Source organism: Cyprinus carpio, chromosome A18 (genome assembly GCF_018340385.1).
Source record: "Cyprinus carpio isolate SPL01 chromosome A18, ASM1834038v1, whole genome shotgun sequence".
In the NCBI taxonomy this organism is placed as follows: domain Eukaryota; kingdom Metazoa; phylum Chordata; class Actinopteri; order Cypriniformes; family Cyprinidae; genus Cyprinus; species Cyprinus carpio.
In genome coordinates, this window is record NC_056589.1 from 20,430,710 (window position 1) to 20,574,888 (window position 144,179).

Consider the following 144,179-nt stretch of genomic DNA (forward strand, 5'->3'; position numbering starts at 1 on the left):
GTTGACTGATAGACGCAAATTGGTGTGTTGGCGGGTACTAGGTCCTAAATGAAGATGACGCATGCGACATGAGCTAGACGTTACGGAGCGGAGAGATAACCTGCCATTAAACATCACTTCCCCACGGCTCAGATCCAGCATCATGAAAAACCATAACCCAGCAGTGCCTGTCACTCACGCCCAGGAGTGCTGCTTTGAGACGGGCACCCGTCTGCGACTGCGCGGGTGTCGTAAAATGAAAGGGACTAAGGGAAAGGATTGTATAAGCACAAAGGAAAATACAAGAATGAATGTAATTTATTTTTTCCACATAAAAAGGAGGGAATCATTTGGAGCCACATTTCCATAGCGTTTCAGAGACGGAGCGTGGGGGGGGAAATGTCATTATCGCGTGTTTGTGGGCTGAACTCAATCACACCTATATCTGAAAGCAATGGTGACACTCTGCTGGAGCAGAGAAAACTATCTGTTGATATTTCGACAATTATGCTCCCTCCTGTTCTCCTCGTTTCCTTTCCGTCTCTCTGTGCGTGAGATTAAAAGAGCGCTAAGCCCAAGACAGCACACGGCATGCATGTCGACTTACCGGCACGCTGCTGCAAACCTGTGCCTCGCCGCTGCTAATCCCACACCGTTTAACGGCCTGCCTTGCCTCGCCTCGCCTCACCCGCCTTCTGCCTAATCACGACTCACATCTTCAGATTGCCCTAGCAACCCAGCCAAAGACCGGAGCCCGTCCTCCCCCACCCTTAACCCTGAGCACACATGAGAGATCCATTTCATTTCTCTTGCCTTTTTTCCTCCTCCCTACACTCTTTGCTCTTAAGTGCCTGTTTAATCATGGTCATTAAAGATTCTCCCTCAAGTTGGTGCTTCTTGTTTGAACATGTGGACAAAAAAGCCATATATATCGGTCCACTAAGTGCCGCCGGGTTTAATCTGCTGGTTTAAGGGGTCTTAAAGCTCAGCGTTCTGGATGTCTGTAAATTCCCTCGCTTTTTTTTGAAGTCTGATCACTACCCCCAGGTGGTGGATCCTAATTATCCTCGACAGCAGAAGGATCGGCAGTGACTGCGGAGCTGGGTGGAAACCCCTTCACGGTGAGGCGGTGTGGCTGAGCCATTTTACAGCACAGATGGACAATGATGAAAGCAAGAGAATGCGGGCCCCTCGGCCTGACCCACAGCAGGTGCTGGACGGGCCGTTCAGATGACCTGCTCTCTACAATCCTGCTCTCGCCTCAAAGAATTGGCCATGTAGGACAACTTAGGGCCTCAATGACCAGCATGTAAACATGCCCCCTTTATAGAAGCAGGGCATAAGGTGTGGGCAGTATGACTAAAACCATGGTATATATCGGTACCATAATAGACAACATTAATTGAATTGTAAATTATCACTATCAGTCAATATTGAAAATTTATTACACAGCCCTCAGAAATGCTTGATTATTATTGGTCAGTCAGGACAAGTCAGTTATTCATCACAATGACAATGGTCAATACCAATATTGTATAAGGACTGCTCATCCAGGTATTTGTGGCTAGGGCTGTTTGATTCAGATATTTTTGGAATCTATTCCAGATAGATGGAGTAAATGACCTGCTGAATCATTTTTCTGAAACAATTTCACTGAATCGAACGAATTTGTTCACGAAAATGAATCAGGATTTGATTGATTGTTTGTGTGGCATGTTGATTATTTTCTCTGAAATTTAAGAAAGGCACTTTCAGAGGAGTTGATTCCACTTTGAAGGAACTGATTCCAACCTTTGGAATCGACTCTTGATTCCCAAAGCCTTGACATTTTGTTCTTTTTGGAATCAATTCCCAGCTGTAACCGGCGGTCCTTTCACATGTCTTGGATCACACCACGAACACGCTCTGAACTGATTCATCCCAAACACAGCTGCTGCCATCTTGAGCCTTAGTTATCCACTGTATTTATTGTAAAATGAAAATGAAGTACTTCAGGATTGATAGTAGGCCTACAGTAAAGCTGATATTCTTGAAGTGCTTGTCTTGTTAGAATGATTGCTATGCACACTGTAATGGATTATAAGTAGATAAACAGGCAAGATTTTAAAATGGTTACTTCTCAAATCAATATTTCATGTCCCCATTATTGTTTATGTGGTGAAAATTTGTGTAATAAGTGATCTGTCCATTTTTCATACTATACATTATATTGCTGTGAAGCCTTAACAGACTGGTTTTAGTTTTTAGTTGTTTATTTAAATTTTAGACTCAATGTTCACATAAAATTAGATGATCTCCTTTCATTTTTAAATACATAATCACCACATCAAATCATATAAATGCAATAGCAGACTATTTGGAGTTGCACAGTATAAATCATCATACCACCCAGTCCTATAGTCTATATAGAGCACACATCAGCCAGTGAATAGGAAATAGGAAAAATTGGTGTTACTCAAAGGACAGGCCTAAATCTGTGAAAATTTCATGGCTGCACTCATTGTCAAGTGTATTCTGATCATTGCTAAACCCGTATACTTGTCATTTCCTTTCACTGTAATCAAATTTAACAGTCCTTATTTCCAGAAGTAGCCTAATAATTGGCAGTCAGGACCGGATTTAGCTTAGGTTTGCCATTTTTCTACCGCCAGTCTACTGCCCCCTTCCACATAATAGCACAACGACCCCTGTCAGCACAAAACACATAAATGCTCCCAGATTCATGGCCCCTACTTGTCCGACACAGAAAGCTAGTGTCGGCTGCTTTTTAATTGGACAGCGAGGGGGTGACCTTTTCTCTGATTGGGCAAGGAGAGTGCGACCTTACTATGCATTAATGCAACCCTCCTGAGTATCCCCAGCACCCTTTGGGGTTGAGAGTGGGTGGGGTTAAGATGTGGCGCTCCAGGAAAGCAGAAAGGGCTGAACTCCCCAGGGTGGAGATGGCATTTCACACTCGCTGTTTTTTGAGCCTGGTAAACCATAACAGGCCAATAGAGCAAAAGCTGATATGAAAATTAAACAGAGTAATTTGTTAAAATCAAACAAAGATATTACGCTAAGAGACCACACTGTGCATATATGAGTGTGTGGGAAATGCATGTGTGCCAGAAAGATGGTGCCATTGTACCTAAATGTTCCCACACACCTGCAGCCAATCACATTCATATAGTGTAAAAACAGTTATGCCATACATACTGAACTATGCATAAGCCTTGGTCCTTACCTTCCCAATTACTGGGATGTCCACTGAACCCCATGTATCAGCTCCCCAATGTACGATCCCAGAGGCAAAATCAGCTGTCACAATACCAGTCACTTTAAGAGAAAGAAAGAAAGAAGCTGTTAAATTCAATCAGTACTTAAATAAAAGTGACCTTGAGACCATGACATGGAAAAAGTGCACTTCAACCAATGGGTTTCTGTAGAGATAATGACAGCACAACTTTATTGGAAAACAAAGGAAAGACATGAACAGAAAGTTGTAAATGTAAGACTTACCAATGCCAAAGATGATTCTGTAGATGTGCACTGTGGAGAAGTTGAGGAAGAGGAAGGAGAGGTTAAGAGCGAAGAGTGAGAGGCACAGAACCACACAGATCCACTCCTGCAGCCGCTTTCCTACAGGGACAACAAACACATAAAGGCACATTAGTAATATGCATATTTTGATTAGTGCTAAACAATTTCAAACAAGAATAAAAAAAAAATAATAAGAAACAACCTGCATACATCACATAGATAAAAACATCTTATTTTAACAACTGGTAGACAAACTAGGAATTTTTTAGTCTGATGATTATTTGTCTATCATTGAATTTGCTGGATTAAATAGTGTATATTGACCTATTTTACTTATTGGACCAATACCAACAACACTAAGATATAAATAATTAAATAAATATTCAAAAGAAGAATGGGGAAAAAAACAACCAAAACAATAAACAATGAGATACAACAAAACAGCAAAAAGACTAAAATTGCACAGCTAAGGGGAAAATTAACTAACTAGTTGACTACTCAGTAGTTGGATGAATAGTCAACCATAATGACCCCTCTCATCAGGAGTTAAATATTAAAACTAAAATGAAAGAGAACTTAAAGTACTATCTTTTGAATGTTATTAATTCTTCTTAGTAACAGTATATTTAACTACAGTGTCCACTGCGAGGTCACAGACGGCAATGAACTGACATCTCTCAAAAGCAGAAAAGGTCATCAGGGTCGGCGGACAGGAGACGAGCCGAACGTGTGTAACTGTGTGTGTGTGTTCCATTATCTCGTGTGCTCAGGAGTAATCGATTAGACTAGGACAAGTTGTAGGTAGAGGCGAGGGTCAGGATCTCTTGCGATGGTGCGTTTGCCTGACACAGCTAAACGTCCCAGGTCAGGGCAGAGGGCACAGATGGAGGGGCCACAACGGGCACTGTTCAGACCACCATGACAGCGGCGTGGCACGGCGACCGGCCGTGGAGGATGATTAAAGTGCTAATGCATTATTCACAACAGAGTAGAGAATTAGTAGATATGGACACCGACCACATCTACATGTCCCCATCTCTCCACAGCCTACATTCAATCTCCATTTTTAAAACCTTGCATATTCAGTTTTAAACTGCATTCTACCACATCTGAGTCTTTCATTCTTTTACTGTGACTCTTTCTTCTCGTTCCATCGCTCTCTCCTTTGCTCTCCTGTTGGGCGGATGTGGGCACGGAGAGGCGCAGTGGACTCAGCTCTTTTGAAAATTTAATGCCATTAGAGGAGCCATCCTGAGTGGATTGGGAACGTGAGGAGGTTGAGAAGAAGATATTGATGACAGCTATTTATAGAGCCTCAGTGGGCAAGCCAACATCGTGTGCCTGAACGATGGACCGCAGTTCTCATAATGCACTTAAAAGCCTGTGTTATATTTTGTGCAGTTATAAGAGCACCAACCTATGGAATCCTTAACCTAACAGTTTGTATCCCACAAAGCACCCTGAGATCCATCCAGGTTTTGGTTAAGACTTGAGTTCAACTGACTGTAAAATTGTTTGCTGGATTAATGTGAAAGCTGTCTTTCGAAATCAGTTGCACACCAAGGAACCAAATCCTGGGTCTCAGCTAAAATAAACCATCACACAATCTGTGGCTGCAGTGAACTGCCAGTGATTACATCTATTTTGCTTTATTGTCCTCAGATACTTTGCAGTGGAGTTTTATATTTTACGGTCAAGGGAGTTAATGCAAAAAAATGCCTGATTAAAGACAACTCATCTTTCTATTCTGCCATTTTTATTGGCACTCAAAAACAGTTTGACTAGTGTACTGACTTACAAATGGAATAAAACTGTAAAGAGTTACCAAATTATCACATTTGATGTGGATTGCAGGCTCACTACTTGGATAAAATTACTTATTTTTTATTTTAAAAATATGATTGCGGTGATGCTGAAGATTAAGTGGAATGGCCATTTAACAAACATACCGTAACCAATGTACTGTAAAACCCTAAACCCATCAGGAGGAGGGAGACAATAAAATTCAAGTTCTGACTCAAGTTCGTGTACAGTGCCAAATGTGAATACAACATCACATGAGGATTAAAAAAAACCTGTTTCAATATACCAGAGAATATATAAAGGAACACATGATCCAGGGTCAGCTGATGTTGTTATAATCACTTTCTGAATAGCTCAACAGGAAGTGGAGGGATGAGAAAGTCCAGGTGCAGCACATCAGGTGTATGACCATGAGGGCTCAAAACTAGACATTGTGCTCTTTTCTTTACACTTCACAGCAGCCTCAAACGTGGCGTTGAAATCTGAATGAGGTTTGCATGAAAGCGCTTTTACAGTAATTCTTTTTTGTAGAGGAACAATATTACAGCTCTTTTGACAAAATATCACAGAAAGGAAAAGTGGGAAAATATCTACCGCTGATCAACACTTAGCATAACACCATCTCTGAGAACTTCCAAAATTATTCAGAGACAGAAACCTGAAAAAAATAAAAATAAAATAAAACATTTACCCACTCCAGCACTTGCGTCCTCTCTTTCCTGTCTTTTTTCTTTCTCACACACAGACGTGCGTACACACTCTCTCGCAGCAGTGGGGCCGCTGTCAGGTGATCAGCATCAGTCCTTGGATCCTCCCGCTCCCCGGTGAGGGCAGAAACTAGGCCAGGCCTCGACAGAGCCGCCGTCGCCGTGCGCAGCCAGGAACACCGTCCCCCTGTCCACGGGACCTGAGCGGCGCGCTCATTAATACAGTCCTGACAACAACGTGCTCCCCTGCAACCCCCTGCACCATCGCTCACACCCGCAGCCCCCTTTCCCGCTTGCTGGCGTGGGGAATTAACCTGGGAAGGGCGGGGGTGCTAATAGGCTGAAATTAATCAACGATGCCTGGTTCGACGCAGAGGGGCGGCTGGAGTGCCAAACAACGTCCGTGAATGCTAATGGCATTCTTGCTCTCTCACTCTGTCATAATGTGCGCAAGTTTCTGCGGCAGGCTGTAATATGGCGTCGTCCATCCTCGAATTTCGCCGCGTTTCACCTGCTGATGCATGTAAGCACAGTTACACAGCTTGAGGGCGAAAAACCTAGCGAATCTTTCCTGTCTAAGCCATTTTGTTCAACGTCACACTTCTATAAATTTAAAAAATGCTGGTTAAGAGGGATCATTCACCCAAATATGATCATGTACTTTTCCTCATGTCTTTCATACTTGTATTACTTTCTTCTGTTGAAAGCAAAAGGTGAATAGGTGTATAAGGTCTATTGTATGGATGAAAATTACAACAAAAGTCAATAGGAACCAAAACGGTTTGGTAACCAGCAATCTTCAAAATTTCTTCTTTTATGTTTCACAGAAAAAAAAAAGGTATACAGGTTTGGAATAACATCACTATCCCTTAAAAAGTAAAAGTCATAATATGTGCATGTTTTCTGAAGAAATGAATTGTGTAGAATTGTGTGAAGAACAAAGCAAAATTTAAGTCGTTATCCATGCTAGCTCATAAAAGGAGAAGTGAATAAATCAACTGACTCTTTTAAAATCAGCTGATCCAGTTCACAAAACTAGTCTTGAATCAGAATGATTCAGTTCTCAAGTTAGGCTCACAGATTCAATAATCTGGTTGGATTAAGTTTTTTGGTTGAAGAGATAATTATATTTAATATTTTTCTTAAATTCAATCTTTTTATCACACAAATATATGCACTTAAGTCATTTAAGACCACTTATGATACTTTAGAATCATTTCAATGCTAAAAAAAATCTTCACCTCATTCACTGTAATTGCATGGAAAAGAGCAACCTGACACATTATTGAATTTTCCCCTTTGTGTCCTTCTGAAAGACAAACAAGTTTTGGAAAGAATTGACAAACAATGGCAGTTCTCATTTTTGGATGAACTAAACTTTTACAGCTCTGATGGGAGGCTGATGGGACGTCTGATAGGATGCTTAGATCCCATGCTGAGTCAGGGTGAGTGCAGAAGAAAAGGGGTGGGGTGCGGGGGGGCGTGGTGGCGGTTTATCACCTGTCACGCTAGCAGAAGTCAGTGAGTGTGAACAGTATGTGTTGTTTGTGCAGCGGAGAGATGAGTGTTTTTTCTGTCTCTATCCTCGACGAACAAAGGGCTCCTTTCTTCGGCGGGCTCTGCTGATGGGGATGCGGTGGTACGCGGGCCCCTCTGTTCTCAGTGCACTGAAAGAACGACTCTCACCTCCTCCGGAGAGGCAGACAAAAAGCAACTCACAGACTCAGAATAGCAGCCTTTCAGAGGGCCGGCCACGCCACAAAGTCCTGCCAACATGCCATGACTGAGCCATTCTCTACCCCACTTCACCTCCCCCCAACAATGCCAAGGGCATCTACATGTGGGCAAAAAGGAAACGGTATTGATTTAGGAACATCAAATGCTGGCCAGGAAAATGAACCTCATATTAGCACACACAATTATATTTAGCAGGATACATAATGGCACATACGCACACACACATTGTCCCCTTGCCAGCTCTCTGTAGGCCTGTCTTCAGAGGGTACTTTGGGAAAGAAGGGAGAGATAGGAAAAGTGGGTCATACATGGCGAGAGGAAGAGAAAGAGAGTGAGCGAGAGGGAGGTAGAATTCCCCTGATCAGGACAAATGGATCAGTCACAGGCCTTGTTGCTTTCATCTGTTCTCAGTGGACAACTCAACCTGGGACACATACGCTAACATATGTACCCAGACACACTCAAACACACTTTGTGCATGGGATACAATACTCTGTTATTAAAAAAAAAAACAGCCAAGTATTTGAGGACTGATAGAAAGTTTATTTATTTTATTTTTATTTTTTACAAAAGGGAGACAAAAACATATTGGACTGGGTGAACAAAAAAGTTCACCACTAGTAGGGCTACACAATTATTATTTATTTTATTTTTTTTTGGACTGGGTGAACAAAAAAGTGATAAGGTGAGGCTTACGTAATTGTTCAAAGCGGCAATTAATCGTTCAAAGTCCACTTTTAAGGATGCAGATAATTGGTGTTAATGATTTTGTGAGTCTTTTTGACCAATTCATTAAATGACTGACTACTTTTTACAAATCAGACTGTACAAAGACAAAAATATATAAGGCAGTATTCTACTTATCGTCTTTGATTTCACAATGACAGTTTTTCTTGTTGCACTCAGTTTACTGTAGATCGCAAGCAAAAAATTCAGCATTTCTTTTGCAGTGAAACTGTAGATTCTGTACATAGTACAGTGTTCAGAAAACATACACTACCGTTCATAGGCTTAGGTCATTATAATGTTTTTATGAAATAAATACTTTTATTAGGTGAGGACACATTAAATTGATCAGAAGTTTAGACAGTGAAGACATTTCTAATGTTAAAAATGCTATTTCACATAAATGGTCTTTCTTTTTAACTTCCTTTTCATCAAAGTATCTTAGAGAAAAAATTATCATGGTTTCCAAAACATTAAGCACAACTGTTTTTAACACTAAAATAATGAGAAATGCTTTTTGAGCACTAAATCAACATGTTGGAATTATTTCCTAAGGATCATGTGACACTGAAGACCGGAATAATAGCTGATGAAAATTCAGCCTTGCACCACAGGAATAAATTAAATTATAAATTATATTAAAATAGGAAAGAGTTCTTTTAAATTGTAATGTTACAAAATATTACTGTTTTTACTGTATTTTATCAAATAAATGCATTGGTGTGCATTAAAGAAATTTCCAAAATAAAAAACCTTTGAACAGTATATAATTATATGATGTCATATAACAATCATTTAAAAGAAAAAAAATCTTTAAAAAATGAGCTGGCTCTCGTTTCCCATTCCTACTGGTTACCATTTTTAAAGAGAGAGATAGGTAGACACTTTTATGCATTTCTGTCCGTGTATTCAGTCAGACCAACCCTGATAAGGGCCACAGATGACAGGCTTAGGAAAGAGCGACCCCTGAGACCCTCCCCCCGCCCAAACACACACACACACACACTACATTTTAATATCTCCAAATCTCCAGAGTGACGAGCGCTGAAGTTCACAGCGAGAGGTTGTATGCAATCAGTCAGGACAGACAGATTGAACAAAACATGTCGTCCAGTAAACTCAAAGTCATATTTCTCACATCTTTATGGTATGGACTAGAATACGAACCACTGACATCGGGAACGCAAAGAGTTAAGCAGGTTTATGACCTTTAGATTGAAATTCATTAATAAGGAAGAGAGGGATTAAAATGCAGAGAATGGATTTTAAATATTGAAAATTCACAGCGGAGCCACTTCAGCAAGAACTCCATACTAAATACAGCGCTGATTGAGGACGGCGCGGGAAGGGCCGCGTTCAGAAATGGAATTTAGATAATAGTAATTATACGGCTCACCCACTGTCCCTGTCCCCAACTGCCACAAACCACCTGAATTCACACAGAAAGCTGATGTAGAACTCCATCAAATATTAATAACAGGCTGTGTGGTTCCAGTACAAGTGTATTTGGGCACCCTGGTAAGCTTCTATGTGCGTGTAGGCATGCAAAAGAGACAATTCTGTGTGTGGCGGTAACACACATTTGATGGTTAACACCCCCCCCCACCCCATCCCAAAAACACTTGTGTGTGTGTGAATCCGGTTTTGTATCATGTGTACAGCTGAGGTCCTAATGCATTTAGCTGCCCTGGTGTGTGTATAATTGAGAAGCCCAGCAGGAGAGGTTGCAGGTAGCCAGGTTCCCCTCCTCCTTGTCTCTCTCTCTTTTCTTCTCTCCCACTTTCCCCTCGAGAGCCCACTTGGCTTTTGTTTATGCTGCCGGTGTGCAGTTCAAGCTGGACAGAGTGGCGCAGTGAAAGCCAGAGCAAAACTATATGTTTTGCGTCACATAGCGACTGCATGATTCCACTGCGGCCCGGGTCACAAGACCAGCTCAGATGTACAGCCATGAGTTAGTCGTTCAGAACCTTGAACCTGTGACCTTTTGACCCCAGGGTCAGCGTATGAGAGCCAAGAGCACTCGGAAGGCATGACGGGGTCAATTTGGTGTGAGTTTGACAGGAAGGCAGGATAAATTATACAGCAGGTCAGACTCCACTGAGTAAGGGGACTCTAATGCACAAGTAGAAAGAAAAGAAAAAGCATTAAAGATTGGGCTCTGGTGCTGCCAGGGGCAGTGTTGGCCTGGCACTGGGTCAGGGCTAATAAGATTACATGGCTAAGCAACTTTAAGTTTTTGATTGGGCTGGTGTGAATGAACTCCAAGAAGAACCGAGTTAGAAATGCAATAGTTGTGCAGTCAGAAAGTGACTATGAGATTAGAGTAGCTGCGCACCCAGAGGTGTTCGGCTCTCTAAATCAGTGAAAGCTGCATCCAGCAGCTTTAGCAAGAATAACTGCAGTCATCAGACTGAACAGACCATTAGCTAGAGTCTGCAGTTTGCCACAAGAATGGACAGAATCTGCAAGATCCAGAGTGTAATTTAACAACCGAGACTCAGGAAAATCTGAAAAGTTTAGCTACTTCTTGGAAATAAATATTTTGTCATAGTAGATAAATGTCATGTATCACCACAAAGATTCAACATATCTGACCCTCCTAAAACTGTTATTAACTTAATTCCTGTCCTTTCAAACCTGTATGATTTTCTTTCTTCTGTGGAACACAAAAGACGTTTTGCAGACTGTGAAGGTTCCCTTTTCCATACGCTGAAAGTGAATTGTGAGCAGTGTTTTGCACCATTAAAGTCCAAGTCCCGGTTCTGGAGGGCCACTGTCCTGCAGAGTCTAGCTCCAAACCCAATTAAACACTATTAGCACCAGCTTATCAAGGTCTTACTAGGCATGCTAAAAACTTGCAATCATGTGTTTTGAGGCAGGTTAGAGCTAAACTCTGCAGGACAGTGGCCCTGTCAAGTAGCCTGTCAAGATCACAATAAGCCATATTTGAATATTCAAATGCACAAATGGAATTTCAGAACTGTGGCAGAGAGAGAAACATTGGTCTATGATAAAGCTAAAATTGTATGGCTTAAGAAGACTAAATACAGTGCAAAGTTCTTGTCAAAGTGCATTTTGTGGTCCCTAGTCATCATATACTTTAATTGTATGGCAAAAAGAAGTATGAACATTCTGCTAAACATTTCCTTAAGTGTTTCACAGAAGAAAGAAAGTCAAACAAGTCTGCAAAAGCATGAGGGTGAATATATGAACATATGTTTCATATTTTGGCTTCTGTAACAAAATCTTCATAAGAATGTTATGAGCTAAGTACAACTTAAAACATATCAGAAGTGCATGGAATGATGTCACTCACCACATCATAATACAAATCATTTCAACTCACCCTCCAATTTCTGTTGTAGTTTTTCAAATCATCACAAACATTCTACCCACTCATTACTGAATCTTTTAATTGTTTTAGTCATACACTATCATTCAAAAGTTTGAGGTGGTAAGATTTTTTTAATGCTTTTAAAATAATTGCTCAATAAAGCATTTTAGTAAATTACTAAAACTTGTATATTCTTTCATTTGTTCATCTTACAGGAATTCAGTGCCAAGGCAGTCTTCTCATTCAGTTTTCATTGCAGACTTAATTAGTATATTTTTATAATGCATTCTAAAAAAAAAAAAAAAAAAATAAAAAAAGTGACTAAAATGTAACCAATGTATTTACAACCTATTAGAAGCACATACTCACACTGTACAGGAAGGTGTTCATCAGAGGGATGGAAGATGGTTTGTGGGTGTGTTTGGATGTGTTGTACAGTATGTGGTGCGGTGCAGAGGAACTGAAGGCAGAGTTATGCTCAGTGTCATGCTGTCTCATTCTACTCCGTGGCCAGTCTCCTCTCTGTGCTGTAACACACACCCCTGGCCCTGTGCCACAGAACGGAGAATTTGCCAACAAGGCTGCAAGCCGAAAGATCAACTGCTTCCTTTTGGCTCGGGCTCTTTTGTAACTTTTATTTCTTACATGTAAATCTTGCAGTGCCTCTGTGGCTAGCTTACTATTAACACAGATAACGGGTGCAGAACAATAGAAATATACTTTACTTTAGCTGTTGCAAAAACTCACTCTGCATGTTGGAAACAGTTGTGCTGCTAAATATTTCTGTTGAAACAGTGATAAATTTTTTCAGGATTCTTTGATGAATAGAAAGTTCAAAATAAATATTTTTTAACATTATAAATATATTCACTGCCACTTTGGATCAATCTGATGCATCCTTGCTGAAAAAAAGTATAATTTTTTTTTAAAAAAAGAAATAAAATCTAACTGAGCCCAAACTTATGTGGTAGTGTTTTTTTTTATTCAGATTTGATTTGATGACATACACCTGTGGTTACTCTACTAGCACATCTGTGTGAACATCTGTATGAACTCACGTCATACGTTCACCGAAACTCACAGGTAAAGCAGCAGGTAAAAAGTTCAAAAATGGCTCAGAAAGTTTTCAAATGCCTATTAGAGCCATTTTCACTTCCCCTACATCCAGGAGTTACATTTAAAAGACAGATAAAACAGTGATGGCATTCAGAGTCAGTCAGAGACTGGATAATCAAGAGAGAGTGAAAAGGGAGTGAGCCTAAGATCACAGGGTTAAAGGTTGACATAGCAGCTACGACCTCAAGACACTCAATGTGAATTTCTTCAGTAAATTTCCATCTCCAAGACCACCAGACGCCCTCAGACTGATCCACGGCAAGAGGTCACCACATAAAGTGACAGGAAAGGAAAACAGATGGATTTCAAGAGGTCGGACTTGGTGTAGCCTTTGCAAAAGGCCTGTCCTCACCACCTTATAATTGTAAACAGTTTTTGTTTTTATGTGTTGTTTAGCATTGGATTAATCTGAACTAGATCATATAACAATAATAGAGTGGTGTGAAAAATGACAGTAAACACACACAAAACACCATTCTGCCCATACATAAGTACTAAAGATAAAAACAAGTTAAAAGTTTTTTTTTTAAGATTTGATGCCACCAACCTTGAAAATGTTGACAAAACCTGTGATTATTTAATCGAGAAAAGCATTCACTGTATCATTGTATAACTCTGTTTCCATGCAGAAAGATTAAAGATATATGTGCCCTTGTATTGCATAAAGTTTCACATTAACTTCAAAACCTGCAGTTGGAAGAATCAATTTATGCATTATAAAAATCATTCTCAAGGTGTGTGTGCAACAGGAATGTATCTCCGAGTGGACTGTTACGGCAGAACGGATTCAGACACAAAGAAGAGTAATGCTCCTGGTGTGCAGTGTTGACCCATTGTTGGCTTATCTGCAGGACTGCTACCATAAATAAATACAGAGGTGTTTGACAGCTGATAAGCTTTAAATCACATTTGCACTTGTAGGTCAGTGTGTCTATAGTGCAGTCCACCAATTTACACCCCGTATCATTCACCTTTCCGCATGGTTCAAGCTTTTTTGTAGTCAAGACATCAGCCTGCCACAAATAAGGAGCGACTAAACCAATTGGAGTCAAGATCGCTGACTGCATAGAAAACTAGATCTTGCGATGTAATACTATATTGATCTCTTTTTCTCTTGAACACACAGTCCCACACACACACCGCAAGCGCCCAGGTAACCAGAGCATAGCGGCTGGAAGAGGCGATGGGGGAAACAGAAAGTAGCCTGTAAATCCTGTTTACTTTGCGGTGAATCTGTAAAGTGGGATAAGAAGCACAAAGAGCAGTCAGTGGTGCATGACACGCAGACATATGGCAGGGAGAGGCGTCCAGCTGTTTCGCTGTCCTGGGGTTACAGTAATGAGCCGGAGGCTTCATTGAGCAGACTGAAGCCTCATCAATCCCTTTTCACCAGTAAGCCTCAACACTTCCAAACGCCATTCCCGCTCACCTCATCTCAGGCACAAACCAGCCTCAGACAAGCCTCCGGAGCGTCTGCTTTTAGCATCCTTGACATTATATTCTGTGGCTCAACCCTCTGCTCTCCATGGCATCTCTAGACGGACCACAGTTCAGCATCAGCTCATGCCAGCTGAATTCCATCAGAAGTCAAGGGTCTCTCCTGTAACCAAACCATTGGATTCCAAGACTATGGCACTTTTTGTCGATAAAGGATTGAATTAAAAGAAATATACAAGGGCTTGAGGTGGACAAGACCAATTGGGGGGTGGTGTGGTGTACTTAAAGAATCAGAAATGGTAACCACAAGGTTGATGGTTTGAAACCTGCAAGAAGCAAGTCATAAGGTATCACCATTTTGGAACCACATTTCACCGTTCTATGGTGTGAAAGTCACATATAAAAAAATTCTACATTTCTTCAGAAACAAACCAAATAAATCTAAGATTCCAAGTCTGTGTTCAAATACACTGAATTTAAATTAAATTGGCCATAGCGCACACTTAATTACAATCAATTTATCCATTTCTCTTCTCTGTAAGGTCTATAAACCTTCAAACTTCAAGACTTGATTTAAAACAATCAAAATATTAACCAGAAAAATGTTTTGATAATAAGAAATAAGAAAAACATTGATAATAATAAGTAGTATTTCTAGAGAACCAAATGAGCATATTAGAATGATTTCCATCATGTGACAATGAAAACTGGATTACTGACTGCTGAAAATTCAGCTCTGCCACCACAGGAATGAAATCAATTTTTAAATATATTAAAGGGGACATAACACACAGTTAATTTCATGTTAATTTTGAGTACCTACAGAGTAGTACTGCATCCTTCATATTTCCGAAGTGTCTTTAGTTTTATCACATTTTTAAAAGACAGATACAGCTTTACGCTTCTCTCTGAAAACAGTCGAGCTCCTGGAGACGTGCCGTAGGCGGAGATAAAGAGTCACAGGCACACAAAGCTTCTGCGCATCGATTGTCTGCAGGCTGTGACATCAACAAGAACGAAACAGGAACAAAAATGTACATTTTATTTAATTTGTTTATAAAACATTTTTGCACCGAGATGCAGTGAACAAACAAACACACTTGCACAACTCCTCTGCTGCCCCAGAGAAACAAACTGCATCCACTGTCCCCTTAACACCGGGTTCTTTGGGAAGCAGAACAAGGTTATCTTTCCCTCATAACCAAAAATACACTTAGGTGATATTGTTGATTTCGTGATCTAAAAACAAAATGACAAATCATTCTCGAGCATGTCCTGTGCAGCGCTGGCGACGACTTACCCAAAAGAAGCACGCTGATGGCCATACAAGGAATTCTGCCCTTTATGACGTCATACAAAAAAAAGGAAGTGTCTGAAGGAATGTCTTTGGCACAGAAATACTCCATCATACGTAAAAAAAGAAAGAAAGGCATTTGGTTATTTTTTGATTGGTTCTTTTTGTTTTTTAAAAATTTGGTCATTTTTATGATAGTATTAGACCTCCCCTTTAAAATAGAAATCAGTTATTTTAAATTGTAATAATATTACTGTTTTACTGTTTTTTGATTAATTAAATGAAGCCTTGGTGACCCTTAATGACACTAAACTTTTGAAACGTGTATATCTAAAATATAGATTATTTGTGAGAATATTAGTTTTTGAGTAAAAGATTGCAATACTATGAAATATTATTTTTCCCCCAACCACAATCCTGTTTGTCATGGATGATAAACTTTGAAAGTGTGGTAATTACAACTGCAAACAGCATGCAAACCACAGCAAAAGCAAAACAACAATCCCAGCGTACATTCCTTAAGAATCCCACAGTTAAGCCTCTCTGACATGCACTTCACAGCTGGTGAATACTAAACTCAACTGAGCTCATCCAAAAATCTCATCCACCCCATTCACAGAGAGAAGCATCACAACATTCTCTTATTAACCTCGCAAAACTTCTCTCAAACATTCTCAACATGGCCAAGTAATTTACATTGGAGACGCCAGAGGTAGCATATGCTTAACGCACTGGGTGCGTTGCCAAAGAAAATGGAGTGGTCATTATAATTCTTAATAGCATTTTGTGTTAAATCGATGTCGTTTTAATTGCAGCTGCAAACTACAAGTGTCCCATGATGACACAATGAGACTGCTTCTGCAGCTAGAGGACAGTGGAGGGGGACTTAAATCTTGTTTTAGTTGGGGGGTAGAAGGATGGCATGGTGGGTTTGGGGGTTAAAGGCTTTCCCTAACGCTGTGGATCTCTGGCTCATGATGTGCAAAAATGGAGCTGTTTTCCATTAAGCCAAAAGTGGAATGAAGTCAAATCTGAAACATACATTAATTTGTTTATTTGGTGTTCCGTGTCAGCATCCCCACAGTGGACTCAGGTCAAATAAAAAATATCAGCGAGAGCACAGCTTGTCGAAGATGTCTACTAACTGGGAACATCAAGGAACATCACAATGGATTTCTATTGTCATTCTAGATTATTGCATGCTTTGTTTTAAAAATCATGGTAACACTTATAATAAGGTTCCACTTGTACACAAAGGCTAATTGCATTAGTTAACATGAACTAACAATGAAAAATACTAAAGCATTTATTAAGTTAATGTTAATTAACTTATCAGTTAATAAAAATAATAAAATTTTAATTGTAATTGTAATTGTACCATTTACTAATACTGTAGATTAAAAGTCATATCTATTAATATTATTTAATGGATTTGAGCTAAGATGAACTAACAATGAACAGTTGTATTTTGATTAACTAACATTAACAAAGATTAATACATACTGTAACAAATGTATTGCTCATTATTAATTAATGTTAGTAATGCATTAACTAACGTTAACTAATGGGACTTTATTGAAAAGTTTTACCATAATCATATCTTATTTTCTGTAAAGTCAATCTTCTGTATTGCAGGTACCAATCCTTTGAATTAAAGAGATAAATAATTGCATTTATTTGTGTAAAAATGTCTCAAAGTAAATAAAAAAAGAAAGAAAGGAAGAAAGAAAGAAATGATTGTCAATAAATCACCATGACTTTTCCATATTACTCTAATATTCAAAAATATATCAAATATGAAAGAAATATCCCCCCAAAAATCCCTAATATTTCTAATGTGTATACACATTTATCAAAAAATCTACTTAGAATGCTATTATTCATATGCACCAAATAAGAAACAACTTCTTTTTAAAGTTCTCCAAGTCTATTAATATGTAATAGTTGTAAAGCAAATCATAAACAAAGCAAATCTTAAATATGCCATCATTTACTCATGGCAGAATGTCACAATGCATAGTGACAGGCTGCCCAGCATCTCTTTTGAGTTCCAATAAAGGAAAAATATAGTCCAAAAGACCTGGATAAATATGAGGGTGAGAAAATATTGACAGAATGCTCAATTTTGAGTGACCAGTCCCTGTAAGAGTTGCAAACGATTCTCTTGTTCTCAACACTTTATTCTGACAGGTCTCATGTACTTCGCACAGTGATACAAGTTTTACGAAGAAACAAATACACAGTACAGGCAACCCATTACTAGGAAGTCTCACATTTTCAGGAGGATGTTATATAAGCATCAATATACAGTATATTATGTTGACGTCATTCATGCGCTGCTGTCACATACTGATCTCAAATTGACCCCTTTGCACAGAGCTACACGTAACTTTTGTGTGCGTGCGCGCTTTCCTGGCCTTAATGTGGCCCGATGATGCTGCAGCGTAAAACACTGTTTCCTATAAACTGTTTAATGACAACCGATGTATTTATCTTACCCGGAGAGTAAAGCTTGGCGAGCTGTTGGGCCCCGGCGTGCTGCGGTCCCCAGCGAGGCGCGGTGCTGCGTGCAGCCGCCCCATGTTCATTCCCGTTCGGATCCTCCTCTGCCATAGACCGCTGCCTGATCTCCGTCTCTGACAGTAACGCCGCAGCCATGGTCCCTTATGATGGCCAGTTTTCAGAGAAAATGCATTACTAATGACGTTGTATCGTGCATTTAGTAAATAATACACAGGGATTTAGGTTTAGCGTTGAATGACACACCTTTCTTAGTAAGCCCACTGAGGTTCCTACTTCAGTGAACACACCCGGAACTAAAATACGCACGAACTGCCTGTCTGGTACTTCGCTACAAAAAGTCATATTGTAATAATTATTATTTACCTTGTTTCATCTCGTGAGCTAAATGATTGATAACTATTGTTCCCCACAGGACGTCCGAGCCAGGTCTTTAAACTGTCCGATAGCCTGAATAAAGTGAATATTTAGAAAACTTTTCTTGTGCTCTGGTGTGGAGTGTTCTTAGGGACAGTCGTAAAATGTACGTTTATGTTGTGACGCGAAACAATCGTTACAATCACTGGCTGTTAGTTAATGATTAATATAATTAACAAAACGACATTTTATTTTAAATGTTTACTAACGGTTTTGTTCGTGTGTGCTTTTATAGGTATTGTCAATTAAATGTTATGATCGTACAAAATGCGCGATATTTTATTGATGGTCCCTAACAGCTCATGCGAGTCTATCGTAAGACTTTGACACGCTGATAAGGGAAACAAGCGTCTTGAAGCGAAATTGTTTGAGTACACATGACTACTGTACTACCTGCTGATAAGAAACAGATAAGATAATCATATTATCTCATGTTTATGTTAATCTGTTTGATTATGTTGTACTGAAACACTCACAGACACAATATAATACAAAACAATAATACAAATTATATCACTGTATATTAATATATTTTTTCATTTTGTTTTGTTTTGTCGGATAATATAATATATAATATAAAGACTAAAAAGATATATATAATATAATATATAATTTATGACGGCATGTCAAAACACATTAATTGTATACAACACACACATGCTTACATGTAATTGAGAAGATTATTTTTTAACTTGCTAGTTAATGATCTGTTAAGCATTATATAATGTGGTAATGTTGGTGAATTTTCTTAATGAAAGTAATTATAAAGTGTTTTAGAGAAAATCTATCTTGTCATATTGAGAGTCCTTGGGATGCTGAGCGTCTGTGTGGGGGTCTTGTAAAACCCTGAGGCTGTGAAGATTGGCAACGCCTAGACACACAGATAGATTGGTTAACAGTACAGTGAAGTACAGTACAACTAAGTGCATCTTTCAGCAGTATTGGGTATTTGTGGATGATTCATAAAATCACATGCTAGTTTTCAAGTTTTTAGGAGTTACTCAGATGGTGTGCTGAACCCTGTTTCCCAAGCGGACAGGTTCAGAGGCCCTCAGGGGCCCGTAGTGTATCGATGCGTTCCAATGGCTGATTTCTGGGAACAGCACCGACCTTCTGTCCAGCTCAAGTTATGAGACTCAGCGGCTGAACCAGCTGCTTAAACACATGGATGCAATTAAAGCAGAAACTGCACTGGTAAAAGAAGAAACACTACTTTAAATAGATGTTTCTGCCCTTATTCAGTGAGTCACAAGCATTAAATCATCTGATGATCAGTGTTGGGTTTTTCCCTACTTACAGCAATCATAACACTAAATAAACAGGGAAATTTGTATACTATATAGTTCTGCATAATTATATATATATACTTACAGCAATCATAACACTAAATAAACAGGGAAATTTGTAATATATATGTATGTATATGTATATTATATATATATATATATATATAATATATATAAAATTATATATATATAATTTTTGTAAGCAGTGTTATAATCAGCAGGTCAAAGAATCTCACATTATTCTGTCAGATCTAAACAACAGTGTGGCTGATTCTGCTTATGTATATTTCTGTATATTTTATGTTTTAATTTTATGTAACAGTATTATAAAACACCATATACAGTATAATTGGCAAAGACTCGAGTCTTTGATTCAGATCCTCTTGCACTGAATTAAACACGATGAAAGCAGCATGAATCATGGTTTGTGATGCAATATGGACTGTTCTTCTCCCCTGCAGATGAATCATAGTAGACTTGAATTTGTATAAAAATTCATTACATTAATTTATTAAGTTGTTACCATGTTAACATGTATAATAATATCCACTGCAAATATTTCCATTATTATTTATTGATATCTCAATGTAAAAATAAACTAAGCCTTCATTAAGCACGTGTTTGCACCCGTCCAAGAGTTTTCATCACTGTCATTATAAGTTTTTTTTTAATGCACATTATCTGTGTTCATTGAGCAGCATTACTGTAGCTCACAGATATTTATTGTTAAATAGAAGGCACGACAAGAAGAATAGAGCTCACACGGCATCAGGGGAACAGAGCCACTCTAAGGAGTTCAGCTGCTTCATTACGCTTTATCTGCGCTTTGAAAGAACACTCACTTCAGATGCACGGATTCCCTTTATTCATGATTTATTTATTTGTTTATTTTCAACTGTACTAGTTTATTGCAATCTGGTTAATTCACATTTAAAAAGCAGACATCATCCAGTTGCACTGAAATCAATGATATTCATTTTTACAACATCCATAAGGCCCATGTACTGGAAAATCCGATCAAAACCATTATGTTTTTTTAATTTTTTTCTTTATATGTTTTTTGTCTTTTTACTGTAATTAGAAAAAAGAAAATATATAACAATAATAATAGAAAGGAAAAATATTACGACTGGCAAGCAATCACAGCACAGCACAAGTACCTATTTACTGCAAGAAATAAATGGTACAAATAAATCAACAAATAAAAAGGGCTGAGAATATATGCATTGAAAAGAACAAAATTGGCACATATGAAGTTTGATACATGAAGCAACAGAGGACAAGATATGTATTTCTAGAGATTAAAATCAGGCAGAGGGTGTCTTTTCCTTCCAATTTTTTTTACATCCTTTGTCCCCACAAAAAAATCGAGAAAAACCGAAAAAGAAAATGGGGAGAAAATAAAGAACACACAACCAGGAAGAAGGGACGATAAAAAATACTGCACGTAGAATACCTTTTTCTCTCCATCTCCTTTTTTTCCTCTCCTTTTCTTTTTTAATAGCATATCCCATTAATATTTATTCCCCACCGTTCGTAATAGCTGCGCCTGGTGGCGGAATCGTTAGAGTTTTACATGTGAGTAGCAAATGACACTTTGATTGGCTGTGATGTTGAAATGTTCCTCCCCCACCGGGCCTGGGTCGGGGTTCTAGGCTGAACCGGGAGTCCTGCGGGGCCCGGTCTCACTGTGCGTGCTGGCTCAGTGTGTGGTTCTGCAGGGGAACAGAAGAGAACACATGAGGAGAGAAATAATAAGCTACGTGCCCACACCTCCACCCTTCTCCTTCCCTCTCTCCCTCTATCCATCTCTCTTTCCATTTACCCACCAGGCCTGTCCGTCCATCTCAAGGCTAGCAGCCTTGCTTTGACAGAGGAGTTTGAGCTCTGCAGCCACGAGCGAACACCTTCCTTTCTTCCCATTTTCTTTCCTCTCCACACCCTCCCATTAAATATTGGGCACATGTGCACTTGCGATCCCATTCATCCACCCACGCGCAAACACAACATTCATCCTCCGCTGGATTTAGAGTTCTTTGTTTCTAATGCAAAAACACTGATTTGTATATTCTGGAGTATTTGATTCTTGTTTATAAATCTTTTAAATCAGCACAATTCTTGGGACTCCTGAGAACCGAACATACATTTATAATAACATATCAAATCTCTCCGCATTGAAGTGTAGAAGAAAAGTAGGAGAGAAAATAGTTTTGTGTCAAATTACACTCTTAAAAAACAAAGGTTCCAAAAGGGTGCTTGCAGCAGCATTCTTGAGAATCTTACATATATATTATCTTGCAGCAGCAATGCCATAGAAGAACCATGTTTCAGTGAACATTTTTTAAAATATAAATAAACCTTTTGTCCAAAATAAAAAGCCCATGGATGTTAAAGGTTCCTCATGGAACCATAGATGTCAATAAAATACTTTATTTCTAAGAATGTAAACTTTAAAAAATTGTAGAACTCATAATTTCATAATTAATAACAAAGAAATGGCAAGTAACAAATTTAATTAAACATGAAATTTTGATTTGGAAGTAATAAATTTGTTTTTTCTTGTAATTTTTAAATAATAGGGTTTTGTAGTAGTTGTTTTAGAAGAACCATTTTTGTTCCCCCAAAGAACCTTTCAGTGAACAGTTCTTAAAATAACCATTTCTTAGTCTGAAGAACATTTTGATAATCTAAAGAAGCTTTTGTGCAACTGAAAGGTTCCATAGACGTTTCAGGTTCTTTATGGAACCATCAATGCCAGTAAAGAACTTTTATTTTTGAGAGTGCAATCTTTGTTTTATTTACAACTTCAAAAATTCATCATACACTGTACACAACATTGTGACAGATGTGCACAAAGGAAGCCATAATGGTGGAAATTGGACGAAAAAATTTCCTAAAACCAGGATCACATAAACAGATCAATCAGCCGTTGCGTGAGGGGTTAAACAGGAGCAGATATGCACAGGCTAAATGGTTATTGTGTTGTCGTGGTCTCTTGGCAGCACTGCTTTTCCGCATGCTTTTCCCTGGACCATAAACCCAATTCCCAGAGAAGAGCCGGCAATCATCCCACTTTCCCTCTCAAAGCTCCTTTCCAAGATTAATCTCTCCAAGAGAGATAGGCTGTGTTTTATGCCCCGATATAGTAAAACAGAAAGGGGGAGACAAATCTGTAGGATTAAACATGGTTTTTCGTTGATAAATACTTATTCTTCGGCCTCTTATCTTAGTGCACATATTTTGCAAATGATTGCTGGCGAAAAGGGGATGGGCAGTTCTATCTGAGGAAGGCTAAACCACTGGGTCTTAAAACCCCATACCAAATCAATGGCAGCCTGTCAAGGGATGTGCGTCTCGTGTCCTCCTTCTCTTTCCATCCTGGCCTCTCTCTCTTTTCCCGCCCCTCCTGCGTGGAACAGAGAGGAGATGCACACGAGGAGGGCTCTTGAACGAGGAGACGTATCTCTCTGGGAGCCACTGACCCCATTATGAGAGCAAAGCACTTCTCCTTTTGCATTCCACTGCCTGTGCTGCCACCCCCCTTCCAGCAGAGGCCAGCCTTGTCTATGTCTCTCTCTGAGCTCTGCCGGAGAGGAGAACGAGACAGAGGTGCACATCGGACAAAACCCAAACATATTGCAAATCATTTGTCCTCATAATCAAGCACCTGTTTCACATATTGGAATTACAACAAAACGGAACACAAAAAGTGACGGCATGGTGAAATAATCCTGGGACTCACATGACAATGAGCAATGAGTCAATACGGTGTACCTGCCCGCATTGTCACGTGCACATGTCAAGAGCAACTAACGACCCAATTTACCCAAACCTGCCTTAGCTGAGTCCCCAAGAATATGCTGCTGCTCAATCAATTATCAGTTATTCCCCACAAAGCCAATCCCCCTCCAAACTCAATCTTCACCTGCTGCAGAGCCAAATGCAACTCAGCCATTATCATTATATACCTGATACCACAACTCAATGTGAGACCAGATTAACATCTGGGTCGCCTATCTTTTCATTTACCCCGATGATCATGACAACAAAAACAATAACAACAATAAAAATAATAATAATCTCATGTCACTTAATCTCAGTTTATTCAGTACTGGCGTTGATCAAGTCTTTCATGACTTATTTTTGACGGGGTTAAAGGGGTCATATGACGTTGCTAAACAAGAACATTATTTTGTGTATTTGGTGTTTATGCAGTTTAAGGTAAAAAAAAAAAAAAAAAAAAAAAAAAAAAAAAAAACCTTTTTTTTTCACATATTGTACATTATTGTTGCTCCTCTATGCCCCGCCTTTCTAAACGTGTTGATTTTTACAAAGCTCATCGGTCTGTAAAACGAGGTGTGCTCTAATTAGCCAGCTATCCAGTGCGTTGTGATTGGCCAAATACCTCAAGCATATTACCTATTCTGCTCAAAACTCGGATTTGAATCATCGGTGGCAAATTCTTTAAATATGAAAACGCACTTACAGGCTGTGAGTCAAAAGCTCCAGACTGTCCTTGCAAAGTTGGAATTGGCCCACTTCATAGAAACAGCCTTTGTGCACAGTCTCTACTCTGTGTGTCCTCATTTGGAAGACCAAACAAAGTAGTTTCTCTTTCACAACGAAACTCACAGCATCTCCACGACATGGTGGCGGCAGCAACAATACTACAGCGAGAACGGTTACACCTTCTTTCTTTGCGTGAACATTTGGCCGGTGTTATGCAAATCTTCCTACACAGTTACGTAGATATGTGGGGGCGTGTTTAAACGAGGCATTTTAGTAGGGCGTGGACAGGTCTTAACTTTTATAAAGAATATCTCTTTGGGTTTGAAACTTTAGTCTTTGCAACTTTAGGGATCGTATCTATTCACTAACTGCTTGTAACACTCCAAAGAGAAAGGAAAACTTGAAATTGCATTATATGACCCCTTAAATTCAGAATAAATGACTACATGTTGTAAAACAGATTCAGTCCTTTGTGTATATTGTGTATATATACAAAATGTTTACCAGAGTGAAATTGTTTTAAAATACTGTTGCATTCTTAGTTTAGATGCGTAAAATGAGAGCAAGTTAAGATTTGAGTGTCTGCATTTGTGACAGAGAAAGAAGAGGTGTGTGTGATTAAGAGTGTGTATGGTCTCCCCCAGGTTGTCAGGTGTGTGTGGGTTTGTATTTGTTTGTATGTGTTTGTGAAGGGGGGCAGTGTTGTTCCCTGGGGTCTAGGGTTACACCAGCACTGCAGTGTCCTGATGGAAACAGCACAGTAGGACTGGAGGGGTGTAGGGAGCCCGACCTAACATACAGTACACAACATCCTTCATACACACGCATAGATCTTTCTCTAAAACAAAAGACATGCGCTCAGACTCCCCAGCACACACGTATCTCACATAAACACACACACACACAGCCACTAGCGACAATCAACACCCACCGCTCGGCTTATTTCATGATCTCTGGCATATACGAGCCACTGGCATATACACACACCCTTATAAACGCAACACACTGTCGCACTTCAGCTGTCCAGCATGCACGCAAACACACACTTACACACCCCAACACATCTATTTCCATCGCTCCGATATCTCTCTTGAAAGATGGCAGCTGATGTGTGGGCGATCAAACCAGCAACACTTGTTTAAATTAGTTAATCAGTGTGTTGGAACAAACACATTTTCAGGCCGGTCGCAGTTTGTTCTCTTCATCCGAGTGTGTCGTCGGGGGCAGCGCTATTGATTAAGCCACAGGCGATCGATCGCCAGAATGGTGTGTGTCTCTGAATCTGATAATGACTCGCAATATGACATCAGTGCAATGCAGCTGTAATTGATATATTCTTGAAGGAAGGAAGTTAGAGCGAGAGAGGTGGGGAACACAGAGGAAGGCTGTTTAAACGGTCATGGATGAGCTGCGACTGAACGCACCAAAACATGTGCATAGACGCATACACTGTAAAGTGTTTTATCAGTTGCATGCCGCTATACTTTTGTACAATTACTTGAAGAGCTTGCAAACACGCTCACGACTTGCTCATGTGTCATGTGCCATTGTTGCAACAGAAATGCGACAACTTCCTCTTGATTTCAAGTGCAGTTTTAGAAGCTCATTGTAGTTTTATTCGTATACCAGAACGCCGCTCCACCATCGCTGAAACACGAGGAGGGTACGACGTAATGCGCAGGACAGCCTCCTTTCTCTTTCCCCCCTTGGCTTGGCAACAGAGCGGGGGAGGCCGTGTGGTGGGCAGAACAGCCCCTGCGAGCTCAGTCAATATCTACGCTGTCATTGTTTTCCTAAACTGGTTATAAAAGAGAGGCTAAATCCTGCGGAGCTGTGCACTCCTGGGAAATATGGCCCAGTCACATTACTGATGCAGTGACTGCGAGACTGCTGCACTCGCCGAGGGGGAGGAGGAGGGGGGAGAGAGAAGGGGGAAGCGGTGGGGAGATAAAGATAAAGGAAAATCAAATCTACGTTTCTCTACACAGCCTCTTTTCACACACAGAGCATGCACATACAGCCGGGCCGAGCGGCTGTCATGTCACTTTCAATCAGGGCTGTTCGTGTGTGCGAGTGTGTGTGTGCCGCAGGGCCCCTGGCTCCGGGCTCCGTGGTGCCCCCTGGGGACGGTGCAGTGTCAGTGAAACTCTAATGTGTTGGCTCGTTCTGCAAGAGCGAACAGAGCGAGAGAGAGAAAAGAGTGTTGCTGGAGAGGGTGGCCGTTCGGTCAGTAAACTGTTTTTCGGAACAGGATTCTTTGGAATTACTGACGTCTCTGAGTTGACCTCAGAACAGCGGAAAGCGGCAGCTCCCCAGTGAAATGCACACAAAAACACAAGCTACATGTATGTGATTCAGAACAAAAATTATATGACATGTTTATATCATAATAATGTCTTTATTTCAAATACATTATTAGAAACAAGTTATATATTTTAACGATTTGGGTTTATGTGGTGTATGTGTGTATATATATTATATATATAATATATATATATATATATATATATAATATATGTATCATCCAATATAATTTATAATTTTTTTATAAATATATTTTGAATTAAAATTGTTATTATTTATTTGTGACCCAGGACCATAAAACCAGTCATAAGTAGCACAGGTATATTTGTAGCAATAGCCAAAAATACATTGCGTGGGTCAAAATTATAGATTTTTCTCTTATGCCAAAAATCTTGTAAAGATCATGTTCCATGAAGATATTTTGCAAATTTCCTACCATAAATATATCAAAACTTCATTTTTGATTAGTAATATGCATTGCTAAGAACTTCATTTGAACAACTTTAAAGGTAATTTTCTCAATATTTAGATTTTTTGCACCCTCAGATTCCAGATTTTCAAACAGTTGTATCTCGGCAAAATATTGTCCTATCAAACCATACATCAATGGAAATCTTATTTATTCAGCTTTCATGTGACGTATAAATCTCAATATCAAAAAATTGACACTTAAGACTGGTTTTGTGATCCAGGGTCACATTTATTTTATTATTTTTTATTTTATTATAACACTACAAGATAAATTCTTGACTATTAATGGTTGCATTTCCATTAACGTTTTATTTTTATTTTACATCTTTTGTTTATATCATTATTATAAATTAAATATTCATAAAATCAAAAATGAATAAGATTATTGTCTTATAAGTCTTGTATCAGTGCAATATATATAATTCATCTATATACTATAATAAAGAAAAACTGAAGACGAAGAGAAAGAGCCATTCTGCACTACACACTATTATTGTATCTAGATACTCACACACACAAATGAACAGACAGTGTGTCTCTATGATATCGGCTTTATAAAGTGCTCTCTGCCGAGTCTGTCTGCTGTCTGTACGGCTAAACAAAGACACGGAGAGGAAATACTGAAGCTGATAGAAAAAGAGATGAGAAGGGGGTTAAAAAGGAAAGAGAAAGGGATCATGAATGAGAAAGACAGAAAGAGAGAGAGTAAAGTGTGTAAAAGAGAGAGCGTGAATGAGTACGAGAGAAAGAGAGAGGGGGGGGGAGGGGGGTTAGAGAGTGCAGCTTTGCTCTTAGGATGCTAGTCTGTCCCTCTCAGCTCCGTTTTTAACAAAAAATGAAAAATCACCTTTGCCGCCTGGTGCACTTTAGAGTAGCTTATTTTTTAGACCTGCTTGACAGTCTTCCAATGGCCGGAGACTAGCAGATGGGTTGTCTTAAAGCTTCATATGCTCCAAGCTCTCACCTCCCAGAGACAGGAAACTCACTTGGGAGTGTGCTACAAATAAATGCCCCCCTGCCCTGCCCCTGGATTCCCTCATCCCACCTACTCACACCATTCTCCACCTAGATAGTGCCTGTCCCTGAATTTAGCACCTTCCCTGCAACTACGTCCTCCTATACTGAAGTGCACTACACCCACGTCACTGTCCAAATGCTCTCCTCTTTCTGGCCTGACCAGGACTGGAGGTGTATGTGTGAATCTGAATGAAATGTAAACATAAATATGCTTATGATAGATGACCTACAAATTAGCTCCAACTAAGCCAAGGTTTACTATTACTAATAAATACTAAAAATAATACATTTATTTATTATTCTTTTATTTACTTTATGGACAAAAAAATAAAAAAATATATAAAAAGATAAATAAAGAGAGCTTTACATTATGTAATGTTAATATTATAAAAAAATAACAGCGATTCATTAGATTATACAAACCGTGTTGGAAGCCATTATATGCAAATAACCAATACAAGATACAGTATATGTGCACCGCTCAACTATTACATCAATAATAGTGGCAAAATCAACAATTAAAAACACCTGTTCACACTTTCAGATGTGGTTCATTTAGGGTCATAAACTCTCTTTTTGCCTTGAGCAACGTGGAGAGAAAAATCCAGGTGATATCAGTCAAAATCTGTATGGTCGTTTTATTCTCTCTGAAAGGAGCAGAGGGAGTGATTCCACTATGACTGACCTCCTTTGACCTCTGTGCTCCAGGGTGGCCTCCTCACATTCATCACACACACACATGCGCGCGCGCGCTCTGTTTATACTTATACATACTGTATATCCGACATCAGTACATCTCTGTCAAGCACCAGGTTGTCAAATAAATACTAAATGTACAGGGGATTAATTATACAGCGATGATGTACATAAGCATCTCGATGATGTAATCTTCAGCAACAGAGTAGAGCTGGCTCTAAAAGTCAACATACGCTGTCGGCTGTCTTTAATATAACATTTGACACATTCTGCAGGCATCAAATAGCGGCACATGACTGGCATACAGATGGACCCTTATATACACATATATACACTACTGTTAATAAAAAATTTACACTCTGTACACTTTTGTTGTTCATCAAATTAAAACTTATTCAGCAATGATGCAATAAATTGATCAAAAATCAAAGTAAATGCTGTTATTTAAATATATACTTTCTTTTCATCAAAGATTCCTCAAAACAGCTGTTTCAACATTGTTAATAATAATAATAGGGCACCAAAATTGAAAATTCAGCTTTGCCATCACAGGAATAAATTTAATTTTAAAATAGATATATTCTATATAACTAAAAGTTAAAGTTATTTTAAATTGATTTTATCTCGTTGAATATTCTTTTCACCCAAAAATTTTTTAATGGAAGTTAAATTTGTTGAAAACACAATTTCATGTAAGCAATGGTGGCTAAGACCAAGTTTCCCACAGTTTAACTGAATCTGACTAAACTATGGTTGCCACTGTAAATGTTGTGCTTTTGTTGTAAGCAGTCTCTAATATAAAATGTCACACATTCCGCAGGCATCAAACAACAATGCGCAGACAGACCACATACTAAAACAACATGCATGCCCATACGGACATGCACACACAGTTGTGCGTTCGTGAGATCTGTGGAGTGTGGAGGGTCCGAATATTAGATGAGCTTGGTGGCCTCAGTAGAGACCGTGTCATGGGCGATAGCACTGCGCTAGGCTAACACTAGGCTACGCTACGCTAGCTGTGTTCTGCTGCCACTCAGAGATGCACTCAAAGTACACACGCTCTCTTTCCATGTCATAGCCTCACTAAAACCCTCTCTGCTTCCCCTCAGGGAGGAGGTTTTGACTCCAAAGCAGCCCTAAACTAAGCCAGATAGAGAAAAAGCATTACACGGTGAACAATGCAGCATGCAGAGAGAGAGAGACAGAGGGGGGGCTAGTGAGTGTTATCTACAGCCAGTCAACATCAACACTTTGTTGTCACAACGATATGTGAGCCTAGCAGGCAGAGTGCGAGTGAGAGCGAGGAGGAAAAGAGAATGGAGATGTGTGTGAGGTGTGCTGTCAGAGCTGTGTGGGGGGGGGATTTATAGAGTGTTGCTGTCAGACTCCAGCTGCTGAACCAAAGAGGTGTCATGTTGAGAGAGTCTCACGACCCCTACCAGGGTGTGGTCTGTGTGTTGAGGAGAAAAAAAACGAGATGGAGAGAATTAGAGAGAAGACAACTTTTTAAAGGCCACATTCTATACTTCTGTAGCATTTTTTCCCCTGTGAAGTCCACTTTTTTATGTTAGTGAAGCTTTCTTGAAATCAAACACTAGCAATGTTGTACTGCAAGACCATTTTAGACAATCTGTCCTACTCAGGTGGGACACAACAAACTATTTGTATGTTCACATCGACATAAAAATGGGGTATGAGGAGACATAAAAAACAGCCAATCAGGACAGTTAAAAATCTGTTTGCTCACTCTCACACACTTTTTTTTGTTCTTTGTGGCACATAGGCATTTGAAATATTTAATATTTGATAATATAAAATATTCTAAACTTACCAAACAGTCCTCTCCTTATCCATATTTAATGATTAATATAAATTAAAAAGCAGTATATATCATTTTACGATGACTTGTCTAATTAAATTAAACAAACTGTTTGCTACTGTACCTTTTAAGACATTTGACAATAAAAATTTAAAAAATTTAAATAAATTAATAAAGGAATAAAATTGGTTTGTTTTGGCCTTAAACGCATAGTTAAAATTTTTTTGTCATTATTATTCACCCATATCATTCCAAACACAAAGAAAAAAATTACAAATCATTTAAATAAATGAATTTAAATATATGAATAAAGGGATAAAATAGAAAAAATTGCCTTAAAGGGGTATTTCACTAAAAGTTTAAATTCTGTCATTTTTTACTTAACCGAAAAACATTTTTGAAAATATCTTCTGTTTCGCCGACATAATTATAAAAAAAAAAAAAAAAAAAAAAACGGTTTGGAACGGATATGAGGGAGAGTAAATAATGACAGAATATTCCTTTTAGGGTGAACTATCCTTTAAGATAAAGTCTTCTCATCTGTTATGTTATGTTAATGAGCGAGGCAAACAGAGTGAAGTATCCACAGTACTCAAACCCTCCAGATCACAGCTGCGCTCTGTGTGCATGCACGCGCGTGTGCGTCGAGCGTTGAGAGTGTCGAGCAGTGAGAGTCATCTCACCGACAGCGCTTAGACTCATACGTCACTGTCACAGCCACAACAGTTCCAGTCCCGAGCTGGCAACCCGCACGCGAGACAACAACACACACCATGCAGCGTGGAGCTGTAGCGCCACAGCACAACCCTGCTCAACTGTCATATCAGACTGGGGCATGTGCCGTACACACCCCCTCCTTTTTCTGCTGTCTTCACATTTTCATTTCAGTTCGCTTTCTCTCATGTTGCGTCTCAACATATCCTTCGCTCTGTCTATGCATTAAAGGAACAGGCTACCATGAGAGACGGATATGAGAAAATGCTTATAGTGATCCCAGTGGACACATCTCTCTTTTTTTCCTTGCTCTTCCTTACCCCCTCCCTCTCTCCCTTTCTCTTTCCCTCTCATGCCAGTCCCCAAATTATTTTAATTTAGCGCAGACACCATATCTCCCTATGTGCCATCCCGCGGAAGTTCTCTCGATTCCCTCCACGTCCCTCCTCCCTTCTTTTCCTCCACTTTATAGATTGTTCCAAGCAGGGGTATTTCATGACAGAATCAGGAGTGTGGGTGGGTTCGCTGGAAAATTTGCAAAAAGGCATTTACTTCATTTTTTATCTCAACATAAACACGCACATGCACGCTCGTGGCCCGAAACCGGTATCCAACATTGTAATAAATGAATGCGAATGTGTTGATTTACTCTGAAGATTAGTGCCGCCCCATGGTGAGTGTTTTTGATTTGAATTTGCCAGGCCCAAGCTTAGTTTGAATCTCCCATCTCAGCAAGGGCAAAGCAACAAAACAATGCAAACAGGTAAACAACTTAACATGTCCCCCTCCGATTCTAGTTTACTCCAATAATGCCCACCACCTGGAGAATTTCCATCGAAAAAACCATGTGGAAATGTAAATCCATAACACCATGACACACTTCGTAACCCGCTCCTGTTTTAGTACTCCAACATCGTACATATATAGATAACTGAATACCATTAATGAATGGGTCATTAGATTCATTATCAACTCTTGGCTAAGTTCCTGCTATTTCCCCTTATTCTCATATCATGGTGCTGAAGCCATCAGAGAGATCCGAGGCCTAGCACTCTTCATGTCACAAGGCTCAGCACGTGGCTGCAGACTCAGGGATGTCATGGTCTTCGAGAGGGAGCTGTTCTAAACACAGAGCTCATAGCTTTAGCTGGAGACACTATACTGCAGTCCCCTGATAACCCCTCAACCAGCCAGCCAATCAGCAGCAGGTAAGGTGGATTTGAGGAGCTGTAGGCATGTGTGTGTGTGTTGGGGTTAGGGCTCTGAAGAGAGCCCCCCAGATCCCCATTCTAATAAAGGTACACTGCCACTCCAGACGCAAGGGCAGCTGGGACATGCACACACACACACTGGCAATAATCAAATCGAGCATCACAATAGAAACCTATATCAATATCTACAGCACACAGAACAGATTCAAAGCACACCAGACCAAACTCTCCACATAAATTATAAATCTAATATGACACATAATGGAACAGATTCTATGAATGTTTTCAGAGCTTCTACATTTGTTAATGCCTTGATTTGTTTAATATGGGTTATGTGTTAAATATATGCCTGTCTGTTCATAATGCTAATATTAAATCTAGTTTAAGGAGGATTTTATGTTTTCTGAAGAAAATATCTGTGGTGCTTTAAAACTAACCTGAATGTTTTCTAACCCCCCTTTTTATTATTTACCATGGAAAAATTGTCCAATCGGTTTACAAATTATAATAATTGCAATTTTATTTTTGTCTACATTTTATAAACACTACTGTTCAAAAGTTTGGGGTAAGATTTTGTTTTATGTTTTTAGTAGAGGAGAGGAGTCTCTTATGCTCATCGAGGTTGCATTTATTTGATCAAAATACAGCAGTATGAAATATTATTACTATTCAAAATAAATGTTTTCTTTTTAATATATTTTGATTAATTTATAATTGTGATGGCAAAGCTGAATTTTCAGCAGCCATTACTCTAGTCCTTTAGTGTCACATGATTTTTTCAGAAATCATTCTAATATGGTGATTTGGCGTTCAAGAAACATTTATTTTTATTATCAGTTTTAAAAACAGTTGTGCAGTTTTTTTTTGTGTGGAAGTTGTCATGCATTGTTTTCAGCAATCTTTGATCAAGTTCAACAGGACAGCATTTTTTCACACGTTTTCACGTTGTGGTAAAGTTTGTGTTTTTGTGAATATTTTTAGGCCTAATTTTGATAAATTAATATAAATAAAAAAAGTATTAATTTCTTTAAAAAAAATCTTTTGAATGGTGATGTATACAAGCTCTTTCCTCCACCTCTATGAAAAATGAAACGTGTTGAAAGAAAGCCAGTGTGAGTGCGAGTTACGCCCTGATGAACGCCGCTCCTTACATCATTCCACTCAGCGCTGTAATGAAACTCATAGCCCTCAAATATTCAAGACTTTTGCAAATGTCGGGGGGTTGCTAGTGGGTAGAGACAAGGAGGCATCAACAACAAACAAGTGCAAAGACCACCCTCCCTCCCATCATACACACACCACACACACACATACACACACACACACACACTCAGTCACCCATCCCATCTTAACTGCTGAGTACGGTTAAATATGAACCGCGCTAAAGGAAATACCATACACCCACGTGCGCACACATGCCAGCAGGGAAGGGATAATAGGGCGTGGGGGAATGCGGCGCCCCCTGGAGGGCTTAATCAGAACCGGCAGTGTGTAAAAATGAGGTGCGCTGTGAGAGAGTGACAGCAGTGCCTATGGAAGGGCTGAAGGGTGGGCGGTTGGGAGTTCACCTGGGGAAAAAAAATAACAACTGAAAGAAAATCTACACACACACACTCACTCACACAAAAAAGTCTCTGAAGTTTCTAACAAAGGATGGAGGATCCAGCAGAGTAGGTCTAGCTGCGCTGATCGGGGCGAAGCATCACTTATTTACCACTTACATCTGCACTATTTATGGTGCCACCAGGAGAGAGGCAGAAAGAAGAGAGGGAGACAGAGAGAGAGGGTGGGTGGGGGCAACACAGAGGGGCTAAAATATGCATGGGGGCTGGCTCTTCTGGGAGCCAGAAAAAAGAAATTGGGAAAAGGAAAAAGAATGAGAGACTTAAAAAGGCGAATGAGAGAGAGACAGTGAGAGAGTTGGAAACAGTTTGAGGAAGGGAGGGAGTTGGTGGGAGTGCAAACGAGAGAAAGAATTAGAGACAAGATAAAGGATGGAAGCAAAGTTTGCCATAAGGGAGAGGGATGATGATACAGTAACGTGTCTTGTGAAGGCTCATGGGAAGATGAGGATTAACTCAGAGTGGGGCCGCACTGGGAGGGCATGCTGGGTAGGGCACGTAGGCCATGCCCGTCCATCCATTCAGTCTTGTTAACAACATACACACACGTTCAAGTCTCATTTCACCTGGGCAGGAGCAGGGTTAAAACCCGGCACGGGTCAGGACGTAGGAAAGGAGGCGGTCTCTGCAGCTGACTGCTCTATACCTCACCTCCGTCAACACTCAGGTGGGTCTGGAGTGGATGCGGGGGACGGAGCGGATCGGAGTGATGCAGTGTGCCCGTTGAGCCATGGGCTGGTGCGAGTATCTCGGTTGGGCCGGCCTCAGGGTGAGGCAGACAGTGACCGACAGGGTCCAGCCCTCCCCCTGCTGCTAAATGGAACTGACGGCCATATGCCCAGTGCCGCCAGCCTTATATCACTGTCACACAGCGGGCCGGGGCTCTCATGTGGAGGGGTAGGGTGTTTTGAACCAGGCAGGAGATTTAGGTCACACCCCCCAAATCCCCTAAAATATTAAGTCATAGACCTGAGTAAGCTATTAACCTCATACACTGCTACGTATAAAGACCCATCCACCAACACACACGGGGCTGCAGGGATGGTGGCCCATAGCTCACAAAGATGAATGTAACTTGGGCTAGGGCAGGAAGCAGCTGACCCCAGCGGCCCGTGGCAGCCACTACGGGCTGAGTTATTCACAATCCTGCCCTTACTCAATCTGTCTGCCCCATAATCAGCACAGAGAGAGAGAGAGAAAATGAAAGCATGCCTACAGCCTTCATACAGTGGCACTGACCTAGCAACAGTATTTTAAGATTATTGTTCTTAGTGACGGAGGTGAGTTCTTATATTGTTCTTATAAGTTCTTAGTGGGACATATTTTGCATTTGCCACTTAAGGGGAGAAATGGCCATCAGGAAATGCTGTATGCGAGTCAGATTAAAAAACACACATCTAGAGGTCTGCTACTCAACCCTTACGGGACATGGAAGACTGTCAAGCTTTTGGTTAGGTTTGGGTTAGATTTCATGAAACATGCATAAACTGCTAGACTCCTACAACAAAACTCGTTTTAGTTGAGCATGTGTGTCAACTGATGCACAAAGCGCCTCTCTTACAGAAGTCATTTTCAAACCAGACAGCAATCTCTTGGTGTATCGTGGTGAATTCCTGTGAAAAACTTGCATGGAGATTTTTTTTGAAATTCTTGATTGCACAGATTCCTACAGAAATTACAGGATTTTGCCAACAAAATTTCTCACAGCAACTGATAATATGACTTTACCTTATGGCAAACTAACTCATAAGGGTCACAATCACAATTTTGTTGATTTAGCATATTTAAAATTACATTTCTTAAACTATTATATTACTCAATACTTTAATCCAAAAATCCTTTGACAATCCTGAATCCAGTGCTGATACTATCAGATGTTAGGTTTGCACTACTAAAGATAAGTCCCTACAGGGGAATCAACCAGTTAGCAGTAACTTTTTTAACCAGTACATTTAGTTCTAGTCCTTTAAAAGGGACTGCGTGGGAAAAGTGTGTGTGTGTGTGTGTGTGTGGTGTGTGTTGTGTGTGTGTTGTGGGTGTGTGTGTGTGTGGGGTGTGTGTGTGTGTGTGTGTGTGTGTGGTGTGTGTGCGTGTGTGCGTGCGTGAGAGAAAGAACGATATTTAAATTCTGCCTGGCCTTTAGGCTTGGCTGAGATGTCTGCATTTGAGTTGGTGCTTAAATTGATACTATTTTTCACCACACAGCTCTGTGATATCTCCAGCTAAACTTGAGTCAGCAGATGTGTATCACTGCTCTGCCATGTCTGCATCCTCTGGGAATCATTACCACGGGCCAGGGAACATCCAGAGGTGCTTAAAACCCAAACCACCACCACTAGAATGTCTGTATTTCTATACAAAAACATCTTTTTTGTTGGGCAATGAAGACACAAAACTCCTGCCCAACAAAGAACAAAAACTACATTGTGGTTACAAAGATGTAGATAAAGAGTTTTATATTTAAATGCATCAAAAAATGACAGATTTTTTAAAGTGTGTTTACACTGACAGTGATTAGCATTGTCAAACTGACCAAAAGTAATTTTTTTAAAAAGAGGTGATTTGAAGCCATGTTAGCAAAAGCAAACACAGGCAGTGTGACAAAGATAATAAGGAATATATCGCTGTAAGTGAAAATGCACATCAAAGTATACAGTCATGTCAAAAGTGAAGGGACTTCAGGTACCACAGTGTCATAAAGAAAAGTTAAAAGCAAAAAGTGTACAGAGTGTGGCAGCACTTTGTAAATGTGTGTGGCAGCACTTGCTCACTAAAGTCTAAATGTGTGTGAGTGTGTCAGTCTCTGAGTGAAGGGGTTCAGGGCCTCCCTTAGGGAACTCAGATAAAGGCTTCAGTAAAAAGAGAGAGAGACTAGCTATACCTTACACAGTAGAAGAGACTGAAAGAGAAACAGATACAGAACAAAAATGGAAGAGGGAAAGAGAGAAAGAAAGAAAGAAACAGAGACTCATCCGGAAAGAAATAATGTTAAGTGGACAAAGTGTGTTATTGTTACAGTAGGCAAACGGCTTTTGATGAGCTGTCAGACATCAGATTGTGCTGTGAACTTGAGCGTGAACCTGTATGGCATACAGTTGTCTGTACAGTATCTCTAACTGCTCAAGGCCATCTGAACTGTTATTAGTGTACATTCCTCCATACAGTATGTTGTGCTTAGTGATGCAGTGGTTCTCAGCTGGTTTTGTTTGATTTTACACTGGATGGTGAGCCCCAGCGCAGTACAAAAAGAGTTTATTAGAATAAAGAAAAGGTAGCAAAAGCAAACAAAATGCCTTTAAAAAAAAAATAATAAATGCATGTAGATTCATATTATTGAAGGGTTTTAGCCCAAAAATATGCACACTTATAAATCATTTAAAATTATAATTGTAGGGGATAGAAAATACTATAACGTTTGATTGAATTATATGGTTCATATATGTATTTATTTTGACTTAACAATTTTCTCCCCAAACCCAGAGTTTCAAACTGAGAAGCACTGTACTTGTGTGTGTAAGTACACAATGCATATGAATGACAATCTGTTTTTGTATATGCATTGCAAATGTAAGCAAGAGTGGACCCGGGACAGCAATTCCCAGTTGTCTGCTGGCGTTGTTTGTGTGTGTGTTTGTGTGTGTGGGGTGTGTGTGTGTGTGTGTGTGTGTGTGTGTGTGTGTGTGTGTGTGGATGAATGTGAGAGTTCCAGCAGTCACAGCAGGTGGTGTGATTGATTTGCAGAGTAATGGGTCTAATCGTTACTGGCTTGAGGATGCACCTTGTTTTCTCCTTTAATTCCCTTATTAGCTGTGATCTGTGTCACATCTGTATCTATCAGGGCTAACTGAGATCGACTACAGAATATTCCACAACATCACAAAGCAAGATAACCTTTTGCTACTACAATGGGATTCATTGCACATCTGACATTAAAATATGATTATAAACCATTAAAAACATGAACATATGATCGGAAGTTCTTACATGGCTTTCTGGAATATTTCATTCTGACTGGTCAAATTTCCTACATTCAGTGGTTTTTCTAGATTCATGTTTTTCTTATCATTTTTTGTGTTAAATGTGCGTACAGATTAGCTTAGGAAAGTAAAGAGTTACTCCCTGTATAAATGTATTATGAACTGTAACAATGTGTGGTTTACACTGAATTAATAAGAGCAATATTTTTGATAAAATAAAATAAAATGGCCAGTAAATGTTCTCAATAACCATGACAGGTCTTGTAAAAAATGAATTTTGGACTTATTCCAGAATGTCACTGAATGTTTTACCTTCTTTTATTGCACTGCCATGTGGTTCTGCATTACTCACCTGGAGCTCAGTTTGAAAAAGAAGAACTTCTGCCGGACACTGGGAGCAGTCGTATATCTTGTCCTCCTGTCCATGGACAGCAAAGATGTGCTGCTGCAGCTTATTGGCCTGAACAAACACTAAGGGGGAAAAAGGACCAGAAGGGAAACAGCAGTCAAACAATTGGCTGAAACGCTTTACCCAAGAGTGTGGAGCGAATTGGCTGTGAAAATAGCTGATTCGATTAAGAACTAATCCTGAGTGAGGAATTTAAAAAAAATCCATGACTACCAACTTTCATGCTTTGGGTAGGAGAGGGAGAAATAAAAATAATGCATTTTTTTGATTTGAGACAATGTGTCGGCACCGATGAAAGAGGAGGGGGGATCCGGGGGTGTTCTCAAATGAAAAGCTCTCTAAATTTCTTTATCGCTTAGAGCAGGGGATGACAGCCGGAGATGGAGGGAGAGACAGAGATGAGAGGACGAGAGAGACAGGGAAGAGACGACCAGAGACAGAGACTAAAGTATCCCCACCAGACCTTGTGATATTTATCAATAAAATCATTCCTCTTTCCTTGAGTTTTTAAATTCCGTTCGTGTATTATTATTAATTTTCTCAGTAAACTTAAGTTTGCTGTGTGTGGAGACTATGAATTATTGAGCATCCCTGGAGGAGAAGGCATCCGCTTACTTATTCATGAGCCACACAGGAATAGTGTTAAAGTTTTAAAAAGAGGCCTGCGTACCTGTAAGGGAGGAAAGGGGGATGAGAAGGTGGTGTGTAGCCAAACAACTCCGTAAAGGTGAAAGAAAGACGGAGAACTAATCCGCAAGGAGGAAGGGAGAGGGAAGAAAAAAAGGATGGACAAGGCAAAAGAACAAATGATTTGATCAGAGGGGTGGAGGGAAGGACGAATATAGAGAAGCAAAAAGGGAGTGTACAGTGAATATGGAAGGAGCTGGAACTGGAAGAGGAGTAATAAAGAATGGGTTAGGGAAGAAAAAGAGTGCGAAATTATCTAGAGAATGGTGTGTTGCAGTACTGGGGACAATATGGCCTCCAACACCAGTCTTTAATGTTGACAAGCTCAAGTAATGATTTCTGATTCCCAAAGGTTAGCTGACAAACAGTCCAAAGTGACTTTCAAACTTAGTGTGAGGAGACGGCACACACACTGGGCCTGTTTAACTAAATGCACACGTACACGGGAGGGTCCTACCCTGGAGAGCGAGAGCGGATTACACTGCCTTTCTATATACCTGCCCTTTATTCTCTGACCTCTCCTCTCCTGAACACACACAAACACACACACGATTTTCTCATCTCAAAGACATTCAGCATGACAACTGGCCTACAAAAAAGCTAGTAGTTTGTATGTGATACTTTACAGCGTACAAAATGGCCATCATGATTTGATAAAGCGAGTAAACTGTGGGCTATTGTTTGTCTATTCTACTGCAGTGCCTTATGGTCCACTGAATGTGGTACGTCTGACAGGGGCTCGATCTGTCCAGGGGTTATGGGTCTCACCAGGCATCACAGCAGGGAGATCAGCTCTCATTAGCTTTAGCATCAGCTCAGCAGGTCGCCTGCAAGAACTGCAGCCTCCTGTCTTGGCCACGTTGAACTTTATTAACCATTGTGTGCCAAGAGTGTGTCATAATATCTCTCTTCTATCTCAAGTCTAGAGAAACTGATCATGATCTATATAATGTAGTATGTATATGTACAGTACATGTGTATATTTTGATCTTGAATGCATTTTAGAAGCCGTAAGTTGATCCGTGTTCTCAGAGTCCATGTCAATTCTTTCTTCTCTCTCGTCAGGATGAACAATGAATTTAATCGTTAATTCATTTCAATTAGCAGGACAAGGAGGAGAAATGGAGCAGAGGAATGGAGGGGAGAGAGAGGGGGTGAGTGGTGGCGATGAGGATGAGATTGAGAGAAGGGGAGAAAAAGAGAGAGTAGAGAGAAAAATAAATAAGAGAAATAAGAAAAGAAAATATACAGGATGAAACAACATGAAAACAATAATGAAATAGATGAGACAAAATGAGATGAGAAAGGTGAAAAGAAGGGAACAGAAAAGACTAAATATAAAGAAAGGAGATGAGGAAAAACAGATGACAAAACAAGATAAGAGGAGAGAAAACTAAAAACAGAGAACAAGATAAAACAAAAACATGAGAAAAGTGCAAAGAAGAGAACTGAAAACCTAAAAGTAAAGAGAAGAGAAAGAGAGAAGAGAAGAGAAGAGAGAGAAGAGAAAGAAGAGAAGAGAAGAGAAAGAGAAGAGAAGAGAAGAGAACGCGAAGAGAAGAAGAGAAGAGAAGAGAGAAGGCAAAGAAGAGAAGGAACATGAAAAACTAGGTGACAAGGGGTGAATCAAGACAAGATGTAAAAAGCAAAGCAGCAAGACAGAATGAAAAGAAAAGAGATACAGAAAATAGAGACAGACAAGAAGCAAAGAGATGACAAAAAAGTAAAGACACTTTTGCATGTAATCCTACATGAGGGAATGTGCTAAAATGTGCTTAATTGACTGCAGTTGGCCACATGCATGACCATGTGACCGTACAGTTACCCTCTCATCACTGCCTGTGTGTAACCCCCCCCATCTCCCCCACACTCTTTGACTGCCCCTGACCCTACGACCTCAAACCCCACCAACCCCCTGGGCCAGACCCCTCACCTGTAAAGCAGACGGGACACTTGAAGGTGCCTCCCATGCCCTCGAAGCTGTGCTCGATCAGGTGACACAGGAGCTTGGCCGGAGAGTCAAACATCTGGTTACACAGCTTGCACTCATGATTGATGCCTTCCTCTGCAACACAAGAGCATGATACAACAGGTTACACACACCAGCAGGGTCAGACAGACAGAATGAAGACACGCTGACCAAAAGACAAGGCACAACATTTTTACACATTAACCGTCTGCGAGGGCATCTCATAAGCAAGCGGTCGAAGTCTTTTCGAGATCTCTTGAGCGAACAGGGTCATTTTTCTGTTTCTTCCCGTCCTTGCACATCATTTGTGGTCCCAGGCTTATAATCTTCAGCTCTGGACAGTATGACCACCCGTCCCATCCCTCCTCCCCCTCTTCTGCCCAGTGCCGTCTCTTTCCCGGCCGGTAATTGCCTGCTGCCACCCCCAGTGCTGCAGGCTCTATGCCCTCCCTCTGCCCACTGTTCTATTTTAAGCCTGTGTGAGTGACATCAGTGCCCCTGCTGGTGTGGGACAGATGAAAAAAGGTGGGCGTTGTGTCCTGGCTGGATGCCTCTGCTCTCGTCTTATCACCCACCCGCCACACAGGCCTGAGCCCGGCCCGCCTGCCTGCGCTCCATCAGACACCCGCCGCTGGACTCCCACACAGATCCCCCGAGCCACTAGCTGAGCCCTGGGGTATAGTAGACGCCAACACAGCACCACCTCCCAGACCCCCATCTTCCAAAGTGTCCAGCACCCCACCGGCTCGTGCAGACAGGCCCGAAGAGTCCCGTTGCTGAGCTACGGGGTGCGTGGAGGGTTAATAAAGTCTTCAATCATATATCCCCACCATCACCCTGACCTCCACCTCCCACCCCTCCCTTGCAAAAGCCACCTCCGCCGATTCCAATCTCTGCTCCGTCTCAAAGGCCCACACAAGGGTGCTCTAATCCCCATTTGAAAGGAGCGGGAGGAGAGGCAGAGGGGGGGGCAGTGAGAGTAAAGGGGGGGGGGATTGGCAAGGGCACCGCTTTGGTCTGTCCTCCCCCACTGCCTCCTAAAAGACATTGCGTTTGGGAGGGGTGGAGGATTCCTTTCTGTGAGAATGAAAGTAGCGGCACGTGGACAGAGGTTACGACTGAGTTTAATATGTCAAATGCCTTTTGGAGAAAATCTGCTCTAGTTTGGGGGACCAAGGTTTGAACAAGACAAGATCATCTCGAAACACAAGACGAGATCCGTTTTGTGAATGCAGATTGAACGAACACTATGCACAAGGATAGGTATGAGAGGGATGCAACACCAAGTGAAAATTTATTTTTTTTCTGGAAGCGCCACTGGACAGAGGTTTTAACTAGGATTAATGTGTCAAACGACTTTTGGAGGAAAATCTGAACTACAGTAGTTAAGGGAATGTTTTTCTATGAGACAATATCCAGTGCATTGGCTATGAATGAACTAAATACTATGCACACAGATAGAGACGAGAGGGAAGCAAGACCAAAGTGAATGCACTGCAAAAAAATTTATATTCTTTTATAAGCATTTCTGACTTGTTTTTGAGGTTAAAATACGGTTAAAAACATTTTAGATAAGATTTACTTTGATCTTGTCTTGTACAAATCATTCTCAAACTAGTGGAGATTTTTCTGCAAAAGCCATTTTACATACTAAAGCTAGTCAAACTGCAAAACTTACCACTTAATGAGTTTTTAATGAGTGGGTTTTTGACTTGTTTTCCACTTACAATATGTAAAAATTCTTGAAACATTTACTTGAGAAGCACCACTGATAAGAGAATATATCTTACATTTACATTTATCAGAGGCTTTTATCCAAAGCGACTTACAGTGCATTCAGGCTATACATTTTTTTTACTGGTTTACATTGTGTTCCCTGGGAATTGAACCCACAACCTTTTGCACTGCTTATGCAGTGCTCTACCACTGAGCCACAGGAACCATCTTAAACATAAGTATATTTTGTTTAGCCACATTTTAAGTATTAAAACAAGTGCATTTTTTTTTCCCAGTGTACAAAATACAGTTATATACAGAACACAAGTAAATGTATCTTTGTGGACGCAGATGAACTGAATGAACCGCACACAGAGAGAAGCAAGCCCAAAACCAAAAATTGTGAAGAACAAAACAAGGACAGGTAAAGGAAGAGGATTCCTTTCTGGGAGAGAGGAAGCGGCAACAGAGAAAGGGTTATAACCAGGTTTAGTATATCAAATGCCTTTCTGAGGGAGGATCTACACTCAAAAAAAGAAGAGACTACATCCGTTCCGTGGATACGGATGGACCAAACGATATGCACACGGACAGAAACGAGAGGGAAGTGAGACCAAAGTGAAAAATTGGGAAAAATGAGAGAAACAGAGTTAGAGGAAGAGAATTCTGCTAAAGAAAGCAGAAAGCAAAGGGATAATTGGGCTTTCCAACACAAAGTAATGGTAGCCAAGGGGCCTGTGAGCATGTGTGTTTCCGCAAGCATGTGTGTGTGTGCACTAAAAGTGAGTTAGAAGAGAACTGCAATTGATCAGTAAGTACAGAACATGCTCCATCATCTATTTTCCAGTCTGCACAGAAACACTAAGCTCTCCACTTCATTGTGTGTGTGTGTGTTCTATATCGAGAGAGTGATGGGGCTACGTTGGGATTACAGTTGCTTGTTACTGCAAACCAGACTAGTGCTGTCATGGGAGAGCATTTGATCAGTGAGGCCGACACAAAAGGTCTCAGAGAGGGGGACTGCAGTGTGCTAGGGGGAGCCATCACAAACCACTCAAAGAGGAGAAGACAGAAGTGTAGAGTGCAGCAGAGGGCCTAGGAAGTGCATGACAACAACACGCTCTTTCCTAACTGAAACTAACTGGGGGTTAAAAAAAAAGACAACAAAAGCACTGCGACAGATCGTGAAAGGCAAACCGAAGAGATTTCAGAATTTCTTCCCTTCATCGCAGAATTGATACTTGGCATGTTGTGTATATATATGTACACAGTGCCGTTTTGCATGTCGCTATGTAAAAAGTTTTGATTGAAAGCAAAACCGATTTCTTCCCCTTATCTAAAATCTGAGTATGAGAAGGTTAAACATTTTAACAACTGCCGTCCACCTTTTCTCCTCAAAGAATTTCACCCTATATTCATTGCTTATTAGAGCTTGTGCTAAGTAAAGCAGGAAGGGAGGGAGGAACAGGAAGGAAAATAGAGATATAAGAGCAGCTAGAGGCAGGGATGTGCGTGCTGAGAGAATATTTAACTGGAATTGAGAGGGAAAGAACAAGACAAAAAAAAAAAACGAAAACTGGCTGCCTCTAAAGGTATGCAGCATCTTAATTGAGAAACGGCATGAAGCCGCCACACATTCGCAGAATCACTGATGAGGGCTTTCCAGGACATCGATAGAGGGAGGGAGGTGGAAGAGGGAGCGCGAGAGAGAAACGGCAAGAGAATCAAGTAAAGACAAACAGCGATTTGCGCAAACAGATAGGGTAGAAAAGCAAATGATTAAAGGACGTATTCATGTGGTATTCCAGGTTGTTCTTTCACCGACTGAACAGGCAGACTCTCCTTGCCGCTGCACCTCTGCAGTGGCTGCTGCTGCAAAGCATGGGCCAATGTGCTTCCAGCTAATTGACCAGGGGGAGCCAGGTGGCGCCCTGGCCTGTGCCGCTCCTCTGGGATGGGCCCATCTATATGAGTGTGGCTCGCCCCTTCCATCTTGCTCTCTCTCTTTCCACCCATCACCCCCTGTAGCGTGCACTGGCACACAAATGAGCTGTGTAGATGGGAGCTGCACATCCCATGTGGCTCAGCACCTCTCGCCTGGCCCTGAGGCCCGCGGCCCCAGCCCCCGGATTGATGGACCTAGCAGTAGAGAGGCAGAATGGGAGAGCTGTGGGAGAAGAGGGGAAGGAGGGGAGCGAGCTGGGGTGAAAGGGGGTGGAGGTAGCGGGCTTCTCTGGGGGGCGGCGAGCTCAAGGTGTGTTGCCATGGCAACTCAGAGAGAGGGAAAGAAGGGAGAAGCGGCGGCGTGCTGAGCTTGACCCGTGCTGGTGGGGGGTGGCAATGTGTGCCAAAACCGAGTGCACTCACACACACACACACACTTGTACTGCAGGGCTAGGGGGTCTCGAGAGCTCTTGCTTCCTACTCATTCTTTCTTTCTTACACACAAACACAGAGTGCTGCAGAGTCATCTCACTACTTTCACACCAGACACGCACACAGTGACTCACTCCGCAACGTCTCCTTTATACAACTTTCATTCATGCCCAAAAAGTTAAACCCAGCCCTCGTTGACTCGACAAAAACATACACACGGCCCGACGGCGATACTGAGAGCAAAGTGGGGGACACGACTAACTCATCCGTGTTCTTTCCTGGCTGTTGGACTGATTCACACATATCCTATCATCTGCAGCAAATATTTCCGGAACGCTCTCTCTCTAGCTCTCTCTTTATCTGGCTGCCAAACAGGATGGAGTCTCCGGCTCCAGATATTTTTGGCAAATGTGGACGGCATATGGAGTTGACCAGCTTGGAATCTCCTATCAGATTACATAACAGTAGGACGCTGGATCCCTCTACCCTGCAGAAACCGACCTTTATGCAAACAAGCAAACAAACAAAACTCTCCATCCAAAGCTCATGCCACCTCTTCGCTTGTCTACTTCCTCCCATTGCTGTTGTGCACATCTAAACTCATGGTGCTTCCTTGCTTATTCGGCATCATCTACCCTGCTGGTGTGGATGTCTTTTTGACTCAGGCTGGTATACGGATGAGTGGGTAGATTTCTACCAACTATGGCTATTGACTCAAAGCTTAAGCAAGCCATTGAGACCCACAGTCCTCTAAAAGTGCCCAAAGTTGAACTTCACATTTAAACCTGCTGCTATGTATAAGATTATAAAAAAAACATACTGACATACAAGTAGTGTTGCTTTCGTCAATGAAAATAATGACTAAATATCGTCGTCAATGAACCTTTATCATGTGATGAAAACAAGACGAGATGCAGCATAAATACTGGTCATGTGGCGAAGACCCTAATTAAAGTATAATGCAATATTGTTGACGATTAAAAACGAGATAAATGTGGTTTACAAAAGAAAAACAATGCTAAAATGTCTCTTCATTTTCGTTGACCAAAACGAAACAAAATGTTATAACGTTTTTTCGTCTCATTTAGTCACGTTATTAATATTAAGCAGTATTTCTGTTTCTGCGCAGACGCAACCGACGTCACTTCCTCAAGTCCCACTCGTGGCATTATTTAGATGATGACAACAAACAAAGTTATGCAGGATTTATACTTTCGCCTGGCTCCGCTGACTGCGAGCGCTCCTTCCCAAATGGATGAGGCTTTTGTACTTGTCACGTTCGCCATTGTACTATTTGAAACGACAGGGGAGCGACGAGGAGTAATTGTCCTCTAAAACCGTCGGGAATCACCGGTGAGAAGTCATTTGCCAGTACAAATCTTGTAATGAAGTTGATAAATCAATAATTTCTTTATGTACAAACTTAAAAACAATCTTAAACTATTGGCTGTATTTCGCATTAAGAACAAGACAACCTTAAGCACATAGTGTATAATTAATATCTAAATGAATTCGTATTCTATTTTATACAATAAAAATAAAACGTACGTAAAAAAAATAAAAAAAAGGCATTTTTCCGTCAAAAAGCACCTGATGGCGTTTCAACTTCACATTAAACTGCTTCTGTTTCACACAAACGCCGACACAGACGTGTATGTTCGTCTAGAATCACCCTGAACTCGTGCATGTTAGGATGCGGAGTTTAATTTTTGGTTTCGTCTATACTTCTAGGTACTTGTACTAGATTGACTGGGTTAAATAGAATGGCATTACTAAAAAGAGACTAAAATACCATTTTCATTGACTAAAACTAGATTAAATGTCTAAAACTAGACTAAAATGTCATCAGTTTTCGTCGACTAAAACTAGACTAAAATGTCATTAGTTTTCATTGACTAAAACTAAACTAAAATGTCATCAGTTTTTGTCGACTAAAACTAGACTACACTAAAAAGAGTATGAACGTGACAAACTAATAAGAACTAAAATGACAGCTTCACATAAAGACTAGACTAAAACTAAAATTAAATCAGTCCGCCAAAAACAACACTACATACAAGTATGTAAATGTGTAGGTGAATGCAAGTTGTATCAATTTAATTAACTTAAACTATCTAATTAAGATTCTCTTTAAATTGATACTTTGTCTGTGGTTGTGTGTCATTAAGACCTGAATTAGAAATGCCTTTTAAATTCAAATTCAATTCCTGATACAAAATAAGGTAGCCAACAGAACGTAGAACTCCAATTCAAATGTCAATGTAAGGAAGTATAATTCAAATGAATTTTAATTAAATAACTGTCATTTTAACTAGAAAGGCAAAGTTCATCAAAATAAATATTGAATGATTGTTGGAAAGGTTTTCCTTTTTGGAAGGAAGGATGGATGGATAGATAGATAGATAGATGTGACTAATGTCAATATTCATGTAATATTGTGTTTCAGGTTTAAGGGCTAATCTTACTGGGAGGACTTGTCAATATCACACTCTTTATTATGACTGCTGCTTCAGGTCTCTGAGTGGCACAGAATCAAATTAGCTTTCTAAAGTCTGATTATGCCTTGTTACTACCAGGGTGCTCTCATCCAGAGAACTTCATTACCCATAATGCACTACAGGAGCAGCTGCACAAGTCTCACACTGTGCTTAGTTTATCAACCAATGAACTGTCCCCATAATAAATCAGCCACATACTCTTCCAGTCAAAGTGCTCTGTTCTTGACAAGAACCACCCTCCTAATTTCTTCTCCACCAATCAGTTCATGTCAGCAAGTCTTACTCCCTATGAGGCAGTCCGGTCTGGCTGCAGTGTTGATGACCACCCAGTGCTCCCACTGAGGCAGCGCTCTCTCATTTCCAGCACACACAGATAAAAAAAAGACTGCACACTGTGCTGCAGATAGAGTCTGCAATCAAAACAGAGCTCAAATAATGGATAAAACATGCATGTTTACCGCATACAGCTCTGACCTTGCAATGCCTGAAAAATGGAGCAAGACGGTTTTGATCGAGGCTTTTTTATGGCTTAAACATTGAAACCGAATTAACTGAATTACGAAAAATGTATACTCTGTTGCCAGGGCAAATGATATGCATGCCCATGCATACATACGCACACAAACAGTAACCCAACCACATCCTCTTGTACATACAAACCACCCTCGACCTCACAGTCATACACACACTTGAGGACCTGATTGTTAGCGTGTAATATATGCACAGCTATTTTGTGTTTTGAATGTTAATTGAATGCTGGAAAGTGCCGATGGGGGAATAGTTCTAATCAGCATACCAATAAACCCTTCACATGATAAAGTCTTTATAAGAAGCCACTTACTCCCATGGCCTCCATATACCTCAACAGTCACTGTACATCACCTCCTCGTCTCCCTCACCCATCTCTTTCCTATCATCCGCATGTCCTCGAACCCTCCTAGATGGCGTGAATGCAAAACAGCCACATATAACTGAATCCAACATGTGTGACCATATGCTTCAGTGATTAAATAATAGTAAATCTACATGGAAAGAGGGCATGTGTGGTGTTGAGGTGAACGTATGAGTCGCCATGGCAACACAAAGGAATGAAAAATACGCTCAATGAAGAATCATTACCCATATGATAAACTCCTCAAACATCCAGGTGACTTGACCAAGTTCTTGTTAAAAGCAACACACAGAAGACACAAATCTATATTTCAAGGTCAAAGTGAGCCATAACTCCTTTGCCAATGCAAACTTTTATTGGAAGTGGACACACGCGTGAGCGCGCCGCCGCGCTTGCACAGCCCCAGATTGCTAATTGCAGTATAGAGGGTAATTATGGCTCTGGTGAGTGGTCGGCAGAGTATGTGCTGGCCAGTGCTGTTGGCTGGACCTGGTCTTTGTGGGGTCTTATTGAATTTGAGGCCTGGTGCAATGAATTTGGAGTTGGCTATGCTGTTAGTCGGCTGTACACACACTGTCTGTCTCTCTCTAATGCTGCAATCTGCCACACGACTTTCCGAAGACATGACGGGTTGCTTTCAAACACAATGGCTGCCAGAGGACGCAGCTGCCTTTACTATTACAAACACACAATGGTCACATTCAACAAAGTATACACAACAGTCCTCTAAAAGGGACAATACGGCTCTGGAAACAGTAAGCGTTTATGCTCTTTGTGCACATATGCGTGTGTTCATCTGTGTTTATGTATATTTATATATGTATGCACATGTGCGTTTAATCCACGCCCCTGGGTGCGCCGAGGGCTTTTTATCCACGCAAGTGCTCCCAAATGCAGCTCAAAAGCAATATCCATGAACCATTCCACCACAATTGCTCATTGTCAGTTTGGCCCTTTGGGACACAGCGGATTCCTGGGACTTAATTTCTGTCTTCCCCCCCTAATTCAACCCATTGACTCCAAAACCACATCAGCTGTATAGAAAAATAATCGCCAAAAAACACCTCTGTCACATGGACATATGAACCACATCCTATACTTCTGAAACAGGTCGCCTACACCTACCTTCCACTTCCACGTCCCATTAGCTTTAATCTCTCTCCTGTGGGTTTTTTCTTCTGTATTAGGACACGTCTACGTCTTTGGTTTGCTGGTTGTGAATTATCTGCTCACTAAGGAAGGGGTAAAAATTCTGAGCAAATATGAGGAAGCAGCAGGATGCTAATAATGCACCTCCAGCTGTTCAAGTTAACCTGCAAATGTGTCCATCTGTACCTCCAGAGAAAGAGGGAGACAGAGAGAGAAAGAAGAAATGCTAGAGAGGATAGAGAGGGAGGGAGTTATACAAATGAAAAGAGATTGAAAGGATAAATGCGCTCACATGAAAAAACAACAACAATGGAGGTGGAAATAAAATGGATATTTTGAAAGAACTAAGAAAAAGGAAACAGTTAGACTGAAGGGAAGAGAGAGAGAAAGAGAGAGGGGTCCTGGCAGTAAGCCGGCTCTATGTGGATGATTGTGAGCAGTCGGAGTGACCTTGCTGCGTCTGGACCGTCCCCGCCCCCTGCCCTGCGTCTGACTGTGCCCTGCCTTTGGACACTCACCCAGGGCCAAAACACACACACACACACACACACTGCCATCCTGCTGGGGCCTCTAGGGAACACAGGCACTGCGAACATATCATAATAAACTAACACACACACACACACTTAATATCAACCTAAATAACGCTTGCACATAGACACAAATCACACATTTAATGAAGACACTACATCATTTGTAGGTCATGTGTATGAAACTCTGCCAAAACTCCCATGGATGCCCCCTCCTCTCCCTTCCATCACAATCTTTCCTCTCGCTGTTCTCAGTTGGTGCGTCTATAGATTCTTCCTCTGTAAATACTGTCATATCAAAGATCTTCAGTGGCTGTTTTATGTGGATGTTTACAAACTGATCTGAGACATCATCAGCACCGATGATCAGAGAGCTGAGACTGTTAGGGGACTTCACTGAAAAGAGAAGAGCTGCGGTTCCCTACATATCTGTGGGGGAGAGAGGGGAACGTTAGAGCACAGCGACAAAGGGGAAGAATGGAGGACGGTGATGGAGAAGTGCAGAAAATCCAGGTTATCAGTGCTGGTAAGAGTGTGTGATAAATGTAATTAAGGGATTAGATTAGTCACATCCGCTCGATCCGCTCACCTACAAGGGTGCAAAAACACGTCTTTTTTGCAAGACTTTTTAATTAAAATTGAACAGCGTTGTTTCTATGCCACTAGCGTCACCAGTGGAATTGCCAAAACAAGAGTTTCTAAACAGGTTTTGCAAAACACTCCTGCCACCCCCTCTTCACTGCCTGACACTAGTGAACTCGTAAGATGCACTGAATTACATTTATATTTATAATTATTATATTTATAATTTATAAGAATTGTCTGTGAATTTGACTAGAATTTACCCCACACCACATGAAGCTGAACTGGAATGACAAGAAGAGGAATTTACTGAATTGTAGTTCAAAGACATTCAGCACAGGTCAATCAATCAATTAATCAGTCAAGCAAGCAGCCTGTCTGTCTATCCATTCAGCTGGCATTTAAACATTCTAACATAACTGCTAAGTGTTTAAAATGATTATTTTAAATTTTCCTTAACAGAACAAACCTCAGAATCACTGTATTGTAAATCTTACTGGTTTTGAGTAATAGAACTTTGAACACACTGAAAAAGGAAAAATTCTGCCTATATATATATATATATATTTTTTTTTTTTTTGTAAACAGATGCCTGCAGATGACTTTAGCTGGGAGCTATTAGCTGGAAAACACTATGGGATCACAGCATGAAGCCTTGTTGGCGGTCTGACAAAGACACTGATTGTACCTGCTGTGTTGGTTGTATCTTAAAATTCAAATCAAAAGAATCACAGCTTTCCAAAGATATGTGATATGTTTAGAATTTTTGTTTGAGTTGTGTGTCATGAGTTAACCCTCAAAAACACGCAGTGTACCATGGGTGGTAGAGTGGAAAGCTAACAGGTTTAACAGACAGCGTCCAGAAAGCCTTTGTTTAAAATCTTTGGAATGCCAGTCTACAAATGGTTTACTTTTTAACTTAATAAACTAAGATAGAATTATTTTAAAATCGAAAAAATTATACACACACAACTTTGTTCATTGCTGTGCCTCCTCAAATCATGTGCAGGAGCCATGTTTGTGTCTCAAATGACTGTTCTATCCCCTGTGCAGGGCACTGCCTTTGATGTGAATTAATGGAAAGGTTTCCTTCTGCAGATTAGGGAATAGGGGACCGACTGAGCAGTTTGAAAGAAGGGCCCATCTTCCCTCAGGACTGCAACATGCTCTATGCCTGCATATCTTCTCTGCATGCCACTTCCTCTGAGCCTTCATCTCCCAGCATGCCTTGCCCAGCTCCTCTGACTTTAAATCTCCCAGCATGCTTCACCCCCCACCCACAGAGACTGGCCAGGCTATAGTGCACCTGTGAGTTGCCATGGTTACCCAAACCCATGTCTTTTGTGATGCTAGGATCACATACTCAAATACAAACAAATCAATAAATAATGCTGTATTAATTATTCGAAGGCCAGGATTAAATATACATGTGTTATGAGATTTGTTTGTGCATTCAATAGCAGCAGGGCTTTTAAAACAGCCATCTTGGATACAGCATTCCCTATTCGGACAATGACTCCCAGATGATGCTGATGCACTTACAGACCCAGAAAACAAAAGCTCTGATTTCCTGCTGTTGTAGAGAATCCAAGTCACTCAGCATCACGTTCAAGCTTTAAAATGTATAAGAATGTGAAGGAATTGTTTGTAAAATGACTAAAATTATTAAAGGACATCTGTGATTTTTAGGCACTGATTTAGACAGATGGCAGCATGTATTTTCTGGCTATGGCTGTTATGGAAGGTCATATGCTCTGGATGTGTGCATTAAAAAACTAGAGTAAGAAATTAATTAAGATGAGGATCATACCTGATGCTGCTAATAAAGTGGCCGTTCTGAACAGTCCAGACCCTCTGTAATGATTTAATTCTCTTTTTAAATCAGATGGGATGCTAGAGTACTTGAACCACTAACTTTTCCCAGAAAGGTTTTGGCAAAAAGATCTACATTCATAATGAAGGTGCAGAGAAATAAGAAATTTAGCTTTAGTTACAGCATTCGACAAAGGTCAAAATAAACCAGGAGAAGTGCCATGAAAAAATAATACATTTCTATCCAAATGGGATTAGATTTCTTCAGTCCCCTGAGTTGGTTGAAAATCAGTAATCAATTTGCTCTATAATTCTTACAGAGGTTGTCTAATTTTTCACAGACGTATTCAAATCAGGATTAAAAATAAACCACAAATTTACCTGACTTCCTCAGGGAAAACTAGTCTCTTCCAAATAGTTATTTTGTCACTTTTACATCCTCAATTTATTTCCCTTTCTTTCTGACTCTTTATATCCCAATCCATGCAACTCCCTCAAGCTTCCTTTCTGTCCCAGATAACCTGTTTGAAGGTGAGCAGAAAGAACCACCAAAAAAAAAAAAAACAAGCAACCACAAAAAAAACACCAAATACTAATATTAATATCAGGGTGTCAGAGACTTGAGTTATTACAGATGACAAAGCATTAATCGGGTGAGCACAGGGCATGTTCCCCTGAGGGGTGACACCAAACTGGATGTTCAAAGACTCCAGTCGAATAAAAATCAATATTAATGCGCACACATCTAGAACAAAGGAAGTATGTCAGTGCTTTTGTTTAGAGGATGCTTTTTCATCCTAACTTTAAAAAAAAAATATTCTTAAAACCATTGTTCAATTTCCCCACTGAGTGGAGGGAGTGGGGGTGTTTGTTCCCCTGGAAGAACTCATCTGTCCCACCTAAAGAGTCCTTGGTGAAATCAAAGCTCACAGCATCCCAAGGGCCCTAATTCAACATGTCACATCCATGCTCACGGGAGTGAAATGAGAAGGACAGCACAGGAGGGGTTACATACTCCACATTTCCCCCTATTTCTTTCACTTTTCCATCATAGTTTTCACACCATGTATACCGTCTTCATTCTATTCTACTTTTTAAGGTCCTGGACCTTGGCAAACAGATCTGGATGAATGTTTGGTACGCCTCTGAAAACATTTTAATCCAAAATAATGCATCTATGAATTTTATCTTTATGAATCAGAATTTTTTTTTTTTTACTTTTTTTTTTTTTTAATCTAGGTATTTTTGTTATATATTTTTATAATTACTTTATTGATATTTGTTCATAATACATAAACTAAATGTTAACATTATTCAACTTTGAAATGTTAAAAATGCAATGAATGTTAAATGTTCAAACAAATGAAGGTTTAAAATAAAATAAAATCATATGGTCAGAAAGGGGCAACTTTTCCCTCCAAACACAGTAACGAAACTTGTAGCCTCAGAATGACACCAAGCTGAGGATCAGCGTTTGGACTGATTTCACTGGAGGTGCACGACAAATTTGTAGAACACATGCAAGATACACACACATACAAACAGTGCGCACACACACACACAGATGCTCACGCGCACACAGGCCAGATGGAGTAGGCGAGGCAGGGCCAAGTGCGTGTGCACCTCATCCGTATGCCGCGTTTCCTCACTCCAGCGATGGCTCCTCAATCGTTACGTCTCGGGTTTGAACTCCTGATATGAGCAGTATTGTTGTTTTGTCTTCTGCCCTCCCTCTCTCTCACACTCATCAAAATAACATCTGTTTACATCTATGCAAACACCTGACAGGCAGCTGATGCCCCCTTTCTCTACACTCTGCTCTAACAAAAAGCATAAAAAACAAATAAAACATAAAGGGAGGGAGTGCGAGTCTAGAACCGGAGCTCATCTGGGTGTACAGCCACTGGCCTGATCCAGATGTGGGCCGCCGAGCTCTGCAGGCGAACACACACCTGGACATATACAGCAGCAAAACAAAGGGAAAGGGGGGACACAGCCCCCTGCTCCAGACTATCTGTTCTCGCTCTATCCCTCTCATTCGCTCTTTCTCTCCATCAAATGGAGCAGGGAATTGTCCTGTCCACGTATGGTGGCCAGTCTCACCTATGAACCGAACACACAAAATCAGCTTATTCGTGAGCCAATTCTATAACTAAAGAGGGAAAAAGAGTGGTAAAGTCTCTAAAACTGCTGTCTCCCTCAAACCCCCCACGGCTGCCCATGCTTAATCCCCCATGATGCACCGGGGCACTTTCAGAGCCACTGAGACCCACACTGGCGCCGAGGGCTCACACACATACGGCCATCCAGATGCTATGGGTAATTAACCTACCTCTGTGAGCAAGCACTCATGTAAAAGTATGAGAGACAGACTTTGTGCGTGCGATAGAATCGTTGCCATTATAAGACGACAAAAGAAAAAGGCACGACGGTCACAAATGTGCAGTAGCCTAAAGAAATACAATCAGCTGAGACAAAAACATGAGCACACACACACCGCAGCAGCTGAAGAGTGAGATCAGGGATGAATGCATGCTGTGGCACAGGGGAGGCAGTTCTGGGCTTGGCTATGCCCAGGGTCTTAATGACTTAATTGAGGTAATTATCTGGATAAGAAGTCCAATCACCTGCCTCTTTTCCTCAAGGTCCTCATCAGAAGCTAATTAAAGAGCCGCTCCCAAAGCGAGTCCGACCGGTGCTACGTCAGAGGGTTAAGAACTCGGTAAAGAAAGAGTAAACTCTCCACGCACCCACATCTCGCTCGTCTCTCCAACCTCCTGCTGACCTCTGCACCGCTATTCGAATATGTAGCTTCCTGGCTGTTTTCGAAATCTAAAAAATGCTGTAGTATATGGAGGCAGGGAGGCATCAAGGCACTTTTTAATGCAATGTTTGAATAACATTGATTCTACCTAGATTTTTTCAACATATGCTTCTGTCTCTACTGAAAAATAAGTATTGTAGTCATTAAATATTCATCTATATAACTAAAGCAAATGTCTTCAATGGGAGATCTGTGGCCCCCTAGGTGGGCCATGGTGGAATTGCAGGGGGTCTGCAATTATTGTTTAATCTCCAAATAATTTTTGTGAAAAAAAAAGAAACTACACATGTAACAAAAAAATAAGGATAACTTCAACCAAAGATGAAGTTAAGTTTCAATGTCTCATTGTCCCTCCTTCATCAAATAGTATCACAGAAAGTTAAATGTATAAATATACAGATTATGTGAATATATTAATATTGCACTTTTAGGGTGCACTAGGTTTAAAAAATGGTTAAAGGCCCCTGCTCTAAAGCATATTTGATTTTATTTAGGTCATTATACAGGATGGCATGGTGCTTTTGAAGTTAGTCTGTTCAATGAATAGTCCACTCAGTTTATCTGCCCTCATGATGTTTAAGAAAAAAGGAGGTAAAAACACCATAAAAGTTTCTTAAAGGGATACGCCACCCCAAAATGAAAATTTTGTCATTAATCACTTACCCCCATGTCGTTCCAAACCCGTAAAAGCTTTGTTCATCTTCGGAACACAATTTAAGTTATTTTGGATGAAAACCGGGAGGCCTGTGACTGTCCCATAGACTGCCAAGTAAGTAACAGTGTCAAGGTCCAGAAAAGTATGAAAGACATCATCAGAATACTCCATCTGCCATAAGTGGTTCAACCGTAACGTTATGAAACGATGGGAGCACTTTTTGTAAGCGAAGAAAACAAAAATAACAACTTTATTCAACAATTCCTTTGTCAACAGTCTCCACTGTGTCTCTCCATATCACCGTATGCTGCGTGATTTGAAAGAAAACAGCGCATCCTTTCGGTGATATGGAGAGACACAGTGGAGACTGTTGACAAAGGAATTGTTGAATAAAGTCATTATTTTTGTTTCTTCGCTTACAAAAAGTGTTCCCGTTGATTCATATAACCCAGATTGCACATCTAATGGCAGATGGAGTATTCTGACGACAACTTTCATACCTTTTATGGACCTTGACACTGTTATTTACTTGACAGTCTATAGGACAGTCACAGGCCTCCCGTTTTTCATCCAAAATATCTCAAATTGTGTTTCAAAGATGAACTAAGCTTTTTGCGGGTTTGGAACGACATGGGGGTCAGTGATTAATGCCAAAAATTCATTTTGGGGTGGAGCATTCCTTTAAGTAACTTTTAGTAACACTATATGCCAAGTTTTATGAAGCCATGTGATATTAAACTTAAGATTAAAATTTTGACAATTATTCAGAATAAATTTGACTCAAAAGAATGAATGGCTTATGAATCAGACTTGACGGTCCTATGAAGAATGTCAAAAATATCAGCATATAATGGGTTTTGAGCTATCATATAGCTGAAGAAGACCACTTTTTGATTCTTTAAATTAGTTATTTATGTCTAACAGTCCCAATCCCTCATTCAAAGAGTGGACAGAAAATTCCTTAAAAATCCACCTTTTGTTTTCCACACAAGTCAGTCAGTCATAAAGGTTTAATACAACAGAATCGTGAGTAAATGATGACCGATTTTTCATTTTCGGGTGAACTATCCCTTTAAGACCTTTTCTATCCTATCATCCACATCCATTCACTCCTGTAATGCTCTAGAAACTGCCTGTCAGCGGATTCTCAAGTTACCTTTCCTGCTCATGTTTTCGATTTCTCCCTTCTTAACGAATTCTTTTCGTTTACCTCACGATTTCCTGTCTCATCCTCACCCACTCCTCACCCCTCTCTCTCTGGCGAGGTGGCGTGTAGTGAAGAGAGGCCTCTCTCTCCGACAGCAGCTCTGCTGTGCTGGTTTAATTGCGACAGCACCCTCATGAGCGGCTGGAGCTAGGGCCGCCTCAACACCTCCGCAGAGTGTTCAAGGGTAACCAGCAGGGGTCTACCACCCCCCTACTCTCTCTCTCGCCCTCTCTTTCCTCTCTCACACACACATAGACACACACACATGAACGCAGTGGGCCCCTCAAACAGGCGCCCAGAGAGTAGCCGTCAAACACTCACTCCTCACATCTCATTAATCAGCTCCCAACATCAAACAGCAACGCTGCTGCTTCCCGGGGGCCTGCCCGTCCGCCCGCCTCACACTGTTGTGTCTGTCGTGGCAAATGCATTTCTGTTTCTATTGTGTATGTGCATGAGTGGAGCATACTGAGTGCGCCAAGTCTGTTTTGGCCAGTTTGTGTTGGATAATGAGCCGAGTTGAGACTGTTGAGCTGAGTTTAGCAACTGTTGCCGGTGCCTGGGTCAGGTCGTTTTTTTAAGTTAGTCCGCTAGGCTGTTGCAGTGTTTTATAGGCATTCGGCGCATGTACTGCGTGCTCTTTCCTATGGCTCTGTGAATAAAATCTGACACTGTCTCTGCTCTGATTGGACAGGAGAAGATTCGCCTTTGCATTGGCGGTTATAGTGTGAACAGACACGTGTCAGACAAATGTTCTGCCTTACAGGATAAGAGCTCCACTGTCACAAGGTTGTTGTGATTTCTGACATATCTTTAAATAAGCCAATAAATGCATGTTGTAAATTGAGAAATTTGAAAATTTATTTGAAAACCAATCTGTGCTATCATTTTTTGTCTTTATAAGTTTGCAATGTTTGCAACAACCTGTCTACTAAGATACTATTTTTTACACTAATATAAATAAGAAAAAAGTGTTCTAGGCAGTACATATTCATTTGGTCATATGTAAAGCAGATAATTTAAATCCATCACCAAATGTGTGTTATAATTGAGAGACTGATTTTTTATATAAATAGTGATTTAGATAAAATTGTATGCCATCGATTTCCATTTTTATGCATTTTTACGCTGTACATTATAGATGTATAATGTTTATTATTGTTAATAAAATCTATTAAATCATTGTACAATGACAAAAATGTAATATTATTCATACATACATACATATACAGTGGGTATAGAAAAGAATCACCACCCTTTAAATAATCACATTTTAAGCCTAAAATGAAGACGGATACAGTTTTTGTTTTATCCAGTTGTATTTAATCAGTGCAACCTTCTAACATCCAAGTGAAAGATACAACACCAACATGTTAGAAAAAAAAATTAATAATAAAAAAAAAAAACAGAATCACTGAGTTGGAATAGGGATCACCCTCTTGTGTCAGTATTTTGTTTAGTCTGTTGGGATATATCTCTGTCTCTACTAACTTTGCCCATCTAGACTTTGCACCCCTATAACAGGGCATTGCCACCTCCATGCTTTACTGGAGGAATGACTTGTGCCTGTCCACAACTTTATCCCAGAGATCTTTTGACAGTCTATTGCCACCCATAGTTGTTTGCTTCAGTTGCACTACCATAGACTGAAATGCTCCAGGAAAGCTCTTTTCATGCTGAGCTGATCAAAATGACCACAGCTGATCACAGTTGAAAGTCAAAGGGCTTTGTGTGCCATCGAGAAGGTGACTAGCTACACCTGATTGAGTTTACAAGTCATTTTAGGAGGGGGTGATCCTTTTTTCTACTCAGTGATTGTTTGTATTTTTTCCTGACATGTTGGTATTACATATATATATATATATATATATATATATATATATATATATATATATATATAGCTGAATAAATCAAAAACTGTGTCCATCATTTCAGGCATCTTCATTTCAAAGCAACAAAATTTGATTATTTTAAAGGGGGGTGATTCTTTTCTATAACCACTGTATGTATGTATGTATGTGTGTATACATTTTTGATACACAGTCAGCGAAAATATTAGCAGGCCAATAACGAATCACTAACTTACTAACTTTCTCACTGTCTTAGTTTTGAAGGCGTGCCTGGTGTCAGTCATGCACTTACACCTTAATACGATCCATTTCCAGTGGTAGTCACCTCTAAATGACACAAACATTCTTCCCCGCATTGACTTCCCCCATTTTATGAGTGTGGCGCACAAACAGGGCGATTAGACAGCAGCTGAAGGTTCCATCAGCATTTGAGCAACGATTTGCCTCTCCCCAGCTGCAGCCCATTACAGGAGGGAATGAATTAATAAACCAGTGAGGGGAGGTGAAGAGCGAGCGAGAGAGAGAGAGAGAGAGAGAGAGAGAGAGAGAGAGAGAGAGAGAGAGAGAGAGAGAGAGAGAGAGCGAGCGAGAGAGAGACGAGAGACGAGAGACAAGACTCTAGAGTGCGTCTAGCCTTAGAGCTGGCCTGGCTGGAGAGCTCATCTGAATATGGACCTCGTTAACAGGTATGGCTCACAGGCAGAGAGACAACACACAAGAAAATGAAGAACAGCATAAATACAAAAGTCATAAAGTCTTGTAGAGAGAGGCTCAGTGTCCAGGGAAAGAAGCAAGGCAGAAGGAATTGGGGAATTTAGAAACAGCAGACAGCTTTTATTATCTGCTATGTCAAGATGCAACACTGGTATCTCACAATGACTAGAAGAATATAATGTATTCAGACCCTGATTTATAGAGTTACTGTAGAGGAAACTATAAAGTGTGCCAGTTTAGTGCATTGTGAGGCCCTCAACATACACTACGTAGTATGTCAATATAAATGCTTCTAGTTTGTTGTTCATAATGCAATTGAAGTACATTTTGTATAGGCAGAATTTTTGCATATGGTTGCTGAGAAAGTTAGTAAAAATGTTGACATGTTTATTCCTTGCTATCTGAATAGCAGCACTGGCACAGACATTAAAGTGCAAGTAAGAGCGCAAAGACGAAATGTACTCTGTACTGAATTTTATGAAGAATGTACTTTTCAATCACTAATGAAGTAGGTACATTCCCAGACATCCTACTTGCAGATATCCTACTTGCAGTACATCTGCCATATTAGATGTTGGCCTATTACTTACAGTACTAGCAACATATGTTAAAATAACTGTATAATTTTTATAAGTACACTTGATTGATACCTATAAAACATTCACTTTAAAAGAATCACTTCACTTTCCGAATCTGTGTGTCCACTGGCTGCACGCATCAGTATCTTATCAGATGCAGAAGGTGATTAAGATATTCACGGCCTACTTATTCATGAATACTGCGGGTTCTGAGTCATCAGACATTCATTTTGCATACTATGTTGCAGGAAACTATGTATATTGAGTCAAGAGTGGTGTAGCTGAGCTTCAAGCAGTGTAAAGGTGGTAATGGCATCCAGACGTTCGCACACACACACACGCCTGCCAGCACAGAGGAAGTGCCAGCGCCACCCGTAACCTGATCTCCACTCACAGCTGTCCAAACACCACAGAGAGAGCGGGAGAGAGGTAGAGTAAGAGGGGAACTCTCTGGGGGTCTGGGGCAGGCTGGTGCTCCCCACAGTGAAGGGTGAATTCTTTCCTCTCCTCTCTCAATCCTCCCCCACTCTGACTTTCTCCTTCTCTCTCCCTCTCTCTTTTTCTCCCTTGGCACCTCTTCCCCCTCCCTGCTAATACCACAGTCTGCTGTGCAGAGCTGGGCCAATCACTGGGGCATCTGGGACCTGGCTCAGGGTGGGGGTGCAGAGACACATGATCATTGCCGCATGTGTGTGTGAACTTGTGTGTGTGTGTGTGTGTGTGTGTTGGAGTGGGGTTTAGGTGTTGATGCCTGTTTATCCTTTTGTGTTTGTGGGGGACTAGCAGCAATCTGGGGGTCTGTTCACATTGTTTTGAGCCTGAGAAGGAATGTTCATCTATTTGTGTTTTGAATGAATTTATGAGTGTGTGTTTATGAAAGTGCTGCAAATATTACAGCTTAAGGCAAAACGTGTGTGCATGTACTTCAATAAAGTTTGGGGACAAAATTATCTTCAAAAGTGAACTAAATCTGACAAAACATTCTTTGGGGACATACTCATTCGGAAAAAAAAATATCCATAAATTATGTAAATAATTCTTTAATATTAAACTATACACACATACACACATAAATACACACACACACACACACACACATACATACATACATACATACATACATATATATATATATATATATATAAAATATACAAATAAAAAAAAGCAACATAAATCTCCTTTGAGGATCCATAAATTATCATTTATCATTATAAATGATCAATACCCACACACACAAATGAAAATAAAAAGTGAGCTAAATATTAAAAAATACTACTGTATTATTAATTAGTTATGACAAATAAGTCGTCTATGGTATGTCCCTATTTAAATAACTAAGTACACACACGTGTGTGATAATCTATGAAACTGAAATCTACCTGACTATAAAGATTACATGTTGTGGCATTTGTGTACCCATGGGTGTTGTGTGTCTTGTGTTACAGTGTAAGGACCAAGGCTAAATGATTTGTATTAATGTGTGTGTGTATGTGATGCGAAGCTCTAATCTGGCTCCTGGATGCTGGTGTCAGTGTGTGCTCTCAGCTCGCTCTCCTGGGGTTGGTGAAAGTAAAGTCTCTCTAATCCCTCCAGTCTCTGATACACAACACACCTCCCGCTGCATGCTGATGAGCCTTTCTCAACCCGCACATGCTTGCACACCACGTGCATACATATGAAATCACGTCAAAAGTTTCTCTCTAACTGAGAAAATTAAAAGCCACTTGACAATGTCTACACATGCAATGAGTTGCTGTACTCATTTTAAAAACTTTCAATGAAATCTACAGTTGAAAATTGTTTTAAAGTAAATCCTACACCAGTTTTTTTTATGCAGTCTGCTACATAGCAGGGACATATGCAGATGGAAAGGTTCTAACAATATGTCCAAACCTGGTGCAATGCATTAAAGTGACAACCGATGAACTCTTTTAAAGTAAAATTTAGTTTTGACCAGCTGCAAATGCAACATGCAACTTGTGTCGACACACATAATTTCTTTTTTTGTCCCATCATACTACTTTCTTACTTACTTTTCTACTAAACTTTCTTATCGGCTTCAATTTTGTCACTTTGCAGCAAAGTGAAAGAGATGAAGAAGGATAAAGACAGAAATGGAGTAAGAAAAAAAGAGATGAGGAGTAAAAGAGAAAGAGAGAAAGCAAAGAGGGACCATGAGAGCGACCCATGAGCACGTCAGAGGCCTATCAGTAAAAGACAATGCTCATTTGCAGCACAAGTCAGGACCCTGCAGACGACCCGGGCCGAAAATGAATGGAGAAGCAGGGGAGAGAAGGAGCCAGGAGAAATGAATCCTCTAAGTCGGCCCCTCCTCTTCTCACGTCCATCTGAATGAAAGGAACAGGCCAAGACGAGGAGGAGGAGGGAAAGCTGGAAAAATGGGAAGTAGTTGCTGGATGTCAGATCTAAGCCACAACACTCTGCTCCTCGTGGCTCCAAGGAGCAAGATTTACACTCCCATGGTTGTAAGAGAGACAGAGATAGATGATATTATAGCAGGAAAGCAGTGGTCCAGAAGCAGAGAGAATCATTAATGGTTATCAGAGAGGAGCAGAAGTCCCCCATCCTTGACTGGGCTTGAGAGTGCTCCTGTCTGGGTCTGTCTCCATTAGTAAGAACAGATTCCTAGTCTGGTTATATCTAATTACACCGCACCTCACCACAAATGTTAAACTCTGCGGGGCCTTTTAGCAAGTGAGCACGCCACTCAAGGCTGGATGGGAAACAGAAGCACCTCAAGTCCGCAGAAACGAGACCTGAGATCCAACACAGGTGCAGGGAGCACCTGCAGCCCACGCCATCCATCAAAGCCAAACACCTGCCTTTAGCAAACACTTCTTCTCCCGACTAACCCTTTTTTTCCCTGCCCTATCATCCCCCTTCCACCTCAGGAGCTCTACAGCCCAGCTGGATCGAGTCTTTCTCCACAAATCAAAAGAGCGGCTTGTATACAGTCCATGTTGTCAGGCGTTTGATTGGTCTTGCCTTCCCAGCAGGCAGTGCGCCAGGAGCCTTTGGGGGAGGGCGGGGCCACGGCACCAGTCCATCCAACCCGGCTCAGCCAGTCCTGACACTCCTGACCCCATCTCACCCAGAACCCGCTGAAAGCCCCATTTTACACCTTCAAAATCGAACAAAAATACACAAATGCACACATACCAATGACTTTTACATTGATGAGAGATGCGCAAGAGTTACATAAACGCAACAACACCAGCACAGACCTATAAAAAAGACATGCTAACATAAAAAACACCCACAAATCTAAAACGAAAGAAACCCATATCCCTAGGGTGGGCTGAGCTGTCGGTGTTGAAATGTAGTGTGGACTGGACTAAGGGGAGTGAGGACATGTTTGTGCGAGTGAGTGTGTGTGTTTTGTTGTGTTTTCTGAACAACTGTCATTGTTCAGTGCTTGTTGGTGATGGCGTCTGCGTGACAATGCCTCCCCAGTCGGCTTTACCACAGAGACCCACTGACTTCAGCCTTCTCAGCAAACCCGAGGGCTCCTGCGACTGTGCGTGTGTGTGTTTGTGAGAATCCAAAATTCCGGCAAACCAACTAAATATGTCAGAACATTGAGAGGAGTGTCAAACCGTTCTTTTTCCCTTCTGTAATCCTCACTATATATATGTGTGTGTGTGACAGACTGAGAGCGTGTGTCTTCACTTCAGACCTGGCTGCAGCTGTGCAGACTCCCTTCCACTCGACAGAGGGGAAAAAGCCTGCTTATCAGCTTATGTTAACAGCGTAGCATTTGAATTCAAAATATTGAACTACTGCTATCATGAAACAAACACTGACGGCACTCCTGCTGCTGTAATTTGCTCTGTGACCTTAAAGACGGATCTGGGCCCATCTCAGAAACAATACAGTAAATCTGCTTAAAAACATCTCACAAGAGAAAATAAAAACTTCTTGAAGACTTCTCAAAGTAATTCTCTGATCATCTTCTATTAGAAAATGTCTAGATGATAACGCTTATGCTGATTAGACAGGGTAGGACTGCATGATGAGATAGTGTTTACTGTACAGTATTTGTTATGAATAGTCTTCTGTCTTTTGGTTTGTGATCTGAATTCCATTCATTTTCAGTTAAAAAGGGAAATAATAAAATGAGATGATACTTATATTACTTAATTGTTTTAAAAATAAGCATTTTTGCATTTTAATACAACAATATATTTTTTTTTTTTGTTACAGGAAATTATTATAATTAAATTTTAATTCATTTTAAATAAATTTCAGCTGAAAAAAATTAGTCTTTTATGTTCATCAAGACTGCATTTATTTGATCATAAATACAGTGAAAACAATAATATAGTACAATTTTACAATTAAAAAAATAATAATTTTCTATTTCCATATATTTTAACATATAATTTATTCCTGTAATGTTAAATCAGATTTTCAGTGACAAATTATCCTTCAGAAATCATTTTAATATGCTGATTTGGTGCTCAGGAAATATTTCTTAATGTTGAAAACGGTTGTGCTGCTTAATATTTTTGTGGAAATCGTAATACTTTTTGGTTTTCAAGATTCTAAAAGATAAAAAGTAAATAAGAACATTATTCAGTTTAAACAGAACAATTTTGTAACAATAGTACGTCTTTATTGTCACTTCTGATCAGTTTAATGCATCCTTAGTGAAAAAAAGTATCAATTTCTTTTAAAAAAAAAAATGGCAGCATAGCATTACCATGATATAAATTTGTTCATATTATGATATAAGATTTGGTACTGTATGTGAACAACCCTTAGGTGGTGGTTAGGATGAATCTTGTGAGCATTTGCAGCATGAGAGTTACCATCTCAAACTCTTTCAATCTTTGATGACTTAGACACACAACCTCAGTAAACATTTGCTGATAGACCATCTCTCTAGCCTGCAGCTCCTCTCCATTAATGTCCGTGCCGCTGTGATGGTGGGGCTGCTGGGTCGTAGCTCCTGGAGTTGGGTGAGAAAGTATGTGGAGGGTGACAGCTGCGTGGGCCCCTCCCCGCCTGCACCCGCTGGGGGTTCTGCTGTACTTCACTCTGCGGACGGGAGCCTCTTTTAATCTACCAGCGGGGCTCCACAGCTGCTGTAAGCTAGCCCAGAAATGTCTGCCTGTCTAAAAAAACCATGCTCCCCCATTCTCTGTAACCCTTACACAACTGAGCCTTCTTCACTTATCTTCTCTTTTCTCTTACTCCCTCTCCTTCACTCTAGATTCACGCTGTCAGTCAATGCAGGGTGATCCAACCACACCAGAGGAGATGGAAAACAAGAACTTCCTCTCTTGCACAACTATCTAGTACAGAAAGACGCATTAGAAGCCCTCATCATCAACATTTGCCACATAAACTTGCTACATTTCTGTTCATAAATATTATGATTATTGCCATATTGTTTTTTTCCCATCGTTATTCATCTTAATTAGTCTAGTTTAATAAATGCTATTTTTCTAAAAGCTATTTACTTATTAAATTTAATTTTAATTTAATTTGCACCAAATAATTTTAAATTAAACAAAATTCAATTCAATTTTGTTTTATCCTATTCTAAAATTTAATTGATTCATTTTGAATTTAAATGAATCATCTGTTTACTCCGTTTGCACTACTCGTTGTACTTTAAATTATGATCCTTTTCTCTATTTTTATTGAAAGCACAACTGTACCGTTTTTGTCATGCCATTTATGCAGACTACACTGAAACTGACAGAGGTAGAGTGAGGGAGAGAGAGGTGTAAGGTAGAGTTTAAAGTAAGTTGTTCTCTTCCTGTGTTATCCAGAGAGTGAAGAGGACCTCCAGCCTCACTCCACTATTAACATTCCAGGTCAAATCTCCCATCAACAAGGGCAAGAGCATGAGAGAGATGGAGGGAAAGTCAGGGGAAGAAAAGGAGGAAAGAAAGAGACCGAGAGCGAGCCAACACATTTCACCTGTTGTGCCCCCTTCACTGAAAATGGCAGTGTTGGGCACATCATGCAGGAAGTTTGGTTTCATACCAATCATGTTAAAGGGATAGTTCATCAAAAAAGAAAAATGATTTCTTGATTTACTCACCATCATGTCATTTTAAAGCCTGTAAGACTTTTATTCTTTTGTGGAACACAAAAGAAAACATTTTGAATAATATTTTGTCTGTATAATGGAAGTCAACAGGATCCAAAACAGCATTAAACCCCACTGACTTTCACTGTATGGACAAAAAGCACAGACATTTTTAAAATATACTTTTTTGTGTGTTTGTGTGTGTGTGTTCCACAGAAGAAAGTAAGTCATACAGATTTGGAATGACATGAGGGTAAGGAAATGATAACAGAATTTTCCATTTCAGTTGAACTAATCCAGTTTATCTGTCATCACACAGAAAACAAAAAGTGAAGTAACAGACTACACTGTAGCTCTGCTCACAGTGAAATCTCATTGGTCAGAAATTCTTCACCTAGCTACATATTAAACATCAAATATCCTGAATGCCTGTGATTTAGTTACATCACATCTTTTTGGTTTACAAAAAGGACAGGAAATTACTCCATCATGCCCATATTTACACAATCTTGACATGTGAGCATACTCAATCATTTCACACACAAACACGCATGCGGGGGTACGACATGTTTTCGCGTCTCCTTTGCAATCCCTCCTGCCACATCTTTCCCAGCCTCAAACTCAATTAGTAAATTAGTTCTACATGACTGGGCAATAAACAGCGATCAGGGAGCCGATAAACACACATTCCACACCCCATTAAGAATCACCTCCACTCTGGAAACACACCTCTCCTGATTCACCCAAACCACACACACACCTAACTCTCCCAGGCATCGCCAACCACTGCGCACAGTCTCCCTTCACCTCACTTTGCACTCAGAGCTAGCGATGCTACCTGGGACAAAAACCAATTACACTCCAGATACCAAGACAGGAAGAGAATAAGATGAAAGGATGAGGCATTAGTCCATCGACACCTCCTTTCTGTCACACATTAAATCCATATCACAAATTAAGCATTATGGTCGAATCAGATGCCGTCACCGCCGCTAATAGGCAGACTGCAGGCAGTCCGAGGGCGCGGGGGGCTGTCACTGAGGTACAACCCTCTGATGGAAGGAGCAAGAGAGGGAGGGGAGTCGACAGAAGCGGTGGGAGATGCAAACAGGAGGAAACTTTTAAATTATGCACTGTGAAAACTGCATTCGATGGAACATCATGTGCCATCACATCCTACTTCTGCTCGCACACATGTGGAGATAAGTCCCTCACCCGTGAGAACGCCTGGGCATTCTCGTAGCCACGGCCTGTGTAAATGAACAGTCGTGCACACACACATGTGACGCATAAACGCACAAACAAATGCTCTGGCATGCATGTATGCATGTGTGTATTTTGACAGGGTTCAGAGAATAGAACAGTTTGCGATAACTGTGGTTAAAGCACTTAAGCTGCTGTAATTAGAGTGTGACTGAAGATCCGCATTTATCAGCCGTTTCAAAGAACAGCATGAGCAGGATCAACGACGGAGAAGAAACAGCCCTGCTCCCAACCAGGCTTTTATACTTCTGCAGACACACTCACGCAGTACAGCAATCTATCCAGAATGACATGCTCTAAACTCACGTCCTCTATCATAAGTTGTCAGGAGTTGTGAGCAGGGAAGGATAGACCTCTTGGCCCAGGCCGGAGAGCTCAGAGCCAGGGCATGGGGTGAGATATGGACCTGTGTATCGCTCCAGTCTGACAGCCAGCGAGACGGCAGGCTCTGGTCTTAATGCGGTGAGACAGGCTGTGCCCAAAGGCCTGCTCCCATGTTGGATTCCAGGCTGCATTCTCTAATGGTAAAAGTACTCAGTCACTTCTAACTACACAGTCTTTGTCTTCCCCAACAAGAAGGGAGAACATGATCCCTGACATCCTATTACAAGCAGGAGGAGGAGGAGGAAAAAGAGGGGTCGAAAGGATCTAAAGTGGCTGTGTCCCTCTAAAACACACAACTGTATAGTATTTATATGTATAAATTAGTTCTATAAAATATACATGGGTTAGTGAGGATATGGGAATATGATGAAAAAAAAATTATGCAAGCTGTTATTGCATCAGTGATTGAACATGCATTACCTATATGAGCATCACTGCTAAATTTGTTGGAGCGTACACTACAAAAAAATCCAAATACAATAATGAAGAATATTTTTGACAAAAATGAATGAAAAAAAATCCAAATACAATAATGAAGAATATTTTTGACAAAAATGAATATAATATATATATATATATATATATATAGAAGATAGATAGATAGATAGATAGATAGATAGATAGATAGATTATATATATAGATAGATTATATATATAGATATATATATATATATATATATATATATATATATATATAAATAATACATAGCAATATAAAGTATATTATAGACAGGCAGAATGGGGGATGGACAGATAGCTGGAATATAGAAAGACTGTTTGAGTGACGGAAAGGGGGGATGAAAGGAGGTAGAATGAAAGGAGGACAGGATATAACATTATGTAAAAGCAAAAAGGTCTGTTTTCCTGATATGCCAATACCCTACAGTACATAAAGTTAGTGACCTAGGGTCACAATGACATTAGACTGTGCCTCTCAGCTTACCTGTGTAAACTGTCGCCATGGCTACAGGATGCAGCATGCAGTGTGTGTTTGTGTGTGTGTGTGGAGAGCGGACAGGTGGAGTGGGTGAATGTGGCAGGGCTCTTGGATGTGAAGGGCTCTCACTCCTCATCCCCTCAACTCCTGTCTTCCCCTCTCTTCCTCTCTCCGCTCGCCTCGCCGGAGTCATTACTGTCTAATTAAGTGCATGGCTTGTAACACAAGCAAGGCATTAAGCTGAAACATTTCGCCCTTGTAAACGATGAGAATGATTATCATGCTAATTCAGCCGCTCTGCTGAGGAAATGGGGCGGCAGGCAGCATATCTACTTCTGCTCGTCTGACAAAGCTCTCACCCCTTTGATTCATTCCGTCACATTTTTTTTTCCCTCATATTGTTTGTGCTCTTTGTAGCTTCACCCTCCGCTAATGAAGAACTAAAGAGTGTCTTTTCAGACAAATGTTCTCGTTTGCATATATTTGTACACTTTGAGGAAGGGAGACACCAGAGCATGAGAACGGAGGAGCTTCTAACAAGACAGGCGTTCTGACACGACCGAGAACATATTTACTTCAATGCAAAGAAACATCCAAACAAATAAAATCTGTTTAATTAACACTGAAAGTGAACATACTCCATGACACACACACACACACATATGAAAACACAGTAAATCAGAACATTTAGTTGTGAGTCTGAGCTACTGTACAAAAAAAAAGGTGAAATCAGCAAAATACCAGGTTGCAGCTGATAAGATGGAAATTCAGATTAACATGGAAGCAATCACTTTAATTACTTACACCAAGTTAAGATGTGTAAGAGGTCGTTAGTGTTCATCACCTTACCCCGGCTGAACTGAAGGGTGTTAGTCTTCAGAGGTCTTCAGCAGTGTGTGTGCATGAGTGGACAGACAAGTGCTAAAACGACCATGTACAGTACACACACACTCATCATCATCACAACTCAATGAGAATTTCGTCTTCCATTATACCAATTTCCCCATTGTTTTTTTAAACTACTTTCTTTAAGTAGCAGTAAATTTGTTTTTATCCAAAAGTGTTTTTTTATTTTATAAAATAAATTGTATTTAGTACCAATTAAACGTTTTTTTAAGAAATTATTTTATTCTGCAAGGATGTATTCAATTTATCCGAAGTCACAGTAAAGACTACAATTTTATAAAAATGTTCCATTTCGAATAAATGAACTTAAGTGTAATAATAATGTAATATAAATATATATTAATGATATTACTCTTTTTTTTTTTTTTGTAAGCAAATAAATGCAGCCTTTGTGAGCATAGAAGAACGTTGTAATTCAAAATTGAATCTTTCCTCTTGAAAGGTTATGTATGTGTGTAAAGAGCTTGTAGTTCTTTTATAAACTTATGTATGGGATGGGGAGAATGTGTAGAGTGGTCACATGGGTGTATTCACTCAGGAATGATGACATTATTATAAAATTGCAATTCTGAATTAATAATCATGAATTAAAATTACAAATTAATAATATTAATTAATTTAAAAAAATAAACAAAATTGTTACAAGAGTTTGACTCAGACAAGCTGAGTTCTAACATGTTCTACTCTGAGTTCTATCCAGAATTCCTCCTGTGCCGTCAACTCCTCCATCTCCAGACACACCCTCACAGAACCCCTACTGTTGTAATTAAAGGTGTCCTTGACAATGATATAGGTCCATTTTCACACCCCTGGACCCAAAACTTTTCTTTTTTCTTTTTATCATTTTCTCCCTTTTTTTAACAAAGCAACCTTCCACATCAGCAGCTCAGTGAGACCACAGACACACACACACACACACACTCCTGTGTGTGATGTAAGGTGTAGCTGAAACCTCCTCTTTCTCTCCACTCTGACTTGATGGAGGTGCTAAAGTCTTGATGAGTCTGTGGGGACCTCACACAGAGTTGGAGAATCAAACACGCTGTGATATTTGCATACTTTTATTCGTAACTGTGGGTATGTACGTGTGGGTGTGAGAGAGGAAAAGGAACGAAAGGAATACAAAGGATAACTTGCATGGACTATATACAGTAGTAACATACAGCATTTTGCTTTCATTTTTGCAATTATATTTCGACCCCTCCTCTTTGTAAATGGTTCCTCACTACAGTACGTAACAAATACTACTTTGTGCGACAAAACAACTTAGTTTAACAAGTATACAAGTATAATGCTAGCCATCACTTAAGTACGTAACAAATACGACTTTGTGCGTTAAAATTGGTTTATCTTGGGTGTCTGATAAGAAATTATACAAAATCACTTTTTTTTATTCTTAATCATGAAAAATATCAAAATAGACTTTTTTGTGTTTTTATTGAACCTTTTGTTTACATGTTAATCACTTAGTTTACTAGCTAAGCATAGTGCTAACTGTTTGCGAAAAGCTTTTTGATTAGCTAAAACAAGATATTACGATAACATGCTACAGTTTGATCAGGTGTGCAGGAAGATCTTGCATGACACCGGAAATGGGAATTTAATTATCTCGAAGAAGGTATTCAGTAAAATGTGATATTTTTTTAAACAAACGTTCAAAAATGTTGCATGTCTGCTGGAAAAACAAAACAAAATGTAGGAGATATTGCACAGCTAGATATAAACACAATGTTAAAGACACAAGCCATGCTTAGAAAAATGTTGTTTATTTATTTATTATATAGTACGATATATCAAAGCAAACATTAGGACTTCTAAGCTACTTTTTAGTGTGCATTTTCACAGTTTACGGTATAGTTTTTTCTTGCTACCTAGCAAACTTGTAAAACAGTCTGTGGCATTGAAGCCCTGACACAAAAGTGACTTTAGCAGGAGTGTGTCTGTGTTTGCCCATACATGAACTCATAGCATAGTTGGACTGCTCCTTCACTGTTTGGACGACTACATCAAAATTGGTACAACAATTTCTGGCAGCAATGACTGTGCACCCCTAACCTAATTGGACCAACAATCACAAGTCACAGAAACAAATTCCACCGATAGATGTCATGTGGCATTAAATGATGATTCCAAAAAGACTCTCTCTATGTATTAAATAGTTGACCAGCCAGCGACTAGGTAGTTTTTGGATTTTTTAATGGGTTATTTAGATTTTTAAAATATTCGTGTGTTTGTGTGGTTTATTGGTGTATGCTGGATAAGGGAATGTGGCAGACTAGAGCAGGCCTCGGGGCACAAACCCCACTCCTTTAATCTGCCCCTCCAGCTCTTATCCATATACACCCAGAAAAGAGCAGAACCCCGCCTCTAATATGCACACACACGTGTCAAGACAACATCTGCTAAAAGTTAGCACTTCTAACTCTCTTTCAGTCTTCAAAACACACACACATTTAAATAGATATGTAATGATACTGTAATATGATTACTTCGCTACAGGGAAGGACGCATTATGTGGAACTGAAAATGAAGAGAATATGAAGGCAGAAAATCTCCCCTAATTATTCCAACTGTCTGCTTGTCATCTACCGAAACCTCAAGTCACAATGACATCCTCAGGGCGGTTTACTGCCTCTCCACTCTGCAATAATATTACTAAAACTGAAATAAAAAGTAATTAATGCAATACATGAATATAACAAAATAACAAAAGCACACAAAATATTACAAACTAAAACTAAAATTGAAAATATTAAAAGCAAATTCAAAATAATAATAAATACTATAACAGCATATAAATAACTCTAAAATAACACTGGCAAATACAAACATACAATAAAATAAATTAAAAACAATTGGCATAAGTGTACACCAGAACTTTAATGTGAGAATTAAATGCATTACCTTTACATCAGGGGTCTCTAAAACCCCAAATAGATGAAAAATGTTTCACGGAGTATAACTGAAATTTTGTTTATGTGATTTGTGTGATTTTTAAGCTATAAAATGGCCCTGGGGGTCTCTGAGACACAAAACAGAACATGTGGGTTAAACAAGCTGAGCTGTGAACCACTGTAAATGCTGCTTGGATTTACTTAATGTCTAAAAATAAAATTTTACCGTTTTGTCAGTGTTTTAACATTTCATCACACAAGTCAGGTCATTTTTTTTTTACCATAATCTATTTATAATTTTACTACATTTATTAAATGGCTTAATAAGGAAAAAATGACCGGAAGACGGTACAAGATTAATTACTGCAGGAGCGCTTTTAACATCTGCTTCAGTGTCATGTCTAGCGGGGCGAGCGTGTTCTCCGGCCTCGGCGGAGGTGTGAAGGATGCGAGTTAAAATAAGAACAGTGGCGTCTGGGAAGGCGGCTGACTGGGAGCCACAAAGACACTTCGAATACTCTGTTTCCTTAGAAACACCGCCTCACCATGGAAGTGCAGAGTGTGTGTGTCGAGGATTGAGTGTGTGATGGTATGGGTGGGATGTTAGCGCGCTGTAAACACTGCAGGAGGCTGTTTTGTGTTTGAGAATGTGTGTGATATGCGACTAATTGCATTGTAGTAAGCATTGTCAAAGAATGTACTAGATTACCAACGCCGAGTTCTCAGGGTAGATTACAGGGGCTTGTGTATGTTTGTGCTTCGGTGGGAGTGTGTGTGCATACTAAAAAGAGATACTGAACATAATGACCAGCTAAGACTGCAAAACAACACCAAGAACGAACCCACCATGAAGGATTGCAGTTGTCCGTCTATTTGCGTGCACCTGAAGTATGTAAATCAGGTAACGGCGCAAATGCGTTCACAAAATCTGAAAAGTGCAGCAATCTGACACAGGTTTTTGTGCTGCAACTATTTAGTGACTTTGCCCCCCAAGAACGTACTTGTAAATGCATGCTTTGCTAATGATGGAAGCAGAAATACGTCCAAACTCTTCTGGATGTCCCTAAAGGTATCTACGGCTCCTCTACAGAGTGGGCGGGCGCGAGCCGTGGCCCCGCTCGCTCTGCCGGTCAGTGCCGTTGGTTGCGAGTGCGGTGTTGAGAGCTGCAGGTAGCTAAAGTAGAGGAAAGGAGGGAAGGCGTAGGCTTCATGCTTTATGTTTTCAGTAATTAAAACAGCATTAGGCTATTTATTTTCTCTCCCCGTGCGTAGCTGATTGGGCATGAGGGAAATGTGGGACTCGCAAAGCCGAGAAAAGAGCACAATTACACGCCATCAGCAGACAACATTAACTCACTAATAGGAACACGGCAATAAAAGTTTATTATTATGGTGTAGCAATGATTGCCTGGTTTAAGCTAACATTTATAATACTTAGCGATGATTAGGAGGCGAGGGCGGGTGAGGGGGGAAGGGTCACGAAAGATAACGGAAGATGGAACGGGAACCTTCTCCTCCTGCTTTCTCCTCGGCGCATTTGATCAGGGAGAGAGAGGGATAGGGCTGAGGGTCTGCTCCTGAGAGGATAGCACTCATTAGCCAGCCTTCCAGACCTCCATTATCTTCTTCTTCGCTAATGTTCTCTACCACTTATTCAAGATGGCTCACCTCCACACGGATCCCACGCTATTGGCTGCCGCCATAATGAGCGAGAGATGCGGTCGGAGTGGAGTAAGTGTCTTTAAAATGAGTTTGCTCTTCGAGCACCCTTTCCCCGGAGAGACAACGGCAAGATGCACAACGCCTATGGATATGTTCATCCTCTTCTTATGGAGGACCCTCATAGACCCTGCTCACCCCATAAACACATACATACTGCTGAGTCTAGGCAAATACTACCCAGCAGCACCTGGCATGGCAAGCGATTAATGTATGCAAAGCTACTTAAAAAGAGAAGTGGGGCTGCTGGAGGAAAACTAAAAATATGATGATGAGAAAAGCATGAGGAAGAGAGGGAAAGATTTGTGTCAATGCGGAAGAGAAAGGGACAGGCTAGGAACATAGGGAATGAGGCGAGCGCATGGTATGAGCTATAGGAGAGCTAAGTTTTGTGCGCTCTGTTACAAAACCTACTGAACTGCCTTGTTGTCTTAGAAAGCAGCTGCCTATTTAGACAACTTAACTGAAATGAAACCTCATAAGTGATTGGAGATGCTCTACCACTGTCGCTTTTAGCATAGTAAAAACATAATATTCAAACATATACTGTATATCCATTCACCCACCCATCCATCAGAAGTTTTAGATATTCAAAGTTCTTGACCAAAATTGTTATGTCAACTCTTTCAAATAATACTACTTCTTTACATTCAATAATTAAAAATAAATATTTAATAATAAATATTGAATACTTAAACATTCAAATTGCAATTCCATATCCTGCTTACAACCATTCAAACTAAGGAACAGAACTGAGATTTAAAAAAAGCTTTCTTAATTTAAATCTGAATAATATTTGAGGAAAAATATATTTGAGGTTAATATATTTATATTGTATTTGAGCATTTATTTTTTTTTAGGTTTTTTTTTTTTTTAACTAAGCTTGTCGCAGCACATTCTGGGATTACTTTCTCTGCAAATGCAGTGTTGCCTTAGAATTTAGCCAAAATTTTATATCTTAGGAGGCAGCATAATTACCCTGCCTACCTTTTGGAAAAGACTTCACAGCTATAATGTTTTAAAATGCTGCCTACGGAGGCAGCTCAGTAGGTTTTGGAACGGAGCAGTAGAGTACGAGAGAGATAGGGCGGCCTTTCCTTTTTTGCTATTCTCTCCACGTCAGGGGGATAAATTATTCAGAGCCCAGGGAGACTCTAGCCTCATCGTGTAATGAGAAGGACATGCATTGATACCAAATATTGCTGTTGGGAAACTATCGATTGGAGAGCTATTTGTCCAGAGTTTGGTCTGGAAGCGAAAGCTGTCAGCGGCTTTTAATATGACTGACACTTACGCAGAAGCCCAACTCACAGCTTACCCTCCTCCCTCCCTCTTCATCCATCTCTACCATTCCCTCACGTCCCTCCAGTTTAAAGGGGATTTACTGACAGAGGAAGGAGGGGGCTGAGGTGTGAGTGAGACAAAATGTGCACAGTATGGAGAGCAAGAAACACTGTCAATAAGGTGCCAGCAGCACAATTAACGCCTGCAGAAAATGCAACGAGTCAGCACAGTGTTTACCCTTTGACCTCTGACCCCACATCCAAAGGTCACCAAAGAGTGAAAACATGCCTGTCTTGTTCCTAACACTGAGATCTAGTTCAAAACAGTTCAAAATAGTTAGTCTGGTGCATAAAAGTGAGGCGAGAGTATCAAGTAGCTTTCATGCTTAACTTCCCCTCTGTCCTTGGGCGAACACTGGCGTGTAACTGTGCTAGAAGATCTGGCCCAGGAGGGGAGAGGATGCTTGCTTTGGCCTGGAACTGAGAAGTTCTGGCTTTCCTTTGGGGTGGAGGGTATGCAGAGGAGGCTTGTGGTTCCTCCAAGGTGGTCTGACGTCCCTGCCGAGTTTCAAATGGAAAATCTGAAGCTCTCTTCCTCAAGTGGATGTCTCAGTGTTTGCATGAAACTATTCTGGCTGACATAAAGGCAATACAGGAGTAAATATATAAGGAGAACACAATGGATTGCCAAATTGTGCGCAAATATGTTTAAAGTGACTTAAAAAGTGATTTCTTTAAATAAAAAGTGCAGAAAAGGAGCTTGCGGAGTCCTATGGCAGAGCAACATAGTAGTAGCGGCAAAGGTGATTCCACAGCCAGCTCCACATCACATGCGCTAACGGCCGTCTACGACAGCGCAGTCAGTGGCCTGAGAGAACAGCGGACAGTAATAACCCTCCTCTTTCCCACACACACAAACCTACAATTACAACATCAATGTGTGGCAGAGATAAAAAGAACCAAAAACATCATTACAATTAAAGTCTCTAGACTCTTTAGACAGAAAAGTAGAGGAGGTGAAAGAGACATAAGAAAAGAAATGAGAGAGAAAAGAGAGACTTAATGAGAGGGAAAAAAATCTACAACAACAAATCCTCTGATTCTAAGCTAGCATTTTCAGATAACTTCAGCTCAATACTCAAATCAGGTCATTTCAGTCTTAGTCTGGTTCACTTTGCAGCTTATTCTGGCCAATATCCATACACTCAGTGTGTCTGCATGACATGTAAAATTACTACAGTTCCTCTTTATGTCAAATAGATTAAACGACAATAACAGATCAAATATAATATCTATTTATTAGTGCTGGGCAACGATTAATTGCGATTTATTGCATCCAATCACGATTATTCATTGCCCAGCACTAATATTTATATATAGTTTTAGAACTACTGTTGTACTGGTCTGTACATTTTATTGTTTTTGAAAGAAGTCACTTATGCTCACCAAGGCTGCATTTATTTAAAAATATTGTGACATAAAAACTTGTTTCTATATTAATTTATTTTAAAATGTAATTTATTTCTGTGATGGCAAAGTAGAATTTTCAGCTGCCATTAATCCAGTCTTCAGTGTCACAAGGCGCTTTTCCATTACCCTTCAAACTGTGAATTGAAAATAGAATTGTGTCAATTTCGCAAAAACGCCCATATATCTCAAAAAAGTTTTTACGCTCGCATGAGGTGGTTTTTCAGGCAATGCGAAAAAGGAATAATTCACAAAACTGAAACAAAAAGTTTTTTTTTTTCCCTCGCATCTACAGGTCACATAGTGTATGTAAAAAGTCATGATAATTCTTCAATGTACTATAACCTACATTAAACATTTAATACTTGGCCGCTCTCCAGTATAAGGGGCTTTCCCTTCCATTAATGCTTAGACAATTTACACTGCACACGTCTGCGGTGCAGTGTGGCTCTAATACAGCCACTGAAGCTGATTCCGGCCACTCTAGTCAATGCTTATGTTTATTCCAGCCACGCCACACACATTTCTGAAGCAGCTCTCTGTGCTGCTTCTGTAAAGATAAACGCATACGCTTCCTTTGAATAAATATAGCCAAAATCCATCAAAATCCCACCAAAATCCATTGCCATGACTTATAGCAAGAGGCAAAAGGTTACGTTTTAGTCATAACATTGGTTAATTCGCATTGGTTAAACGGCGTCATTTTGCAATACTTTTTTATCGACATACAGTATAAAAAATATCACCAGAGTTTTGAGCAAATCTGTAACGGAAACACGCCTACATTTACCTTCAGAAATCATTCTAATATGCTGCTCTGGTGCGCATCAAACATTTCTTATTATCAATGTTGCAAAATGGTTGAGCTATTTTATATTTTTGTGGAAATCATGATAAATTTTTGAGGATTATTTGATGAATAGAAGGCTAAAAAAACCTGAATTTATTTGATATAGAAATATTTTGTAACAATGTAAATGTTTTTTTTTTTCAATACACCCAAGCTGCAGGAAAGTATTTATTTAAGAAAAAAAAATTTTTAAAAATTGAAAAAATTAAAAAAATATATTTATAATATAAAAATAATAAAATATTTTTATAAAATAATTACAACAATAATAATAATAATAATACGGCTTAATTCTGTAAAATTTGGTACATAATTTTTAAGCTACTTAATTTCCAAACACACTGGTAAAAACCTGACTTGACTCATGGGAGTTACATGAAGACAGGCAATTTGATTCAAGCTATACAGAAGTGCATCAGTCAGTCAGTGAATAGACTGTGGATGGACGAGACAGAGATACTACAGTCTATAAAAATGACAAAGGCATATAAGATTTAGTCTTAAAATGGTGTTTAATGAAAAACTAAGAGCAGAAATCAAAAACGTTGTGATATTTCCTGAAAGCTCTTAAAAACCAAATGAATATGAATTTAAACCTTTGCTTTATGGCTTAACTGACTTTTTATTCACAACACTGATATATGTGTTTACTATTCACACTTTAGCCTACAAGCAAACTCTCACACAAGACAAATAAGTCTCAGATAGATGCACACATGGACAGGCGCCTTTAGGAGAGGCCAATGTCTCATTATTAACATGCATTTGAAGTGTGCGTGTCTTTGACAGTATATAAGTGTGTGTCATTGTGGCATGTGTGTGTTGAAAGTAGGGGAATCTAGGCCCTGTTAAACCCTGCATTCTTCAGGGACTGCTCAGCTGGTGAAGGGGGCTGTGGGGGGGGGGGGGGGGGGGGGTTGGCACAGGGGTCTGTAGCTCTAAGTCGTCAAATTACCTCTGAGCCCGACTCATCAGCTCCTCGCACACCCACACGCCACACACTCATTAATGGCGTACTCACCAGAATATTAGCACAGACAGGACTCGCAAACACGCATGCAAACGGCAGCAAAGTAACACTTGCGCTGCAAGCCATGGACATAAAACTCTCGGAGCAACTATCCACGCTTCGCTACACACTCGCATGCATACACAACACGCAAACACACCAAGGGACGTGTGCAAATATCTTCAAATAAACGTAACACATTCTCTTGCACACACACATACACACACAGGGGCATTCTTGCGGGTCTCTAATGAAGCCCCAGTTGTGACGGCATGGAGGCGTCTGAGGCTCCGGCGGGATAATTATGCCGCTCCCTCGCAGCTGAGTTTGGCAGATGTAGGGGAGGGGTGCGAGCGGCGCCGAGCACGGAATAACGAGCGCGGGGGAGCGGAGGTGGGATTCGGCACGGACCCCGCCATCCGCCATTAGCAGCTTGGCACCGTCACAAATGAGTGTTTTTCACCAGAGCACCGGGAAGGGCTGCGAAATTCCAACAAATTCTAAGCTCGCGTGCTGTCGCAACACCCAGAGACGGCGAGAGAGAGATAGAGAGAGAGAGAAACACAAACAAAAGCAGGGTGAAAACAGAGAAAGATGGAAAGGGAGGGGGGAAGGTTCACGTCGCCATGACCGGATTTGTCACCTCTCTCAGTGTAGGGAGCACAGAGCATGGCACCATGGGAAATTACCAAATCAGAATGCATTGATTTTCTTCAGGGAGGAGGCAAAAACATTCCTGAAAAACTGACATGGTTGAGAATTAAGAAGGAGATTGTATCAGACCTTAGTTTTATTGAGTGCGGAGAGTGGTAGACTTTTGTTTTGTGAGGATGTTGAATAAAAGCGCTCTATTGTACGCCTCTGGTACGCAGGGACCACATACGTGTCAGGCCGACTATTATATCCTCTCTCTCTCTCGTACCTCTTCGACTTCCATTTGTCTCTCTTTGTCCTCTTGTACTGTAATTACCATAGTGTCGCCAAGGTAGGGCCGTGAGCTTCACTCCAAAGAATAACTTAAAGTAATTGTATAACTGTGTGTATGTGTGTATGACAGAGTTATCATAAGTGTGAAGAGGTCCCACAGCAGTGGACGGAAAATAATCTTCAAATGTTGTGCTTTCTGCCAGCTTTCTCTCCCACACATTTCAAGTCCTGAACGGTCCTTTTTCCAGGTTTGGTCAGCTGAGTCATCCGCCGCAGGGCGGTTAACCTTGCAGGCCAGTGTCACAGGAAACCAAGCCGTAGCGATCACTGCCTTGACTACAACTTCACCCCGCATCTGACGTTCCGCTGTGTCTGCTACAGCTGTAGCATTTAACACTCACCATTTGTGTCACTATCTTAGAAACAGCTGTTTTTATTTCACAGCTCTTTTAGAAGACACAAACTCTGTTTCAGAACCTAGTGAGCTGCCTCGATGCCTAACTTTCCAAGATAGCAACCTAACCATCACAGAACCTCAAGCAGGCACAGAACCTGTTCCTGCATTTCTGCAGAGCTGTAGAACGTTCTACATATTTTATCTAACACACACTATCAAATGTAAATCTATTTAGTGGAACAGTATAGACAATTCGGAAAAAACAAAAAAAGATTTTGAACACTCTACATTGGCATCAACATACAGTATTCCACACAAATAGAGCTTCTCCAAGAGACTTCCAACAACTTTCAATAAAGTTTCTCCTAAGTGCGTCACCAAGGTACCAGACAACAAACATAATACATACACAATTTGTATCTATAATTTTCAGTACTGAATGAAATCCAGGTATTTAAAAGTCAATGTTTCTATTGGCTCATCCCTCATCTTGGGTTCATTTTTTCCACTAAGTTTATCAGAATTCATTATGGTATTGCATCCACTGCAGATGCATAGCGTTTATTAGAGTCTTCATGTTGGGAATTTGCCTTACTAGGTTTTAAAAACAGACCAAATAGTTTTTGTCACTCGTTCATTCATTCTACTCTGTCGTCTTCCTCTCTCTGATGGTAAATGATCAATTTCAAGGTGACCCTGGCTGAATTACGGTGAGTGTTTTGTGCGTGCGGGCAGGCGTGTGCGGCTGCAGTCTGGACCCAGTAATTAACACCAGCGCCTAATGAAGTCCAGCTGCTCACCGCGCAGACTGAGAGGCTGCCAAAAACCAGGAGAGCCCCTGTCAGCCAGCCTCATCCTCCTCGCTCGCTCTCACTCACTTCCGAAGGTCAACCTCCCTCATCAGCACCCGGTCAGTTCATCTCTCTCTCTCTTTCTCCCTCCCTCTATATCTATTCCTCCTGCAACATCTCTGTACTGAGTAGGGAGGGAAAAGCACTGATCATGCATTCCTCTCATCTCATCCCTTGTTCCTTGCCAAATCTCCCCCATTCCTCCTCTGTCCCACGGATCCCTCCCCATTTCACCCGTCCATCGCATCCTTCGATCTTTATGATACCCAATAATCTTCTTCTACCCTCACTCATTCTCTTAATCTCTTCATTCCAACTGAAATTGTTCTACAAGTTCAAGGTGAAATATCTGAATATGTTGGTGATGCTGAATAGCCAGTGAGGACATAGCATGATAAAACTGAGCCAGTTTAATATTACAAATTTAATAGTATGTACAATATGTACATTATGTACAATAAAATATACATATAGAATATTTTACTTTTTCAATATGTTGTTGTACATGTATGTTTTGTTATGTAATATATGTATTGTGTAATGTTATATAGTAATTGTTGGTACTCTTGGTAAATATGATCAAAGAATGCTTTGAAAAAAAACTTGCATTATTAATCTTTTTGATCTTTTATTTTCATAAATAAAATATGATGTTGCTAAATAGAACATTATTTTGTGTATTTGGTGTAATGCAATGTGTTTATGTGGTTTAAGGTTCAAAAAACATTATTTTCCACATACTGTACATTATTGTTTCTCCGCTATGCCCCGCCTTTCTGAAACACGTCAATTTTTATAAGGCTCATCATTCTGAAAAGCGAGGTGTGCTCTGATTGGCCAGCTATCCAGTGCCTTGTGATTGGCTGAATGCCTGAAGCGTGTGACGGAAACGTTACACCCCTTAACACTGTAATGCCATGTGTCCCAACACAATGAGACAGAACCAATAAAACCCATTACAAACGAGGCATTTGTTGCATCCAGTGGGCACATAATTACTGATTATTATGACTTATACTGTATTTTTACGCGTTGCATTGCGTATCGCACTGCGTAAACATAAAACCATGTCTGCATTTGTGATCAGAGAAACAACAACAACAAGCTCTAACAGTTACTCTACACTGCTCAAAACTCGCGTTTGAATCATCAGTGGCAAATCCTTTACATATGAAAACGTACTTACAGAGTGTGTGTCAGAAGCGCCAGACTGTCCTCGCAAAGTTGTTATTGCCTCACTTTAAAGAAACAGGCACCGGCATTGTAGGCTACTCTCACTGGAAACAGTCCTTGTCCTCCGCAAAATGCGCTGCACACATCTAAATATTTGGCTTGAACTGTTCTGGAACAGTGTTGTAAATACAGCTTAACCACTGATTTCTAGTTGTGTCCTCTTTTGGAAGGCCACACAAAGTAGTTTCGCATTCACAACGAAACACACAGCGTCTCCACGACATGGTGCCGGCGGCAACAGCAAGAATAAAAGTTACGCTTTCTTTCTTTTCGTGAACATTTGGGAGGCATTATGCAAATCCTCCTACATCGTGATGTAAACATGTAGGGGCGTGTTTAAACGAGGCGTTTTAGGAGGGCGTGGACAAGTCTTAACTTTTATAAAGAATATCTCTTTGGATTTGAGATCCCTTAAGTCTTTGCAACCAAGACCTTGTAACACTCTAAAGAGAAAGGAAAAATTGAAAATCGCATCATATGACCCCTTTAAAAAAAAAAAACACAAAAATCTAACCTTTCATTGAACTAAAACAATTGGAAATGGGGGAAATTTTCATTATGAAATAAATGTTTTTTTCAAATACACATTGGACACAATTATTGGTAACCCTAGAAACTCTTACGAGTAAAATATCTGTGAAGTATATTACTATTCATATTTACAATTTTGAGCACACTCAAAATCGAGTGATTATGAACATGAAATTATCCAGCCATGGCTTCCTGTTTCACAGGAATATAAATAGGAGGGAAAACAAAGGCCAAATTCCCTTAGTCATCCATCACAATGAGAAAAACCAAAGAATATATTTCTGATGCACAGCAAAAGATAATTGAGCCTCACAAATTAGAAAGTGACTTTAAGAAAAGAGCTAGTGAAGTGAAAATCCCCATTTCCAGCATCAGGGCAATGATTAAGAATTTCCAATCAACAGAAAATGTTACAAATCTGCCTGGAAGAAGACATGTGTCTATATCATCCTAATACATGGTGAGGAGGAGAGTTTGAGTGGCTAAAGACTCTCCCAGGACCACAGCTGGAGAATTAAAGAAAATAGTTAAGTCTCAGGGTCAGAAAACCTAAAAAAAAAAAAAAATAGGTGGAGAACCAGCACCACACCACCACATGTTGTTTGGGAGGGTTTCAAGAATTAAAAAAAAAAAAAACCAAAAAACATTTCAAACGGGACTGGCTTCTATAATCAGATGTAACTAAAAAATTAGCTTTTTAGCTGCAAACACTCAAGATGGATTTTGTGCACACAGGGATAAAAAGTGCACCATGTAAACAATGAAATATACTGCTGTATCTTTAATGTCGTGGGCCTATATTTCCCACATAATGATATTTCCCCCCATTTTAAATTCTTATTCTTCAATGAAAGGTTAGATTTTTGTGAATTTTTTTATTAAAAGATCAGATTTACTTTCACAGCCTTCTTTGTTCATATTTACCACAGGTACCAACAATTCTGACCACGTGTGGACTTTTAAAATCTCAAATAGCTGATATGATAACACTAATTGTGAATCCCAAGTTTTATCTCTTAAAAGGTAATAAAACAACTTTCCTTATTTAAATCAATGATTTGATGTCACACTCTGTATTCCAAACAAACATGGAAAAGTTGAAATTTCAAGTTTAAAACTTATGAACAATATACCACTAGTTAATGAAATGAATGCTCTAAACAAACCAGATGTAACTCAAAGCAAGAAACATTTATAAACACAGAAAGCATCTGAACACAGAGTTATATATACAACAAAACAAAGAGAAAGGCAAACAGCAGAGAAATGTTAGAGGCATACCCACAGGGTAAAAGTGAAGATTTATAGTGAATCCTAAAAGAAACCTAACAGGGGAAAGGCCTATCTTAGATCTACCGTGTACCACACCTTCTGTTTTTTATTACAAGTCACACCTCTGAATTCCCTTCTGGATTCATCCTTCCTGCCTTCCCTCTCCTCTCCCACTCTGACTCCTATTCCGGATCAAAGCCAGGATTCCTGTCATACAGGCACCTCTCACCAGTCCTCAGAGAGAAGCCTTGAAGAGTCTGACCCCAGGTGGCCCCTCCTCCCACACATGGGCTCTAGTGCACGCACACACTCTGAGTGGCCTCCACCCGTCTCTCTGGGACCTCCGCCCCCACCCTTCCATCGAGAGCGTGCCTTCCCCTGATTCCTGCGCATCTCACATAGAGCACTGATGAGCTGTGACATCCGCTTATTCCTTCCTCCCACTGACACACACAGTATATACTCACACACTGAGCTGATGTGCAGAGGCAAGATCACACAAGACAGCAGATGTTAATTATCAAGCAGTATTTAGGGGGCTTTATTTGCAGAGTTTACCTGGCCCTGTTGTATCACCTGCTTTTCTGACATCATCTTGGGTTCTTACAAGATCTATACCTTACCCCCACCACTCTCAAAAATGAGAACTCTTCATTTTTAAATGATTTACTCACCCTCCTGTTGTTCAAAAGCTCCTTGATTTTCTTTTTCTAGCCGCTCTTTTCCATGCAATTACTATGAATGGAAACTTCAGGCTTCGAAAAGGCAGCAAAAGCATCATTACAATAGTCTAAATGACCATGCACCACATTTCATGTCTTCTGAAGCCATATGATAAGCTTTTTAAGAAGGAAAGACCAAAATATAAGTTTAGAACCAAAAAAGTCTGCTTCATGAATGAATCATTGACTGTAGCAAGTGATTCATTGAATGATTCATTAACAAACTGGACATTACTAATTCTCTTAGGAATTCTCATGAAGGAAATCTAACAATAATGTCATAGATCCATTCTGTTCCTCACACAAAGTTATCATAAGTCTTCAGAAGACTGAGTCATATGGAACACTTTTAGAACATTTCTGTGTCCTTTTTGAAATTTTAAAGATTCAGTCCATTCATTGTAATTGCATGGAAAAGAACATCCAGAACATTATTAAAAAGAGAAGAAAGAATATTTATAAATAAATACCTACAAAATTTTTATATTTGGGTGAACCAACCTTTTAACACTCCATCCTCATCACATTTTCTCGCCCTCATCACGCATCCACTGTGTAACGTCATGTGCACGTAAGTCCTCTTCGCCAGCTACGACAGATGCCACTGTCACTCGAGAAAATAAATTCAGAATACTTAACGAATTAAGTGAGGAGCAAATTGCGGCTGGCCCCCTTTCATTATGCACAGATAGGCAGGCAGCTTGTTTGTCTTTTTAACAATTACCGCACGGCACGGAGAAGGGAGGGTTGGGAGGCTGACGAGCTCCTGATATCGCCGCTCCTTCCCCTCCACGGCAGCTGGCTGAGACACACCTGGACGGATCTGGGACGGCGGAGAGGGAAAGGGGGGAAACGGGGCAGCTGCACCTCTACCAGATTTACCGGAGAAAGATGTACACACATGCTGCTAACATACCAGCATGTCAAAGATTCATTCAGATCTAGCGCTTCCTGTGTCAGAGATCATGACATATCTGTAAACCTGATCAACTAAAGACACGTTCCTCTGCAGTCTTTTTTCTTAGCACACCTGCAACCCCTACCCATGTGATTACGCCACGTCGCACGCAAGTGTACCTCATTTTCCATTCTGTTCCCACACCTTTTGGAGGAGGCTCCCCCTGAGCAGTTCTCTTATAGATCTCCAAACAGCTTGTAATTACCTTTAATAAACAGCATAAGAAGCAAATCAAGCGCAAACGTGGCAAAATGAGCTCTCAGGGGGATCAGACATCACTCAGCCTTGCAAAACAAACATTTCGGCAAAACATTGCTGCCTCACTCCCTTTTCAACATGACATTCTCTGTGGGGGCTATTCGAAGGAGGGAGAAAGGGAGAGAGAGAGACAGTAAATGAATGAAATAGGTGGTGTTTGGTCATGGAGAAATTTAGGGGTCTTGTGCCACCACAGGATGTTTTTGAGCTCGAATGTCAATTCATACACAGAGCTGCATATAGCCCAAGCACAATAAAATGCATTACATAGAAGTATCATACTGGTTATTTACCTTGTCTTCTAAATTAACATAACACTATAAATTACATATTCAACACTATAAATTAATCATAACACTGCTGAATGTAATCAAAAAAAAAACAACAACAAAAAAAATTACATATTCGCCTTTTAAAGCAACTGATTATGATTTTGAATGTTTTATGATTAATTTAGAAAAAATGCATAGAAAATTAGCTACAGTATATATGGATTATCAGTGTATGTATGTTTGTATATATACTATATACAGTATATATATATATATATATATATATGGTAAGTGGGTGTGTATGTGTGTGTGTGTGTGTGTGTGTGTGTGTGTGTGTGTGTGTGTGTGTGTGTGTGTGTAATGTATATATATATGTATTTGTGTATATATATATTTTACGTATCTTTAAGAAATTCCTTCTCAGCAGCAAGTATAAATTAAATTGATAAAAAATACAGTAACGACATTTATAATACAAAAGATTTTTATGTCAAATTAATGCTGTTCTTTTGAACTTTCTTTTCATCAAATAATACTGAAAAAATGTTTTGACAAAAATATTAGTAAGCACAACCGTTTTCAATAAAAATAAAAATGGTTCTTTAGGACCAAATCAGCTTATTTGAATGATTTTTTTTTTTTAATGATTTTGAAGACTGGATTTATGGCTGTTGAAATAAATTATATTTTACATTCTTTATTAATTATTTTGAGTTGTAATAATGTTTCACAATTTTAGCCATTTATTTCTGTAATTTTAAACAAATAAAAGCAACCTTGGTGAGCGTAAAATACTTTCAAAAAACATTTTTAAAAATCTCACCGACCCCACACTTTTGAACAGCAGTGTTTACAGGTTATGCAGTGATGTGCTCTAAGTAAAACATGATTTACAGTCAGACGGCTGCCGCCAACAGGGTCATCAGGACCCTGATATGAAGCTTACCAAACTAATACATAAAACATAAAATACTGATTTTATATTATTTTATTAGGTGAGAGGAATGAGACCACAGACTGATACCATAAAACTAGTACAGCTATGAAAGAAATCGGTTACCAGGGGCAACTATTTAGTTTAGCAGCCATTACACAAAAATATTTGAGTGCAGAATGACCAATCAAAATCATGTATTCAGGACACCTGAGTAGTAAAACTTAAACATATGCAGATGTGCATGTATTTAACTGTGCACGTGTGTTGCATTGATTTGGTCAAGCTCAACTCCCTCAATCTTCCTCTCTCCCTCTCTCTATTCACCTCTAGCAGCGCACCTTCCATCATCCCCCTCAAACATTGCCCGGCTCCTATGAGGTTCCGGCTGACTAGCTCCAGGTGGTCTATGATGTGCATGAGGGGCTGTCATCTGTTCCCATGCTCACGTACTTGCCACATGGGCTGCAGCAGAGAACGCCCACACCATTAACAAGCCATAAAAACCAAACCCAACCCTTTTTAAAACATCAGAACACTAAGGAATAACTGCTCTCACCAAAGCCACTCAACCCTAACATCGGCTCGGCGCACACAATAGAGACATCAGGGCCTGGATAACAGGGAGTGACATGCAATGTGAAGGAATGATGATTTCTTTTTGCTCTCATGACTACAGAATGGAGGGGGCTGGAATATGGCTATACACACACACACACACAACACACAGTGTGGCCCTAGGCTAGGACACTGGCTTGCTCGTGTTACAGGCTCTCAGTGAAGTGAACCCTCATCCACATTATCTACATCCACTTTGACTCCTAAAGCTTCTTGTGTGCTGCCTCATTAAGTCTGCGCTGACACAGAGAGAGACCGCGCCAGGTCTCCTTTAGTAGCCAGCCTCCATGCATATGTGTGTGTGTGAGTGTTTGTGTAAGTGTGCGGCTGTCTCTACAGCATGAGCTGGGCATCAGCTCCAGCAAAATAAAAAGCCTGCACTGCTCTTTGCCATCACTTTCTGTTAAAAAAAAATAAGCACAGGTCAACTTTATCACAAAGAGACAACAATCAATCCCACAATCCTTCACTCTGCACTAAAGAAATAATCTGACTTGTGTTACTGCTTGGTTACATGAAAACAGAATTTCAACAAATAACAGCTTTGATGTGACAAGACAAAGATTCAAATATGGAATAGCGCACCCACAGTTGAGACAAGAAGACTATTATGACATCACAGAGAACACCCTGGGGTCAAAACGGCAAGCATCTATGTGGCGTTGCCTTGACAACACATGTGCGACTCCCGCTCCAGGCTTTAGAATCACTGGGATGAATAACTAAGAATCAACGGTGACATTAGCGATACTCTCAGGAGAGCAGACTCATTCAGGTGTATGTGTGTTCATGCCCTTGGCCCAGCCCCATGCACAAATAACCACTATGACAATGTGTGTGGGAGCGTGTGTGTGTTTGTGTTGTAAACTGGCAGAGGGAATGGGGTATGGAAATCAAATGACATCATAATATAAGTAAGGTCACGCCCTTTTAAGCTCCTTTTGACACTATATTCTATATTATTATTTAAATCATATTATACTACTGAAATGACAGTCTCATGAACTGTATATTCCAAATTAAATTACTTTTAAATTCCAATTCAGTTTTTCTGTATTTAAAATAATGCAACAAAAAAGATGCAGAATTGCATTTTAAATTTTAATGTATAGAATAATTATATAAATTAGAAGAATTATAAAAATAAACAGAATTGAAATTCTTAGAAAAGTATTCAAAGAATGAATTTTATGAAGCTAGAAAAACTCTTTTAAAGTTGTGAAAAAATTTTGACAGCCTTGAAGTATGGATAGTTAGATAAAGACAGACAGACAGTTTCAAAATGCTTTATTTACTCTGACAAAGCTCCAAAAACATTTTGTTCCAAGCTCACTGAATACACCACAACCACCCACATTTATACTGAAACAACTGCTATTCTGTGTTAACAAGGAAGGTAGGATAGATAGTAGGATAGAAAGACTACTTTTATTCCGTAGTATAAACTAAACCAGCATAACGAGAAAATACTATTACTCCACTTGATATAAAACTAACAACAAAAGCAAGATGAGGGGAAAATCAACAACACATTATTGTTGTAATCCTGTCACAAAGTAATTCAGGCTTTGCAAAGACTGTTGTGGGGCTCCTGAGTAAAAGCCATTTCTCATTTCACATGCTGCAAAAACGGTCTGTTTAATTCTGAGGGTTAAAAAGAGCATGGAAAATGAGCATGAAAACTAAATTATGGGGACCTGAGGGAAAATAAATGAATGAAAAATGAAAAAAGTATGCCATGACCCCTTTATGTGACCAATCATGCACTGTTCTATACTATAGCCCCGGTCCTTCTACTCAAGCAGTGAGAGATGTATGTGTGCTTGAGGGGGGTCATTCATTAAGGTATTCTAGCTAAGAATGGAGAGAGATAAGGGGGAACAAACCTTGCAGCTGGGTGGGCTCTCCTGGGCCGTCCGACAGGCAGGGAGGGTGGAAAGAGAAGGCAGGGTGACAGTTAGTCAGCAGCTCTATGATCACATGAGGGTTAGATGGTGGAGGAGGGGTCAGACATGGGTGACCGTTTGGAGGAGACTGGGCTGCCATGGTTTTGCATGTCTTAAATTGTCAAAATACAGTAGAACTAGAAAAATAAGCATTGTTATGGTGTGAGTTCCTTCTAAAATGATACTTTTGTCATCATTTACTCACCCTCTTGTCATTCCAAATAAATAATATGAACAACTTTTTAAATGATGCCAAAATTTGATAAACTATTCCTTTCGCATTCATTATCCTAACACGCTTCCATTTGTTTGTCATATACAAAGTAACAAACTTTAAGGGATAGTTCACCCAACTCACCCTTGTGTCCAAACCTGTATAACTTTCTTTTATCTGCAGAATGTAAAATAATATTTTTAAGAATGTTGCAACTGTTTTTGACCATGTAATGAAAGGCAAATGGGTCTAAAACAACATTGGACCCCAATGACTTTCACTGTATAGAAAAAAAAACAACACTCCACAGTGAAGAATTTTAGCATGAGCTAGTGTATAACCCCCCCCCCCCCCCCCATCACCATCATACAGTGTACTCACCTTCATGTCATTCCCAACCTGTATGCATTTCTATCTTGTGCTGAAGACAGAGTATTAATATTTTGAAGAACGAAACAATTTCAGTTCCCACTGACTGTCATTGCATTTTTTGTCCATACAATGGAAGTCAATGGGACACAGAAACTGTTCAGTTACAGTACCAACATTCTTCAATATATCTACTTTTGTGTTCCACAGAAGAAAGGAATTCATATAGTACAGGTTTGGAACAACATGACAAAATGGACCTTTTGGGTGAACTATCCCTTTAACAACTTTGTATATGATGTACAAGAGCGTGTCCTCTAACGTTCAATCCTGAACATTTCACAGATCACAGCGGTGCAATACAAGAGACCCTGGAAAAGTGAAACGGAGAGAGAGAAAAAAGCAATACAGCTGAGACAAGTGAGGGAGAATCAGCGTTGGACGGAGGGGGGTGAAGAGGCTGACTACCAGCTAAATCCACTAATAAAGGCAGATGAAAGGGAGGTTAAACACAATATGCTAATTGAAATGTGTTGGCTGATTAAGGGCGATTGAGAGGAGAGTGGACGTGCTGTGAGTTCTGTACGCCGGTGATTAGTGCAGCATTAGTGTCTGCATGCTATTCCTTGCGACGTGCCCAAATGGACGGATGGAGATCGAGGTGTGTGTGTGGGGGGGGGGGGTTAGTGGATGGAGAGGTGAAATGAGTAAAGCCTCCTTCTGCTCGCCTCTCCTACTGTTCCTATACTCTCACCCAACATGAAAAGCAAGGAAAAACACGGAATACTTGTCAAACCCCAAGGACTGCATTGAGGCCTGAAAAACAAACCAGACTATGTGCGTCTAGCCTGCCTAGCAAAACACAAACATTATAAAACATCACAACTTATCACAAGGAGTGTCAAGAACATGTCAAGGTGGAAGTGTTGGATACTAGGCCGAGTTCCTCGCTGTACTGTTTGAGAGGCCTTGTGTTTTGTGTCTGCTTGTTTGTTACTCAAGCTTATTTTCCCCTCTCTTGTCTTGCTTATCTGTCAGTCTGTCTGTATTTTTATTACTATTATTTTCCGGTGCACAATCTTTTGTGTGTGAAGGTCTCTCAGGAGCACAGGGGATTTTTTTTCTGCAGGCTTTATTGTTTTCTGCTGCGCAGTTGTAGACCCACGGGTTGCCCCCTGCAGGTGTGAGAGTGTGTATGTACTTATATGTGTGTGTGTGATTTCTAGCATTCGCTCTCAAGAGTGTGCGCGTTTGCGTCGACTCTCCCCTGCCAACAGGGCGCCCCGCTGCGCAGAGGTGATCATCAAGGGGTGCTGTGCTAAATGAAGACTAAAATTAAAAGCAGTGCACTGAGATGCCTGTGACTACGTGGTCACATCCCCGTGAGGGTGGCCTGACAGTGGGACATGACATCTTTTTGCCCCCAAACGAACAGCCTGGCTCAGAGGGGTTCTGTTATATTAATATGAATATAAACTCACTGAGCTGAATCGAGCTCCCCTTCTCATTTTCATCTGCATCCCTGTCATTACAGGAACAAATCAAAATGCCGTCTTTTATGTGCTTGTATTGCCAAAGAGTAATTTAAAATCTTTTTTCTTTATTAGACAGAAGCTGTAGAGTGTGACAGTAACTTTTATGATGCACACCTGCATAATCATACATGCTAACTGCTGTATTCTGAGAGTGAAATAAAGGGATACTTCACCCAACAATGAAGATTCTGTCATTATTTACAAGGTATTTTATTTATTATTTTTGGCAAAGAGAATATAACATTTTTATTATAAGTGTGTGTGTGTGTGTGTGTGTGTGTGTGTGTGTGTGTGTGTGTGTGTGTGTGTGTGTGTGTGTGTGTGTGTGTATGTGATTTAAAAAACACAGAGTTAATTAAATTATACATTTTATTTTCAGCAATTTCTTTAATGTTATCTTTCTTTTTTTAATCTTTCTTTCAATTTTGACAAACCTTTAGCAATATTATTACATTTAAATGAATGTTCCCTTTATAAGTCTCTTTGCATCACACCACCAGTCACACAACTAAATGCCACAACACACCCCAATGGTCAGCTCTACTCTTTCCGTCCAGTCAGCCAGTGTCATGGCTGAGACAGGTCTTGGTGTGGGGCAGTGTAATGTGTAGCGCAGTGTCTGTCTCCTCACAGGGGAAATGAGAGGTTTTACACCGGCTCTCACCAGCTCTGTGCTTCTGGATGGGGTGTAAAAATATTACTGTTATGGACCTTTTTCACATTTCCGGGTTTCACAAGTCGTCAGAGTTGGGTAAACTTCTATAGCAGTGAATGGGAGACTACCACAAATATATTTTCTGCATTCCCATTTGCTCAAAAAGCAAGGGAAAAACTCAGTGACATGACTTTCAAAAAAGGAAAAAAATAAAAAATAGAGAGAGACATCAGTCAATAGAGAGAACGACCTCAAATTTACTGTCACTCCCATAAACGTTGTATTAGAAACACCCTCGCATTAGCATTAACTAGTTTTTGCAAAGGTACGCAAAGGTAATATAATACAAAGTATACTGTTATAATTGCACATACATTTTTTAAAAAGTAAAATACAAAAAACTTTATTTAAAGCCCTGTAGTGTGACAAATTAAATCACAGACATTTAATACAATCTGCCAATTAATATGAGATTATAAAAAACTGCATGTATAATAAATATACAAAAAAAAAGTTTTAGATGGCAACTACTCACGTTGTGTAAATAGATTAGTTTTACATATATCTGAATCACAGTGTGCAGTAAAAAGTCTCTATTTCAGAAAAGATCATTTATTTTCAGAATTTAAAAAAAAAATTGTCAAGTTCAAACAGACCAATGGGATGCGATCACTTTGCAGGTTGACAGAGTGTCGAGCCAATGAGAGAAGATCCTGAGCAGAAGCTGAACAGACGATCACTGCAACATGAAACTAATGATAATGCAGTATAAAAACCACACAGTAAATAAAAGTCTGCATGACCTGGTGCAGTCTGGAGCCGTCGGTTGTTTGATGAAATCAGGGCAGCGCTAATGAAATTCATTTTTCCCGTACACGCGGATTGCCGCCTACGTGCTAAGGAAAATCGTTACGCGGTCTCTCCGCACAGAGACAAACGTCTACATTAAATAATCACACGGCTTCAATCAACAGGCAGGGAAAAATAAACCCACATTCCTCCAGGCTCACCGCCTCCTGGAGAACAGAGCTCTGATCACATTCGCCTGCCTCACCAGTCAGATTAATTAAAACACTAGGCTTTTTCCACCCCTCCCATCTCAGTGTAATCAAGCTCTTTTGCAGCAAACCGCAACAGCCCAAAATCTTTATTGATTCCCTCACTTATGCTCAATGCCGGTTACATGCAAATGCAGGCAGTGAAGATTTGAAATGACACCAACATAATCTAAACCTAAATTAAAGATCAAGTCATAAAACCTCAAGGTGCCCTAACCACCTGAAGCATGCCTTAGGAAGCCTTCAGGTGTGTAAAACGAATGTTAAAGGTGTGTGTGGGATTTTTTTTTTTTTTAATTTGTGAGAGGAAAGTCTCTTGTGATTGGTGAAGGTTCCTCTTGGGCTGCTGGCGGAGCAAAGTGACGATAATGAAAAATACACAGGCAGTGTGCATACGCAAGAGAAAAGAGGACAGGAGAGGAACAGAGGGGAGCAGATGTTGCAAGTTTGAGGAGGTAAACTGATTGAGATGAGGTGTCACCTCAGCCTACTGGTGACTGTTAGAGTGAGAGGAAGGGAAAGTGGGGGGGGGGGGCTAGGTGAGGTATGATCACACCTCAGCAAAAAGGTAGGACGACTGAAACAGGGAACCATGTGCCTGTGTATCCACAAGCAGGCTTTTCACAAAAAAAAAGCTGGAGGATGACAGAATGTGTCTGTCTGTGTGTGCAATCTCTTATCAGATGTGTCAATCATATATAAGAGCAGGTATGTGGGTTGGAATGAACAGGGACTTCCACACATCAACTACATTCACATCTTCAACATATATGCAACGACCACACTCACAGCTGCTTTTGGCAGAGATGCACGCATGAATATGCATAGAGTAAGCACTGATGAAACACAGGAGGCGTAGAGATCAAATTTGTGCGATTTCCACAGTTGCCAAAGTGTGAGCAAAAAGCACAAAGCTAAATTGTTCTATTTAACACTGCAGGAGAAGAACATGTAGCCTACTAAATACTCACTCGGTAAGCTCAAGTCCAATAATCAGCAAAAATTAAATACATGTATGTCACAGTGAAACTACACTGAGTCCATTTGCTGTCAAAATGTAGCTATTTCAGTAATTGTTTGATATTGACATGAAAAATCAGAAAGCACACCTAATATAAATGAGGCTGTCTAAAAAAATGACTGATTCCTAAATTTCTGCATACAATTATTATAAGAAAGGACCATTCTTGATTTAACATGAATTATAGTAAATTTCATTTCTTGAATTGCTTGAAAGTAAGATATTTAAGAGTAAGGTATTTTTATAAATGCATTTGATCATAAATAACATGCCTTAGCTGATTTCATCTTAACTGTTCTGGAAAATGAAAAAGGGCTTTCAAAATCTGACCAGCACGTATGAGGCTGGTTGTGGTTGTCAGTCTACTTACAGCCAAATCGACATACAGCCAAATAAAAATAAAGTCTCATTACTATTATCGTTGGTCACTCCAAATGTTTTACAAGTGACCACGGAGCTAATATAAGTATCCCTGTTGTATATGTTTTTTATTAATATTATTATTTTGGTTAAAAAACACTGTGCATGCTTGCAAATTCCAGCATAAGAGGCGAGCTAAAATATCAGAGTCTTATAATAGCCTCACTAGTCATATATCAAAGCTGACAGATAGTGTAGCTATTTAATGATTGCTTCGAAATCTCAAAAAGAAAGAGGAAGACAGGGTGCAAAAGCGCTATAACTAGAACTCCTTTGTGATCTCGCTTCAATTTTCTGGTGCCTAACGCAAAGTCTGATAAAGGTTAATACACGACTCCCTTTTCATTATTCAAAGACGTCATCAATCTTTGAAGAAGGGTGGAAAAAAGCGCTATAACAACGGCACTTAAAATAATCTGCCTCAATTCCATAATTAATCTCCTCCAGCTTTTCTGACAATTATGATGTTAATTAACCCAAAATTCCCTTCATGGCGATGGGGAGAGACATAAGATCTGACTTGCCGTCTCACACGCAGCCTTTATCTCTAGCATTAGCATCTTCAGAGAGGAAAAGAGAGAGAGGATGGAGGGATGAAAGGAGAGAGCACTCAGCATGGCCCAAATTGGATTGTGTTGGTCTGAGATTGGGCAGGTTGGATGCAGTTAGGTTGTGATTGAATGGTGAAGGGTCAGGTGTGATGGGAAAGAGGGATGGGAGAGAGATAGAAATAGGGTGGGAGGTTAAAGTCAGGGCGGTTAATATGGGAATAATTGGGTGCTAAGCACTTCCATGCTCATTATATGAAGGAGAAAATGAACACGGAACCAAAGGGCCCTTGAATTAAACTCAAAATTCCTCCCACCTAAAATAAGGACAAACAAAAAGAAAAGTGTAGATTGTGAACACACACACACAAGTTATGTGGTTAGGCACAATGGCCTTTCTAAAGACAGATGCAGCATGCTCACTAGGACTCTTAAGAATATATCAGGCGGCTCCACTCTAGTATCGGCTGTCAGGACTGGAGAAGGCCGGGAAGTTGCTGAGGCTCAGAGCATTGCGCCGTTTGTTCTGTGAAATTACTCACAGGCCCAGCTCGTTAATCTACACTACAGTGTGCTGCAGCAGCAATTATTACTTAAAGAATAACAACACCAAGGGAGGAGGCATATAAAACAACTACACAGGAACTGTTCAGTTAAGCTCATATACTGCACCCAGGGCCACTAGCCAAAGAAACAAGAAACATGGGAAGGAAAACATCATCCACCAGGAGCCAATCATTAAAAAGTCCCACCCAGCACTCTATGGCATGTTAGCATTTGAGGAAACACATTCGAAACATTCCTATAACATAATTAGATAAGCCATAGAGCCCTTTATTAGTCCACCTAACATAATTAGAATTCCTACATTGGTAAATAACACCCCCTCCATGTACACATGTAGTTACTCTATTCGTAAAATATCTGCAACAAAGAGCAAAATGCGTGTAATTGTCCACGACAGGCTACAGGAATGAAATGAAGGGGAATAAAAGAACCTAATTGTTTGTTGGCCTTTGCTGAAGGAGCGAGACCTGCAGTCCTGGTTTTGGCTGCATGGTGAAGAGTTAACAGAGCAATCAGACCTGCAGCCGAGGCCTCAGCTGCGTAGTCAAGTGTTAAACAATGGAACAGCTGTTGAGAGCGATGTCTGCACTTCCAGAAATAGAGCTGTTCATTTCACCTGTCTGTCTCACACCTGTGTGCAGGGAGTGAGAGAGTGCTGGGGCAAGACTAAGGCAGCAAATAAGGGTAGGAAAGCAGGAGGAGCAACTGGCAAGCAGCCAAACACACACACACGTAAATACACATTTACACACGCGCACTACCAAAGGAAACTATGGGGTCGACTTACCGATCATATGATTGGCAACATGGATCTGGATCTCTCGTTCTGTCTCAAAGGTCATTTGGCATTTGATGCACTGATACGTCTTCTTCTACAAGGAAAGAAACAGGGTTGGAATTCACATTGAACAGGCTTTCTAAAAGTTTCCACACACTCACATACAACAGACCTATTCTATGCTGCAATGAGAGGGGAAAAGGCAGAGATTCTCCTATCTGTTACACTGAGATGAGACAAAAGCACAGGTAAAGATTGAGCATCCCTGGAAGTTCACTGTCAATATCTAGTGAAGCGAACAGGCTGTACAATAGCCCAGCAGGATGAGGCTGCTGAACCCTCTGGGGCCAGTAGTAATGTAGCCATGAATTCACACATCTCTCTTTGACTCAGAACACTTTGGGAACACAGGGAACTTATACACTAAAAATACTGCCAGAAAATGGTTGCTGGCAATGCCTCCCCTTTTCAAAAGAAATTGCATAAAATTCTTCTTTGAACCATCACAAGAAAAGAGATAATAGGAAAAGAAACACGAAAAGAGAAAAGGTAGAGAAAGAACACAAATTTGAGAACTAGAGGAAAATCTCAAATGACCTAAAAAATACCCTAAGCAAATACAAAACCATTTTGATAGAACATTTCTGTCAAACGGCCCAGTGCTTGTTGACAATGGCTAAGAGTCATCTTTGATCTTCTGTTTTCAAATGGAACTATCAAATACATTTTAATACCCTTTCAGACAAAAGAACATATAATTAAGACAGTAATATCAGGTTATCAGAAAGGTGCGGCTTTGACACTTACTTTAGGGACAGGTGAAGCATCGGTAACTTTCTTAGCTCCACTGGTCTCAGGGCTCATCTCGGGATGGTCCACCTGAACATGGCTTTCCAGGTCTTCCAGGGTCTCAAATTTAACAGCACACTCTGGGCAGCGCAGTCCAGTGGTGCCCTTCTCCCCAGCCTCTTGTGGGGTGACAACAACAGTTGGGGACTGGCCATTTGTACCCCGACTCATGCAGCCAGCACAAAGACCATAAGGCAGGCCATTCACATCTATCTTGACCAGTTCTTGCTTATTCTTGAAGTCTTTGAGACATAGTGCACATTTATAGAGTTTGTGGGCCTGCAGCTGGCCATTGGGAGATGATGAGGCTGATCCTCCTCCTCCACCACTGACCCCAGAAGACGAGAGCTTCTGCATGTGAAAAGTTCCATGGATCTTCAGTTCGAGTGTTGAGGTGACAGTTTGCATGCAAACTACACAGCGGAAGCCTGTGAGGGAGTTCCTCAGATCAGGGTGCATCTGGCAGTGTTCTATAAACTCTTCCTCACTCTGCAGGGGCATCTTACAGATACGGCAGGGGCCTGTGTCCAGGCTTTTGCTGTGGGTGACCTTGTGCTCAGTAAGAGTAAGCAGTGAAGGGAAGCGTTCACCACAGATGGGACACATGTAGTGTTTTGCTGGGCCACGATGCGTCTGGGCATGTTCCCTCAAGCCGTTCTCAGAAAAGAAGGTCCGTGAGCAAACATTGCACTTGTGGTTACCCTTGATGAAGTCAGCCTTCTTTTTTCTTGAGCCTGCATCGTCCTCACCAGGCCTGATATTGTGGTCTCGAAGGCGGTGATTCTGAAGCAGAGACTCCATGGTGTAGGCCGCACCACAGATGTCACAGGCATACATTGGCTCTGAGGCATCAAGCTCCTCTTCACCACCGCTAGCTTCATGGCTGTTCGCTGTTTCCTGATTTCCTCCTTTTAATAGCATGTTCTGCAAATCTGCTTGCTCAGCAGCTGCAGTTGATCCTGCTGTAGAACGCTTAGAGCTTTGAGTCACCCCATTGGGAGTTCCATTTTGGCTTCCTCCATTTCCATTGCCATTTCCTCCATCAAAAATGCAGTGCTTCTCTCTGAGATGTCTTTCCAAAAGGACAATGGCGTGGAAGGCCTTCCCACAGAGCCGACAGTTATACTTTTTACTGTGAGTAGTGATGTGACACTGGAGCTCTACTTCTGTGCAAAAGGTCTCCCCACAGAATATGCATTTGCGTGCTTTTCCGGTTGCCCCGGTACTGGTAGGGTGACCCAAATGACTGTGCTTCACATGTAACTGCAGGTCACTTTCTTTGCGGAAGTCCCAAGCACAGGCCGTACAGCGATACATTTTCTTCTCATTGCTGTGCTTGACGGCCAGGTGGACTTGTATGGACACCTTCGAATCAAAGACTTCCTGACACAGTGTGCAGTGGTACAGCACAAAGGTATGCATGTCTAGCAAGTGCTTTTGCAGATCATCTACAGAAGAGAACTGTTTGTCACAGCTCTCGCAGACGTACTGGGTGGAAGTGGTGGTGTAGTGAATGGTCAAGTGCTGAAGCAGTGCTTCTTGAGAATCAAAATCCTCTTTGTTGCACTGTGGGCAAGACTGTCTCCTCAGTAGCAGTTCCAGGTGGGACTTGAGATGGGCTTGGAAGCCCTCAAAGCTGGTGAATCGAAGGTCACACTGATTACAAGGATAGTCTCCATTAGCAACTGCTGGAGTGCTGTCACCAGTTACCCTATGGCGTTTAGGGGAGGATATCTCCACGTCAGATGAGGCTGGGCTCAAGTCTGCCACTTTGACTTTGCGCTTGTTGTTGGCGAGTGGGATGTTCTTGTGATTCTCCTTAATGTGTTTAGTGAGTTTGAGGAGGGAACCAAAGATGGGAGAGTTGGTGCAGTAAGGACAAGAATACACTTCCATGAAGGACTGCGAGGGCTGCAAGACTGGGGACTCCATCTTGGTCACACCTCCCCCACTGCTGCAATGGGTCTGTTGGATGTGCTCGGTGAGTGAGGACTCTGTAAGGAAACCCATGGAGCACTGGTTGCAGAAGAAAGCATGGTTGCCCTCCAAAGTGGTGGATCCAGCAACAACACCACCACCAGATAAGCAGTGAGAAACACGAATGTGCTCTTGCAAGCTGTTGATGTCTGCAAACATGTCAGGACAGTAGTTGCAATGAAAGGCCGAAACGTTACTGAACTGCAGAAGGGGAAAGTTTGACACAGAGCTCCCACTGGATCTATGTGCTTTGCGCACATGCTCGTTAAGGTTATAGAGAGTAGGAAGGGTTTCCAGACATAACTGGCAAGTGTGGCTCTGCTGAGGTTTATCTGCATGGATAGTCTTCAGATGAATCTCCAGGACAGCCAAGCTGTTGAAATCTCTCTTGGAGCAATATGGACAACTGTAGGTTACTTTGCCTGACCAGCTTCCATCGTCATGATCAGAAGAAGGTGCAAGCTTTCGTCTGCTCTGTCCAGGCTTAAGGGTGGAGTCTGGGGTCGATCCTCTCTCCAGGGAGGCACTGGAATCAGGGGTAGCACTGCTCATTGATGCCACACTTCCCAAGACTGGATCAGGACTGGCACTGTGGTTGCTGGAGTCTGGCTGCCGGTGGCTGTCAAGATGGCAATAGACATCCTCTACAGATGGGAACTGCTCAGCACACACGGGGCACTTGTGTTTCTTGTTGGCATGCGTTCTATCAATATGTGTGAGTAGAGTGCCTTCATCGCTGAAGATTTCAGGGCAGTGGATGCACTGAAGCTCTGCGCGGTCTGAGAGCTGGGGATGCTGCGTCAGCACGTGTTTCTCAAGTTCATCTGTCTGACTGAATGTCTCCTCGCAGTAATCACACATGTATAGATCCTGATCCTGGTCAGCTACATCACTACTAGATCCATCACGCTTACCCTGGTCTTTCTTTGCCAGATGTTCCTTGTTCTTCCGATGAGCTTGCATGTGGCTCTGGAGAGAGGAGGTGGAAGAGAAGCCCCGCTTGCAAATGCTGCACTTGAATGGTTTGCTGGAACTGTGTGTCTTGAGGTGGATCTTGAGATGATCACTGCGAGAAAATGCTGCCTCGCACTCCTGGCAACTGTATTTCTTGTCACCAGTGTGCAGCTTGACGTGACGATCACGGCTGCGCTTGTGTTTGAACAAACGACTGCAGAAGGTGCATTTGAAGGGCAGCTTGTCACTGTGGATCTGCTCGTGGCGCTTCAGGTAGCTGAGGCGACTGAAGGACTTGTCGCAGAACTGGCAGGGATAAGGCAGGCCAGAGCCCCCTCTTCCTCCCCTGTGCCCATGCCCATATCGCAGCAGCCATCCCCTAGCATCTGTGAAGGCGATGCCACGTCTTTGCTAGAGGGAGAGGACGCCACCCAGGAGAACCCCGGGTCATCATCACCATCTGCAATGCAAAACACAGACAGAATTAAAATGTTAAAGAGGCAGAGAAAATATCAAAATAGAAGCAAAGAATTAAAGACAGCAAACCCCAAAGGAGTAGAGAAATAAGGACAAAGATCTATTTTTTTATCCTCTTATCCTCCCTCAGCAAACAAGCTCATGCCTATATCCCCCAGATTTGGATCTGCTTTATTATATTTTCATTATGGTCACCAGATTGAAAAGCTTCTAAAATGTGATTAGAGCACATTCAAGAAAGGAAAGCCCTCTTACTGGACAATGCAAACAAAATCATAGCACTGCATTATTTATGTTTTTTCGTTGTTTGTGCAAACACACAGCCAGTCTAGATTAATGCAGGCATACATTATACAAAGATATACAAAGCGGGTTGCTCTTAATTCTGTCCTGCTTTGTGCAATCTGATGGGGCCTGACACAGTCCACACGTCATCTATTTAGCATCTCAACTAGCAGACTCTGAAGAAAAGCAAGGGAGAGAACTCATGACTTATTGAGCAGGGATGCTGCAAGCACAAAGTCCCACTGCAGCTCAGACAAACACAGAATTTTCTATCAGTGCACTGTTTGTTTGCTTTATTTTCTCTAAGTTGTATGTTCACTTTTAATGCGTTGAAAAAGCCTCTGGTTTAACAGATCCCAAAAAATTGTATGTTTACAGAGGATAACGGTCCACATACCCTAAAAGCTCCATCCGCACTCACAAGCCAAATGTAACAATGGCCTCCTGTGCTCAGTATTCTAATTAGAAATGAAAAACACACTGAAACAAGAGTCACAATCTACGGCCTAATGCAATGGGAAAGGGGAAAAGGAAAAAAGAACAAAGAAAGTGCATAACCTCAGCGTGTATTGTATAAACTAATAACTTCAACTCCATATGGCAGTTGTAGGATTTTACTTCCGCCCACTATTCTCCCATTACACAAAGGTGAGCACAGCAGAATTTGTAGAAAATAAATTCAAGTGATGAATTGATCCACTTTAAAATGTAGGTACTGTGCAGAACAAATAAATCTCCATGGGGGTTTGTGGGTAGAAATTTGTAAAACCATGAATTATGAATTTAGCTATAAGTGAGAAATGAATTCAGAGCTGAAGTAAAGAAAAAGTAAAACATAGAGATACAGTAAAGGTGTAAAATACGAGAAGGAGGTGTGACATTAAGAAAATACTTAAAGTCATTCTATCAAATGGGAGCCATTTCCAGGTTAAGATAATTTTTGTAAGATACAGTTTTACAATTTAAGTATTTCATAAATTAAGTTGTGGAATCTCAAGGTAAATTAATAAATGTAGTATATGTTGGCTTTTTTTTTTTTTTTAAGGCATTTAGATTTTTTTTACTTTTGAAAAGTTCATGTCTTAAAAGGATGATAATGCCATAAGATGTTTTTTGGTTCATGCCATTTTTAATACACAACAAAAGATAATCAGGTTGTCTTAATATATCAAATAAAAAAGAGAGAAAATAAAAAAAAGAAAGTAATCATGTTTGTGCCCATGTGTACCCTCTTCCGTACCCCTTTTATTTTCTGTTTTAGTCTCTCTCACTTTCTCAGATTACATTTAGCATAAGACATCCCAGCCCACCTCTCACATACCTCCTCTGCCTCTTTCCCCTCCCTCCTTCAAGTACAGTGCCCTCACCCTGTTCTGTTCTCATGCTTTTGTGTCTGTGTCAGGAAAAGAGCCATCCCAACACAACCTAAAACCCTTGCAACACGGGAAAGAAAGTGTTGCAGAGGCCCAATGAAAGAGCCCAGATGAAAAGCCCATAAGGGACTTAACCGTGGTGAATTCTTTGGCAGCACAATGAGACCGTGGCCCCTGACAGGCCATTCTCTGATCCAGCCACTGTGGAGGTGAGAGGGAGTGGGTATGGTGGTGATGGTGGGGGTGCCGACTGACAGGTAGGCCTTCCTGCTGAGACACAGACATGTACCACAGTGCAAGAGATACAAAGAAACACTTGCTTGAGTTCAGAGCCAGAAAAAAGGAGGGGAAAAAAAGAGGCAGAGTACAGGAAAAGAATGGAGCCCAAAAGAAAAAAAAACCTCCTGGCACATGTGGTCATTCTGGCGAATTATAAATCTATTAATGCTAATGCAATCCCTCTGACTGCGACAGAATGTGAGAAATCACTTTTGAGAAAGAGGGAGATTATAGTCATTAAATAGCTTTAATCCTCAGAAGTGTGGCTGTCGGAAAATGGAAGATCACATGGCTTTTAGGGGGCTTTTGTCATCTGTCCGCCGGGGGACTTGGCAAGAGCACTAAACAGGGTAAGAAATTTCAATGAAAAGTTAAATTAGAAAAGAAACAGAAAGAAAAAAGTGAGGGGGGAAGGAGAGAGAAAAGAACTGGTGTCTGGAATAGGCGCGAAAACATGGGGCTCCTTCCACACTCCCGTTCTTTCCTCATTTTCAGGCTTGACCGACCTTTCCTTTATTTTCAGATTTTCTTCCTTTCTGAAAGTTTGTTTCTCACTTGTTTCCACATTCCATCCCCACACTTTCTTTCATGTTTGTGACTCATTACCAAATTAACAGGCTGCTCTGGTGGTTGCCCCTGGCGCTGGCCTCGTCTCCTTGCCAGCCTGTCCCATGTGGAGGGGTGGAGCACAGGATGGAAGGGTGTTAGCGAGGGAGGGAAGAATGGGAAGACAGGACTGGCAGAAGGACACATTCTGATGTCCAGGGATGGGCCTGCCACCCTGCCATGAACTGGGCCTGGTAATTGGGACCATGATAACAGAAACACAGGGTGATGTCAGAAGCCACCCCAGCACCTAATCTGCAGATAATTCTAGGAGGTTCAAGAGCAGAACCCCCACCCTGCACAGACCCCCATGCCTCCACTGGACCAGGCTGGGCTGAACCACATTGGGCCAGTTAATGGGCTAGCCAAAGCGCTGGCATGCCGGGCCAGAAGCGTGGTGGAAGACGGTAATGAAGACGTGCTCGGTCTGATGTCTGTCCTCTCTCCTCTTTACCAGACACAAGGACAGATAGGGGGGGCAGACAGAGAAGGGGGGGAAAAAAGAGATCCCTCCGTCTCTCCCGAACACCAGAGCTGTGGATTTTGTGAATGCCCATAAACCAACACGAGCCAAACGTCAGAGCCAAACGTCAGAGCCAAAAACAGGCTAGTGTGTTTTGTGTTCATGTTATCGCTTGGAGGCATATACAGCAGGCCCCACACTTATGACATACAGCACTGCTGTTCCCCTTCTGGAACAACACACCATCCAAAAACAATACAGCAGTTCCACAATGATTAACATCACTGAAATTGATGCTACATGGGAGATGAGGTTAAATATACCCACTTCGACAACAACCGCACCAAACACTAAACCAGCTTCACATTCATTCCAACATATTCTATTTAAAACTTGACAAATGAAGGCAAAACATTCTGGTTTGGCCTGAATTATCTTATCATCCATCTAGGTTAGATGCCACTACTAACATCTCAACTTTTGTCATAAAATGCTTTTAAAGTATTTTGCTTCAGAACTACCCAGAAAGTGCCTGTCATCAAAAACAAACAAATATTCTTCCAAGTCCAGTCATGGAAAACCAGAAAGTTTACAGTGTATTTTTTTAACCACTAAAATGTTGTGTATTATTGCTGGAGAAGCTTAATAATTTTTCCACAAATGTTTAATTTTCAGAACTACAGCCAGAACCTATCCTGAAGTATAAGTAGGATGTTATCAGTGACTGCAGATGTCAACACGTTAATGCTGTTAGCCTCAAGCTATGCTAATTATAATAGTAATGGAGCTTAGTAAAGGTAAATGCCATATTAAATTCGACATAAAAATGTGGCTTGATGTAGAGCCTGTACAAGGTTGTTTCATGGTGCTAATTGTTCAGCCGACGAAACATTGAAATGAACTCTTTCTAAAAAAAAAAACAAAAAAAAAAACTCCGAAGACAAGGTATGATTAAACATGACTCAGGATATTAAGATATTGAATGGACTTTACATTTAAACCTCACAGCAGGATTTTTATTCAAGTCAGATGGGGATGGACGATATTAGATTTTGGCAATATCCGATAATCAGATATTTTCAAATCATTATGTCAATCATTCAGGCAAAAAGTTCACTTCAAGAATGACAACATAGCTTCCATCTTTTCACTACCCCACCCTGAGCGCACATGTAAGCTATTTGTCTTTTAAGCAAGGTATATCGGGATATTTTTTTAATCGGCTGATGCCGATGTTTACATTACAAGCTTTTATTGGGTGATTCCAATAATGTTCCAATAATATTGTGCATCCCTAATGTCAGAATAAATATGAATCCTATCCCTAATGCTGCAAATTAGCAAGCTTTTATCATTGTTTTTCATCACCAGTATATTATACAAACTATAATAGTGGAAACAAATTATTTGTGATATTTATTGTGTTATAATGTTTTGTCAATAAATAAAAAAAGATTTTATTTCTTTTACAAGTAAGGATAAAAGTGCCTGTAACGGGAGGGGTGGGGAGGGGGCAAACAAACAAACAAGCAATTACAATTTTTTATAATCAAAACCAATTCAATTCCACCCTACAGTAAATTTTTAATTGACAAGCTGCACAAATAAAAGTCAGAGCTTAAAAAAAGCAACAGATTTCCTACGGGTGACTTCAAGGTGGAGTTCACTTATCTCATAAATATAATCATTCTGACATGTTGCAATATAACAACTTAGGGAAAAGCGATTTCGGTAGAATCATGGTCTAACCTGCGTCTTATCACTTCACCTAGTCACATTCCACATCCCTGGACTCTCACCCCTCCTCTACCCCCTCCACCTATGAGCCCTGACCCCCTGCACAAAACCTCCACCCTTTCCCGGCAGTCTCCCTCTCCAGCTCACAGCCTCTTCCCCCCTGGCTCTTTGCCCACAGCCCGGGGCAGGAGAGAGACACATTGTAGGGGGCAGAAAAAAACAAACTTCCACCCCAGGCTCCCACTGGGCAAAACCCAGCACGCCGGCCAGACAGGCCTGAAGCAAGAGCCAGGGGAAAATAACATCCAGAAAAATCCAGAGTATAGGACTATAGGAGTTTTTTTACTGGCAGTTCATCTTAATTCTCTTCGTTCATCCCTCCTCGTGTTCTTTTTCTGGGCTTCTCGCGGAGACCTCCCTCTTCCCTATCTTCCTTCCTTCCTTCCTCTCTCCCCTAGGCAACAGGACACTCATAACCAAACACAGCAGAGGCCAAAGCTATGTTGCTAAGAGGGTAAGAAAGCGTGGAAGAGTGAGGACAACAGAGAGAAGGAGAAGGGAGGGGGACGGCACGCAGGAACTGACCACATGGCCAGCAGTCCTCTGGGAGCAGAGTCTCTGAGACCAAACACCTGTTTACTGAAACTGAAATACACACACAGACATATACACACACAAGCAAACCGACTCCTGTACCCCCCCCACCCCTACAGTTTTGCCCTGTTCCTTTGGGTTTCTATGCGGACACACTCTCTGCCTCTGCCGTACCCCACCGCCGCTCAAGGGAGACAGTCTGTCAGGGGCCTGGTCCTAGTGGACACCCAAACACGCACATACATATAAACTCATGTTTGCTGTCCCTAACAGTCTCTGCTCCATCAAGCTGACTCTCTCCAGTCTGTGCTCGCAGGACCCCTGGCATTGCTCTCGGTACCCAACAGGGGGCTCTAGGGACACAGTCTGTTAGGGGTCTTTTCCTAAAGGACACAAACACATGCCAAGGTGATGTCATCGTGTAGCCAGTCTGTCAGGAACCATAATTCTGGAGGAAACCCATGTATTTACACTCATATGTACCCTTGCGCACACACACACATATGCGTACTGCAGTGATGTCACAGGACGGAGTGTCAGTCAGGGGCCGGAATCCTGGAGGACACACACTCTTGCTGCCCACGGCCCATATGGAGTAGTTGGCGCCCATAAGCGTCTGAGCAGCCGGACTCATTCCTAGGGCAGAAGGTGAGGGGCAGGGGGTTGGGAAGGCAAGGACAGCTGACAGCCTGCTCCCCATCTCCCCTCTGGCGACCCCCAGGTGAGGAAGAGAAATGGAACATGTTCTGGAGCTGACCACTCACTCACCTCTAGAGACCACAGAGTGCAGTACAGATTGGGTGCAGTGCTAACATGATGACAAGAGAGGCTGGAAAGAGGACAGGAAATGATGGGCAGGAGAAGGGAGAAAGAGGATAAGGCAATGACATGAGCAGATCACGGACACCAATGTGATACCACATGTTTTCTACACTAAAGCTGGGAAAAAAATTCTATATTTTCTAGATTGATTGCAAAAATCATGTTCATATGAACAATCTTGATATCAGTTCTAAAAATCTCTCTCTTTTTTTTCCTATACCAGAGATGCCCAATCCAGGGTCTGTGTAGCTCTGTAACCTCTGATTTGGCCTGTAATTCCGTATCACAATCAATAAACAATAAAATATGATTTACAGTAATGCTATTGGTCTACTGCCTTTAATCAAGTTTTGTTTTTTGGTCCCTTGTAGCAAAAAAGTTTGGGCTTTTTCTGCTCTATGCACTCTACTTCATGTAGAAATATATAATTAATTCATATGTCTATATATATCTCTATTTAATATATATGTCTATATATATATATATATATATATATATATATATTATATATATATATATGATAATATATTAATATATATATATATATATATATATATATATACACACACATACACTATATATAAAGATATAACAGAAATTATACCAAAATAAATCTGAATCCAAATCTGAATCAAATCAAATTAAACCAATTAAGCGGTTACTTAAAATAGAGTTACTGTAATATATCAACTGGATAAAATAAATTGAAATCAAATCTAAATCTAAATAATCTCAATAACTGGTTCAAAATTAAACATGAATCAGATCAAGAACTATGCTGATACCCCAAGTCGTAAAACCCCAAAAAAATGTGCATCAAGGGTGCATAAAAGCCCCAAAGGGGGTAAATTTCAGTTACCACATTTCTGTCTTTATAAACTGGAGGAGCAAAATTATTTTCAATGGTAATTGAGAGCATGCCACAGATGTTGCTGATAAAGCTTACCTTGTATTTAACCCAGAACACTCTTTTAAACACTAACCAGACACAGATGAAATCACTTCTAAACAAACCCTTTCTACAGAAGATAAAGTTGCTGTAAACCCAATTAAAAGCCTTCAGCCATTAATAATGTTTAGATGCGGAAAAGCCAATGGCATTTTAGCGAGGATGATTTACACGCTAAGCATTTTTAGGGGCACAGAGGTGAAACGTAAGTACTCTGTGTTTGTCTGACAGAGAGAGGGAAGGTGAGATGAAGGAGAGGTTGCGTGACGACAGGTGGCACTGGCAGTGGTTAAGCTCCGTTTGACTCTTGTGTTGCTCAGTCTGCGCGAGCGGCGGGAGCCTGCACTGTTTAAACAGCTGCAGATTAATTACATGTGAAGTGTACCAAAACAAAGCCTCTTCACAACTCCAGCATCAGAGATGAGACATTTGGCTTCTGCCGCTCTCTTTTCTCCCTTTTAGTGTTTTCTTTAAAGTTTGGCCTTCTTTGCTATACTTGCTACATTTGGCTGAACTTAGTAGACTGATGATGTCACGGAAAGTACTAAGAAAGTAAGTTTGTTCTATCTGGCGTGTCATTTTAGAAATTATAAACATTCCCTGACTTTCATAACAACAACAAGAGTAGCTGTGGAAAATGTGGAAAGACTGATGGAAAAATGGGAAATTTTTCCTCTGTTCACGTCCATCAGAGTTCCCCTGAAACCATCATATTACACTCGCCCACTCATTCACTAGATAATAAATACCACATACACTACAGTTAAAAAGTAAAGGAAGTCTCTTAAGCTCATCATAGATGCAATTATTTGATCAAAACTACAGTAAAACAGCAAATACTCAGAAGTATCATTACAATTTAAAATAACTGTTTTCTATTTTAATATATTTTAAAATGTCTTTAGTGTCACAAGACCCTTCAAAATCATGTGAATATGCTGATTTGGTGTTTATAAAAACATTTTTTTTTTCAGGATTCTTTGATTAATATAGTTTAAAAGAACAGCATATATTTGAAGCAGAAATCTTTCAGAACATTACAAGTGTATTTAATGCATTATCACAGAATAAAAGTCTTAATTCCATTTAAAAAAGAAAAATCTGTCTGAATCTAAACTTTTGAATGGTAGCGTAGTTCATTATGTGATAAAAGGGGAAAAAAACGAATATCAGGATGCAGTTCCAGATACACACTATATCTCAAATGAAAAAAAAAAAATATTTTTGGAAATAAAATTCCATAAAATCTGATTTTCAATCTCATGTTTGGATCAGCTTTGTATTAATGTTGGTTTTATTTATTCATGTAAATGTTAAGAATTAAACAAAAAAACCCAGGAAAAACTTTTTGGCGACAGCAAAAATGTCTCTCTCTTGATCGCTCTTCGTCTTCTGTCTGGTAGTTGTGTGTGTCACAAGTTTTTACTGGTTGGGAGTGTTACAGTGAGTGCAGTCAGGTTCCCACTGTGCACTGAGTCAATGGGAAGCAGCTGCCTGCCTAGCCATGCAGGAAAGCAGGGCTAAACAAGCACGTTGTTCCCTTCTAGAGTCCCACACACAAACATCTACCTCACATAACCTGGAGAATGATGATCCTTCATCGCTAAGATGTGCATTTGTGTGTGTTTGTGTGTTTGTTTGTGTGTGAGAGAGAGAGAGTGTGTATAACAGATGGGAGAGAGGAGAGAGAGAAGGTGAATGTGCTTTAAATCTGTCCCTGATGATTTTTTCGTTTCTCCCCATCACTTACTGTACCCGTCTGTCTATGTCTTTCTCACAATGATCTGTGCTCAGAGGCAGACAGGCCTCTAAGCAGATCACACACTGTACTCTGCCTCTTGGCTCTCTTTGATCAAACCGATTCCAAAAAAGGTTTGGGTTAAAGCTCACCTGCTCCCTGACTGGTTAACACAAAAGTGACCATAGCTATACCATCACACAACATTCCAGGGGTACCATGTTCCTAAAGGAAGCACTAGTGGACAGTGATAGATACATAGATTCCTAAAAAGGAAGTCAAAGCCCGGTTCCCCAAAAAACCTGGCAGGTCCTGTTGCTGACAATGTGACAGGGTGCGGTATATACTGTATGCAGAGGTACAGTGTCTGTCTCTGACCCCCCCCTCTTTTCCCTGAACTCAATCAGCCCAAACCTCATTGTTACAAAATAGTCGAGGTGTGCCTGCAGGCTCCTGAGCTACAGAAGAAGGCTAATGGAGAACGCTTCATGCTAACTACAATATGAGCACACACCCCTGCATCTATACACCCCACAAAAACTTAGCATTACTTATGCTAAACGTGTATTGAACAATTACCTGTTAGCACACTGCCTAAATTCAGTGTAAAAATGGGCATGATAGTAATAGCCATCGCACTTAGCTTAGCATGTAACTGTCTCTGGGGGCATGAAAGGCTAAGCACCTTATTTCTGATGAGTGTTTAATCTACCTCCAAGCCCTCAAACAAGTGCTCCCAGCTGACAAGTTGACGCTACAGTAATCCACTTACACCTGCACAAACCCGCAGTGCAGGAGATGACCACTGGGAGCAGTGTAGGGCACTCTAAAGAGCTGGGGCTTAAATCAGACAATCCAAAGCTTTTTTTTATTTTTTTTTTTTTCATAAGCCAAACGAGAGACAGGTAAAGTTAAAAAAGAAAGAAGGGGAACAGGAAATGCAGGCTGGATTAGAAACTGTCACCCTATGAGCCAACTGTAACACTGAACTATACTGTGTCATTTGCGTAGAGCCCGGGTTTCCTCAACTCTGATCCTGGAGTACTGCAATGATGTGATGAATCAGGTGTATTTGATCAGGAAGCCCGGCAGTGCTGGAGGTAATCCAGGGTCAGGGTTGGGAAACACTGGCAGTGTATCGCCCCCACAGTTAGGTGAGGGGAGAACAGGTACTGCTAGTGAGTTAGTTTTAAAGATTCTCCCTTTCCTTTAAACTGATATACACACATACCACCATGCGAATTATATATTTATATGTGTGTGTGTGTGTGTGTGTGTGTGTGTGTGTGTGTGTGTGTGTGTGTGCGCGCGTGTGTGTTAGTGCGAGTGTGAGTGTGTTTGTGTCTTATGTATCCATAAGTTTGGGGTCATTGAAAAAATTGATTTTTTTTTTTTCTTTTAAAAAGAAAGAAATAATTTTATTCAGCACGGATGCATTTAATTGATCACAAAGTAACAGTTAAGATTTTTACATAGTTAAAAAAAATATATGTCCATTTCAAATAATTGCTGTTGCTTTTGTACCTTCTATCCATCAAAGAATCCTGAAAAAAAAATGCTCAAGCTTTCCACAAAATTGCAATATATTTCACATTATTAATGTTTTTTACTGTATTTTTCTTCAGTGAAATGCAGCCTGGTGATTATAAAAGACTTAAAAAATACAAAATCCTACCAATCCCAACTTTTGAACCAGTAGTGTTAAGTACAGGGATGCCGTGAGATCATACAGTGAAGGATTCAATCAGACTGATTCAAACTGTTTTTTGTGAATGGACTTCACTTAAAAGAACTGACTATGAGTCCTTTATTCTTGAATCCAATAAACTAGCAGCTTTGTATGTTTTTTTAAGTGCCAGCAAGCAAAGACAATCAAATGGAAAGGTGTGTTTTCTTGGCAGTATTTTACCTTTATCCCATCACATTCAATTCAATTCAGACAACAAGCTCACAACATGAGCTAATGTATAAGATTGCACTTCAATATCTAAGCTATAAGAGGACAGAGGGAGCTCAGAGTGGGGGGTTAAGGCTGGGGGCCCTCATGAGGCTCCTGGGCCCAGGGGACCCTCCACAATGTAGAGAGAGGCGGGTACCTCCTGCCCATGCTGCCACAGTGGGAGCCATCGGCACTCAGGGACCCCCAGAACTGAGAGGAACACCTGGACCTGCCATTAGTCACACAGACTGGGAGAGCAGACAGACGGTAAGCTGGAGATCTGGAGAGAAAGACATCACATGCATATACGCATACACACACAAGAACTTCACAGGCAAACACATGCTTTGACATTAATGCACAAACAGTTGAGTAAACAAGAACTAGCACATGCAGAACCACGCATATAACATCAACACACAAACCGTGAAAAAACCTGACAGACACACACACACACCCCCACATGAGTTAATAAAAAAAAAGGGTGTCATGAATATTAAGAGGCATAAAAATACAGGGCAGCGGCACTATAAAAAAAACACCTAAAAACACATACGTTCATGCACACACAGATACACACCACACTGCGAGGCAGGGTGAAGGAGACACCTGGACGGCAATGTGGTGAATAAGGACAGGATATTACTGTGGTATTAGTTAAACGGTGCACTCCCCAGGGTGACACCAGAGCACCCAGCCGGGGTTCAAGGACGCAGAGAGAACTGCACCTCAGCACTGTCATTACAGCAGCACGCACGGCCTCTTCACTGCCTGTCTCCTGCTCAACCTCTCTTTCTGTCTCTCTCACACTCAAATACGACACATAAACACAAACAGCTGCACCTCAACACTGTCATTACTGCAGTCTTGACTGTCTCTCTTGATTCTCTTCACTCTCTCACACACCACGCACACTTACAACCATATAAACTCAAATAGCTGCCCTTAAAGACGCCCAAGTGACGTGCAGTACACGAAGCCAAAAAGTTCCCCCAAGCGTCTCACCAAAAAGAAAACTGTCATTGATTACTCTCACCCCCATGTCATTCCAAACTTGTCTCAATTTCTTCCATGGGTACACAAAAAGAAATGGTATTCAAATGGCTTTTTATTGTATAATAAAGGTTGGTGGCACAAAAAATGAACAAAAATAAAGTCAGTAATAAGTCAGACCAAGTCATTATCACACTATTCTGTGTAGGCACGGAAACCTTAGGTTCTCAAGTTATACGCGTCATACGTCTGCATATTAAAAGCTGGTGTTAAGTAATGTGTCATGAGATGTGAGAACCAGTCACCTACTGCACTTTGTCAAACCCTGGTGTGTCTGCCTAAAGCTATGTGGTGTAAGGAACAGATTTTTGTTGCTTCAATCTGTATACATTCATAAATACTAAAAACAAACCAACAAAAAAAGTAGCTTATTATCTAATAAAAATAATACTAACGGTATAAAAATTTAGCAAGAAATTCATAATTTAAGAAATTTTATATTCATTATTCACTCGAAATCTTTCCCTCTATCATAGCCCTCAACTCCTAAAACGAATATGATTTTTATATGACTAATGACTTTTCAGAACAGAGCACGCATCTGTTCAACACCATAGCTTCAAAAAAACATGAGTCTTGTGAAACCCCTTTTAGTGGTATTTTTCTTTATGATATCTTGGTAATTTTTGGGACAGCATTCATTTCCTAATTTGTTTGTATAGAAAAGGACCACCTTGGAATCCCTAACTAGCAACTCTTTTTGCCTTTCACAGAAAAAGCCAGACCACCAGGGTAGGTAAAATAATGACAGAAATATTCCTTCAACTGCTGCCAGATACCGCATCATTCAGAACAAAGAGCCAAGAAAAAGTGAAACCATCAATCAGAAGCACAAGAAGAACAGCAATCTGCACAAAATCACCACACACACAAAATCTTTCAATAAGCAAACAGCGAACTCACAACGGACTGCCTGTCTGGGATCTGTTAAACACAAAAGCTGATCGCTGGACCCTACCCACCACCCGTTCTGATAGCGCCGTCTCAGATTATGAGCTCTTAAGAAACTCACACCGGAGCGCTATGTGGCGTGGCCAATTAGCCCAAAAGACATCGCACACACCAAATAGTAAATCAACCCAGCCTTATGCTAGAACAATGCCATTACTTTACATCAACAAACACACCCCCCGCTACCATGCACACAGGCCGGCTAATAGATCAACACCCGGCGGGAACGCATGCTAAACACACGGACAAGGCGCGACGCCAACAGGTGGGGGTTGTTTATTCACTTTGGACTGGTTTCATCAGTTGATTATTATTTTTGTTAAACCTGATGCCCACATCGCACTGCGACTCTCTCCTACACACACAACATTAAGAACACGCACACGAACCTCAAAACACACATCGCATATATCTTGTTTCTTCACTGTTCAAACGCAAAAAAAGGCTGCCAGGACAACCCAAAGAGTGGCCAGCCATTAGCTTTGTGAGGAGTTTATTTCACTTTTCAGTGACAGAGGGGGCAAAACAACGAACACCATGCCCTTAAATCAAGGTCATGAGGACGGAAAAACAAAAAACTAGCAAAACAGGAAGAAAAAAAACTCACGTATCAAGTTCAATGTGGTTGTCAACAAAAAAAGACCCAAATGGAGGGTGGGGGAGAGCACATTCTCTTTGGAAAATTCTTCTTTGTGTATAAAGCGCCAAACTGTCTCCATCAAAGGGGGCTCCGTCGGGGGGAAAGGAGCGGCATAGAAAAGAGCACGGGAGGACGAGCAGTCCCCGGTACAGGACGCGTGAGGGGACAAAAAAATACTGCCCGCCACATGAACCACCGATCACAGGCTGCGGTCGGGAGAAAGGGAAGCCAGGGGGTCCCAGTAATTACGGCCTACATCCGCTACAAGCATGGGGAGAGGGAAAAAGCGAGGATGGAGGCACTGTGAAACTCTTCCTCCAATCCTTTTGGCTCCTGGGGTTGCCTTTTTGCGCTAGGTCCTTCACACACACACACTCTAAACCTACCATGGACGCACAAACGCTGCCAGATACCCGTTCTGTCCTCCCCTTTCAGCCTGCAAGTGGCCCAGGTCCAAGTGGGGCGGCCTGCGGGCTCATGGGGGGGATGGCTTGTCCACTGTGACTGGGATGACTGTACAACGAAACAACACATAAAACCACAACTTTTTGTGTGTGAACTTATCGCTTCGCCCAGGGGCTGATCTCTGGGAAGAAGACAGCACGCTGATCTCCCGACCTTCAAACATCCGATGTGTATAGGATACATTCCACAATGTCCAATGCATGAAATGCCCATGCCCAACCTGCCTCGCCACTGCCCTCCTGCTCATAGAATACCCCCGTCAGCTCATGCACATTGATCCCCACACACACAATGAGGCTCCACAGTGTGGTAGAGGCCGGCTGAACCGGTGCAGTAGACTTAACAATGGCTACCCCTAGCTGCTCGGCCTCCCCGACTGAAAAAGGACTGCAGTGGGACTAACAGTAAAAGTGCAGCACCCCCCTGACATCCCTGCGGCCCCGCCACCACTTTTTATTAACGCGGGAGAACCGACCCCATTAACCATAGCTTCCACGATGATCTGACTTTCATGTGTGCCCTCCCTCTTTTCTTTCTACCCTATCCTATGGAAGAACAATCGGGATGTGTGTTGCCTTCATCAATGGGATGCTATCCCACTCAACACAGGAGAGGTGTGGGTTTAATCACTTATAAATCACTTACAACTACCTTTTACCATTTTTAATGCAAATGTGATGAGGAGAAATGTCCCTGCGATGAGGCTAGACTGTCCTATGTAGGGTGCTCTGGGTGGTGGGTGGTTTCTGTACTAGTCCCCGTTAACAGCGAAGATTCAAGTAAGGCCCTTTGCAAGTCTATTCAGATTTTTATCATCTACTCGGGCAAAAACCATTCAACGGTTCAATTGGCCTACAAAATCCTCACTTGGCCTCTGGACGGATTAGTGCTATTTATGCCACTAAAAAAAAATGCATTGCACCAAACTTATAGCCTTTATAACCTTTCTAAAATTTATTTTGTATTTAGAAAAAATAGAAAAATCTTTTTTATTTCCAACAAAAATTTATTTGAATAAAAAAAAAACAATCTCCCTCTTATTTACTTAATTGTCATTTAAGCGCTCGTCATTTCTTTATTTCCTTGTCAGAGGTGTTGCCTACAGATATAGCGCCATGAATAGAAGAAAAGAAAGGAAAGTTTGGAAAGGAAAAGACACACAGGCATGCGCCTGCAAAATGTCTTACCTGAATCCCGAAACCGGTCTCTAACCTTTCTTTTATTTCCTCCTTCACCACACACAAGCAAAAGCACAAGGCCCTATGGAAGGTTGTGTTTTCATTGCCGCACAAGCTCGCACCACATGCCCAAAATTAAATTAATATGAACAAAAATTAAATTAAATCAAACCCCCACGTGTTTATTACTTGCTTGTGTTTCCAGACCCATTAAGAGACTGGCATTACATAAATATGAAAAATTTAAGGACATATGGGTATTATTACATCGGAGGGAAACTAACAACTAGTCGCTCATACCTTATTTCATTTGGAAGAACTGTTGTTATCTCTGGAAAGTGTCTGACCCGGCCTCTGATGTGTCTGAGCTGTGAAATGACTCTCTCGTTGAGAGAGGAATACAACGGGGTTGGTCTATATCGGGGCAACAAGTCACGCCAACAGAACCGCCGTCCTCACCTAAACTGTCTCTTCACTTCATGACTGCTGTGAGTTAATTTTCCAACTATCTAACGTTCTGAAACAACATCATCTTCAGGATTTCTCATTGAATGCGGATTGTGGCCAAAATTAGATTTAAGACTTGGCTCTGGGCTTTCGGTGCAAACAGTGGAACAACTATGCAGATTGGATCTCTACAGAGTCCTGCCAAGCCTCACTTTGACATGCACAGATATTCACATTTTTGCGGCTCTGGGGTAATGATGCTGCCTCATCTACATCAAGAAGTTTATCCGTTCTGACCCAAACCCAGTGGTTGAAACTCTCTCGCAACCTAACACAACAAAATCACCAACCGATTCCTCTGCTGTCCCACAAGACACTGGGCTGGCTGTTACTAGCTGCTTCTGAGGGTTTAGGTTACTGATCGTCCATGATTTGGACAGCCGATTTGTTTTGTCTTGTAGTTTGATTTGGTCTCTTAAAGGGACAGACATAAAACCAAAAGCCACATTAATCTGAGCACAACCCCAATGCTTCTCCCACAAAACAAAATCATAAGGGGGTTAAGAAAAAGAGATTGTTTTTGTAACACAACACTAAATGATTTTTGTTGTTGTTTTTTGTGGGGGTCTTTCGTGATATTTTGACCTGCCAAATACACCAAGAACTCACTTACATGAGCAATATAGCCACAAATAATCACAATTTTTCTATACCTTTGCAACTTTTTATGATGTAAAAAACCCACACTTTCTATCCCAGGCCCACGTGTAATCTGAGGTTGTAAACCTGAACAAACTAAAATATCTCAGTTTCCTTCCCCATGTCTAACCTCTTTCCTTCACCTGGAGTTGTACCGTATTACCTATTTGACCAACATTATAAGCACCATTTGACCCTATGTAAAAAAAAATAAAATGCTGCCATATAATACCCTCTATAAATAAATAAAATAATACAGTAATTCAAATCCTCTCCCTATAAAAATTCCAAAAAAAAAAAAAAAATCAGTGCCGAAAATGCAAAAAAAAATGAATGTAGGTTGATTATATTCTGCAAAATGATTTTCATATAGCTGAAAAAAAGAAACATAAAAATAAAGTAACTACATATTAAATCCACATCATTTTCTACCATGCCAGGATGCAGGTGTTTACCAGCTGGACCACATGGTGCCACTACACAGTGTCTGTCACAATACCCCAGCAACCAACCCATACCAGTTGACCACACTCATTTCATCTCTCCACCAACTTTTCAGGCATGCTTGTGGATATACTTACTCATCTCCGATCCCATACGACCCCCTTATCAGCCCCTCACCAGTCAACCCCAAAGCCCACCACAGCTGTTGGAGCCTCCCGACCACTCCCTCTCTGCTCCCTCTCCTCCAAACCCCCACTTCACTTTATTCTATCGGTTTATTACCGGGCACATACACTTTGGCAGCAGACCGGGGGATGGGGGGGTGGTTTTACCCAGTCTCTCCATTTCCCTCTTTTACTCCCCCCCCGCCGGGGCGGCAGTGGGCAGCAACAGCAGTCCCGACCTGCCCTGGGAACGGAGCGTGGAAACAGGCCCGCATTGCTGTGCTGTGTCCTGGGGGAGTTCATTCCCTTGAGCCGGGCGCTCCCACCAGCCCGCCAGAGAGCAGGTCCGCCCCGGCCCTACTGCGCTCCACTGGAGCTGCTCTCTCTTAAGCGGAGGGAAAAAGACGCGAAGAAATAAAGGAAAACTGCAAGAAAGAAAGAAGGGAAAGGTGGTGATGGCCGAGACCCCCAAGGCTCATACTGTGCCAGTTTTGTTTTTTCTCGTGTGGGTTGTGCCATGACTGCATTTATCGTCCTTTTTCACAGCCCCCCAGGAGTTTGTGTAGGTGACGCCACCCACCCCCAGGTCTGGTTACTTATTCAGCAGTGAGTTTCCTATCCTCCCCATAAATGAGAAAACAGGTTTAAATATTTTACAAAGGCAGGGCGGACATCGTAAGATCTGAGCTCAGAGGAAGTAGCAGAAGGAATTCTCCAGATATTAACCCCAATTAGAGGGCCGTAGGCTCCTTTGAACACTCACTCCCATCACGCATTCTCATTCCTCTGTTTTCTCCAGCGAAGCTCCACTGTCACTAGCCTGGACAGAAACAATATGCACGTACCGCTCTAATTCCATTGAAAAAAGGTGAAAAAAAGAATGTATATGCCCTCCCTCGTCCGTTTATGCTCTAAATCTAGACCTGTCCTGTTCTTTCTCCTACTATCCATGCATCTCTCACTCCCTCGCGGTTTTCAGCGGGCCCCCCCTTGCGACCCTGCCAAGATGCGAAGGATTCCAATCAGGCCTTAGCTGGATGGCTATTTCCCAGGGACAAAGGACATGGAGAGGGAGCAGGACTGGATGGCCGGGGGAACCGAGGGGGAACAAAGAGCTGCTCTCGGCACCCAGGGGAGCCAACCAGCCACTGACGTCACCGTGTATGAGTGCGTGTATGTGCGAGAGAGCGAAAGAGGGCTGGGCGTAATGGGTGTTGAGAGCCTGCCTACGGCTGCCAGCGGTCCCTGATGGGGGCTGTCCTGCATGGAAGATTGGAAAAGAGGTTCTCTATCATTTGCAGACCCTCTCACTGAGTGAGGGCTGTGTGCAAACTACCACTGTGATTTATCGTAACACCTCCGGAAATAAGAATATGTGATATGTGATGCATTGTTCTGTTCCAAAAACAGCATTATTACTTAGACCCCAATTACTGATGAGAAACAAATTGTCATTGATCATTTCATTGACATTGTCATTGACAAGTCCCGAGAAATTTGCAACCAAATGATTGCAGCCAAATCCCTGGATGCATGTGTAATTATATTTTATCTAACTCATAGGTAGAAACGCAGCAACAAAAAAAAAAAAGGAATTATCAAAGATATTAAATATAAATAAAATGCTCTATACAGCAAAATATTGATAAAATTGTACAAATCTAATTCAGAATCAAACTATTTGCACTACTACCCTACTTTCTGTGTGCATGGTGTATTTTTGTGCTTTAACAGAACATCCAATAATTTTTCCCCCCAAAACATTTTAGCACAAACCTTGGCAGCACACCGATTTTGTTGGTTAACTCAATATGTGACTGTCAGCTGCCACTCAGCTGTTAAACCAAGATCAGACTTCATGGATTTAATTTGAGTTGAGAGAAAGACATGGATATATCACACAACAACAAACAGGTAATCAGAATGTGCTATCAATGTTATCCACCGCTATAGTTAGGGATCTTAGAGTAGAGTTAAGGGTCGTGCATTTGTTTCAGCGTTGTGTCAAGGCATTAAGCTTTGTGATTGGCTGCAGGCCGGAGTTTTGCGCTTTAACTGGTTTGGGGGAAAAACTATGCTTAGAGCATGACGTCATTAGCTTAGCCCTAGCTAGCATCAAAAATTCTATGAAGGTCAATTTTGCTTCACTTTGGCAGCCCTATTTGTGAGTTGCTGCCTATGTCGAGCACTCCAAATCTGTCAATTTTGAGGGTCCATTTAATTTGTGACCCTGGACCACAAAACCATTCTTAAGTAGCACGGGTATATTTGTAGCAATAGCCAAAAATAATTGTATGGGTCAAAATTATAGATTTTTCTTTTATGCCAAAAATCATTACGATATTAAGTAAAGATCATGTTCCATGAAGATACTTTGTAAATTTCCTACCGTAAATATATCAAAACTTTTGATAGTAATATGCTTTGATAAGGATGTCATTTGGACAACTTTAAAGGCAAATTTTAAGGGTTTTTTGGATGCTGCCGTAGCGGGCAGCTGCCTATGTAGACTCACTAGGCTCAGGAACAGTCTACCATCGCAACACAAATTTTAAAGTAACAAAACATGACAAACGGAAAAGCACTTATGGGCGTGTACGGTCCATCTCTACTAGCATGCACATGTCTGCATGCTGAATCAATGAGTGTGTGTCAATAAGGGTGAGTGTGTGAGCGTGTACGCTGGCGGCTGTGGTTAATGGACTCTGGTCTGTCTGCGAAGGGAGAAAGGCTGGGGCTCTTTGAAAAGAGTGTGGATTCAGACAGCCTTGCCGTTTCTCTCCGTGCGCACGTCCCAGGGGCACTGCTTTTCCTGACAATTTCACTCGACAAAAGGGGAGCCACACCTGAGCGCAGGGTTAAAACTATTATAACAGCTCTCCCCCTGGCACACTGCCCTTTGGCTCCACTGCACCAAGCGCATGTATGTATTTGAGTGTGTGTGTGTATGTGTGTGTGTGTGTGTGTGTGTGGAATCTGGGCCCCTTGAGTGTGAGAATGTGAAAGAGTATGTAGGTCTAGGTGTGTGTGTGTGTGTGTGTGTGTGTGTGTGTGTGTATTCAAGGTATGCAAGGTCTGCAGCTCCGGGTTGTGTTGACATACAACGCCACCTGACCGCATCTTGGTAATGTATGGTAACAATACCAGCAACGGCACATCTTGAGGGCCGAACCTGCAGGGGCCCGCTCCACGCCCCACACACGGCCCCACGCTAAGCTGGCTATAGGGAGCCAGTGAGGAGTGGAGGAGCACAGCTAGTAGCCACAAACCATAATGGAGAAGCAAGAGATTGAGAGAGCAAGGGAGTTGGGGGCAAATGGGCCGAACTCAACAGGAGGTGGGGAGAGAGTGAAAAGAAAATGAGAAAGGGAGAAAGGACACTGCAGGAGAGCTGGAGAGAGGGAGACGGGGAGAAAGAGGGCAGTCTAGGTTATCCACTACAGGGTGAGAGACGGAAAGAGAAGGAGGGGTGACAGGGACTAAATCGGAGAGAACAGGCTGTCCCTCATTACCGCGGCTCCCTACGAAGAACCTGGTGATGGCTTTATTCTCCAACGCCCAGGGTCACCGAGGTCAGGCACACCAAACTGGGGGTCACATTCTCGGATAAAACCCTAACTAAGATGCGAAGCAATCAAAGGAAGACCGGAATACCTGACCTCCTCCACCCACAGAGTCTCTGACAAAGACTTCATCCCTGTGGAAAACCCAACAAGGGCTGCCATCTTAGAACGGACCTACACCCCACACAATCATTCAAAGGGAGTGGAGATGGCCTCGACTGATTTTGGGGCTCAAAGTTGAGCAGTCAACATCCAGGGATGGAAAGTTTAATGTAATCTAAAGAAAATTCATTTCGAACTGGTGCACTTCCCGAGGCGCACACAGATCTTTATGTATGAATGAGTAATTTATGCATTACTACATGAGTGTGATATGGTAAAAAGAGATGATTTGAGCCTTAAAAACAAAAAGGACGCGTGGCCAGAACTTGCACAAATAAGCACGGTATGAATTATGTTTATTGGTGTGGATGAGCACCAAAAGAAATAGACTTGTAATTGTGTACTTTGATTATCTGTACATTTATTTGTCTGTGCACACCCTTTCTATAGCCAATGAATACAAATGAGTGTGTTTGGTGGCAGGAATATTAACTCTCTCTCTCTCCACGAGCGGGAGGGAAAAAACGTGTGTGGATATTCCAACAGATTTTGGCTTCTTCCTGGGCACACGCAGACAGACCCAAATATTTACTCTCCCCTCTTCCGCCCGCCTGCTCAAACACAGCAGCAGAGCCGAGAGAGAGAGAGAGAGAGAGAGAGAGAGAGAGAGAGAGGGAGAGAGATAGAAAGAAAGAGAGAGAGAGTTACATTTTTAATCGGCTGATTTTTTTTCCTCCGAGAAGGCAAGCTGAATACAAGTACGCTGCCCGCCAACACACACACGCTCCTTTTTTGTGTCCTTTGGCAAATTCTTTTATTTCGCTCTTGCGTGGAGCAGGAAAGAAAAAAAAATGGAGAGAGGAGAGGATGGAAGGAAAAGGAAGAGAAGAGAAGAGAGAACGTCCCCACAGAGTTTTTCTCCCTTCCTGGTGCGAGCGCAGGCCCCCACAGAGTCCCTGTGTAATTTCCAGTCCCTCAGAATTCAGGTATTAATAAAGGCCCCATGGGGAACTGCACACAATATAACCCTACATTTTCAGGCATTATGAAAGGATGCCCCAGGGGTCTTTGGCTCAAATTTCTGAAATGCAGGCATTGTAAAAAAAGGCACCCCAGGGGAGGTCCCCCCGCAATAGAAATCTGCTGAATTCAAAGCATTTTTGGAGTCCTGGTGGGAGCCATTACTCCCTCTGGAAGTACTTTTTTCCTTTTTTTCCTCTCTCTTTTTTTTTTTTTTTTTTTTTTTTTTTTTTACAAAACATGTGTTGCTGACATGTTGACAGATTGCTCAGTGAAGTGTTTAGGTGCATGCACAAACCGAGTCTCTACAGAGACAGAGCACTGCTCTCTCTGCCAGAGCGCCTCTCAACTCTCCCAAAAACTTGGTGCCATCCATATTTTATAAGAGGGGGTAGAGAAAAATCTTGGGCTAGGAGAGTGAGCAAGGGGGGAAAAGCACGAAATAAACTAGAGTCACGTATGGAAGGAGGTGGAGAGGAAACGAAAAAAGAGATGCTTAAAGACAGCGACGGGGAAAGAGAAAGGAGAGAGAGAAAAAGAACTTCATCGTGAAAAATGAACCCTGTGATGAAAAATGACTTCCAGTGTGCTTTGAAACAACCCCTCCTTCGTCTCACCCCCTCCCTTTCTCTCTCTCTCCCTGCATGCTGTGCCCCCTCCCCTCCCTCAATCTCTCTCTCGTATGGGAGGCAGGGCTCTTGCTCTCCCTGGAAAACCTGAGTTTACAACCAGCTGTGACTGCATTTGTATCTGTCCAAAGGCTTAGTGGAGGAATCTTCAGGCCACCCTCTGGCTCTGAGAGAGAGAGAGATGAGAGAGAGGAGAGAGGGAATGGAGGGCCCAACACACAAAGCAGCTCACACTTGGAGGGGAAACACGCGCAGTCATGATTTAAACACACAGAGACACAATAGTGCACACACGCTCTCTCCTCTGATATAGGTGCCGCAAATGCATGCAAAGCAAATTCAGCTCAATATGGCGTGTGGCATGTTGCCGATTACCACAGAGAGCAATTTCGGCTTGTCTCACGATTTGTAAAAACAAAAAAGAAATTTTTTACAGTGGAGATCTATGAGACAATATCGGGGTATACAGACGAATGTAGGCTACACTTTTCCACTGAGATCAACCAGGGATCAGCAAACCTCTCTCGGACTGTGTTTTCTGCTGGATTTGACAGTTGAACAATGATATAACTGATGACATTAAAAAGACGTCCACAAATAAACGTTCACAAGTCTTTGGTATTTATGAGCCATACAAATTTTCAAGAACACATTTTAAGATCAAAGGTTATTTACTCAGGTCTTTGCATCAGTGTTACAAGGAATTAAAATTAAAATGAAAATAAAATAAAATAAAAATAAAATAAAAAAAAAAACTAAAACCCTTAGTCTTCAGCGATTCCTATTTGAGAGCCAGTAGGTTGTAGGGGCCAGTGTGGAGCCAATTTTTTCAGCTCAACAGGGACATGCGGAACGGTTCCAGATTGGCCCCCTGTCGGTGGAAAGGGGGCACCAAACTTCCACTGTAAACGTGTAAGAGCATTTTTATTTTTTTTCCCCTAACCAAGTCAATATTATTTTCCATGGTAACAGAGCTTAATTTAATAAATCTTTTCTTCAACATACATAGAGATGTCAGCCACATTTATTCACAAAATAATTTAAGCTAATAGCAATAAAACTCATTTAGGGTACTAATATCTGAGTTTGTCCTGTCCAGCTTTTCTCTCAGCACAGCAAGATCAAGTTACAAAACAAACTACTCTCATCGTTCCTCTGTAGGATGAAAGGAAAGGGAAAATGATCTGCAACTTTAATAAGAGTCTTGGCCTCCCTGGATTTCAGCTTGCCATCGTGACCGACAGGCAGGAGTGGGGGGTCTTCGGTTGGCCCGGACAGACATACAGATGGATGGATGGAAGGATGGATAAGTGGAAAGAGAGAGATGTATTCATAGCATGAAGTGCCCTGGGCGAGTGTGTGTTTCGTGGAAGAATGGAAGGGGGTGACTGCTCTCTCAAGGGACTGAACACCCCAGAGGCCCCGTCACATACCCCCATTACACTTCAACTGCTGCCAGACACACAAGTCCCCACCTAGCCTGTCAACAGAGAGGAGGGCACACCGCTCTGTGAGTGTGAGTGTCTATAGAAGTGCATGAGTTAGTGTGCACTGAATGTTACAGTGTTAAAAAAGAAAGAACAAATGGGATACCATTATCATGGGAGAAACGCAGGAGAAAAATCTGCAGATTTTAGCAGATTTGCCATGGTCATCATTCACAAAATTCTTTTCATGTTTAAAATATTTTTTTAAATATTTATTAACAATACTAGTTTTATTAAATATAAAAATTACAAATGCATGTAAATAAATTAAAAATGAAGTGCAGAAAAAACTAAATTAAATTAAGTGTAATAACATTAAATATAAAATTGGCAAATACATTTAAGAAACAATAAAAACTAAATGCATAAAAAAACATAAATTTTAAAAATCATTAATATAAAATATCTAAAAAATATCTATTTTATATTTAAATAATATATAAAATTATATTATATTAAATATTATATTTAAAAAAATATGTATATAAAAAAATGTTAAAATAATAATTTCCAGCAACAACTTTGTACTACTAAAACCACAAAGCAAAATGTTTGTAAGCTATAAAAATATCAGAAAATATTACGGAAATATTATTAGAATAAATCTTGAACATGTGAATACTTTTTGAATTTGAATCAAAAAGTGTGTGACAATTTTCATGGCTAACTGACCACTCACAAACTTTAAGAGCAAGTCTCACTGTCAGGCCTGTGGCCTAGAGGTTTAACGCACATGATTCCGAGTTTGAATCCAGCTGGGGACATTTACTGACCCCATTCCCCCTTATTTCACAAAACCATCATTCATGTCCTTTCCTGACTAAACCTATAAATACACAAAGTGGCAAAAAGCCAAAAAAAAAAGAAGCCATTCATCTTTCCACCCTCATCTTTTCCTTCTTCAGAGAACAGTGACAGAGAGAGTGTGAGCTGTGTAGAGCTATTTCTACTGACTGCAACCTCCCCCCCCACCACCACCAACTCCATTCGTTAACAGCTCAAGGTCTCTCTCTCTCTCTCATGTTTCTGTCAGTCTCCCTGTCTCCTCGGGAGCATTGCCGTGTACCCCCTCAGTCTTCTGAAGGTGGGTAATTAATTAGCACTCGCCTCCTATTTTTTGGTATCTGACAGGTGGAGAGCCGCGCCCCCCCAGCTGACTGACAGCTTTCCGCGTTCACCCACACGGCTGCCCTGCTTCACGCAACCATTTTCTGGCTTACTCCCTATAGTCTTTCAGTATCGTCCATTCTCCTAAGGTAACACATACAATCTCGACATTTATTTTTCTATACAGATCAAAATATGAAACCGCTTGAGGGTGAGAAAATGGGTCAAAAGGATGTAATCCAATGAATGTTTAATTTCAGGCTAGAAGAACTCAGCTGCCATGCAGCGGTCACCGCTGTGTGCGTGTGTGTATCTATGCCTCCTGCTCATCCCCTTTCCTGCCACATGAGTTTAGGAAGCTTGCAGGGTGGTCAACACTGCTATACAGTATGCAACACATTTTGAAGGTGGACCAATAAAAACTACATGTTATCATGTATATGAGGATGTGAGGATGTGTGGGAGGTTTTAATGGTTCTACTGGTCTGTGCTGTATGTTCTGTAGATTGTAATCTTTGTTTGTTTGTTCGACTGAGCCAAGAGGCTATAGGGCCTTCTGTTCCAGACTAGAGAGGGAGGGGTCAGCTGCACAACGCCACAGGGGACATGAGGAAAGGGCGAGAGGGAGAAAGAGAGAGGGAGAGAGAGCGAGGTGAGTGTTGTTAACAGCCAGGGCCCAACTTTGGCCGGTTGCAGGGCAGTGGAGCGGAGCAGAGCGGTGAATGTTCTCCATTTGATCTGAAGTTTTTTTCCAAGCGCTCCTCAGGGAGCCAGTGTTCCAGATTCCTCCTCCAGTAGAGCCTCCCCTCAGAATCAGCCCACAGTACGACACTCACACACACACTCACATTTCACCCACACACATTCACATACTTATGCACACAAACACTAACCCACACTCATGACCCGATATATTCACACACAGACAAATATAAACATACACAAGACGATATAATGTTGTCCAATTGCCAGCAAAGTGCACACAAACACGCTCACACTGCAATCCTGTAAACAGACATGTTATCGGGACATAGTTTACACTACTCTTCAAAAGTTGGGGTCAGTAAAGTTGTTCACAAAATTGCTACAGTAATTTTTGGAGCACCAAACCAGCATATAAGATTAATTTCTGAAGGATCATGTGACACTGAAGACTGGAGTAATGGCTGCTAAATTATGCTTTGCAATCAAAGAATAAGTTACATTAGTATATTAAAACAGAAAATGGTTACTAAAATTGCAACAGTATTTCACAGTTGTACTGTTTTTACCATATCTTGGACCAAATTCAGACTTGGTGTGAAAAGATTGGTGAAAAAATCTTACCAAAACTTTAGAACTGTAGTGTTAAAATAGTGATAACAAAAACAAAAAGCCAAAAACTTAAACGAAAAATTTTACTAAATTATTTGAACTTGATTTAGGTTACTTTAGCAGAACTGAATGAATTCCACTAGTTTGAGTTAAACCCGATAAAGCTGGAACATCTGACTGTCTGTACAAAAAGTCACATGATCAGTGTCAGAAACCTGCCTATTTGAGATTATCTAGAAATAGTGCAGACTCTTTAATATTTTTTTTCAAGCAATATCATGTTTCTTTTTTTACTTTAGTCAAAATCCTAAAAGTTGTCTATTTCTATTCTTAAAAATATTTTTTATTCCAGATTTTCAATGTGACATCAGACTTTTGAAGCCTGCTGTAAATCTTAAGCAGAAAGAGAAAGAGCACAACAAGTTAAAGTGATTTATAAGAAAGTCCGAGTAGATGGAAATGCTAGGAGCCGAGTTTAATGGGGGAAGGCAGAGCCAAAGACATTTGGAGGGACGGAAAGACAGACGTTCCTAGTCTCCAATATCGTCTCCTGTGGAACTCGTATTAGCAGCAATCAATGGCAGTGAGGGAGAAGACGACAAAAGAGAAGGATGGAGGGACAGGCAGAAAGACAATGACAGTAGAGACGGGTAGCGATCATATCAGAGGTTATATTATTGTCGAAAAACTAAACAAGAGCACAGTGCACAAATACAAGACAGACACACTCAAACACACTTGCACGCACAAACACATGATGGGATTCCAGGTGTAATTCTATAGCCACGGTGTCTACTGTTAAGGGAATAGAAATTTCATTTCGTGGCATGGCGTGGCATGGCTGTGCTCGAGAATATTCCTGCTCTGACGGGCATGCGGTCATAATAATAACCGTAAATTGATAGAGTGGCTTTATGAGCCTTCTGCTGGTGTGCTGATATTGGCCAGGCTCTCCTTGGGGCCATGGGAACCATCCACTGTTCTCCACAACATGGCCTCCCTCACACACGCACGCACGCACACACACACACACACACACAAAATGGTGTGTTTGTCCCTTATCAGATGAAGTCACCAGCAGCACGCTACTCTCTGCCCCACTAGACCAGCACCCAGGAGTGTATCAAGAACTTGAAATGGATTGCAAGTGATTTTTTATTTACTCCTCCTACTATTATTATTATTATTATTATTTAAAATAATCAAAATGAGACATTCTAAATGTAATAATAATCTACATAATTTGATATTAATTTGATAGAACATTTTATTTAAAATTATAATAATAATAATTATAATTATTAGTATTAGTATCACTACTACTTTTAATAATAATAAAAAACAGTAATAATAATCAGGGTTAATATCATTAAATAAATCCTTTAACAATCTTTGTTAATTGAAATAAAGCTAAAATAAAATAAAATATAAATATTAGATGAAAATGTTGCCTTGGCAATTAACTAAAATAAATAAAACTAAAACTTAAACTAAACTTGAAATGCAAACAAATGATACCTTAACAGTGATATTTTTTAAAAAGCACATAAAAAAATACTAAAACTTAAACAACAAAATGTTAATAAAAACTATTACAGAATATAAATAATACTAAAATGACCCTCATAATTAAACAATACATAAATAATCATAATCATAAAAAGAGGAAGAAGGTTTGTGATTGATCTAATCCCCCAGACACAGCATCATATTATTTTGCAATCTTCAGATTGCATACTCCTGGGAACAACTGCATTTTGTCATTTCATTTTGCTTTTTTATTTTCCCCTCCACTACGCAACATGCAGCTCTCTGATGACTCCAAAACTGAGATTGCGTCTAAAATCCAATGCCATGATTTCATTACTTTGTAAGTAGCCAAAATAAAGGAAGGCGATGGGGAAGAGGGTTGTGTCACGCTGTATTGTGTCCCCTCAGAAACGTGTGCTCTGCTATGATGAGGCCGTGGATATTAACAATCTACTAGCATCATATTTTGTGACTTTGAGAATTTTATACAGCTGAAAAGATGCTGCAAGATTGTTGAATAAATATACTGCATACGACTGCTGGAGTGACATTTTCTATATAGTGACATGCTATATATATATCTACCTCTCCCCCTCTTCTCCTCAGTTTTTATGCTCGTTAAGGAGAGGCCCTTGATTAATCTGCTAGGAAGCAGATGCCCCTGCAGGGCCGCTTTCAGCGTTTCATTAATTACTGCGATTGTAATAACGGCTATTGTGTGAGTGTACTGCGTGTTAGCTTTAAAACACCACTCTCCTGAGGGAGCATACTGACTCCAGAACAGCCAACGGCCTCTGAGTAACCCCACCACCACGAAAACTATACCAACTTCTGCTTCTTGCCAATATGTTTTCCTCAGAAATTAGAAATAAAAGCCATGTAGAATTTCTGTGCCAATAGCATAAAAACACGAAATTGCAAAAAATAATGACTGTTTTCAAGCAGGTTTACCAAATACTCCACCGTTGTACAGATAAAAATGTAGTCTCAGCCATAAATGTAATGCAAAATTATTTGTATCTTTGATTACCTGCATGATTATTTTAGGTAAAATGGTTGTCCTAAGCACTGTTGCAATATATAATTCAACATATAAGTGGCATATTAAATTGTGATACAAAACACAGGAGGATACAAAAAATATACACTTCTCCTTTAAAGACAGTGGAGAAAAAACACACACACGCACAAACATGATGGTGATTGGTTGTTGTTGTTATGGTTCTGGTTTGGGTGTGACTGGAAGTCATGTTGGCAGTTGTCACAGGTGAAGATGGAGTCGTCATCTAAATCCTCTTCTCCTGCCCTTTCGTCATGACTGGTCACACTCTGTTCTCCGTCCTCACCTGCCGTCCGGCTCTCCTTTCTATCAGAGTCTCGCTCTGATACTGCTGCATCTACGTGTACATACACACACATACACCACAGAGAGAAAGGGGCAAGACATGAGGTTAAGGGATTGCGATTGACAGGTGAATCAAACTTTAACAATTATTTCTGGCCTGTTATGTGTTGTACTTCATATATGTGCTGATGCAGAGCTTTTGCAAATGTCACAGGCAGTAAAACGTACTGTACTTGTCAAAACTTAAATCAATATAAAATAAAAATAAAAACAAGCAGGTTGTATCCAGTGTTGGGGAAGCTATTTTGAGACTGTAGGTTGCCAAGGTAGAACTTATGAACTAAAGTCGGTAAACTTAAAGTTAAAAAAGGAAGTATTCATATAATACAGTACATATTCAAATACATTCAAACACACACACACACACACACACACACACAACACACACACACATATATATATATATATATATATATATAAAGATATATACTAGAAAATATATTGAGTATATTGAGGATTGAATAAACAGATTGTGATGCTGTCAAAATTTAACATAAAATTACACAACATAACTAATAAAAATCTAAATCAAAATATGACTAAAACCAGAAATATAAAAAAAGTCAAAAATAGCGTTGAAGAGCAGCATTTAACTTAATATTACATAAAATGCAATTTATAATACAAAAATGGGAATTCAAATTCACAGGAATTCAAATCAGTGAATCATTTTATAATTCAGTTAATAATCCAAATGAATGATTCACTAAAATGAATCAAACCTCCCAACTGCTACATGAAGAATACGCAGAGATAGAGAGAGAGAAGGAAAAAGAAAGAGAGAGAAAGAGGAGCATTATGATGAACCAATTCACTATAATGAATTACACACCCCAATGCTGCATAAGTAGTAAAGAATCGTTTATGAAGAACCAATTCACCTGAATCGATTCAACTTTCCAAAGCTATATTTGAATCACTAATTGCTTGAAAATGTACCACATTACTGGAATAGCCCCACTGTTAAAAATGACCTAAAAGAGATCACTTTTCTTAGCCTCTCTCAGCATAAATCCCAACCCTAAGTGTGTCTAGTCTTAGTCAAAACTACATCAAAGCCCCCGTGAGCCGCTAGACTGAGTGTAAGAGAGGGGCCTGAGGCTTCGAGAGCTGCTTGAGTGCGAGCCACCCAGTTGCTCGTGGCACACAGTAAGGACCAGTGGAGAAATCTGCCACTGCAATCCTCCTTCCGCCATTGTGGCTCCATTTTCACACCTTATTATCACATTAAAGGCTCTACGCTGAAAGGACTACACACGAGACTGAAGGAAGAGGGAGGAGAGAGCAAGATTGAGTGAGAGGGAAAGAGAGACAGACAGAGGAAGAGAGACAAGACAGCGTACAAAATGTGGGGTGGTAAGAGATTTTGAGACAGAATGAGAGCAAAGAGAACCTGGTAATATTGATCCAAATTAAGACACAAAGGCCCCTGTCACACCTGCCATTAGTACATTTGGTGGTCAGATCAAAATCGGATAGCACTTGACCACTTTAAAAGCCATCTGATTGCATTGTGCTTCCCCAGACCACATATGGAGGTGGTAAGATACATTATGACCACACTTGGCAAAAGTGTCAATGCTAATATGTTCTGTTACCCGCATCCAACACAAGTAATATATAACAAAATAATTCAAAATCTTATGATTGACTGCAAGTTCGCATTGAGATCTCCCTCCACCCAATCAACAACCGACGGACAGAACCAAATCCCCAAGATCAGTCGATACTTCCATCACAACTTAAATGTGAACAAACAACAGAAGGTCAAACGATCAGGTCACCTGACTTTATAATCAATATCCCATAAATTATTCCACTGGACTACACTTGGAATCTCTTGTTTCAATCCCTAAATCCTCACTCATGTCACTCCCAGTCTATAATCGGAAGGGAGTTTTAAAACTTATTTTCACTTTTATTCCCTAATAGCATCCTTTACTGTGCCAATGTATCTAAACACAATAGCACACAAAAGAAATGACTGAATTATCCATAAATGTTTTTCAGATTCGTTACATGACAGAACGTGTTCAGTAAATGCAACTCCTGATGCAATACGCAACCAGTTTTCCATTTCACATGTAAGTGCGATCGGCTCAAAAACACTGAAATAGAAAAGAATATGAAACATGTTAATGAATAAAAGAAACCAAGTAGGCAGAAAAAAACAACATCGGCAACTAGGGAAACCGAGGCGCTGAGAAAAAGAGCAGGGGAAAGGAGGAAACGTGAGGGCAGAGGGAGCGGGAAAACGGAGGGAGGAAGTGGGGGCCGGAGAGAGGGAGGGCTGCTCACCGGCTCCCCCGGGCTTAACATCCTGTCTAATCATCCTGGACTTGTGCAATCAGAGAGAAGCAGGAGGTGGCCATTCCTGTGCTCCACACATTCTGATCAGCTCTAATTTGGCCAGGCCTGGCGCTGCATTACGCCGCGCCGCAGCAGCCCACGCTAATGGGGCTTGCGGATCGGAGCCCGGCCAGAGGAGAGCCTGGGCCTCACTTTGGGCCCCAGCCCAGTCCGGACTGCAGGTGGAGATGGGTGAGGGGGGGTTGGTGGGCTAGGTATCTGGAGGGGCATTTGGATAAGGAAGCGTCGAGGTGCTCTAGTTTATTTCGCCCCCACCAGAGCAGAGGGTAGAGAGGTGGGGGTGAAGGTGGGGGCATCGTGGTGGTTTGGAGGGTGGTGTGGGCTGGGTGAGGGGGTAGGAGGGGTATGGCCATCTGTCCAGTGGTGAGAACACCGTCTGGACAGGGAGGGAAATGGCCCCTAACTGACACTACACTGATAGAGCCCTGAGCAGCGGTTACACACATACACACACCCGCAAACACACAAAAGGTGCATTAACTACACTATTTCATCCATGAGAGCTTCTAATCTCGGGAAAAATGGATGGTGGCAGCAACCCTCGAACACTCCCTACCTCTCCTCACTCAATCACACACACTCGCGCACACACCCTGATTCCCCAGGTACCCTCATGCCAGAGGTACAGGCACTGCCAACCAAGGCACATGCCAGCACAACCTGCTACCATGGCAACGAGGGAGGAGCGGGAGGGGACCTTTCCCTACCCTTCTCCTCTCTCCACCTCTCCATCTCTCTGGTCGTAAGCGGCACTGGCGGACAGGAGGCGAAGGAAACGAGGATAAAAGTGGCCGGCGGGGCGCTCGACGCTAACATGCCTTTTAAACTCCTCCATCCTTCTTTTTCATTCTCTTTTTTGCATCTTCCTTTCATTACTGCGCCTCTCCCCCTCCCTCCTTTCCTGTAAGCGTATGCCCTCTCAGGAGGGAAGAGGGGAGGGGAGTCTCTAGAGGGGGCCCTCCAGAACACACTCCATTAGAGTGCAGGGCCACCGTCATTACAGGGCTCCATTTCTCTCTCTGCAGTGGAAGATTGATACACACGCATCACGCAACTCAGCTGCGGTCGTTCCACCTCCGACCGCGGCCTTGACAAACACACACGAGCGCAAATGTGCGCGTAAACATGACGCATGGTGTGAAGAGAAGCTGATGGACTTGGGGTGGGGCACGGGTCGAGGTGAAGTCCATGAACGTTTCGAGATTGGGGTTCACCCAACGCCCCACTGAAAATTGAATCAAATAATTTGAACATTTTAACCAGTTTTTTGAGAGCTCCAGTCCCAATTGCAGCTGGAATGAAACTGTAAAAAGTACACGTTTTTCATTTTGTGTTCCTCAGAAGAGTACTGCTTTCAATATGAGAACAAGTAATGATAGAATCTAGCTACACTCTCCTTTTAATGCCCCCACATATGCAAAACCTGTAGAATTGACTTAAGGTCAAGGCAAACAGGCTTAGCGGAATCATTCTGAAGCAGTGCGCTGTTTTTAAACAGACTATGGCAGGGTCAAGCTCAATGGAATCTGGGCTTTTGAGAATACCATTCAAAGAGACTAATGATTTTAAAGAAAGTAATTCAAAAGAAACAGTTCTTTTTATGCTCGCCGATATATTCTTAGCACTCATATAATTCTCCGCTCTGCTACGAACTCCGCTAACATATATCTCCAGCACGCACCGCTCCTGTCAGAAACCGTGCAGCTATTTTTGTTTCATTACTGTAATAGCTGTCAAGCTAGCAAACCTGTGGTAAGTGAGCTGCTATCTGTGTTGTTAATGTAGTAGAAATGTGTTAGCGACATAATGTGGTGTTTAATATTTTTATAATGTTGTGCTTCAGGTGGGCTGTTTTGATTTAAATGAGTATGGGAGGCAATTTTGTCCCTTCAGTGTCCTTTTGCAACACTGGAGGTGGAGGACAGACGCACACACTGGCATACCTCACAACAGGGCCTAGACTCCCTCTACTGTGAGAGGGCTAGGTGAGAAGCAAGGCAAAGAGACAACACACTTCTGTGTGTGTGTGTTTGATGAGGGTTAGTGACTGGACAACGGTGTTGCGAACTTTATTGAAAGCTCCATTTATCAGAGTAGAAGTGATTACCGCAGTTTTTGAAAATAATGACCTTGGTATGTTAAAGGCAAAGACTTTATCAAACACACACACACACAAACACATACATACTCAAGTGCTCTTTTGAGACTTTGCCGTTCCAGGTGCCAAACACTTTCCACCCCACCTTTATGTATGTGAGAGAGTATTTTATCAATACTGTAAGTTAAGGTGTATGCTGCTGTCCTCTTTCATGTGCAAGAGCGATGTGTTAATGAGTGTTTGGGGGTCCCCAGCAGGGGATGTGCCTGGAGCCCACCTCACTCTCTCACAGCCAGCTGGAGCCCCTGTCCCGCACTCTGTGGGCCATTATTTCTGAGAGACAACCTGTCCCAGCACCAGGAACTCACACACATATACCCACCATAAACCTACACTACAGATACAAACAACAGAAACACACTAAACACGGGTATTATAAATGTACAATCAACCCACACACAAATTCACTCTTAATTTTAAAACTCGCTCTTTATTCTCAAAAAATGAGTGTGTTCATAATTATGTAGTTCTTTCACAGCTACACATTTGCTTGGTGATCCAATTGAGTTCAGTTCAAGCCTAGCCTGTCAGTATTCCTTTCTAATATATTCATTATATTTCATTTTACATAAACATTATATTTCATTCATTCATTATATTTCATTTTACATAAACACAAGTTTAAACTAAAATGTAACAAATGACATTTCAATTTCAATTATTATTATTTTTTTTTAAGAAAGTTTGAAGAATTACAGCTGGCTGAGTAAAAAATAAAAAAGCTGGTTCATCTCCAATTCTTAAGACATACCCATGTTCACAAATGTAAAAAGATGCTTCAAGAAATAGCTGTAGCAATTTTTTCAGAAGATATATTCATATTGATATGTTACGATGTAATTCAATGGTGCTCAAGAGTTCCAGTCATTAAATCCAGTCCCAAGGGTCGGCATCCTTTCTAAAATTGGTAGATTGCATATTCTAATGAAAAAGAAAAATATATTAATATTCATAAAGCTTGGCCAACTTTTTAAACCACATGCAATTACAACATGGTGTAACTGAAACTCTTATTTCAGCAGTTTATTATTATCATTATATATTAATGATTTTTTTTCCTTATGATATTATATAATATTCATAGTTCTACTAATACCCCTTTCTTACTCTTTATATTAAACAGTGTTGTGTTTGTTGAGCCTCAGGTCGTGTGTGTATGCGTGTGACAGTGGCGGTGATTTGGGGGGTGCTCCAATTGCCAAGATACCAAACCACCCCACACACTTTCTCTCTCAGGAAAGACAAACAGCCATGTTTGTGTGGGGTAATTAGATGAGGAGAAGTGAATTAGCAGAATCCACAGAGCAGTCATGTTGCCGAGCACAGCCCCGCCTTACAGGGACCTGCTAATTACCCCTCGTTAGGTTGATATGTGTTTTTTTTTTTTTTTAAGTGTGGTGCAGCTTCCATCATGAGAGCGGGAAATAATTAGCATTGGTGTGATGCTGCCCTTAATGGACACTGCAAGGCATCCTCCACACTGATGGAGGAACAACAAAATGACAAAGTGACAAAGGATCAAGAAGATGCTTTAGTGCCACTAAGTGTCCACAGATCTAACGGCACAACTATGTTGTCTTTCTAATCGCTCACAGTGCACAATAAATGTTAAATACATAAATCTGCTAGACAAGCGCAGTTTTCTTTTCTGTGTTGAATTTTGGACAAAATGAATAAGCGCACGATTAGTCATCAACTTTTTCATTTGTATCATCAAAACAAATCAAAAACAACGTAAAATTTATATGCATATATTAACTAAAAGTTACGTTTGTCAACTTTTAGGAGTGCACTTGCATATAGATGCTAAAAGACATGGACTAAAAGCCACAAATGTCAGATTTTGATTTCATGTGATCTTTAAATAATGCAATAAAAAGCTTTCCATTTTGCATTGTGGGTTTCGCTTCAACAAGACAGCAACTCGGCTAAAACGTTTTGAGACCTTAGCTAGGGAGCTCTCTTTATGACCAGAACCCTTAAAACTCCATTTTCCCTTCCGCCACTGTGTCTGCTCTTAGTTATGCTGTACCGTGTGTGCCTTTTAGCGCAATAGAATGTGTGTTCGATTATTTTAAAGTACTAAAAGGGGAAATCCACATACAGTATGAGGTCATACTCACATGTCAACCGATGGAGAGAAGAAAGCAGGAGACAGAAACAGAGATCAGAAGAGAAGTTGTGTGTGTCGTACAAGTAACAGGAGGCGAGAGTAAACTTAGTGTGGGGAAAAGAGGTGCATACACACACACACCAGAATACAACTAAACCCCAACAAAAGAATGAGTGCTGTGCTGTACTGGAAAAATATCAGCTCCAACTTCAACAAGACTTTTTTCCTATGAAAACATTAAAGCACAAGGCTGTCTTTCAACTACGCCACAAAAACACACACACACACACTCGAACCAGACGTGGCCAAATGTAAACCAGATCAAGGCTGCATTAGTCAGAGAGACCAAAGGAATTGTAGTGCTGCTCTGAGCTCGATTAGGGATGTCTGATCTCATCACATGAACAAAGCCTACCTGTCGAAATCCATCGCTCATCCTGTCCCTGAAAACTGGCACAGACACACTCACTGATAGAAAACATTATTGATGTTGGACCACGTCAAGACACAATGGAGAGGCGATCCAGGTTTAATATGGACTCCACTGCACCAACACCTTCAAACACAGATGGATTTGCACCCCATTGTACCTTAGGGGTATACAGTCCATTCAGAAGAGCTATATGTAATGATTACTGTTGTTACTAGGGTTGGGTACCAACCGAATTGCGGCGGTACTAGAGAGTACCGATTCACGTTAAATCAGTCGGTGCCAAATCTCGGGACCTGAGAACGCATCTGGGCACATACACTACAGAGAGAAAGAGAGACCCTGTGACGTGATGTCACCCCTGCAACTAGTTCAAACAACACACAGAGCAAGCCGAAATGTTCTGAAGTGTGGTTACATTTCTAGGGCCATATGGTTTCTGCGAAAACGTGGATGGGATCGCAGAGTCCATTTATAAAAACTTAATTTATAGCGCGGAATGCCACAGATTTCGTCCATTTTTGGTAGGTCTGCCACTTAATTCAAATTGCAATATGAACTAGTGTTTGTGAATATTACAATGCAAAAAGACAGTTTAAATATAAATCCTGCATGTTCCGCTTGCCTCTATATGTATTTGAATGGCTGAAACGTGGTTTTGTTTACTACACAAATACTGAAGCACGCGTGACGCTCGCAGTGATTGTCTCACTATATGAAAGCATGAACACAAAAACTAAATCTCCAGAGCTGCTGTGAGAGTCACTTCAAGAGAATTTTACAGTTTTCATTTGCAAAAACTAGCATCATAATACTGTGTACACACGGAAACATCATGGCAACCTGTCAAAATAAAAGTACAGTTTAACGTAACAAATGTATAACTCTTGTATTACTTTTGTACAGTATAATGTACATCTTTAAATATTCCATTTTCTATCAAATTTAAATAAAACAATTAAATGATAAATATAAATATTACAACCAGATTAATCAATAATTAGTCAAAAAATATACAATTATTAGCATATTAAGGAATATTCACACAATTTTTCTTCCATATATTAATTTCAACAGTAAACCTCAGTTTGTTTGCCAAAACATAAAAGGGTTTCGTTTTAATTAAATTTAAAATAAATGTTTAATGCCTTCATTTGATTTTCAGAAAAATGAAAACAAGAATTTTCTTGGGGGAAGAAAGGAAAATTTTGTAGGGCCATATTGTTCAAAATGTTGAAATTGAGACTTTTGGACTTATTTTTTTCACTGAAATAACTGTTTTGTATTTACACAGAGAGTAAAGTACCGGAATAAGTTACCGTTGGGTACCGGCACCGAAATTCAGGTACCGATACCAGTACCATACTGGTTAAAATGTGAACGGTATAATAATTATAAATAAATAAATAAAAATGTTGAAATTAAGAAGTCTTGACCATTTTTCTTTTTTTTTTTTTACTGAATTAAATGATTTTGTTATTACACAGAGAGTAAAGTACCATAAAAAGGTACCATTGGGAACTGGTTAAAAAGTCAACGGTACCCAACCTTAGTTGTTACAATTACATTTTCAATAGCAGCTACTTTGCAACTGAATATACTCTTACTTGTTAGAGTTAAATATTAATTTTAACTAACAAATTAAAATTGAACAATAGAATATAGCCAGCTTGTTAAAAATAAAATAAAATTACATAAAAAAATAATCTAATTTAAGAGTATTAGCATCGGCCACCAATCTTGCCATTTTGGAGTAAATATTAAAATGCTGATTTCAAGATTTGAATCTTGTTTCTCTAAATGTATGTACATATACTGGTCATTCTGCCCTCCATAAATTGCCATGAGCCATCAAATAGCCCATTTTGGTTGGCCACTAGCTATAAAGCCACATGTATGGTTCATCTACATCCAATCTGTGCATACTCTGGTTTGGAGTTGGGACAAGGGCCCCTGATGCCCCAGTGCTTGAGCAGGTGCAGTGTGTGCACGTGGTCTCTCGGGGGAGTGCAAGGCCTAACGCGGTAAACACGGGACCTATTTAAAGCAAGCAGACCTCTCTCTCTGGCTCTGCTGGCCTCCGCTAGCTGTGTTTCCACAATACCACACGGTCCCTCGGGACCCCCGCTTGCCAGCCACACTGTACCAGTCTCCCCTCCTCTAGAGACTCAGCACCCAACGCTCATGCACCCAGACGGTTTGATTTAAGATATTTAAAGAATTTAAAGATTTATTGGTTTGTGTTGATGAAAGAGCGCGTCATGGAAGGATGGGAATTAAATCACACAAAACACACAAACAGCCGTACAGCTGCTCACCGATTCCATCACCTGTTCCAGCCCGTGGTGGTTCTGTAAGTCGACACACGAACGTGCAAGCATCGTGTACACACTTTGACGTGGAAATATACGCGCGCGGCAACATGCTAATGCATACACACACAGAGAAGCTCACCTCCTTTTCACACATTAAAACTGTTTTCCTGTCGCTGCCTTGGGGAAATTAAAAATATATTATGGACCTCCAGAGGTTCTTGCAAGGAGATGAAGAAAAATAGAGAGGGACATAAATGAGATAGCGAGACAGACAGCAAGACATGAACGGTGAGAGAGGAAGACACACAAAAGCACTTGAGGGATAGAGAGATGGATCTCTTGGTTGTGTCCTCTTTTCTAAACTGCCCACTGCATCATGGAGAAAGAAGGCCATTTTGGGGCTGTGATGTTGCCGACGGTCATCATTGCTCCTGTCCTCCTCCCACCCTCCCTCTCTCGTTCCCAGCCACCACACGGAGAATGCATGGTTGAATCCAGCTCAGGTTAGATTCCAGAGGGGACAGAGCATGTGCAGGGGCCAGGAGACTGACTGATATTTCACTCTGTGTGTGAGGCTGTGTATACACACACAAAATCATCTAACAGATCTCACCAATCCTCTGGTTCTCAACAGTTGCTTCAGTAGGACCAAACTAAAAAAAATGGTCAGTTTTGGGCCAAACCGAAATACTGCTTGCCCAATCGAGCTAATGTTGCAAAGCGATATAAATATGTCACCAAGGTTACGTTACCGAGCTGATTCTGGTAAATCTGCATGAATGACTTGTGATAGTCCTAAAAGCCACAAATCATTGTAAGTCAAAAACAAAAAGTGGATCCCATTGCAAGAAACAAAAATAATCCATGCCCAGGCACTCACATAGCAGGCAAAATATAAAAAGCCTTTATTGTAAGACAGGGCTACATGTTAAAAAACACTAATGCATATCAGCCCAAACAGGCCTTCGTCAGGGTGTTAGACAATAGAGAATGAGAAATAGTTAAATAGATACACCTGTGACTACATTTTCAAAATTTAACCAAAAGCAAAATCTGACCACTAGATGTCTCTTAGGAAATCATTGTAAGTGTTTTGCACATTATACCACCATTTTCTAGAGAAATGAGGGAGAAAATAAATGCTTTCATGGAGTTGTAAATATTAAAAAGTGTTAAAATTTTGCAAAAAATTTCATTATGACTGTTGACTAACTCAATAAATTAATAGTTAGCTGCATTTCTTTGATCAAAAGACAGTAAAAACAGGAATACTGGTAAATGTTATCACAATTTAATTGTTTTCTAAATTAAATTTAAATTTATGTTCTATTTCTTTATCACCTTTAAAACAGTTTTTTATAGTTTTTCTATATGCTTTAACAATTCTGATTAATAGAGAGTTCAAAATAACAGCATTTATTTAAAATTTATTATATTTTTTTGTAACAATGCAAAAGTTTTAACGTTCACTTATCCATTTACTGTATCCTTGCTAAATAAAAATATGACTTTCTTTAAAAAAAATCTAACTGATGGCAAACTTTTGGACAGTAATGTATATATTTATTTATTATTTAAAAAAAGTCTGTGTCAGATCAGGTAACCCCAAAAACCAACTTATTATACATGCCTTTCCTTAACACTGATTAGTCAGCTGGTCATTCAGGCAACCTGCCAATTAGTATTTTTTAAAATATAGCATAAAAATGTGTCATTATGTACCAAAAAGGCATATGAAATGTGTTTCTAAAAATTTCTAGTATATATATATATATAATACTGGAGCCAAATATAATATCAATTATTAAAATCTAAGCTTCTTGCTCAACCAAGCCTCCAAAACCAGCTCTGCTCTGTACTGACTGCAGCACATACCTTTCTTTCTCCCTCTTTCAATCTGGCCATGACAAAAGTTTAACGTGTGCCGAGTTTGACAGCTTAGGCTATTAAGAGGGTCATAAATAGGCCTGGTTCGGTGCCCCGCTGCCAAATAAAACCAGAACACAACAGCTCCCTTTCTGCCTGAGGAATACACAGGTGACCAAAAAGCTCACATTACGGGTGAGGTCACAATGACTCGCCAAGTGTGGGTGTGAGACCGAGGGAGAGCAGACGGAGTCATCTGATTGGCTGCATTAAGAGGTCCTGTCGGCCCACCAATAGCTGAGGGAGAAAATGAATAAAATAATTCAATTCAAGACCATTACAGCCCCAATCGGCCAGCGCATGGGGATATGAGCAGCTTTTTTCCACAATGAATCACAGTCGGGGGCACGCACACAAATTGGGTGCTTGTGTGCGTCAATGTACTTGATCCCTGCAAATGTGCATCAGACGATGTCCTATATGTTGACAAAGCAAAGTCTCTAGAGCTATTGTTTCAATGTGTGTGTGTGTGTGTGTGTGTGTGTGTGTGTGTGTGTGTGAGTGAAAACGCATCCAAAAACACCGCTCCGGTTCTTTGACAGGAAGCAGGAAAAATGCTCAATGCTCAACTTCACAGCTCTGATGGCACTTATAAAAAACAATTCCCCCTCCCTGCCCCGTCTTTGGAAAAAAATGACAAGCGTCTGCATCTGTCTCTATAAACTCTCGCTCTCTCTCCTCTTCCTTTCCTTCGACCGATCCATTCCCCCCCCACACCACCATCTCTCCGAGTCTCCAGTGTCAGACCTGGCTCATTTTCTCTCTTTTCTCCTTTCCTTCTCTTCTTCCCCTCTGGGCCAGGGAGGGACGGGTTGTTTTTCTATCTCAGGGAGCATGGGGTGGAGAGTGAAAGACACAGAGAGAGAGAAAGGGAGAAAGAGGGAAACGGGGGGTGTACCTCCGGCCCGCTCCCCCAGTGGGACAGACCGAAGGGGCCTCAATCAGTTCCTTGGGGGCCCACGGATGGAGGCGGGGCTCTAACTATTTTCTTTAACATCTCCACCCTTCAAACCCCCCCCCGCTCCAAACTCAGCACACATTTTCCACCGAGGAGAAAGAGGGAGGGGGGAACGAAGTGAATTTAATACCAGGAAAAGCCTGCCAGTGTCCTTGTCGACATCATCTCCTAGGGAATAAAGGGAAGGAAGGTTTTTTATCTTTTTAAATAAGAGATGGCGAGCGGCCCCCTGAGCCTCAGCACAGCAGCACAAACAAACACAGGAGAGAATATAGATAGGGGGAAGGGATTGAGAGAAAGAAGGGAAAAAAGGGAGACGAAGAGGAAAGAGAAAGGAAGAAAGAGGAGGTGATGCGGAATGTGACCAAGTCCACCCGGAACAGAGGTGGGAAAAAAAGGCTGATTAGCACGAGCTAATGGGGTTACGGCACAAAAAAATGAAGGAGAGAGGGATGGAGGAGTCGAGGAGGAGAGACAGGGAGGAAGAGCGGAGGGTTTAGAGAGAGCCCTGGGACTCCCCTTCCTGCTGTATCTCACACGCAGCACTTTGCAGCCACCCAGGACCTCAGTCAGCACCCCTGCAGCACTCCCTCAGGGCCGGTTAGGAGGGGCCCACGTCATCCCCTCAAGCCCCCGGGGGCCACTCTCTTACTCCATTCTCTCTGCTGAGCTCACCAGGATGCAACGCGCACATACACACACACTTAAAAAAGCATAAACCCAACTAACACACTCTAGATATCTGACTTTAGTGATTTCAATACCCTAATGACTAATAAGTTTCCAATAAAGACTATATATTATTTTACTTAGGGCTTTTTGGACATGTTTATTGATAGGGATACTAGAGGGACGACAGGAAATGATGGGGAGAAGGGGGAACGGGTCCGGGAAATGGCCTCAATTGCACATCAATAACATTAGATCCCACATGAGATTCATCCAGAGAAAAAAAAAGAAAAAAAAAATCACTTTTTGTGTTCTTCTGCATTTTTAGGTCTTGAGGTACAGTCACATTTACCGTTGCTTGAACAAAATTTCCTATATGAAGTCCAGTCAATAGTAATCCACATGATCTGGATTTAAACGAAAACGTACCTCGTGCAGAAAAGATGTTTAACTTTAAAAGGATCATGAAAT

At 40.9% G+C, this 144,179-nt stretch overlaps 1 protein-coding gene and 1 pseudogene across 1 annotated transcript; both read right to left on the bottom strand.

The window, feature by feature from the left end:
• Positions 1-18,842, bottom strand: part of LOC109072739 — a 23,353-nt pseudogene extending 4,511 nt beyond the window's left edge.
• A 1,892-nt stretch (positions 18,843-20,734) lies between these two features.
• LOC109072725 (zinc finger protein 423) lies at positions 20,735-101,756 on the bottom strand. The gene is given in 6 exon segments (XM_042775345.1): positions 20,735-21,593; positions 38,574-38,692; positions 41,251-41,382; positions 97,539-97,623; positions 98,337-101,645; positions 101,648-101,756. Coding segments are annotated over 6 exon segments (3,723 nt in total). The 5' UTR covers positions 101,696-101,756; the 3' UTR covers positions 20,735-21,563.
• Between the last annotated feature and the right edge of the window lie 42,423 nt (positions 101,757-144,179).